This window comes from Staurois parvus, unplaced genomic scaffold (assembly GCF_062004578.1).
Source record: "Staurois parvus isolate SC_StPar_1 unplaced genomic scaffold, SC_StPar_1.0 ptg000898l, whole genome shotgun sequence".
Classification (NCBI taxonomy): Eukaryota; Metazoa; Chordata; class Amphibia; order Anura; family Ranidae; genus Staurois; species Staurois parvus.
Window position 1 is genome coordinate 121,634 of NW_028318694.1, and position 128,367 is coordinate 250,000.

Consider the following 128,367-nt stretch of genomic DNA (forward strand, 5'->3'; position numbering starts at 1 on the left):
TACGCCTATAGTAGAAAACTTTGCGTTTACAGAAAAACTAGAGCCAATTGACAAATTTCATTGTTATATTTGAACTCAGAATGTGAAATTCATTAAGAAATGGATCCTTTTGTTTCCAAAACTGGCAAAAAATAAAAATTTGTTGAACAGTGTAATTATGCTACCAAAATTAAAGTGTTCCAGCATTGTTGCAGTTTCTTCTTGCTCGAGGATGCCATTTTGCTGAAGCCCAGAGCCCCTGAACAGCAGTAAATCTTTAGGCTGTCAGCAGATCTGCCTCTACATTTTCAGTACTGAAAAATTGAGAGCAACTGAGCATGTGCAGGGCAGGGTGAGACAGTGTATCACTGGATTTTAAACAGTAAAGCCACTTATTTTTAACGTTTTACATAGCTATACCTGCAAAAGGGGCCTAGGATGAAGTGATCTAGCAGAAAATAATTTTCTGACTAAAGTTCCACTTTAATTCTACAGAATAGTTCAGAGTGGTCATACTATAGTAGATGGTCAAAGACTGCAGAAATGCTACATCCTCCTTTCTTTCCTCAAGAAGAGTTCAATTACTCTGTTGTACATGATATCTGTGTGTTTCGGTTCCAACAATAAGTTATTTTCTATTGCCATGGAGGCTAATAGTGAAAGTTGACAGTTGTGCAGTTGTATTTAATACATTTTTCCAATGAATGTGTAAAAGATTATCCCCAGTAGTCTATTTTCTTCATTGCATAGCTTTTCTACTGATTGCACTACTTACAGTAGTGTACTGTGTGTTTTATGTTATAGCATTTACTCAATCATATTTCAGCCAAGTTAGCCACCAAGTGTAGCCAGGAACAAAGAAATCTGCCTTGAGCCCTTCTGGCATAAGTACTGTACAAACTAAACCCCTGTTTTTCATGTGAACTGTTAGATAAGACAATTCGGGTTGTTGCAGGCTGGCTGGTAAGCTGAACTGGGAATTTTCCTTTGTTGTTGTTTGACATGCATCGCCCTTTTTTGTGCTCCTTGCTTCGAAGGCCAGTTATAGGTTGGAGCAATTTCTGTTTGTTTGTACCATTGGTAATTTGTTGAGGGGTGCACTGGACACCCTGGCTGCCATTGTGCTATATGCTGGGTGTCTAGTGCACCCCTGTGCCTTTAAAAAGGGGTAGGCTCCCTCCAGGCATACCTGTCCTCAGTCTATTCATTATTATCTATGTGCTCTTACTATGGAGGCTCTCAAAAATGCATTGTTACGGAGCTGACCCTTCCCCCCCATCCTCTAGGTTTGCTGCCTGCCACCCCCCCACCCACCCCTCAGCAGCCCCTCACTCTTCTGTCCTGTCCATGCTGGGACTTCTAGTCCTCCATGTCCCTGACACAGGCAGCCCTCAGCAGCCCCTCACCCCTCTGTCGACTGCAGTCTGGCCCCCTGCTGAGGGAATCCACAAACAGGCCCCCACCCCCTCCCTTCCCCCTCATGCACATCTTCCCGGGCTCCAGGCCAGACAGGGACAAAGGCCTTGTTCCCTGGGCGGGTCTGGAGACCTGGGGGACAGGGCTCGTTGCCATGGTAACCTTACAGGAAGTCTCGGGTTACCACTGCAGCAGCAAGGCGCCCAGCTCTGTACTTAAGAGAGAGCAGGGCAACCCCCCTTCTGTTCTCTGTGCTGCAGTGCTAGTTTCTCTCAGACGACCATCCCCCAGGCCCCTTCTCCTCTCCCCGGATGACCTGACTGTCCGTCTGCTGCTGGATCCCTCTCCTGTGTGTGGTGAACTCTCTGCTGCCTGGAATCCCTTCCCTGCCTGGACTTACCTCTTGTTTCCTGTGAGCCTGCGGGCTGAACACCTTTCCTGCCTGGATTTAACTCTTTGTTGCCTGTGAGCTGAACGGACTTAACGCTTCCCTGCCTGGAGCTGCCTGTGTGGATTGACCCTGTGCTGCCGGTGTGGACTTTAGCCCTCTGTGTCCGGCTCCCCGCATCCAATAATTGGACCAACCCCGCGCTGCCCAAAAGACTGAGCCCAATTCTCCCCAGGAACCCGATGTCCCACAAAACCACCCCGCCCTTGCCTTACGGAACCCTGTGGATTACCATACCCCTGCTGTGTCTGGTGTGGATCTGAGGACTAAAGGAACTGTTTTCTGTGCCCCAAAAACCTCCCCAATAAATGCCTGCAGTTCGGGTTCCATGCAATCCATGTATTTGCAATGTGTGCAAACTAAACCTTTTGTTTTTAATGTGAACTGTTAGGCAGAAAAATTCAGCTAGTTGCAGGCTGGCTGGTAAGTTGAGCAGGCAATTTTTCTTTGTTCTTCTTTGACATAAGTTATGTAGGCTGGCTAGATGCCACCTTAAAATCTGATTGGTTACAGCAACAGCTTCATTACCATTTACTTTATGTAAACTACAAGAGCCAGAATTGTTGATTCTGAAGGCCTCAAGGCAGCTTTCTTTGACCCTGGCAATACTGGCCATGGCTATCATGGCCAAATATGATTAGATAAAACATAAAACATACACTACTGGAAGCAGCTAAACCAAAAGAAAAGCTATGAAATGAACAGAATTGACCAATGGGAATGATGTAATACACAATTATGGAAAAATATAGTAAAATGTAAGCCAGTGGTTATGATAATTTAGGCATTGCAAATGGTAAAGACCTATGCACTGCTATATTCCAACCATAGTAATAGTATCAGGGTAGAAGATTGCTGCACTCACTCCTCTGGTGTACTCACACTCAAAATAAATAAATGAAAAAAATGTGGTGCGCTATCTCATCATAAATAGAACCATAAGCTTTGAAAGCATAAAGTGGCAGTCCAAAAAAAATGTAACAGATAATAAATGTCCAATCCAGTATATGTTGCATTAACACCCAGTCATAATCAATACCGTCTTTTACTTGTGGCCCCACTCCCTGCTCACCTTGACCATTGACCTGTACATTATAATAGGCCAAAAATGTTTTATAAGGAAAATGTGTCTCCAAATTTCTGATCCTTGACATATTCCTTTTATGTATTATGCTTCTTTAAACTCCAGATCCGTGCAAAAAAAAACACAAACATACCATAGTGCAACACCATTTTATAAAACCAAAAATTAAATGTGTTGCAATATCTACTCACATTAACCAAATTATATGTGACTCCGAATTATGGTGAACATATATGCATTACTCCACCGTGCCGACTATATTGTGGTGTTTCCCATCATCAGGTAGGGCACCATGCACTCACCTTCTTCCCTGACCTAACAGATAGGTCATACATGCTTAGGGATGAAGCCAGATTCTGCTTATCCACTACCGATCATTAGTAGCTACTTCATTAGTTCTGGCCCTTTAAGGGAACATGCTCTCCGATATCCAGTGGAATTAAGGTGGATATGATCAAAGATAAAGGGAATAGATCATAGTGCAACCCCATAAAATATGAATACTATATTCAAGTAAAAAATGCACTCACAAAAGTAATATCATAGCCATCAATCAAAATGGTTCCTCACATCACTCATGGCGGTTTGAGCATGACCGGAAGTGACATCACTATGCCCCACCCGGTATGTTGCATCACAGGTCACATGACTTCTTCAGGGTAATTTAGGCATTGTTTAGGCCAGCAGAGAAGGTCTTGCTGGCCCTGACAGCCCACTACTGAATTATACAGTATATTCTTTAAACATTAGTAGTTTATTTTTTTTTATATTATTTGATATCATTGCCATATTCTTATTTTGAATTTTTAAAAAATCAACTAGAATCAACTCAAGGAAATGTCTGGCACCAACAACCATGCCACGTTCAAAGTCACTTAAATCCCCTTTCTTCCCCATTCTGATGCTTGATTTGAACTTCAGCAAGTTGTCTTCCCCATGTCTACATGTCTAAATGCATTGAGTTGCTGCCATGTGATTGGCTGATTAGCAATCTGTGTTTCCAAGCAATTGAACAGGTGTACCTAACAAAGAGGCCAGTGAGTGTATGCCAAGGCATGGAGAAAAACCTACCATCTGATTTGAGGAAGTCCAACTAAAAATATTGGTACAATGATTTTGAAAAAATAACATCCCCACAAAATACTTTCTGAGAAAATCTGGTCTATCAGTACCACACATGCTACTACCCTAGGTGAGATTGACTAAAAAGCATAAAAAATATCATTATACAGAATATGTAGCACTGTGCCAAAATGTTTACTATTCAATTTCCTTATGTGTTTAAATCTGTGCACAATGTATGTTAAATGTAGCTATCAATTGCACACATCTTTATCATTCTCCTTTTCAGTAAAACCCCCTAAAATCTGCAAATCCCCTACGTCTGACTGTGTTGTGATAAATCCAGTCTTAGATATTACTGGAGGGGGGGCTCTTATAGGGTTGAAGGGGAGTTCAGCATTGGATTGATTGATTGATTGATTGATTGATTGATTGATTGATTGAAAAGCCCATCTTTACTGGCAGACAGCAGGGGCTTATTCAAGTGGTTGAGCTGTGGTCTTACCAGCCACCCACCTGAATCCTAAAACACGCTCATGATACTTTACTTTGCAGGGTTGCAGAGTTTGATAGGTGGCATTACCTATCAAACTTGCCCATTGAGAGCAATGAGGCCACACTGCACCTGGAAGTCAAACCACTTGGCCTGCAGTTGAGGTGTGGTCCCACAATGTAAAATTGCATTTTGCTGCTTTACTGTCCTCTGAAAATTGATGATGATCTGAAAGAGACCTTATTGCTGCTATAGATTTGGTGTTTACAGCATAGTTTTCATTTAAAGTGAACCTATTAGCAAATTAACAAGACTGCACTGTTTCTTTGAAGGTAAGAGGCTGCAGCAGAAGATGATTTGTGTTAGATACTTCCGAGCACCAAGAACTGCCAAGGCATAAGGATTTTTGTGCATCATTGTGGTATCTCTAAACCAGCATCATGGACTAGGAAAAAGATGCTGACCCTGGGTAATGCCTGAAAAAAAAGCCGCCGTCCTGGTAAGAATAGCAGATGATAGCATTACCTCGGGAAGAACTGCAATTTTGTTGAGAGGTAATAAATATCTAGTATTATCACAGCCACACAGCACTTATTCTACATGCACCTAATATATAACATATATCTGATGTTAAGTCCTTATGCAGGATATATGATCAGTAAAAGAAAATACTCTGTATTTTCCCTTAAATATGAACATGGTGCATGGCCTTGGTTTATTTAGCAGCTAGAATATTTTATTTATATACTGTATCTGAACACAATGCTTAAGTAGGCCATTTGATCACACAATCACATCACTGACTGCTCATTGTATTGACAAGAGTCATTCAGCTTAATTTGTGTGCTCACGCCTCTTTAGAGGTGGAAACCTCAGGGCAGATTCTCCTTCACTAAAGACCATTCACAATAGTTTTCCAACGTCACCTAAGAGCGGCTCAGCTTTCATCCTTAAAAATCTTTTCCTGAAATGAGGGACTCTATTGGATTAGAAGAAAAATGTTTACATTGCTAGCCTCAAGGTTTCACCTGCCCTTCCTATGATACCCACAATGCACTTCTCATTTGGACAAGCAACTATATTGCTTAGCGTTAATGTAGGATTGGCAGCTGCAAAATTGCATCTATTGATTATGGTGTAAGCAAGAATGTTTCAGCAACCTTTAATTGACCAGATCCCTAAATGGAAAAGCATTAACTACAACTTTGCAGCTGAGTCTGGGGAGTTTAATGCCGATTTCAATGGGAAGACTAAGCTTATACTGCACAGTTAGCACAAGATTTCATAACGAGTGAAAATTTATAATATTACTATTCTTGTGATCATAAATTTGTTCTGCAGCAGTGCTTGAAAAACTCCTGTATTAATGTTATTGTATGAAATCTACAATACATTTGAAAGTTTTGCTGGTCAAGGTTTTAACCTAATAGAGTTAAATGTACCTGAACCAGCCTCTGCCAAAGCAAGGAAAATGTAACAGCATTCACAAGTCTGATATATAGCTGTAGTCTTTTCAAGCATATTAAACTGTTAAAGGGACATTACCCAAATATTGTAAATACTTATGCTGGGGTTATCTTACTAAACGAATAGAGTATGTTCTCTTTAGTTTAATTTTGCCTTAGCTTAATGAATGTAGGGAGCTAACTGAAATTTCACTTTGCAAAGATGTCCAATCATGTGCAAGCAAAATTTTAAAAACTTTAATTTTTTTCTTGCATATGACTGGATGATTCAGGTCAGCACAACTTCAACTCATAAACTAAGCTAAGTGAAAATTCACTAGTAACCTATCTATCTATTAATCTATCTATCATGGTCAGGGGTCAGGCTCAGAGACCAGTAGCTATACCAGTAGAGAGGCTCCCACCAACAAGCAGGTCAGATCATCCTGGTGGATGACATAGGCTCACAAGAGGTGTGGGGTCTAAGAATTTACGGGTATTCACCAGAGCTCCTGATGGTGGAGATGTGTTTGCAGCATGTTAGTGCCAGGTCACGGTCCTCAGGGTTTCTCCACCAGGAGGTGAGCAAGTCGGGGTCCAGTAGCAGATATAGTAGGTAGGGATCAAGCAGAAGCGTAGTCAGGAAAGAAGCCAAAAGGCAGTAACAAGTGCTTGCAGGTTGGGGTCAAGCTGAAGCATAGTTGAGGAACAAGCCAAAGGTCATTACAAGTGGTAGTGAAGATGAGAACAGCTGCAGATATGCAAAGTAGAAGAATATCGGAAGGAGAGCGCACAATAATCTGACAAATAGGACGTGTAGAGACATAGCTTAAATCAAGAAGTTCATGGGAGGAGCAGAGAGTTCAAGATTTATGAGAAACAAGAGACAATGCAAGGTTTTCTTAAGAGATCAGACAGGGAGCTGTCCAGCATCTCAGATGGAACAGTGAGAAGAACTACAGTCAGACACCACAGAAGTCTAAGGTTCAGATCTGGACCTAACACTATCATCTATTTATCCACATGCAGAATTTCATTGCAAAGGAAGGGGGAGAGTTAAAATTGTAGCTATTTGTAAAGTGATTTACAAGAATATTACCTTGGACAACATGCACCATTGCCAGGTGGATGCTTGATCACTTTTAAGTGGTTTAATTGATTCCTACTATCATTTCTTGTTTTCCTATGGAAAATATACTTGCATATCTCTGTACAACCTAGTACTTAAATGCTCACATAACTGCCACACACAGTAAATCCAACTTGTTGCAGTCGAAGATGTATGCATTAGATTGTATTAATACAATCCAATGGTTCTTCAGTGGTGTTTGTACCTTTATGCATCATTTAGTCAGAAATCAGATATTGCAAAGCAGATGACAACCACCATGATGGCATTTGTGACACAGAGTAAATTATATCAGTACCTGCATCACCTGGATACCTTTTCTTCTACCCATCTACTACATTTCTCCTTTCAATGTGTTCCTGGCCTGATATATGGTACTGTTTGACATAAATAGATAGGGAAAGGGAACTGTGGCCACAGATGGGGTTTTCTTGGGATCTTATCAAAGAATGAGAGTAATGGGTGTGATGATAACACTCATACTTTGCACCCTGTTTAGGGAATTTCCTGTCCTGAGACTGCAATCTAAGTACCAGCAGACTGAGAGTTGTCACCACTAAAACAGGCCTACTACTCAGTTAATCCATTACACACACACACACACAATAACCACCACATGTTTAAACAGAAACATGAACAAATCACAGAATCTGTTGTTGCAATTCTGATTTTTGTACAAGTGTCTATATCACATGCTGCAACGTCCAGACAGGAATGGAACATAGTTTACAATATGGTAGTTTCTTAAAATAGACAAAAATGATAATTTCAGTCTATAGCATTCAGGGATTCTTCTTGGCAATGTTTAAATATTGTTTTGATGAAAAGAAGAGAAAAGCAAGGTAAGAAAATATTTACAGAAATATATTAGAAAACAGACATAAGCAGCAGTAAAATAAAAATAATTAAAAGTGAAAAATACTTAGTAAAATTTGCATGGTCTTTGGTTCCAGGTTTAGCAAATCCAATCTGATGTATCAGTGTGACTGGCTCTCAGAAACATGGCTTTCTCTGTATTCGTAGTAGGTTTGATGTCAAAAGAGAGCTCCACGTGCCAATTGCAGCAGCTTTTTGTTGCATCTCAAAAGAGCATCACAGATCTGATTACATCCAATCAAACGATCTTAGGGTTGCTCTGAAGGGGGCTGGAAATTATTTTATTATGCCCCAGTGAATATGCCCTTTCCGCCAATTATTCTAAATATATCTATACAAAAATTTATATTAAATCTATATAAAAAAGTCTTGGTTACAGATAAACTTTAAATAATTTTTTGCAAGCTTTTCACATACATTCACTGTTTTTTCAAATTAAAACTGTTCTACTTGGATATATTATATATATTATATTATATAATGGGTTGTATTCAAAATGTGAGTCAGAATGTGATGAAACATATATAGCTCTGGGCTGGGCTCTTTAAAATCTGCGCAGCTGCTGCAAAAGCTGGCTTGGGAGGAAAGATCCTTTTGCTGTCCACCGAGCGACCACCTGAGACATGAGTTGTGAGAGTCCTCTGGCCACCATCTTGTTTACCTAATTGAGTGCTCCAGCACAAGGACTCCAGCCCTGGCAGGACTGAAATAGTATTCCACTGGCCAGAAGTTATATGAAGCCTGTGCACAGTAGTTAGGTTGATGTTATTGTTGTTGCCTTGTCTCCTACACTACTTCTGATAGTATTGTGGTATTGTCATTCCTCCATACTGGCTTAGTGCATTTGGCTTGGCCATTTCACAGGTGGAATGTAGGGAACAGTGTAATTTTATTAATTGGGGTCACTTATAAAACTGTATTTGCTCTACTATTGTTCTACTTGTCCTTCTAGAAGCCTTTGCCTCTATAGGTATGTTGGTGTAATATTGGGTCCAGGAAAGTGCAGACCATAACTAGGGTTGAGCCAAACTGCCCTGCATTCAATCCAAGCACTGTTCAGCAATCTTAAAAGAAGTTTGTATATTGAACTTGAAGCACATTGAAACCAATAGGATCCAAATCTGTAAAATTAAAAGTGTAAATTTTTGGGGCTAATAGGCAAGGCGGTATTAAAAAAAAGTATTCCATTCAGCCATGGCCAGTGCTTTTTTCAATGCTTAAAGTGAAACTTTACAAATACCCAATTCCTTTAAATAAAATGCTTGGGTGCACTTATCCTGCCTGTGAAGGGGCACATCATTGTGATGAATGGACAGTGTTGCAGCAGCACTAACATTTACAAAGGTAATAACTATTTAAAATTGCCATTTCATTTCCAGCTTCTTTAATAAATTAAAAACACACAAACCTCTCCAAAGGTCTGCAATGTATTTAGCGGGACCTTTGGAGGGGTCTGTGTGCTGTTTTCTTCTATTTTTTCAGAGCTAGCAATAGAATGTAGCAATTTAAACTGTATCATTGTTTTCTTGGTAAATGTCACTTTTGGTGTAGCATATCTTACAGCAAGTATGAAAAAGTATAGATGTGGTATGATTGGATTGTTGATGGAAAAAGGGCCTCTTCCACACAACCCTGGTGGATGGTTGTTGGGGTCTGTGCATGGGGGAGCTTATCAGAAATCTGGAAACCCCCTTTAACAATGACAATGTCTCCAGATACTGCTCCCCCCTACATGAATAAGTATGAGGTGCATAAATAGAAAAATAAAGAAATTCAAATGTTTGACAAGTTCTTTTAAAAAAAAAATTCCCAAATTCCCTCATTGTAAATTCATCATCAGTAAGGATGTCCACTGCCTACTGACTCACAGTGATGTCACTATTATCCCCGCCCCTTTGTTTTTGTGGCCAGGGAATCCTAACCATGTCAAAAAACAAACAAACATTCCCAGCTCACTGCCAGCCAGCCTGTATCAAACCAAATTGACCCTGTCTAAATGTTCACAAATAAAAACATAGGGTTTAGTTTGCACACATTTGGAAATATGTGTGTAAGCTGCAGTTGTCACCTCAAGGCACCCAAGTGTACTCCAGTCCAGTTGAGAGTCTCCCAAGTTGGAGCACATATATAGTAATAGATAGACTAAGGGCAGGTATGCCTGGAGGGAGCACACCCCTCCTTAAAGGTACAGGGATGCACTAGACACGCAACAAGAGCACAATGGCAGCTGAAGGTATCTTGTGCAACTCCATCCCAATTCATCAACTGTATGAAGAAATAGCAACCACCTTAACCTATAATTAGTCTTTGCAGCAAGGACCGCATTGAAGGGCAACACATCTTAAAAAACCCAAAATATTCTCAGCTCACTCCCCAGCCAGCCTGCAAAAAACTGAACTGACCCTGTTTAAAAGTTCACATTAAAAAAAAGGGTTTAGTTTGCACACATTTGCAAAAGCTGCAGAGGCCAAATCACGGCACCCCAGTGAACTGCAGTCCTAATACTATTTTGAGAGATTCCCAAGTTTAATGTGAACTGTTAGACAGGGTCAATTAAGTTTGATACCTGATGGCTGGTAAGTGAGCTGGGAATTTTTGTTTGTTTGTTTGACTTGCGTTGCCCTTCCATGTGCCCAACGCTGCAAAGGTTAATTATAGGTTGGGGTGATTGCCATTAGTTTGTACAGTTAAGGAATCCCAACCATGTAAGGCAATGAGCCATGATGTCAGCGGTTTATAGGGATGGGGCCGGGGCAAGCACTTGTTGATTCTTTAGAAACCAGTGACAGCAGGAAGCTGTCATACATAGGACTGTAAAAATACTGCATCTATATATGATGCTCGGCTCCCACAGAAAAAGGGTGCAACGGGCAAAAAATGCAAATATGCATTTTTAAAGTTGATTACAGGGACCTTTTAAACAATATTTTTTTTTCTACAGTCGGTCATCAAATAATTTTACTATTACCACATTTTCAGTAGAAAAAATATTTGAACTGTACAAAGAATTCTTGCAGCCATGAGAGTTATTAAGGATATTTGTATAGGCCATAAAATTGCTACCATATATTTATGATGTTTTCTTATAGTTCCACTTTAATCTATAGAACCCATCTACAGGAAATAAGTTTTTTCTTTTCTTCTATTGTGCCAATGAACCATACATGAGTTTCTGTACCTAAATGGTGGAATGTTTACCTTAGTTTTTGCCTTATTACGACCTATTGAGTGGGTAGAGAGAATCTTTTGTATTAATATCCATACAGGTCACTCATGTGACTTTTTTATGTACGTTGCTTACTACATTCTGTCACATATTAAATTATATAAAAAACACATTTGAAAAACACATAGTCTTGTGTTTTCTACTCTGCCTAAACATGGCTCACCTTGGTCCTGCAATAAACCAAAGCTCGCTCAAGTCCAGCTGTGTAGCTGTAGAATAAATGTTAATTTAATACAGGTTACTGGGTCAAACGCAATCACAGTCTTGTGGGAAAACCTTAATAGTGTTCTGCTTCTTCTAACACAGTAAACTTGGATATTATATGATAGGTTAAACACAAGTGAACCTTAGCAAGAATGTTCTTGAAACTAGGATTTACTACAAAAGAAAATACATTGGAAGAGTGACCTAGGATTGACTTTGCTCTCAAAGAGATCACTCAAAAAGCTAAAGTTTCTTGTGGAACGTGTCTCCTTAAAAATGTTTGCTAAGTAATTCCCCAGGTCAGATGATTGTTGCAAGTCTGCATCGAGATAAAGGTTTTATTTTGTTCCAAAATCTTTTTTGCCTTCTTTGAGTGCAAAGAAAAAGTTTTATGAAATTATATGGAAATTTATTATGCAATGGCTAGTTTCATCTCCCATGGTCTCCTCTGAGATCGTGTACAGCATGTTTGAAGTAAAAAGCATATGAATACACAGCCTTTTGTTATTCGAACATCCCAAAGAGAAGGGAAAATTGTGTACTCTGAAGCTCAAGGTCTCTTGTGTTTAATGTCTTGTCTCCATTATTTTCGTATTTTGCATTTTCCCTATGTTTAATGTCACTGGTCTTAATGTACATAAATGGAAAAGGTTCCAGGTCGGTTAAAAAATTGTTTGTTGTGAGAAATAAATGCATAATTCATTAGCATGTTAAGGTCACAGGGAAACATGGGAGTAATAAAACAGATTGTGTTTTTACTGAATGACTTGTGCTAACAATATTACAATATCTAAACACTAGGAAGAAACGGTCTGTACTTGGAATACTTTATTAGAAACAATTGTATTGTTTATGCCATACATTACAAAAGTAAACGTGATAGAGAATTTTACAGCAGGCTAAAAAATTAAATATGCAATATGTAAATCTCTAGGATGTGTTTATCAAAGGAAAAAACAAGGGGCAGTAACCCAAAGCAAATTATCAAATATCACCTCTTACTGATCTGACTGAAAAGAACTAAAATCTGAATAGTTATTATGGACTATTAGAATTTGCATATCATTCTTTTCCGAAATGGCTGTGAAGGTAATGCTTCTTATATTAATTGCATTTGGAGCAGATACAGTATATTAAAGCAGCACTTTACTCTCTGTGGCTTCCAGGGCTCTAGCCATAATGTCCAAGTAGGCATATCAATTTTGCACGTTATACACACTTATCTCTTAAAATGCCCCTCTCCAGTTGATGCTTCCCTTTATTGGTGCAATGCTTCCCTTTATTGATCCATCACCACCACAGCAATCTTCTTTTAGTCTTCTTCCAAGTCCAGTCTTCAAGCTTCTTTACTGGCTGGTCATGGATGATATTACATGTGTGTTTGCTCACCTGGCTCTTACTATGTGGCAGTCCATTGACAAATAGGACAACATTTGCTAGCAGGCAGTTTAAGAATGTTTTGTGTCAAAAAGAGACATTCTTCTGCCATAAAAACTTACCTGCTAGCAATTTATTTTTTTAAACAATTGCTACTATATTCCTGTTCTAAAGGAGTGATGTAATTTAAAAAGAAATCCCCTGTTAGGTTGCCCCCCTAGCTGCTCCTTTGTGAACAATAGCGGGATCTATCATGTATTCTTTTTTTCTGCACAATGCATTTGAATCTGAATTGCTAAGGCTTCTAAAACACATGTACAGTTGTGACCAAAATTATTCAACCCCCAATGCTGTAAAGGGGTTTAGGGACTATAGTGTACATTTGGAATTGTATTCAGAATCAAATCCTACAAGGACGTTGTAACTACCCAAATGCAACTAAAATGACATCAATTGTTTATGTAATACAGTAGTAAATGGTTCTTATGTGGTTTCTTCATTGCCACAATTATTCAACCCCTTAAAGACTACCACTCTGAAGAACAGAGGTTCATACAGGTGCTTTCCATCAGGTATTGAAAACACCTGTGGATGTCACCGAGCAGCAATCAAGCATAATAAGCACCAATTAGGCAGCTTTAAAATGACTGTGATACTCAGCTCCTTCTAGACATTTACTGGTGTGGTTACAAACATGGTGAAGGCAAGAGAATGGTCCAGGAAGACAAGAGAAGAGGTGATTTCTCTTCACAGGAAGGGCAATGGCTATAAGAAGATTGCAAAGATGTTAAACATACCAAGAGACACCTTAGGAAGCATCATTCGCAAATTCAAGGCAAAGGGCACTGTTGAAACGCTACCTGGTCGTGGCAGAAAGAAGATGCTGACTTCGACTGCTGTGCGCTACCTGAAGCGTAGAGTGGAGAGAAGTCCCCGTGTGACTGCTGAGGAACTGAGAAAAGATTTGTCAGATGTGGGTACAGAAGTTTCAGCCCAGACAATAAGACGCACACTGCGTAATGAAGGCCTCCGTGCCAGAACTCCCAGGCGTACCCCCTTGCTGTCTCCAAAGAATAAGAAGAGTCGACTGCAGTATGCCAAAAGCCATGTGGACAAACCACAAAAGTTGTGGGATAGTGTTCTGTGGACTGATGAAACAAAATTAGAACTGTTTGGGCCCATGGATCAACGCTATGTTTGGAGGAGGAAGAACAAGGCCTATGATGAAAAGAACACCTTGCCTACTGTGAAGCATGGTGGAGGGTCAATCATGCTTTGGGGCTGTTTTGCTTCTGCAGGTACAGGGAAGCTTCAGCGTGTGCAAGGTACCATGAATTCTCTTCAGTACCAGGAGATATTGGATGGAAACGTGATGCAGTCCGTCACACACCTGAGGCTTGGGAGACGTTGGACCTTTCAACAGGACAATGATCCCAAGCATACCTCCAAGTCCACTAGAGCATGGTTGCAGAGGAAAGGCTGGAACATTTTGGAGTGGCCATCGCAGTCACCAGACTTAAATCCGATTGAGAACCTCTGGTGGGACTTAAAGAAAGCAGTTGCAGTGCGCAAGCCTAAGAATGTGACTGAACTGGAGGCCTTTGCCCATGAAGAATGGGCGAAGATACCCGTAGATCGCTGCAAGACACTTGTGTCAAGCTATGCTTCACGTTTAAAAGCTGTTATAACTGTAAAAGGATGCTGTACTAAGTACTAAGATTGAATGTCACTTGGGGGTTGAATAAAACTGATAATGCTGTGAGCACAGAAAAGACATTTGTGGTTATTTCATTATAACTGTTATGTTATATTTGTCTGACCTACAAGTGCCTCTTTAATGTAAATGTAAGCAAGATGACTGAATGATCAAAAGCAATGTCAAACTGGCCAAAACACTCAATTTCAGTGGGGGTTGAATAATTTTGGTCACAACTGTATATCATATAATGCATGGGTGCATGACCTGTAGGCCTCCGTCAGCCCAAGAGGGCTATAAATGCACCCCAACACAAAACTGTAAACTTATGGCTAGGAATGTTCACATCTGGAGGGATGCCCTGTTTGGTATATCACCAAGCAGGGCCCAGGAATGTCTGGAGGGAAACTGTGTTTGCAATAGCATCAGTGGCACATTCAGGGACTCCCGTTAGCTACATGGCTGGATATAAGGGGGTGCTGGGGTGGGCTGCACCCCCAATATTTCTGTTGTGCCCTCCTCCCAAAACTCCCTGTGCTCAACCCCCCCCTACCCCTGACACTGTGCCTGGCCGTCTCCCATTCCTGCACTGTACACACACAGTCTGAACACAAAGCACATAGGTGAAATCTGATCATCTGTACAACTTTTTTTCACATCAGCTATCCTTAGGTCCCATTCATACTTTGTGATTTTGAACCGCGCAACAGAATCACATGGTGATCTTCGCAAGATTCTATCACATGGCAATTGTGGCAAAATCATGCCGTGTCTGAATTGCCATTAAGAATGAATGACACCCAAACACGCATGGTGCGTTTTGCCAGAATTGCAGTATGATTTGGAATAATGGGAAGAATTCAAAATCACAAACTGTGAATAGGGCCTTATCGTTAGTGTTTTTTATGTTCCAAGACAAATACTCTTCTTCCAATGTGCTACAGAAGAGTCACAAGGTTGGACACTTCTGATATAATGTATGTCATAGTAATATTTCTGGGCTATTTCTTTTCAGCTAACTCTATGCAGGCTTTGCAACCCGCTTAAAGCAAACTTTAAATACAAAGTCAAGGTCTGCTTATCAGGTGGCCCCCCCCTTTTGAATACAATTGCCCTGCCTAAAAGTCTAAGGCTAAAAAAAAATAAACAAACCTTTAAAATACAAAAGAAAAAATACTCATCTTGGACAATTGTTTCAGACCACTTACCCACTTCTGGCTCTTTTGACTTCAAGGTTTTCTTTAGAGCAGAATTTGCACCAAAATGCAAGGTTCTGCTATACAGAATGCCCCCATCATATGAAAAAAAAAAACCTTACTGCCCACGTGCATAAGCTACTAGTGATGTCACTTGGTCTTCTTGTGGGATCCTGGGAAAGTTGAGAATCCTAAATATTACAAGAATGTATTACTGCTTAGTGCAGAAGCACATTTTCATGAGATTTGTGACCCCCAGCTAATAGTTGTTTGGGGTCACAGAATAATAAACTAATGAACATTAGGCATTACAAATAAGCAACCAGCATTTTAAATGGAAAGATCAGCAATGCCCGCCCCCTATGGTTCTTTTACGACGTGCTTCGTTTATATTAAGAACATTAAATTTATAGTAAATTATTGGAGAATGCTAAGAAATCTGTGAAACTGCTGCAATTAAATTAGTGAATTACATTTTAAAAAAAAAAAATAAACAACACATGTCAAAATTGTAAAAATCTTGTTAATGAGTTACATTTTATTGTTTTATCATTTAGATTTCTGTAATAGGCAAATACCAAGGAGTCTTTTAAATTTACCCATATAAAACAAATGAAAATTATTTATGTACACCAGTATGAGCTCATGAGGAATAATATAAAAATGTAATCTGCGCTGTCCTTGGGAAGAGGTTCCCTTGGTAGTTGTTTGCACTGACCTTGGCTACATTTGTAAACAGTAATCATATGTCCTCACAGGCTCCTCTTTCTAATGCGAAAAATGTCTAATCTGAAAAGATATAAATCAGATTTATTATTTGGTTGCATAGTGTCTCTTTTTACACTGAGGTACCGGGAGCCGTATAATGCACAGGTGAACGGTGACCTTCTATGAATTTATGCTGGGCTGGAAATACAGTTTCATCTGTTTATTTTTGTTCAGTAGCATCTTTTATATTATACAGCTACTTGTACGGCTTGAATATTTCTTGAAATTTTTGCAAGGACTTATACACCCTAATTTAGTTCTTAATAATTACTGGCTAGTATTTTATTCCAAGTGTATCATAAGCCAAAATATTTCTTAGTTTTAGTTTAAACCCATACAGGGTTATTTATTATCTGCCTGTGTCCGAATAAGGGGATATCCCTTCACTTTCTGCCCTGGAGATGCAACAGAAACTGAAAGGAAATTCCTTCAAAGTGAATGGAACTCACAATGATGTTCCAATTTTCGGGTTGTCCTGGTCACCGGGACAAACAGATGGGTTACTCCCCCTATTGAGGACACACACAACAGTAAAAACTTTGGCAGAAGGTTTAACTCTTGCTTGACCTATCCAAAACTAAAAAACAAAACAGTTTTTATTTTTTCCTACACATTGAAGTTAAACAATTTGCAAATATTTTTCCACAAGGCCATATATTTGCTTGCAAATTAAAATGAGGGAGTAATCAAAAATGAACTTGGTGGTTGATTTGCTGACCCACTGGCACAATCTGGTTTGTTGTGTTTGATTAATTTGCAATTTTTGCTTACTTTATTAAAACCATGAAATAATTTTAAAAATGTGAACTCCTAAACTTTATGTGATTCCTAATAAACAAGTGTGCAACAAGTACCTGTTGATATTCACACCACAAGGGGGTGAAAGCTGATGGACTATGCTATTAGCATTCAATAGGTCTAGCAAAAATGGTTTCCCCCCCATAAAACACCAACCTAATATTTATGATTCTTCTGCATCACCAGTGTATGAGAAGGTCACATGGAAATCAAGAGTTTTTTGTGTGCCCAGTTGGTTGTCACCTCTTGCTCAGGTGAACAAAAAATCTATCCATTGACCTGTTTACCTTGATATAAGTGAAGATGTAAAAAAGATAAATAAGACCTAAAACAAAAAAATTCAGTTTTTAAACCTGAGAATTGGATTTCTGGAGTGAATAAGGTGAATCACTGGCAGAACGTTTTCCTTAGCATATTATCATCGTAAACAGAATTATTCACTAGGCTAGTGCAGAGAACAATGTTACTGTGCAAAGTTCAGTAAATGTATCTTACAATCTGATTTTAAATTACTGAGCAATGAAAAAATGATTTTTAAATATTATGGGCTACTGCACTTTTAGATATTGTTCATTGACGTAATAACAATCAGTTCCTGGAAGCAAGTGAAACCAATCAATGAGCTGCTATTGCTATCTAGTAAACACTGCTGCAGTGCTAACATCAGAAAGTTCACTCTGTTTTCCTTAAGGCCTCATGTACACCGGACATTCTGTTAAATCTCCTAGAAGCCTTTCCTCCTGGCAGTAGCGTTTTGGCAGAAAAAGTGCCTGATGCTTGCAAAGGTGTGTAGCATGTTTAGGTGCACCAAACACATGGGTGTTAATTCATTTAATTGGCCAGAATGATCATTTATTCTGGCCATTGAAATTAATTAACACTCAAACACTAAATGCACCTAGCATTAGCATGCCTTTACACGCGTTTGGGGGGCACTTGCAGGAGGCAAGCGTTTTTTCTGCCCTGAATGCATTGGCAGTGGGGTTTTTTTTTGCCTCTAAACACCTTTAAAAGCCTATGTGTGCATGGACACAGAAGCTAACTTGCAGGGGAGCAGGGGCGGACTGACAACTCATGGGGCCCCCGGGCAATAGGGGATCATGGGGCCCCTGTGTCCTTGCCCAAACTCAAAAAAGCCTATGAAAAAGGTACCAGGGGTATCTCATGGGGCCCCCTACTGACCTCGGGCCCTCGGGCAGTGCCCGAGTTTCCAAATGGTCAGTCCGCCCCTGCAGGGGAGTTTAGCAGCAGGAAAAAAAAATGCTCGACACCCCTAGGAGCAGCTGAAAAAATGTCCAATGTGCATAAGGTCTAAGGGATAAGTCCATAGTTATCCAAACTAATGCTAACGCACCCCCTTCTAAACTAAAATGGACTAATCCTTTCCCAAGCCCCTTACTTTTCTCCAGTACACAGATGTGGCGCAGCCCAGTATTTACATCCTCGCCGATGAAGATAATTTTGACATTGACTTAAATAGGGTTGTACACCAAAGCTGGAGTTCCTCATTCAAGTCAAAGATCAGCACTCAAGAGAATTTCATTGCTAAGGATGTAAACAATTGAACCAGGCTTCATCTGTGTAAAAGAAATAAGAAAGGGGTGTTGGGGGTTTAGTTTAGTTTAATTAAAGAGGACTGAAGGAGGTGGGTTAGCATTAGCATAGGTCAATATGGATTTTTTTTTAAATCTGAATTTCTTGTACTCCTTTACAATCAGTTTTCACAGAGCTCATCAAAGATCACAATATTATCAATTAAATGGTGTTAGGGAGGGATAAGGGGGGCCGGGTGCTACAGGAATTTCTATGAATTAGGAAATTATTGGCTAGATGAATGGTATGCATCTCAAAACTTCACTTTCAATTATGATTGATACATATCTTAAAATAAGCCTGAGCACATTCTGTAATAAAAACTATAACTCTACAGGCTTACAGTAAACATATGAGACATGTAGTCTTTGTGAAAAGTGGAACTTTAGGCAAACAGTTATATAAAAAGTTGAAATACACACAGTATATGTGTGCTGATTTACCTGACACAGGATTTTTAATTATTTTCAGCCAGTTTTATGATCCTGGCATCCCTGAATTAACTTTTCAGTTTACACAGGTTTAAAATGTTATTACATCCTTCATGTAAAATATTATATTTAGCAGTATACTACAACACTTACACAGATTGATGTGTGCCTTGTGTCCACAGCCATGCAGTTCTGTAATTCATCTACAAAATTTTGATACCCTTAATTCCCGTTTAAAGGATGTTTAAAGGGTGATTATGCTATCTTGTGGATTCCCTGGTGCCATGCCGCAGCCATCCTTATGCACATGCTCCCACCAAAGAATACAGCCTGCTGTGCATGGAAAAAGCAGTGATTACTCTGATAAGACAGGCATGTAGGCATTTTAAACTACAGCCGGCTATAGGAGGAGAGACCAACTCTAACTCTTTAGGATGGGCATGCATATGCTTTTTTACAAATGGCACTCAGCATAATGGAACATGTAGTCCCAAAGTCGGAAGTCATGTGACTTTACTTTACAATGTGAATTTCCCAACCAGAGGTTTGAGGAAGGGGCACTGCATAGAAATATGCAAATGAATTTTAACAAAGAACACATTGCAAGTGTTTATGTAAATATTTTGTATATAAAGCTTTACCTGCCATTTTACAGCCATATAATTCACTTGAAAACAGGAGAGGTTACTGTACATAAATCAGCATACTGGATTAAAGAACTACAATACATGGCAGTAACCTAAAGAAACCATTAATATTTTACTTCACTGGATCCAGAACAGTGAAAGATGATTTGTGACCGATTGCAGCTCACTAGAGTTATTGTATAAGCATATTGCTTTTTGCATTGACAAATATGCCTGGAAGTATTAGGAGTCAATGCGGTAGAAAGTAATAAATATGATAATGATATTTATTTCACTTACTGAAAAATATTCTGTTTGCATCTCTCCTAAATGAAGGTTAGCCAAACATCTTAATATTCCCCTTCCTCCACCTTGAATTGTTACTATGCTCAATCTACGAACATTTGATTACAGCTGTTTATCTGAGCTGATGATGTCACTACACCATTTGCTGTATAATGACAGCTTCAAGGACAACCTTAGAATTAAAGCGACCCTGCCAGGTGGTGTAAAAAATAAAAGCAGCTTTTTACCTACCTGTTTGCCAGGGTGTTAAACTTTTACTGCCTAGAAGATTTCCCAGCTTTGATACTTTCTGACACGTTTGTGTGTTTGGAGCAATGCGTCCCTTCCTGATTGCTGTGGTTCTTCCTGACAACTCCTACATCACTACTTAATTTGTTAGTTTAAGTAGAGAGGAAAGAGGGACTACGCTCTTTTCATACCAGTCTGCTTGTTGAACTTGTTGGAAGTCCAAGTAACACCTAAAACCAACTGCCTACCCTCAATAGGGGGAAAAGCAGGTAGAATATAAGGCCCTCCCTTGCTAGCATTACCCTCTGGGAATCCTGGTTTTTTTTGGACCCCCTCCCAAAGCACCCTAGTTGCTCAAAGGCATGTGGACTTGTGTCAGCGTAGCAAAAGGATGCACACTCCGAGCTCCCTTACTATAAGGATACCAGCTTGCATGCCTGGCATGTTGAGATGATTAGCTTTGGAGGAGAGGGTGGGGCATGCTGTTTTTTTTTTGTTTTGTTTATTTGTTTGTGTGCAAATTATTTTTATTGATATCAAACATGAGAAGTATACCAATCAGATGTGACATTACATTGCGAACTCTCACAATGTGTCCAGATATGTACTACTCAATGGGGGAGATTTACTAAAACCTGAACACTCAGAATCTGGTGCACTTGTGCATGGTAGCCAATTAGCTTTGAATTTCATCCTGTTCAATTAACCACTTCCAGTCTGGACACTTTTACCCCCTACCTGACCTGGGCAATTTTCAGCTTTCAGCGCTATCACACTTTGAATGATAATTGCGTGGTCATGCAACACTGTACTCATATGAATTTTTTACCATTTTTTGGAGACTGATAAAACTTTATTTTGGTGGTATTTATTCACCGCTGGGAATTTAATTTTTTTTGCTTTGTAAATGAAAATGTCCAAAACATTTGAAAAAAGTGTTTTTTACTTATAAAATTTTGCAAATAAATAATATTTCATCATAAATCTTGGCCAAAATGTATTCTGTTATCTTTTTAGTAAAAAAAAATAAGCCAAATTAGTTTATAACCAAAAATTATAATTTTTAAACATTTTTTTTTACATTTTTATTTTTTTTATATTATTATTAATTTTTTTTTTTTTTTTTTACATACTGTCACCCTAGCAGTATGGTACCATAGTGACACTGTACTACTTTGGGGGGGGTGATGAAGATTTTTTTTTTTTCTTTACACTGATTGCTTTTATACCCATATAGGATGTAAAAACAATCATTTCTCTTTATCTCTGTCTGCATTCTTGCAGCCATTGAGAAATACTGAGTGAGCTGTGATTGGTCACAGCTTGTCACATGGTACAAGGCTGTTGTGAATAGCCTTGTACCATGTGATCTCTGTGATCATTCACAGATTTCACACATAGTAAGCAATGATGTCACAAGTGACATCTTGTTTACTACTTTGCATGTGATCACTGATTGGCCAATCAGTGATCACATGATCTGGACCTCGCACAGAGGTCCTGTCCGACGATCGGTGTTTCACTGTGTCCGGTGTTTCACTGTGATTATAAAACCTGAAGCTGAGTGGTTTCTATGCAGAGCTGCATAGATTTTGCATGCTCCAGATTTAGTAAATCTCTCCCAATAACAACTACAAATTGAAAAAAAAAAACTGAACAGCACTAAATAAAGTGTGCAGAAGCCCTTACAATGAAGAATCGTGTTTGGAATAAAAGCAAACAATAAGCAGATCGGCAATGTAAAAACAAGTGTGGACAAATATCTGAGCAATTTTAGATGACACCTTCTGCCAGAGAAGTTGGGGCACCTTACAATTCTAAAAGGCCAAGAAAACAGACCTGCAACACCTCTGGAAAGATGGTATGAAATTTATGGGGTGGTACCATCAAGTATGACATTTGATTGATGCTGTTTTACATACTGTAATGAAGCAAGTGCTCTTATTGAGATTGGTGAGGATGTCTGTCCATTCTTGAGGGAAAAGCTTCCTCGCAATCCATTCCCATTGTTCCATTGAAGATGTTTTCTCTGAAAGGTGTAACACACTAAGGTGTTGATATAGGGAAGATATTACTCTCCTACCTTTCCTGGGATTGGAAGGACAAAGCTGTTCAAAATCAGTAGATGGCCTTGTAGTAGTGAGTAGTGTTAGAAAGAGACATTATTTTTTTTTAAATCTTTTATATTAAAATTACATTTAACATGTGTTGAAACTGTGTATAACTGTGCTGCACCACTTTTAGAATGTTTCTCTGTACGCAAAAGAGAGTTGGTCTCCAACTTTACATTTGCCGCATTCAATGCCACAGAATGAAAAACTGGCACATTCAATGCAAGACAATGTAACACTGGCATCTGAATTTGGTGCACAAGTCTTTGTCAGAAGTGTCGCAAATACTTAAATTTGGTGCAATATATTAATAAGTGGGATTAACGCACAGCAGCATTATTGAAATCCCCCCACTATGTTTATATATAGTTGAAGTCACATTTTCCTAGTAAATATATATTTAAAAAATGGTCATTGGCTAGGTGTGCTCACTGATATACTGTATTTGTTTATTTAGACTTAATGTACAAATATGTTGTCAGCTAAACCGAAAAATAAAATTTGAAGCTCTCTCTTTTTTTCTTTCTTTTAGTTTTTTTTTTAATTATTTTGCAGACCTAATGAAGCTTCATGGATCATTTATATTTTTACACTTAAAAAAGAATTGCAAGCCCAGTAAATATGTGCAAAGTTACTTCTCAGCATCTGAAAGTGCTGACCTAGCCAGGGGGCACTGGGATTTAAATTAGGGTACTGTAAAGCAGATGGTTGTACATGATAGTTCATTTATCAAGCAATCCTCTGGAGCATAAGCTTGCTTTTGATTTTTAGCGATCAAATGCTAATTGTCAAAATATATATTCTGTTTCTTTCTAGGATAAATCTGGACTTTTATATTTTATACAAAATCCACTAGTTATATACAGACATTTCTTTAAAGTGGCACACAACCTTGAAACTCACAGTAGTATATTGTGGTTTTCAGACTGATGTCATTCAAACTTTTTTCATTAAAAAAAACATTTATATTTACTATTTGTCACATAACAATTTTTCATATAATATAGTATTTAATGGAATTTGATGTTCTAGTAAAAGAATCAATCTCACGGCATCTTGATATTGGTAGTGCTGAATTGTTTTATCCACTAGCTCTTGTTTTCTTCTCTTGGTTTCCTGATTAGGCCAGTACAGGGGATGGTTGGCTGCTTTCTCCGTATTTACATAGAAAGACATTGTCATGACACCTCAGGGCATTTTTTAACATCTATTTTTTAATTAAAATGAAAAAAACCATTAGCCCCTTGGCACCGGCACCTCACAGCCCTTTAAGGGGTTTGTGACACCAGGAGGCAGAGTGGAGTATAGGGTCAAGTGATTGGCTGTCATTGTGGTCACATGAATGGATAGCTCCCAACTGCAAATAGCGATCGGGACCTTTCTGTGAGGTGCCAGTAAAGGTGTCCGGAGACCGCATGGTGCGCGCTCTCGGCACATCTTTTGTTTACATTGGGTACGCAAATATGCGGCCCCTCAGCACCAAGGCCCAGCTGTCAAAAGCCCGCATATTTGCGTGTGCTCAGCGCCAAGGAATTAAAGACCACATAGAGAAGGGATTAAAAAAAAGTATTCCAAAACAGTACCAAAGTCCATATTAACACGTTCATCAAGTTCAGGGTCCATGCATACTGGCATGAAAAACACTGCTTCTACAGCGGTTTTGTGTTTTGCCTGAAGAAGCATCTCAATGTACACTAGGATGTTTAGAGGCATATTTTAAAGTGGAGCTCCACCCAAAAGGGGAAGTTCAGCTTTAAGGACTTGTCCCCCACTCCTCTTGAAGAATTGGCACTTTTGAGGAGTGGGGGGGAATCAGGTACCCGATTTTGACAGGTACACGTTCCCTCTCCCACTCCAACTGTCTAGATGAAAGACACAAGCAGAAGCAGAAGTTGTTCTTCCCGTCTCCCTCCTCACAGTCTCCTGGGACATGTGACAGGTCCCAGAAGCCTGCGGGACCATTCACAATACACAGTGCTGTTCGTTCATGCACAGTGGGCATCTGGCTGTGAACCCGCAAGCTGTCACAGCCAGGTGCCCACAGTTAAGATGTCATCACCGAGAAAAGAAGACAGCAGGTAAAACCAACTGGCCTGAGCACACCATTGGATAATGGGACAGGTGAGTAGTTGTTTTTTAAAAGTCAGCAGCTACAGTTTTTGTAGCTGCTGATTTTTAATTTTTATCACAGGAGACTGGGCAATCTCTTTAAGCTCAGTGTAAAGAGACAGAAAAAATATTTTGAGAGCGGTTTTCTTTCAGAAAAACACTAAATGTTCCTAAACTCTATTAGAAGCTCCTAAACTCCTGTACAAAAATGCTCTATATAATCATTTTTTTCAGCCAAGGGAATTAGCATTTTTTTAAGCCCAGTGTACATGGACCCTAAACCAAAAACATAAACAGTTACATAAAACAATCTTCTGGTGGCAGTACAGTGGCTACACATCTGATCGCCTTTCAAACCTATAATTAGCATTACAGTTCCACACCAAAGTGACTTCAGTAATAAAAATTATTTTGCCCTTTTAGGATGATCAGATGATTTAAAGGAATCAAAATGATGCTAAAATATAAAATAAAACCGTCTGTTCTTAAAAATAAATATGGATATAATATTGTTTCCATCACAAATCAAGTTACTAAGGCTTTATTCCTTATTTAAGGATGACAGGGAGAGACATACAGTACAAACAATTCCTTCAAGTCCCTGTGGCTAACTGTGTACCCAAACTCTCTTTTAATATCACATATACAGTGTAAGAAATAAAGCCATTCAACCAGCTTGGTTGTAGCTGTTTAAGACTTGTTAGACTCTCCATTAGGGTTACAGAGATGGGGCCAAGGCATCTCCTACCACTAATATAATAGGTAAGATGTACAGTACAGAGTTTTATTTGCAGGTGAAAACGATAGAAGAAATCAAGGTTCAAATTTTAATTTCCCAGAGAAACTAATGCTGGACATGTGCTATGGGGTAGCCTTCTGTGTTACTAGAGGGAGAGGCCAAAGTCAGTAAAATAGGGTTTAAATCCCCTTAAATGGCAATGTCAATTTACATAGTGCTTTACATATATACAGTATATTGTCAAACATTAAACAAATAGTGCAGCGCTCATAGGAAAAATCTATATAATAAATAACTAATATAAGGTGTAATTCATAACTGAAAAAGTGCTAAGCAAATAAAGTGTCAAACCCAAATTATTAACAGTATCTAAAAATCATTAGGATGTGCCTCTCAATCAAAGACCGTGTACACACACTTAATAGAATATAGAAACCCCCCTCAAATCAAAGGGGCTAAACAGAAAGTGCTAGAGTGCAATAAAGTGTCCACACTTTAAAAATGCTCAAATGATCAGGAAAATGTCCATAAACAATCTATAAGTGATAAATAAATTCATGCAGTGTGCAATAGTGTTTAGCAATTCCGTGACTGTGCCAACACACTTCTTCCGTTTACGGCTAGATTGCCTCCTCACCTCCTCCAGGTGACCCCAAGGGGCCAAACCGCTTGCAGGATCACCCTGGATCCTTAATCATAAAGGCCAGCAACCTTCTTCCTCCAGTGGATCTCCTTATGGGGCTCCTGTTGCCCCTGATCAGACCAGGAGTCTCTAAAGGACAATAGCTCACCAGCCCAGTGAGCCAAGAAAAGAACTTCTAAGTGCAGTATTGTTAGAAACCAAGACTCCTTTTATTTAAAAAAAGAAGAATGCCACTCACATGTCTTGCAGTTCTCCCTCCTCACCGATGTGTGGGTATACTGCATGTGTCTGGGACTTCCTGAGTATACCAAGATGGCGTCGAACGCCAGAAGTGCGTCACCACGCACCGGAAACTGCGTATTAGCGTACCTACGCGTTACGTCACAGACTACTCGTGACTTCCTCACCTAGACCGGACAGTATATTCTACATTCATATCAGTTCCTAACCCTCAAGGAGTGTACAATCTAAGGTCCCTAAGTCACATTCATATATATATATATATATATATTAGGGCCAATTTAGACAGGAGCCATTTAACCTACCAGCATGTCTTTGGAGTGTGAGAGGAAACTGGAGTACCTGGAGGAAACTCACGCAGGCACAGGGAGAACACGTAAACTCCAGGCAGGTGGTGCCATGGTTAGGATTTGAACCAATGACCCTAATACTGCCAGGTGAAAGTGCTAACTATTTAGCCACTGTGCTGCCCCATTTTAATTAGACTTTTTGTTAAGTGACTAAGCCCCCATTCACACTGGTGTGACTTGTCATGCGATTTGAAGTTTCAAATCGCATGACAAGTCACATCCTATTGTTTGCAATGGAACCGTTCAAGTTGGTGCAACTCCAGCTTTGCGGTCCGATTAGAAATAAAAAGATCCCTGCACTTTTTTTTGCGACTTCCATAGACACCTGTGCAGATGTTGCAGAGATGTCTTACAAGTCGCACCTGAAGTTGCATTGACATGCAACTTTAGAATTGTGTGACTTCAAGTGAAGTTGTATGATTTCAAAGTCATATTCAGTATGAACCAGGGCGAAAAGCACTTCCATTATTCCCTCTAAAATAATATAAATATCCTCAGTTGAATGTAAACAGATAGCATGCAATTCAGCACATGCTCCTTCTGTTTGATGTGGTTGGTGCAGAGAGAAGTAGGCTTCAGCACATACTTGGCAGAGCAGAGTTGTCACTGGAGAGGACTGTTTGTGGTTAACAGTTAAAACTACAGTTCATATTAACCACAAGAAATCAGAAATATATTCACTTTTACTGGAAGAGTCTTTTTGTTTTTTCAACTTCATCATTTATTTTACTTCATTCATGTTCCTTAACCTCATAAACCACTGTTCCTTTCAATCTTTCTACTAGGGTATACAAATGATAATTTAGGAATATGAATCTCTCTTATGCATTATGTAGGCATGCTGAAAGAACATCTGCTTTGGCCTTTACCTATTATCAAATTATCGATCTTACTTTTGTGTTAGGAAACACAAGCCATTTGTAAGTAGTAGAGATACGCAAGTTTCTAAAAGGTCTGATCTGTTGTGATGCAGTTGAGTTTTACAAAATTTGCCAACCACAAAAGTCAGAATTTCTGAATCAGAAGTCCCACTTAAAGTGTCACTAAAGGCAAAACTTTTTTTTTTTCATTTTGAATGGAATAAGGGAGGGTTATGTTTAGCCAGCTGTGTCCCATTGTGGATATTTCCTTTCACTTCCTGTCACTACCAAATAAGGAAGTGAGAGGACATCCCTCCAAAGTGAGGGAATCCTGGGGTGTTATTAGGGTTACCAAACCCAAACGCTTTAGCAACACTTAGAAACTATAGTCCGGTCTGAATAATGTGCCTGGGTTTTAGGTGGACTGCAACCTGACCACGTTTCAAAACCTATCCAGGTGAATCCCAGACAGGTGGCAACCCTATTTTTGGGGTGATCTCCAGTGGATGAGGACTCTCCTGCTGTAGTATGGGGGAGTAGGAGTTCTCTAGTGTGTACAGTATAGGGGAAGGGGTCTCCCCGTGTATGCTGTATTCTCTCAGTGGGGGAAGAGATTCCCCCAGTAGGTACCCAACCCAGTAGGTCAAACAGGGTTCAGTAGGTGCTCTCAGTCCCACACTGTACAGTGTTCAGTCCTCCAGCAGTACCTGGCTTGGTGGGTACATGTCTCTCCTGAAACGCCATGCAGCCCTCTAACCCGGAAATGATCCAGTGCGTTCCTGTCCCCCTCTAGATGTCCCTACTCTGTAGTAGAAAGGCATGGGCTCTCCCTGTCCTCTGGCTGCCTGCTCTTTCCTCAGCTCGAACAGGTGTGGTACTCCTCTGTTCACCTGCTGCCATTTTGTATACTCCAGACAGAGACTTGTCCCCCCGCCTCCTACTCCATTCTTTTCACCATCGCCCCATCCCTGGTCCTTCACGTCTGCTCCCATCCTGGCTCCCCTCACCCTCTTGCCAGGCCCTGCTCTGAGTCACAGTCTGGTCTGAATAATATGTCCAAGTTTCAGGCAGACTGAAGCCGGGACACATGATTCAAAACCCGAACTGTCTGGGTGAATCCCAGACAGGTGGCAACCCTAGATTGCCAGGGTCACCAGAAATAGTGTCCCCATTGGAAGATTTCCCTTCTATTTGTGTACTGAAGTCAACCCAAAATTTGGGATTTTCTTTAACGTTCACTTTTGATGATAATGATAAACAGAAAAAATAGGGAGGGTTAATCTCCCTAACTCCCCTAATAATCTCCCTAATAACAGAGAGCAATCTAATCTGACAAGAATTCAAATCTCTCTTTATTCTATCCAAAACTAAAAAGAAAAAGTGTTGCCTTTGCTGACACTGTGAGTTAAAGGGGAACTATACTCACCTTGAATCCAGCGACACCCCAGAGCTCCCCGCTGACCATTCATATTTTTGGGTGGCCGGCTTCCAGGTCTCGATTGCTGGCTGGGCAGGGACAACGTCACTCCCACGCATGCGCAGGAGTGCGGTCAGCTTTGCCATTGCTAAATTTGTACAGTTAACTGCATGCTGCTCACTGTGCAAGGGAGAACAGGCAGGTATTTAACTTTAATGCAGAAGAGACAAAGCATGACTCTTCTGCATTAAAAAAACATGCCTGTCCACCCATTTTTATTTAGTCAAAATGTTTGAGTTGTCAGTGTCACCAGAGCAAGACATGTAAGTAAACTTATCAATGTGGACAAATGTTCTGAAGACAATGATCTAAGATGGGAATTCCAGTCACTTTAAGAAAGTTTCCTCTCACTTACTGTTGGGTCTCCAGGACATGAAGTGAAAGTAAATCCCTTCCCCCCCACAGAAAATAAAATAAATAGTTTTGGTTATGCATACCCTCTAATGGAAATCATATCCAGGTGCCTGAGATACTTAGATATAAAAGGCCACTAGCATTCAAGCTAAAGGTGTGCAGGCAACATCAAAAGCTGATATAAGCCAGAAACAGCTGTTGGAGCAACCTTTGGTACCATACCTGAATCCTGATTTGGCTTGGGATCTCAGAATTAATAACGTTTGTTTTGAATCTCATGTCATCAGTATTACAGGATCAGCCCCATTCTGTAGGCATGCTGTATTTCAGCAGGAAACAAGAAACCATATATTGGCATGAAAAACAAAGTAACAATTAGGCCAACAGATTTAACAAAAACCTAGCAAGGAAAACTCTAGTATCAAAATCATCAACAGCAGATTTACCACCAACCTATCAACAATGAACAATTATATGTGTATCTATCTATGTATCTATCTATCTATGTATCTATCTATCTATCTATCTATCTATCTATCTATCTATCTATCTATCTATCTATTTATCTATCTTACTTTTATTTATCTACACAACTAGCTAAAGCTCTGAACTTATTTTCCTTTTTTGTTAATATTTGTTAGCCTGTGTTCATATCAAGACTTATATCATCTGCCAGCCTGTCTGCTTGTCTGCCCATGCAATTGTCCATCCATCCCTTTATTCTTCCTTCTATGCATTTATCAGTCTGAAATTCTGATTATTGAGGGTCCACTAAACATTTAACTGTCAAGGGCGTGAAGAACATTTATTATTACATTATGTCTGTATCCTTATTGCTTTTAATGCCTGTTAGTGTTCTCACCATGTCATATATCATGTGCTGAAGATGTAAGACTTCAACAGGTCACTCAGAATCACATAATTAAAGACAATAAGGTCTACATCAATAGGGTTAAAAGAAGATGTAGTAAATTGGACAGACACACTACTGACTCAGAAGATGAGATTTATTCATTTGGCTGGTGAAGTCTTTTTCTTCTTCCGTGGGTTCATTGTAAGAGTCAGGAGTGGATGACAGATTTACATGGGCTAGGTAGCTTTGTCTCCAAAAGGAAGATGATAGAAGGACTGTCATAATGCAGCCAGGAATAGGGAGGTCATGCTGCCATATATAACTGTGTAGAATTATAAACTTTAAATTAATAACTACTAACTGTACATGGCATTTATTTCCCTGGACTGGGATCATTCAGCAATGATTTTCTTAAGGATCATAATTATCACCTCTATGTCTAATGTCTCCTTATCCCAGCTAGAGAGTGCCAGAGACTGTGGAGGCTGGCAAAATAGTAAAAAAAAAAGTTATGCTTCTTATTACTGTAGATCTGTGCCAAACAAAATGTACAGCGGAGCATGAAATTATTCTTGTTCACTGCTATTGGTTTTATTAACCCAAATACATCGAAGGAGAAGAGAAACAGTTTAAAACAACAGACTTCTTTGTGTACATGGATTTGATTCTAGCAAAAAAAATGATCAACATTCCTATAATTTAATGGAAATATATAAATAATATGTACGATATATTATTTGAGATTACTGTGCTGAAATTCCTTGCGTTGGATATACCCAAATCTAGAAGAAAATTGCAATTATTATTTCACTGGTATCATCATCATCACCATTTTCCATCAACATAATTATCATTATAGTTTTCAATCTACTTATACAAGTAGCACTAAATGAGAATCTAAAAGGCACAGGTGTGAGTCCAACATATATCTTCATCACTGTCTTCACCGAAAGTCCACTCAGATGTCTTTCTGACCAGCCTTTCAGTGAAGACATAGATCCAGATGAGAGGATTTTCTGATGAGGATTGGATAACTCTATGGTCATTAGCTAAAAGGTAATCTAATTTTTTGAGCTGTCATCAGAGCGCAGCAGAGGTTAAAACATGCACTGAGGACAAATGCTCTGGTGACAACTGTCTAATGAAAATTCCCCTCACAACACTTGCTTCTGCATTTGTCCACAATGTCACTACCGCCCAGCTCTCCACAGAATGTCCTCTCCATGGGGTAAAACAAAGTCTGAAACCTGTCAGCTACATAAAAGCTATTTTATCACTGCTGTCTACATATTAGCATATAGTTTTAATGGGCAGTTGCTTGAATGTAATAAAATATAACTCTAATAAAAGTAGAACTCTATGAACCTAAATTTTAGATCATGTGCTTCTCACCTCTTATTTCACATCAAACATATATGTAAGATCAGCATAAAAAAATCAAACAAAAAAACAAATAAAGTCTCATATTAAAACAATAAATCAAAAAAAGTCTCTTTTGAAAAAAACTTTATGTGGCTCTCTTATCCACTATTTCTCTGCACACCGCCATTCTTCCACACTGCAGTGCTTCTCTTCCACCAGATATAATCACACCTGGCAACTATGACCCACATATTTTTTCCATCATACATTTAAGAGTGCTTCCCAATGTGACATACAATCCAAAAAACAAAACACATATCATGCATATAATTATATTAAGTAAAGTCCTTAGTGCAAAACTTGTTTCTTAAATTGTGCACATGTGATTTCCATATAAACTTTGCGATTCATGCTCTTTGCTCTCTACTAGTGGTAACACTCACTCACCAACTACTGTGGACTCTTATATTTAAACAAGAGTTTTGTTCATTTTGGTGGGACAAATCTAGTTCTGCTGGCTCCTGTAGTTCTCCTAGGATCGACTTTGCTTATCACCATATATCATCTTGGTGTCTCAATTGGAGTAGGATGTTCGTGCATATAAGGAATAGAGGAAGGCATCCAGATAGTGCGATATTGTTTATTAAAGGTAAAATATATATATATATATTCCACTCACATGAATACAATATTAACAGACATAAAATGCAGGGCTAGAAAGTAACGCGCCGCTGTGCATTCCAAAGGCAGGATATGAGGTCACCACAGTCTGCAGCTGACACGTTTCGCCTCACCCACTGGACGACCCACAAATACAGAGGTTGGACAAAATTCTGTAAGCACCAGGTAACAGAAAAAAAGTAATTACCTAATATGGTGTTTGACCGCCTTTGGCATCCAAGACGGCCTGGATTCTCCTGGGAATTGACAAATATAAGTCTTGGATGGCGGATAATGGAATCTGATACCACACTTAATGCATAATCGTTCCAGTTCTTGCAGAGATAGTGCAGGCTAAAAACAAGTCTGAACCAAAAAATTGACCATAGTGGCACTATGATATTGAGGTCCAGCAACTGTGGTGCCCAGGGAAGGTGCAAGATTTTGTCTGCATGCTCATCAAAGCACAATTTAACAACACCAGCTATGTGAATCAGAGAATTATCATCTTGGTAAATGGCGCTGTCTTCGAGAAACAATGTCTGCACCATTGGGTGCACATGGTCGGCCAAAATTTGTACATAGTCACTGGCAGTGACACTACCTTTCAAGGTGATGATGGGGTCTTCAGATTACCAAGATATGGCTGCCCAAACCATGATTGCGCTGCTACCATGCTTTTCCTTTGGCACAAGATAGTCCTAGTTATAAGCTTGGAACAGTATATGCCACACGTAAACACGTCCAGTGGTTGGGAACAAAGTGAAGCTCGATTCATCGGACCATATTACAGGCTTCCATTGATTGGTAGTCCATGATTTATGGGTGTTGCACCACTCTCTCCTCTTTTGAGCATTAATATTGGTCACTAGTGGTTTGGCAATTGCAGCTCACCCAAGAATATTTTGCTTATTGAGTTCCCTCCACACACGTTTTGAAACAGGCTTTGAAACACAGAGATTGAGCCCTGAAATCACTTTTGCAGCAGTTGTTTTCTTACTCCAGATCACAATCCTGTGCCATGTCCTTTTGTCTCTTTCGGTCAGTTGGACCATGTCAACCATACTTATGCTTATCAGACGATGCTTATCAGAGATTTTCCTGGAAACTGTATATGCCGTTATAACCTTTGATACTGTACCTTGCGATACGCCAAAAAATTTACAACTTTAGTCACAGAGGCACCAGCTACGCAGGCACCAATAATTTGCCCTCTTTTAAGCTCAGTAAGCTCTGACATTACTCTATATTACTAGCAAGGCATATAGTGAATGACGTAAGTGAGGCTTCCCACCTGTTAGCTAGGTCACAGTGGAAGCAAAAGAATGTTGCAGCACTTCTACTTTCAACACGAAACACGATGTCACTTTCACACCTTCAACCCATGTAGTGTTTCCATATTTTTTGTGCAACCCTTGTATAGGTCAGTTCATGTAAGGATTTTGTCCACTTTAAATGGGAGCCTTATGCACTCATCCTCAGTGATCTCCATAAAAACTGGATACCACCTCGCACTGAATAATAGCTTCATAAACAACCAGGTTTCCACTTTTATTTCTCCTTTATCCTTCACCTTCAGTATATCTGTCTTTGTCTCTTTAAATCCCCACTGAGCCTCTTGCAAAAAAAAAAAACACCACATAGTGTTTTACCTTGAAAACATAATAATTCATACACCCCACAAAGATAACAATCACATTTTACAGGTGCCTCAAAGCACAAATGAATACAGGCATGAAAAACAGTACAGCTCCTCTTTACCAAACAAAGAGGTATAGTTACATAGGAAGCTGTATCTCGGCACTCTGTGTGTGATGACATCATCCTCACCAATACGCGTTTCATCACAGGGTCACTTGACTTCATCAGGGGGAAAAATCATATTGGTTTTATTTTGCTATTAACCTCCCTGGCGGTATGATTATGTCAGGAATTTTGTGCTGAAAGCGTTACCATTTTTTTGCATGGAAATATGTAGTTTTTTATTGTAGGCTGTAATTTTTAGGAATAACTCACTGAAATCTATCCGAAAAAGAGTCTATTAAACATTCCGGATATGATAAAACTTGAAACACGAAATCATAAATTATAATTTAATAAATAATCATAAAAAATAATAATATAATAATAATAAATTTAATTCAATAATATAATCAAACCAAAAACACTGAAATTTGAAATACAGAGGCAAATTCGCACATCGCTGAGCAAAATCGCAAAATCGTTTTCAGTGTCTGATGACGAATTTCCCCACAAATCATTATCACTCAATTCAGCAAGTGGTTCTGATTTACTATCGCTGTTCTAAAACCGCTTTTGACGTAAAGGGATGCTTTTTGGCCGCCATGGACTTTTCTAAGTTTCCAGGCAGAAAGAACAGTCAAAATGCAGGCAGGGCACAGGACAAAGTAGTGGGGACAAAATGTATGTGAAATGCAGTGAAAAAGCAATGACAGCAAAAATGTCATTTTTTAAAAATTTCAAATTTCCCGCCGGTTCCGCCGCCCGAACGTTCCGACGTCACAGGGACCGGAACACGGAAGCCAGATGCCGACATCCGCCGGAGGAGATGGACGGGGACGCTGCAGGGGACACATCGTGGGAGCGAAGGACAAGGTAAGTGCTGCAGGGACCCCCAGAGAACGCTGCATGGTAAGCCCGAGTGTAGCTCGGGGTTACCGTTCTTGGTATAGAAATTCTACCCCGAGCTACACTCGGGAAAACCGCCAAGGAGGTTAAAGACATATATGAGAGTGTTAACCCTTTGAGGACCGTAAGATTTTGGACCGCCAAAAGAATCAATTTTTTTGTTTTTAAAGTTCGTACACTTCAGTTGCTGTAACTAATCCATTTCATGAAATAATTGGCAAAAAGCTAGATCCATTTGTTGTTTGTTGATAAGAACTAATATTTTGACTCAAACCAAAAAAAAAAAAGAGTTTTAAGTTCTTAATCAGATGATACACGCAATTAAAAACATGGGACAAATATGTCCCTTGGTCCTCAACAGGTGGAGGCAGCTTTGAGGTATTTGTGGTTTAGCAGCTCAGGTTTTAACACATACAATACTATGAGCCTCTTTTTATTTTTGGAAAACCCTGCAGAAGTATTGCATTAATAATGCAAATGTGTACACCTTCACAGATTCATATATATTGTATACAGAAATAGATAGAAAATCAACTGCCTTGAATTTTCCTTTCACCTCTCTCCTTCACTCATTCTTTTTCTCCCTCCCTATCTTTTTCTCTCTCTCTCTTTCTCTTTATATATATAAGTACTTGTAAAACAAATAGCCATATGCATCTTTAACAAGCTGTCATGGCCAGTCCATGATGAATGAGGTGTAAAGACATTTTTATCTATTTATACTATCTTTTGTGACATCAAGGCCATGGGCAAAGCCAGCTTTACTGTGAAAATATGCCATGACACTATCTGAAATCTTAAAATACTTTTTTGAGGCCTTCATTCTGTTTATTTAGTACTATGCTCACACAATCTGGCTGTATGCGTGGGGACAAAATCCCAAACTGAACTGAAAGCATACCACACAAGCACCAGGCTCTAATTCTCAAGGACAGGCTGCCTTAATAAAATATTCCCTTTGTTCTTATTGCAGACATGGAATGTGTTTTTTTCTCATTTGCTCTAGGGTTCTGGAAATCTGTTTTGGATTATATAAAGTAATAATTAACTCAATTAGCATCTTTATAATCACCTCTCCCTGTCTTTTAATGAGAAATTGTTTAAATCAATGTGATTGACTTTAGAATTGTTTAAAAGTTTATTAGTCAGTTTTCATGAATTCACTACGAATATTATTTATTGTATATTAAAATATTGGATGTATAGCTTTTGTGTGAAGTACACAATTACAATTGAAAAGTTAAAGTGTATACAGTAGATAGATTTTTAGATATGGAAGTAGGGGAGGGTTAAAACCCCAGCCAGTTTATTTTACCTGCCTGTGCACAATTGAGGAGATTTATGTTTACTTTAATTACTCTTTTAGACTCTTGGAAAAGTGACCATTATTATAACAAAATTAGTTATTATTAAACTTCAGCATAAGTATTTTGAATAATAAGTTACACAATGTGAATATTAGAAGCTTTCATTTGTCGCTACAATTCTGAATTACAATATATGCAGTCCCTTTAGTATAAAGTTGTCCATACAAGCGGTAACTTTTAATCAATTTCAACTACATTAAATTTAATGGAATTGTACACGCCATAGCAAGTAATCACCAGAAACTTGAGAATAAATTCACGGCTTCAATGCAGGAAATTGGAAAATTCAACCAAAGGTGGAAAGAAAATACAGAAATATTCTTAAAAGCTATAGTTTTTTTAACCAATCACCTTGCAGTTAATAGAAACCACCTTTTTATGTATTTGATTGCTTTTTTAAATGAAAAGTTTGATTGCTTTATTAAATTGCCACCTGTATCTCCAGCTTTAGGGTATTGAATATGTGAACTATAAGAAATACTACATCCTGTGGGAAGCATGGGGAGGTACAGGGGTTTATTTACTAAAGCTGGAGAGTGCAAAATCAGGCTCACTTTAGAAGCTGATTGGTTTCTATGCAGAAGTAAGCCTCATTTTGCACTGTCCATGTTTAGTAAATAAACCCCACAGTTTGTTCTTACTCATCCTTAATTCCCTAGTATGAACTTGGTCAGACAGTAACTTTGGCTTACAGGAGATTTTGCTTTGCAATGTGCAACCTGAAAGAAGGCCACCTTGAGGGGAAAAGGATCCTTGGAGGCCAGTGCCCCTCAAGAGGAACCAATGGGTTAGGGACACGCTCAAAGAGGCCTCTTAATGCATGATTTGCATTCCCATGTTTCTAAAATAGTTATTGGAAACAGTGTGCAAGAACTTCACACAAATATAAAGCAACAACTTGTCCAGAAGGAAGGGATTCTAAATTTGTTTTATTCTGTCGGCGTAAAATAAAAAAAAGTACTTTTAAAAAGTATAAAATATTTTAATGTACTGAAGAACACCAATATTCCACCATTCCTATACTCCATTGATCTGCTACTGGTTTACAAACTACTGGAAAAAAGCAACCCTTGCTGAACTTTATCTAAACTTTGAGAATCACAGATTTTGCAAGAAGACACACACCTTCTCCCTCTCTTACATCTAAAGCAGGTGGCACTGAGTACCAGGGAACAATGTTCTTTATTCTTGTTGGCTTGAACTTAGGGCCATTCTAGAAATAAGTCATAGAAATTGACCAAGCAAGGCAGCCATGCACACAAGATAAATGCCAGGATAAAAGCAAGAGCCATTTAGCACATGTTGTGTTCCATGAGTCAGTTTAAAGCCTAAATTAAGTCTTTCTGAGCTGTGTTGTTGATTAATGCATTGTACAGGGGGTTTACTGGACTGATGGAGACCTGGGCCACTAAGCTCTGAGTGAGAGCAGAAATTTGGTTCTCCAACATGCTGCAGGCACACGTCAGATTCTTGTAGTTCTAATCACACTTAATGAAAAACAATACAGTGTATACTGTATGTCATATTCTATGATTGTTATGCAGCCCAATTGTGTAATATGTATAAAAAACAAGACTTTAATTGGGTTTAAATGCAAATTATTCATGTTTCACATGTTTTACTCTTAACATCTAAAGCCCAATGACTAGGATATTTGTGAGCATGGGTTTACTTGGTTAAGTTAAAAATCCCTGTAAGAAAGCACCCCTAGGATCAGTGGTAAAGTAATGTAAATTATATTGTATCTCAATGCTAGGGTCACTTTGACTTTTCGGTGTCTAATAAATGAAAAAGAAAATACATTTTAGATTTACTGCAGAGTGATACATTTAATCCTGAGATTCTCAAAGCATTATGAACCAGAAGACCCTACTCCATGCTTTGTATATAAAGAGCAGAAGTTGTAAAACTTGAACTTTTACACTCAAACATTAAGATTGCACCTGCTTCGTCTATTTATAATACATGATGGATGCAGGGCTCAGAGCATGACTAGCATATGCACATATTAAAATGCAGCATAAAGTCTGCCACTTGTGTTAAAAATAGCTGGTGACTTGTACTAGGTTTTGAAGTGTCACTGTGCAATATATTACACAGGTAACACATAGGAAACTTTTATGCTGGCCATTCATGGGCTGATTTTTTTTTTTTGGCTGATGTGATCTTGATAATATGCAAATATATGAGTGACAATGAACAGCTCAAAACAGACATTTCTACAGAAATATGTAACATTCTCGCACAAATCTGCCAACATGTTTGCAAATCTGTAATGTTACATGAAACACTTTCAGATGTAAGGATTTGCAAAATTATCCTTTCACTGAGAGTATATTTACTGTAAATGGATACGATTTGACATTTATAGTTTTCTAGCAAAAACTGTAGAGTATTGGAAGGATTAGTGCACCACAACAGTTCAGTAAAGGTTATATTTTAACACAATGCTAAATTAAAAACATGTTTTGGGGGGCTCAAAACTCCCCCTTTATCAGGACTGAGAGATTAAATAGTACAAAGAAGTATATATTTAAAAAATTGTATATCTAAAACAATGATCTATAAGAATATATATAAAGAGTAAACACATTCCTAATAATATTGATAACAACAATAGTAGCAATAAAAATAATAAGAAAAGCTTGATATTAAAAAAAGAATAAGTGCTAAAGACATATTACATAATAATTGTGTCTCCGTGTGTAATGGTAAAGGACATTAGCAGTATAAAAAGTGGTACAAGAGTGGTTGAAAACAAAAATAGTAAACTAATATGCTAATGTATGCATACACATATTGCAGGCATTTCAATTAAGGTTGGGGTTATTTCTGTAATATCTAAAATATGTAAAGAAATGTAAAAAATGTAGAGGATATGTAAGTTTATTTTATAATGTAAGGTATAAAATAAATATTGTAAAATAATATTGTGACGAACACGGTGCCTTTCTCACCAACTCGTAGCAAAGGACCGGCCGATCTCACCCTGTCGCTTACATAAAAATTGCCATCTCAGCTACATTCTGCACAAAGATTTTTCAGCTCTCAGAACCACAACCTAGGTGCCAGCAGCCTGAGAGTGATTGTCACTGGGTGAAGTTAATTAAGCAATTAACTCTTTAAGCTACCACCACCACCACCACCTTTTGACTGAGGAGGCGGAAACTCGCAATCTTAACAAGAACAAATATGAAAAACAATTGTCTGTACACACACTGTCACAACAGACAGGTATATTCAGAGATATATCATATATAGTAGCACTCTTCAAAAGACAGGGATTCTTTAGTTTGCATTAAAAACCTTGGGGACGGTTTTAACACTTTTCAAATTAGGGTTTATTTATGGAAAGGTAAAAAAGTGCAAATTAAATATTTACAGAATAGCCAAAATTGCAGTGATAAAGTTCCTCTTGACACAACATCAACATAGGCTATAAATAGAGATGAGCGAATCGAACTTGGCGAAGTGGAATTCGTTTAGAATATTAGGAAAAATTCGATTCGCATCGAATCCAAATTTTAGCAAACTTCGGATGCACGAATCGAATTTTCCCCGATCAGCCAGCAAAAGTGTCACTGCAGAGAGCTCCGCTATTTCTGACAGTTCTCTGACAGTTCTGACAGTTCATTTACAGCGGTTGAAACATTGTATCTATTTGTTTCCATTTAGGATACAGATGTTTTTATTCGGAAATAAATAGATACAATGTTTCAACCGCTGTAAATGAACTGTCAGAACTGTCAGAGAACTGTCAGAAATAGCGGAGCTCTCTGCAGATACACTTTTTGCTGTACTGGAATTCTTCTTCTTTTCATTCTTCTTCTTCTTTTCATTCTTCTTCTTCTTCTTCTTTTCATTCTTCTTTTCATTCTTCTTCTTCTTCTTTTCATTCTTCTTCTTCTTCTTTTCATTCTTCTTTTCATTCTTCTTCTTCTTCTTTTCATTCTTCTTCTTCTTTTCATTCTTCTTCTTCTTCTTTTCATTCTTCTTTTCATTCTTCTTCTTTTCATTCTTCTTCTTCTTCTTTTCATTCTTCTTTTCATTCTTCTTCTTCTTTTCATTCTTCTTCTTCTTCTTTTCATTCTTCTTTTCATTCTTCTTCTTCTTCTTTTCATTCTTCTTCTTCTTCTTTTCATTCTTCTTCTTCTTCTTCTTTTCATTCTTCTTTTCATTCTTCTTCTTCTTCTTTTCATTCTTCTTCTTCTTCTTTTTATTTTTCTTTTCATTCTTCTCATTCTTCTTTTAATTCTTCTTTTCATTCTTCTTCTCATTCTTCTTTTCATTCTTCTTCTTCTTCTTTTCATTCTTCTTCTTCTTTTCATTCTTCTTCTTTTCATTCTTCTTCTTCTTCTTTTCATTCTTCTTCTTCTTCTTTTCATTCTCCTTTTCATTCTTCTTCTTCTTCTTTTCATTCTTCTTCTTTTCATTCTTCTTTTCATTCTTCTTCTCATTCTTCTTTTCATTCTTCTTCTTCTTCTTTTCATTCTTCTCATTCTTCTTTTCATTCTTCTTTTCATTCTTCTTCTCATTCTTCTTTTCATTCTTCTTCTTTTCATTCTTCTTCTTCTTCTTTTCATTCTTCTTCTTTTCATTCTTCTTTTCATTCTTCTTCTTCTTCTTCTTCTTCTTCGTCGTGCCCCGTGACTGCCCAAATGAGTGAAGTGTGCGGTGATTCTAAGATCGACGGCACTCATCTGCATGTCATACTGACTGACAGTATTATTTATCTTCCCCAGCAGACTCCAAGGGCATTTAAATTAAAGGTACAGTGTTCTGCACTAATATAAAGGCTCTCTGAAGCCTAGAAACCCTTTTAATAAGTTAAATTCGCGGCGAATAAATTCGCATCGAATCTAATTTCTCCCGCAAATTCGGCGAATCAGCCGAATCGAATTTTTGAATAATTCGCTCATCTCTAGCTATAAAGACCAAAGTATATTCTGTCACTTCCCCATTGTTTACTAGAAAGACTTCTAATGACTAATAACAATAACTAGTGAACAAGTACCCCTATTATACCAGAAAAACCGTTGTAAGAAAAAAGATAGCCTTTTTGGTATTTTCCAACTAAACATCCTCATGCCCGATGGTCTGAAAGAGACACCTTTGATTTACCTGGTTCTCTCCCTCTGTTAGAAATGGTTGCACCTCTTTAAAATGATTACTATATTTATCCAGTACAGTTATATTATACAAGTGAAGAAAGACTCGCTGAAAGAAAAAAAATCAGTACGACATATAGGGGTTGATTTAAAGACATTAAATAGACTGTTCACTTTGCAAGGGAATTTGCAGTTAGGTTTGTGAGCGTGGTAAAAAAAATTAACTTTGCAAAGAATACCCAATCACATACAAGAAAAGGAAAAGTATTATTGCTTTCACATTATTGGATACTAGAAGACAGCAGAGCTTCATTGCATTCACTAAACTAAAGGAAAATTCTCTTGCAAAGCAAACAGCCGATTTAATGCCTTTAGTAAATCAACTCCATAGTCTGTAATATGTTTATCATTTTATTAGATTTAAACACACACTCATTAGTATTATAGCTCCCAACAAACCTAAACATCTTTTGTTGGTTTATAGACATCTTCTGTTGGTATTTACTCTTGACAACGCAGAGGCTATAACATTTTTACTGCCTGTTTGTCTCTAACACAACTCTACTAGTGTAATCATTTTCAATGCAAGCTCTCTTGGCATATGACCCATCATAGATAACATATACACATTATGCATTTACAGTACCTATCCACCCAATCATTGCATTTATGCTTTTATCATGCCTTTATCATTTCTGTTATTACTACTACTTCACCAAATTAGTTTTCCCTTAGATTTCCCTGTCCCCATTATATCCTCACTCTTTTCTCTATGTTGTACTAACAGCATCCCTCACACTCCTCATCTCTATTCTACTATCACAAAGTTTCTTATTGCAAGATCTTGTCTTTATCCCACCTCTATTCTAGGTATGGCTCAGTTTCTGCCACAGTCCTGCCCCTACACGGTCCCATTCTTTCCGCTATTTTTGTTTTTATTTCCATTCTACAGGCATGTTGAGTGCTGTCACGCTGGCGCCTGACCGTTATGTCATAAGCATGTTTCCATTTCACACCACTGTTCTCTCTGCAAGTGGACTTTAATGCTTTCACCACTCACAATCCTGCTGGCTACTCTGTTTCTGTTGTTACATGATACACTTTACATCCTGCTGGCAACTCTGTTTCTATTTCTACATGAGATTCACTTTATTATACTGCTACTATCTGGTCTTACCATCACTAATATTACATTATTTTCTGTTCAAGCAACCATCCATTCTTGTTTTCTTATGTAAATCTGCTATTCGTTCTCATACTGAGTAGTATCTTTCTTTTAAATAACCTTCTCTCTACTCGCCATTTTTTAATTCAGATTTTTCTCCCATTACATTCATCACTTTTTTCCCCAGTCCATTCTGTCCCCACAATTGCAGTCCAGTATCAATTGAACCCAATTGTTGGCATAAAAATCTATCCACCATACATCATCTTATATGAATGCATAATTCTGCTATTAATAATGCATTATAATTGGGTTGATTTACTAAAACTGGAGAGTGTAAAATCTGGTGCAGCTGTGCATGGTAGCCAATCAGCTTCTAACTTCAGCTTGTTCAGTTAAGCTTTGACAAAAAAACCTGGAAGCTGATTGGTTTCTATGCAGAGCTGCACCAGATTTTGTACTCTCCAGTTTTAGTAAATCAACCCCTTTGACTTACACAATGATTTGCCTGTTAGATGTGCTGTAAATGAATTGAATATATTTAAACATCATGCATACTTCTGCTAAAGTTCCCACAATTCTATAAATAATCATTTTATCAATACCTATAGTTTAACTTGAGTAATAATACCATTGTTTTTATACTATTTTGCAGAATTTGTTTTATATTATAAATTATATTAGAACATAAATTGACACATTTTAGATACAGTATATTCCTCCCCTAAACTAAATACATACAGTACTCTCTCTCTGTCTCTCTCCCTCTTTCTATATTATATATACAGTATTTGTGTGTGTGTATGCAGACCATTAGTTTACCATTTGTTTGTTTTCAGTCACCGTTGTACCACTTTTCTTATGACCACTAATGACACAGTTACTGTTTAGCGCATATTAGTTTTACTATCAAGCCTATATTATGATGTTAATTGTTACTTTTGCTTTATTATCATATGATCAATTTTATTATAAATACAGAGGGTATTGAAAAGAATCACCCCCTTTTAAAATAATCACATTTTGTTGCTTTGCAGCCTGAAATGAAGACAGACACAGTTTTTGTTTTATCCAGCTCTATTTACTCAGTGCAATTTATAACATCCAAGTGAAAGATATAACACCAACATAGTGCTCCAGTTTTAGTAAATCTCCCCAAATGTTGCTGACCCATAGCAGGAAATGTCTGATCATGGCGAGGTTACAAGGTATTATTTTAATGAAAGTGGCATTGAAAACTACTTTTGATTACATTTACAGATTAAAGATTATTAGGGGAATTTAATAAAGCATGTACAACACTTTTCAGAAAGTAATTTCCTACTTGTGCTTTATTCTGGCAAGCAGTTGCACCAGTTTTTGTAACATTACTAACACGAGCAAAAATTTAGGTACTTCTAACTACTGCCACTTTAAGAACTTGTTGCTATGGAAACTACAGATTTTTAAAGCATTTCTGACAGTTCACAGATTAGTAAACTGGTGATAATTAAGACAATCTCTGAGCTAGTTAACAGAAGTATGTCAGTACTTAGATGGGAACATGTCTCTGCTGGGAAGCTTCACAAGTCTCTATCCCTGATCCCATTCAGCTGTCATCCAGTTGATTCGGCATCTGAAAACGAAATGTAAAAAAATGGCCGGTGATAATGGTGATGTCATTACCTAAATATGACAATGGGTGGGCTGAGCCTGATGGGGAACCAAGAGACTTGCTCCCCATCTGCCCACCTTACTTTGACCACACTTGGCACTGGTTGAAATTGAAGGCTGCTATTGGACTGAATAGCAACTAAGGATCTGTCCATGGCCATGTACTATTACTCAATAGCCAGATGGATCTGATAGGGAACTGATCCTTCAGTTCCTGATCAGGTTCTGCTTACCCTTAGTATAAAACTCCTCAGCCATGAGCCTGTCAGTGTAATGGGTGCAGTGGCCGGGGAGGGAGGGAGCACACTGAGGAAGGAGGGGCCAGTATGGACACTCAAATCTTAGTACCTGACACTGACATATTCATGTACTTGTCTCTGACAAGTACATAATTCAAGTGCAAGCACTGACAATTCTGGTGCAGAGGCCCAAAGGAATTCCAAGGGGTGTCTATAACACTCTTTATGAGTTCCCCTATATAAGAAATTTTTGAATGAGTTTACATATACTTGAAGGCATGACTAAACTTTGTCAGTGCAGTCCTTTGTTCTTCTGCAGTACCTATAATATGAGAATATCAGATACTCAGTAATAGAAAAACACAAAGGGGTTGATTTACTAACAGCAAATAGACTGTTCACTTTGCAAGTGCAGTTGCACTTTGCAAAAAGAAAGTTTTCCCCAGAGCTTAATGAATGAGGTGAAGCTCCACTGACTTCCATCATCCAATCATGTTTAAGCCTTTTTTTTATTTTCCTTGCATGTAATTGGGTACTCTTTGTAAAGTGAATTTCACCACATTCACTAAGGTTTGGGCAAAAGTCCCTTCCAGAATGCAAGTGTACTTCCTTTAGTAAATCAACCCCAAAGAGTGCCAATTCAGATTATTTTGTGTAAGTATTCATAAATGCAATATGTATATATATATATATATATAATGATACAGTACGGCACTTATTATTTTCCCCCCTACTTTACTTATCAGATATTTCCCCAGCCGTGTCTCTTATACTGGAATTTTGCTTGATAGAATGGTTAAAGGATAAGTTCACCTTTCGTAACATGTTACAATCAGACTGGCCTCCGCTCCCCATTTTGACAGCTAGCGGGGGATCTTCTCTCCCTTCGCTACCTGTCAAATTTAAAAAACCGTGGCCATGCTGGGCTCCGCCCACACGGCCGCATCACTCATTCACAGTCATCTCTGAATGAGAGACTACAAGTCCTGGCAGACTTAGCGGCTGTCAGCTTCTAGTCCTCAATGAACTACCACGGAGCTGTGAAGCGCTGTGGTAGTTCACACATTCTTCCTGTCAGTATATCTGCTTGCTTGTAAAAAATAATAAATGCACATTTTTTTACCTGGTGAACTTATCATTTAATGGCTAGGTCAAACCAGTTTAGGCTGATCATAAATTAGGGTAGGTGTATTGGTGACAGGCTACTAGTTTAAGCAAACTGGCAATATAATTGTAAGGTGGCTAGCATTTCTACAACAATTTAATAACACAAACCATGCATAGTCCCGTAAAGTAACTTAAAATGCACATTCTTATATTTTACATAAAAATTATGTGAAAATTTGAACCAGATGAAAGAGTGAGGAAGCTTAGCTAATCCATATGCCATAGAAAGGGTATTCAACATCCTTGAAGAAATGGGTAATTGAGTTGAAGGCCACAATGCTAGACATAACCAGTTATCACACTAGTTCTCAAGAAAAGTCATGTTTAAAAAGTAAAATACCAACTGTCTTTTGAAATGCCATGATTCCCTAAAGTCCTGTTATAGAGTTCTAAATTCCAAGTACTGTATCTCTGCATCTACATGCAAAGGACAAAGGGTCAAAGACATACTTTTTCCTTAGTTAAGAGTCTTCTTACATTTTATTACAAGACCCTAGGGAAGGATCTCTATTAAATTCCATTCTTTACTAATCAAAGGCTTATAATTTTAACAAAAAAAGCCCTATGTATTAATGTGATTATGATCACATGAAATGATAGAGCGTGTTGTGTTTCTCAAACCTGATTACTGTCAAGTGGATGGTTTAACCTTGTTTATCTACTTACCAGTAAGCAAAGGTGATTGACCAAATAATTAAATTTCTTTAACAAGATCATATGAAGCAAATTATTTTTCTTACTATCCCAGCAAGTTAATAATGAACAAAAACACAGCCTTTATGATAAAATATTTTATTATATGATCAACTAATATTTTTATGACATACTACTTTTTATTTGAACTTTAAAAATAAAAATGTAGCACGTATGCAGCTGATATTTAGAATTTCTTATAAAGCCCATGACACAAGATCAAATCTCTGAAAGACAGATTTCGATAAAATCAAAACTATAATTTTATAACTATTTTTACTTTTTCTGGCAATTCAACCCTATTGAGTACAAATTTTTTGATGGCTTTGATGCTGTTTATATGTCTGTAATTTTATGTTTGGTGAATGCTTTGTAAATCCCCCAAAAATTAGTCAATTAAAGTCAAGCCAAAAACTTGAAAAGATTTAGGTAGAATGCTCACTTCCTCCTGGTGTTTACTGCTATCCAGGGCTCCGTTAGAGAGATTTAGGACTTTAGTACATTGGACATTGCTGTCAAATGTTGGCTTTTGCATTCAAACATAAAGGTTCTCAAACTCAAGTTCTCAAAAACAAATCACAGCAAAAGGAGGGGTTTGGCCTTCAATGCAAGTGCAACTCAATAGATAATGATGTGTTCAGAGAAATGCAGCACTACCCACAGCAGGACAAATGATACCTCAGATGGGTCACCAACACTAAACTATTAAAGTAAATGGGAATCCACTAACCTGTATTTAAAGGGTTAGTTCACCTTCATCAAAAAATTGCCTATACAGGTAAATGGGGCTTGTAGATGAAAAAACTGTGCAGCTTTGACCAAAGTTAAATTAGGCCCTTTTATTATAGGTGAGACCATTTACATACCTCTCAAATCCTGTCCAATAAACTCCAAAACCTCAACCCATCCTGTCTTGTTGCTAGGATGTTGCTAAGACATTTCAAGTTTGAACCCCCTTGCATGTGCTCCCCTGTTGCAGTAGCTCTGAGCTCAGCGATGTTGCAATGGAGGAGGTAGTGGACCATATGTGTGCAAGATGTGCTTTTGTGATGGTGGAGGTGGGCAGTAGCATTGTAGCAACAAAGCAGAATGGGCTGATGCCATCTCTGTAAGTTTTTCTTCCTGGTTTAGGGAGGTATGTAAATGACCAACACCTATAGTAAAGCCTAGTATGCACAATCAGAATATCGTACGAAAAATACCGCTTTCTAAGTGATCATACGATATTACGCTCATTTGTACACAACTTTCATCTGAAATTATTTGAAGGGACAAGCAAGAAAATTCTTCTCATATGATACCAGATGGTATGATTTTCATTTTATCAGTTCAGTTTTTGTCCTAAAATACAATACAAATACAATACATTACATCATTTCTGAATTTTTGTTCTGTTGTTCAAGAATTTTCATAGCTTTAGTATCCTCTTAGTTTTCGATATGGAGACTAGCATTAAAACAAAACAGATGATTATACATCCAATATTCTCACTGTGTGTATAGCTAATATGCAAATTTAATGAAAGTTGAACAGTTTGTTTTTATCTACAGGTGCCCATTACCTGCAGAGACAGTTTTTTGGAAAGGTAAACTAACCGTTTAAGGTGTGCTTCAAATGCAGGACAACAATGCCCTCATACAGAAGTGCTTACCATCATTTTCTGTTTGGGAACAACTGCATTAGGGACACAGACAGAAATAAAATTTTGACGGAGTGCTAGCCTTCCACTACTCTACTAAAAAAAATTTTTATCTCTGACTTTGTTGCTGTTATAGTAATACCCTCACTTCCTATCTAGTCAAATGTCAGCAGGAAACATCTCTCTAACAGGCCCTGGTAGCAGTAGAATCCTGAAAGGGATTTTAACCCTTTGTCACTCAATACAAAACAAACAAAAAAGAAAGGTTAGATACCTTGTTGGAGTTTTACTGGTGTCCAGTGCTCAGTTTCAGGGATTTACTGTCACTTTCTGTCCAACTGTCCTACCAGACAGGAAGTGAACAGGATGCTCAGAAAGCAACTCAGACTAGAAAAAATGTTTTTGGCTTGACATGAAATTTATTGATATAGAGATTTAGTTAAAGTGATACTAAACACACAATATTTATGTTTTTTTTTAACAGTTGACAAATATATATTTGATATCAAATCTATTTTATTTTTTGGCAATAACATGATATAGGTAGATTTCTGCCAGTCGCATGCTGGGTCACGCCCCTCCAGGATGTGTCTTAGATTAACAGGGAGGTGAAGCCTCCATCAATCAAGATGTTATATCCTACCCCCCATTGTGTTTAGCTGGTTAGTGAGCATGGAGAAGGAGGGAGTGGGCTGTCATTTACCACTGTGTATATGCCCACATGTGTGTCTGTATAGTCACTTGGGCTGCTCAGATGTGATAGGGAAGAAATGCTCAGGGTAGAAAACACACTAAAAAATATGCAGTAGAAGCCAACACTACTCTGAAAAATCCCCAACTGCAGTGGGGATATGGACAGAAGGGGGAGACAGAGAACCGCAGGATCAACCAGGATTTTTTCAGGATACAGAAAACGAATCTTATAGTGAGTATGAACAGCACATCACACAGCATTTTTTGATAGTTTTTAATGATGTGGATTTAATGACACTTTACATTTTGATTGGGGCCCATAGATATACAAATATCATTCAAATGTAATAGGTAACTAGTTACACATTCATCAATTACTGCTCAGAAGTTGTTAGAGTTCTGTTTGTTGGCCACAGTCGTTAACAAATAGGCTACTGTAATTAAGGTTGCTGATTACAGTATATTATTTCTTAGATGCTTAGGAAAATGTAGCATTGTTACCTTTATCACCATCTGTTTAGTCTCTCGTTTATGCCATATGATATATGTCCAATTCTTGCTGAATAAAAGAAGAAAAAAAACCATAGTGTATAAAATTATTTAAAAGGGATCATCTATAATTTTCAGATTACAAGTTCAGAGGTATTACTTTTAATATTTAAACATACAATTTAAAACCCAATCCAAATGAAACCATGATTCAGGAGGGCAGGCTAGACAGTGATCTGCAGTAATATCAGTTTTGAGCAACACGAAGAGGAAAAGCTCAGAGGAAGTACAAATTGACAAATTGTTGACATTGATATTCCAGCTTTTAAATAATAAAATGCACAGGGTTTTAATTACGTTATTTCTTAGCAATACCTGTATAGCGAAATTCAGTGATATCTGTAAAGAACAAAGGACCCTCATTTGCACCTGAATCAGGCTAACAAGTAAAGAGTGTGAATGTGTGTGTTTTGTATAATTTTCTGTTTATTAAAGATTTCTATTTGTATAATAAGTCAGAAAACAGTATATTGCAACAAAGAGATATAAATATGCTACAAATGGAAAATTATCCCTGATTTAAAAAAAACCCCAAAGAAAATGGTATATAACATTGCATATTACACCAGGAGAAGTTTTCACTGTAGGAAATACATTATTCCTAAAACAGTGTGTGTTTTGTATGTGATAGTAGTAGCGCACTAGAGATCAAACCTGCTACTCTCACAGAGTGCATTGGTCCAGACCTCTGGAGTTCTGAACCAGAGATCTGAAGTCTTGAGCGCAGCAGTCTGGCTCTCCAGCATGTCAGAGCAGGGGCTTGCTGTAATAGCATGCATTTCACTTTTGAGCATGCATTTCACTTGCTGAAGACAAAACTGAAGGAAAAATGCCCCAAGAACAAGCAGGAACTGAAGACAGTTGCAGTAGAGGCCTGGCAGAGTATCACCAGGGATGAAACCCAGCGTCTGGTGATGTCTATGCGTTCCAGACTTCAGGCTGTAATTGACTGCAAAGGATTTGCAACCAAGTATTAAAAAGTGAAAGTTTGATTTATGATTATTATTCTGTCCCATTACTTTTGGTCCCTTAACAAGTGGGAGGCACATATGCAAACTGTTGTAATTCCTACACTGTTCACCTGATTTGGATGTAAATACCCTGAAATTAAAGCTGGCAGTCTGCAGTTAAAGCACATCTTGTTCGTTTCATTTCAAATCCATTGTGGTGGTGTATAGAGCCAAAAATGTTAGAATTGTGTTGATGTCCCAATATTTATGGACCTGACTGTATGTGCGGGTGGTGCCGCTGCGGATCCACACAAAAATCCGTGCAGCCGCACCACCCACACAGAGAAATGCGGACCCGCGGGCGGGTGCCATTAATTCTAATGGCACGCCGCCCACACTGGAAATCGCAACCGTACTGGGAATCGAGATTCCCGTGCAGGCTGCGGTTTCCAAAGAAGTGAAGGGGCTTCTTCCCTGCATGTCACGGGGCACGGGAGTCCATTCGAATGAATGGGCTCTCCTGCCCACGCAAAACGTGGCCCGTAGGAACACATATGTGAACCGGGGGTAAAACCAGTTATTCACACAAAACTATGAAAGTGATCATAAACATTGTTCCTTTTGAATTATATATTTTTTTCTTAGGATGCTATTGGAAAAAAACAAGAAAATAGATGTGACAAATTAAACTTGTTTCCCAGAAGGCAATGATTGCCACATAACATAACTACAATTTTGTAGACTTTACCCCCATATTATGTTGGAATTGCCAAGCAATTTATCATTCATTTATACAACTGTGAACTTGATCACTCCTTCTTGTTACTTTACTTTGTAACTGTATTTGTTAAAACCTTAATAATAAGTATTTGAATATAAACGTGTTGCCCAAAGTGACAAACTACATTTCACTTTTTATTCTCTGTGAAAATGAAACAAAAATCCCAATTTGCCACACTTGGCAACAAATGACTTTCTTAGGTTTTCTTTTCTCCCAATTTTCTAACATAACTTTGGTACACATGAAATTCCTTGGCAAGAGTTACAGAACTGACAGGTTGTGTCAATGCAAGGCGACAACACAGAAGGAAACGCTTACTGAAATGATGGATATGTGCAAGGCTGAATTCTGTAAGGGTTCTTAAGTAATGTGGTGAAAAATTAGCATAAATTAGTAGTACTATACATTTCCTGATGTCTGCAGGAAGGAATGGCGGAGAGAGTATACATTCCACAAATCATCACAAAGTCTAAATGTTATTTCATCACCAAATATGTCATTTTAATTTCTTCAAAATGATTGGCAGGACAAGTAAAATAGTAAATATACAGTAACATTGGGCTAAATCTTTATAATTGTAAGAAAATATGTTACTTGAATTCTAACAAGGCAATTGATGGAGGCAATAAGAATTATACCTCTGTAACAAAGGGACAACTACATGTATGTAAATGTATCTTTTTTTTTTTATTCTTTTATTTATTTAGGCAAAGCTTTTCGCATACAAACAGTCAATTTGTTATCAAAAGCATCTCAATATGACAAATGCTACAGTCATCAAGCCATATATAAGTATCAAATATAAAAAACATACAAAAGGCTTGGCTAGTGTTACACAATACCTGCAGCCTCCATACCGCTCTGCATAGATTGTGATAACAGTAACCAGAGAGAGGGGCCGTAAAGCCTGGGTAAGCACAAAAACAACCATTCTGACAGAATAACACATGGGTAGCGTTAGTCAGTTTCCAAGTGCCTACATATGGTGCGATACTTCAGAGGAGAAACCTCCTCACAAATTAAAGCAGGATAAAGGCGAGGGAAAAAAAAGAAAGAAAGAGAGAAAGAGGGATAAAGAAGAAAAGAACAAAAAAAAAGGGGGGGGCGAAATATACGTATAAGTTTTGAATCCTGCGATTGTAAGGGACAAGTTCTCTTTTAGTGCCCATTCACCTTACTACATTTTGGCAATGGGCACCTTAAAGTATTTCTAAACCCACAACAGTCAAATCAGTCTGTATATGCAGTAACGCATGCTTGTTATACTCACTGTGAAACCTAAGGGGTTAATCCTCTGCAGTGTGTACATCAAACACTGTTTGATCCTGATTTCTTTAATCCTCCCCTTCTTCCAGTGCTCCCCTCTTATTTCCTGCTAAGACATATGGTGTGGAGACACTCTGTGCATGCTCAGTTTGGTGTGTATTGCTAGAGAGGTTTTTTTTTTTATTCTCTTGGATGTTGCATATGATCAGCACAGGGCCAATCAGCACTGTCCAGACAGAGGTCAGGGGTTCTGCATCCTCCTAGGGAAAACTCGCCCTACAAGCTTTAACCAGTGCTCTGCAGAACACTGATAGAAGTCACAAGGCGGCTCTAACTGCTGATGAGAAAAGGTATTCAGCAGTTTATATTTACTAAGATAATTGCATTTCCATGTTGTGTGTACTGTGGGAGACCAGGTATAGTGAATGCAGGGTCCTTTAAAGCAGAGCTCCACCCAAAAGTGGAAGTTCTGCTTTTCTGCCACCTCCCCCCCTCCGCTGCCACATTTGGCACCTTTTGGGGGGGAGAAGGGAATGGGTACCTGTTTTTGATAGGTACCCGTTCCCAATTCCGACTCATATTCCCCCCCTCCCCCCCCCAGCAGCACTCTGGGACACTTCACAGGTTCTAGAGGACTGCAACCTATTCAGGGGGGAGATTTAAAAGTAAACTTGTCATTTAAGGCTAGGTTTACAAGGGGCTGTGCGGCATTCGTTTACACGGGCATGGCATCCCATTCATTTGACATTTGCATTTCACACAAAAAAGGGTGCATGCATGTTTTCAAAAATGCATCTGCAGGGAAACCACATAGGTTTTTTGACCATGTAGTTTCCCTGCGTTTCCTGCACCCATGATTGTGCTGCAGGCTGAGATGCGTGGGGTTACCATTCACAATGAATGACAGCCCCATGTGTCTCTCAAGAGCAGCGCAATTCGGCTGCGGGTGGTTGTAGGTGCGATTCCTGTACCCGCAACCAGCCAGCAGCCTGTGGGCTAGTGCGAACCAGAGATAAAGCTTACCAAGGCCTAAAGAAGAACACTGTACAGGCACAAAAGTGCTTACAAAATGTAAACAATTCTGTTTAAGAAAGGAGCCACAGCGAACTGTGAGATGTCAATGCTGAAATGATTGAAATGAGCAAGATAAGATTTAGCTCTTCAGTCCAAGAACTAAAAGGCATAGTTAGACCCTGATCTTTGCTTTGACCAATGACAAGATACATTTAGGTGTGACGATTACAACACATGTCGAGGCATATGCAGATTTAAAAAAAAATAAGATATACCTTGCAGGGAATGTAATAAACTGAATTTATTTATTATTAGTCAAAAGCAAGTGCATACAATTATAATCACAAAACACAAACAATTTAAACAAATAAGAACTAAAGAATATTAAGAGATAAAACACCCTTTGAAACTTTACAGACTTTGCCAAATAATGGCTAGGGAAAATATAACAAGTCTATGTAAATGACTCCACCCTCTGAACTCCCCCCCCCCCTTCATAGTAAAAAAAGGTTCTGTGGGGGAAGATCCAAACTGAAAAGAAATTTACTACATTTTTTATACCACTGGATGCTGGACTACTTATCATAATGTCTAAAAAAATATTTTTTGCTTTATGATTAGCTTATTTTAATTTTAATGTCAGGAAAAACTAGGGCTCTATTTCCTAAATTGATATTTACAGCTATTCAATAATTAGGATGTTTTTTTATTTTAAAAAATACTGTTTCATAGATATTTAAAACAAAAAAAAGGCTGAGCATCTACCAAAGTATTTACATATTTTGTTTCTACAAGGTAGGAAATTATCTCCATTGAATTTAGTTTTAACAACATCAATAGACATTTTTTTATTAAATTAAGATATTGATTTTATAATTTCAACCATTATGTTTTTGCATCAATATCATCAGATGACAGAAAATGTAGTTACAGCTTCCTTATTGATCTAAGACATTGTGCTCTAAAGTACTCCTGTGACTGTATTATAAGCTCAAACCTGATTTTCTGTGCTACACTAAAAGTCTCTGCTCATGGGAGAGCTACATAGACTGTTTAAAGGTCTCTGCAATTCTTTCTTTTTCAGTATAAACCATATCACTACAGGAGTGATAACTTCTAGTGTGAATGCTATGGGGCTGTTTTGTTAACCACCTTACAACTGCCATACCAAGAAAATGGCAGGTAAGTGGACACCATTTGCAAACAGCGTTTTGTTTACTACTTTTTGCTACCTGGAACCTGAACACAATGCCTTTGATTGCACTGTTATTAGACATTGTACGCATTGTAAGCATCAGGCCCTGACCTCTACAACCTTGGCAGACTGACCACACCCGAAATCTCAAACGACACAGTCGCGCGCTGGAGCGATTACGGCGTAAAACCAAATCCCACCAAGCGTTTACCCGTAATGCCTTCCTAACATACACTTCCTCCCTTGCCAAACAAGCTTACTTTGTCACCCTCATCAATACCTTCTCTTCGAATCCTAATCAGCTCTCCTCTACCTTTAACTTGCTACTTTCTCCACCATCACCATCACCCAGCACCTCACTCACTGCCCACGAGATTGCACACCACTTCCAAAACAAGATCGACACAATTCGTAGGGACATCGCCACTACACAGACACCCACCCCAGTTAGCATTCCTCACACCATACTTCCCTCAACACTGTCCTCCTTTGACCTCACTACCACCGAAGAGGTCCTTAAGATCTTCTCAGAAGCCTGCCTCACCACCTGTCCCCTAGACCCTGTCCCCTCACAACTCCTTCGGTCACTCTCCTCTTCCATCCTATGCTCTCTCACTCACATCTTCAATCTCTCCCTCTGTACAGGTGCATTCCCCTCCCCTCTAAAGCACGCACACATCACTCCCATACATAAAAAACCCTCCCTAGACCCCACCAACCTGAACAACCTTAGACCCATCTCCCTGCTGTCATTTACCTATAAACTCCTAGAACGCTTAGTATACAATCGTCTGAGCTCCCACCTCACTGACAACAACCTTCTTGACCCCTTACAGTCTGGCTTTCGCCCCCTACACTCCTCCGAAACTGCCCTACTAAAGCTCTCTAATGACATACTAACTGCAAAAACCAATGGCCACTATTCAATACTCCTGCTACTCGATCTCTCCGCGGCTTTTGACATGGTTGACCATCCCCTCCTCCTCAAAAAATAACACTCTTTTGGCCTCAGCGACTCCGCTCTCTCCTGGTTCTCCTCCTATCTATTGCAGCGCTCCTTCAGTGTTACCTATAACGCTGCCACCTCCTCCTCACTCCCTTTCTCTGTAGGGTCCCCCAGGGTTCTGTCCTTGGACCCCTTCTCTTCTCCATCTACACCTCTTCCCTTGGTCACTTGATAAGCTCCCACGGCTTCAATTACCATCTCTGTGCTGATGACACGCAAATCTATCTGTCTACCCCTCACCTCACCCCTTCAGTTTCCACCCACATCGCTAGCCTACTAAGCGACATATCGGCCTGGATGGCACTCCACTTCCTCAAACTCAACCAAAACTGAGCTCCTAGTATTCCCCCCTGCCCGAACCACCCCTACTGACTTCACCATAAACATTGCTAACACCATCCTCAGTCCCTCTCCTCACACCAGGGTACTAGGTGAAATCCTAGACTCCCATCTGTCCTTCCAACCCCAGATCCAATCGCTGACAAAATCATGAAGAATTCACCTCCGCAACATCTCCAAGATACGCCCGTTCTTAACCCCAGAAACCACTAAGCAACCTATTCACTCCCTTGTCATATCACGCCTCGACTACTGTAACTCCCTCCTCATTGGCCTACCTCATCGCAGGCTATCCCCCCTCTAGTCTATCATGAACGCTGCTGCCAAACTCATCCACCTCACTAACCATTCTGTATCCGCCACCCCTCTCTGCCAATCCCTCCACTGGCTCCCAGTTGCCCAACGGATAAAATTCAAAACACTAACAATGACATATAAAGCCATCCACAACACTGCCCCAATTTACATAACCAAACTTATCTCTAAATATCACCCAAACCATACACTCCACTCCTCGCAAGACCTCTTACTCTCTAGCTCCCTTATCTGCTCCTCCCATGCTCATCTTCAAGACTTCTCCAGGGCGTCACCCATCCTCTGGAACTCCCTACCCCAATCTATCAGACTATCACCTACTCTACTTGCCTTTCGGCGATCACTGAAAATCTTTCTCTTCAGGGAAGCCTATCCCGCCCTCTGCTAATTCTGGAATCCTCCACTCTTCCAACCACTCCATCCCCCACAGTGACTACCTACTGTACCATTCACCCCCCCCTCCTAGATTGTAAGCTCCAAGGAGCAGGGCCCTTAATGAACTGTATTGCTACTGTATTGTCTTCCACTATAATGTAAAGTGCTGAGCTAACTGTTGGCGCTATATAAATCCTGTATAATAATAATAATAATAAATGTAGAGCATAGGCAAAATGCACAGAGCCAGTCAAGGTTGCTCTGTGCCTTGTGACGACTACAATGGCCAATCACAAATATAACTTTTAAATCACCATAATTTTTTTTTTTTACGCATAGTGCACTGTACCTTTTTTATACTTATGAAGATTTATAGGTTAAGGAATTCATCAATTAGTGCGGGCAAGCTATATGTTTGAATAAAACATTTAGTGCATGCAAGAGTAAAATAATAGTGTTTTTTTAACCACTTGTACTCCTGAGGATTCCCCCCCCCCCCCCCACTTTACTGACCAGGCCATTTTTTTGCATTACGACGCTGCGCTATTAAAAAAAAAAAGACCGTCAATTTTGAGAAAAGAACTGTATTTTTTACTTTTTGCTATTAAACACGTCCAGTCCAAAAATTAAAAAAATCAAATTCCATCATAAATTTAGATCAAAATGTATTCTGCTACATGTTTTTGCTAAAAAAAATTCCAATGTGTGTAAATTCATTAGTTTATGTGAAAGTTATAGCATTTACAAATGGCGGTATTGATACTGGAGTTTTTTTTTCTTTTTAAATTTTTACTAGTAATGGCAGCGATCAGCAACTTATAGCGGGACTGTGGCGGGCATTCTGACACTGGGGGGAACTGACTTGGTGTCACTGACATTCCCAGTGACACCAATACATGATCAGTGCTAAAAAAAAAAAGCACTGACACTGTACTAATGGCACTGGGCAGGATCTAAATACCCAAAGGCAAGCTTTCTGATTGCGTAACTGATCGCGTGACTGCTGTGATTGGCTGTGACAGCGGTCACATGTTCAGAAACTCTTAATCACAAGTATGTATTAGAAGCTGTATGAGACAGTTTAGTTACTGTGCTACCACATACTGTATATGCATATGGCCAGCAGGAACAGGTTAATGAAGGATCATTCATTAGCAGCAGATTGTAGGCAGCAGTAGGTTCAAGGTGAGGGTTTAATTGATTTTATTGTGGGATAAGCCCTTTCACCTTTCCCTTTTATTCCATATATCACACACTTCCAGTTTATCTCTGTAGTTACCTGTATAGTAATGCCTTCAGCTGCCTTATTCTGCACATTAACCCCTTGACGCCGACCATATGCACATATTATTATTATATTATTATTATACAGTATTTATAAAGCGCCGATAGTTCGCTCAGCACTGTACATTACAAAGGGGGACAGAACGTGTGACAGAACAATAACAATACAATGCAAAACATGAGGGGATCGAGGGCCCTGCTCTTTCGAGCTTACAATCTAGGAGGGAGGGGATAGTGGTACAGGAGGAGATAGCTGTGGGAGATGGAGTGGTAGGAAGAGTGGAGGAGGTTGGCAGGTTAGCAGGGGGTGGGGTAGGCTTCCCTGAAGAGGTGGGTTTTCAGGGTGCGCCTAAAGGAGAGGAGAGTAGGTGATAATCTGATGGGTTGGGGCAGGGAGTTCCAGAGGATGGGTGACACCCTGGAAAAGTCCTGGAGGCGGGCATGGGAGGAGGAGACCAGGGAACTAGAGAGAAGGAGGTCTTGTGAGGAGCGGAGTGTGCGTGCTGGGCGGTACTTGGATATTAGGTCAGTGATGTAATTTGGGGCAGTATGGTGGACAGCTTTGTACGTCAGTGTTAGGATTTTGAATTTGATCCGTTGTGCAATCAGAAGCCAGTGGAGGGATTGGCAGAGGGGGGTGGCGGAGATGGAGCGGTTGGAAAGGTGAATGAGTCTGGCAGCCGTATTCAGGATCGACTGAAGCTGGGATAGCCAGCGGCGAGGCAGGCCAGTGAGGAGGGAGTTGCAGTAGTCGAGTCGTGATATGATGAGGGAGTGGATGAGCTGTTTAGTGGTTTCTGGGGTTAGGAACGTGCGGATTTTGGCGATGTTGCGGAGGTGGAGTCTACACGACTTTGTTAAAGATTGGACTTGGGGCTGGAAGGATAGGTTGGAGTCCAGAATGACACCAAGTACTCTGGCCTGCGGGGCGGGTTTGATGGTGGCGTTGTTGGATGAGATGGAGAAGTCAATGGGGGGTGGTGTCCGGGCTGGGGGGAAGACAAGAAACTCGGTTTTGGAGAGGTTCAGTCACATATTCAGCTTCTCGGCGGCTGGGGCTTGACGCTGAGCGGCTGCATATTTGCATACCATTTGAAAACACATATGTGCCTTGCGCTCTCCCAGCACATATGTCAGTGTCTCATGGAAAGGTTCTGATCTCCCCTTGTGATCAGGAGCTTTTCCGATCATGTGACCACTGTGACAGTAAATCATGGCGGTCACATGACCCTAAAACCCCACCCTGCCTCCCGGCATCTGAAACCACTTAAAGGGCCAGGAGGCACCGGTGTGAAGAGGTTAAACTGAAAAGCAAACATGTATTATATTACAGCTTACCAGTTCTGTGATGGCTGTTTTAGTTTTCTTTTTTTCTTTACCTTATTTATATCTGGTGATCTAGCCAGTAAGTCTGTTGTTTTTCAAAAGAGCAAGCTCTATCCAGTAATAAGGGTGCTTAAAATGATCAGATTTTAATTGTTTATGTAAAACCATTATCTCTAAAGGAAAAACTGTTTGCTGTAACTGCTTATAAAGTGTGAGCTGGAGTTTGGCTTCAATTTGTTGGCCTATCTAAATCTGCTCGAGCATTCAATACTCCACTCCCCCCAGACTGACAGTGCCTCTGTCAAATGTCAAAAAAATCAGGAGAGTGTTTTAGTTGATCTCCTCTTGAAAATTTCCTCTATAAATATATTTTTGATGGTCTCTTGCTTTAATAATTTCCAAGACACTGACCTGGACTATGTACATCACAGAGAAATCCTAACTCGCATACTCATTTCAGGCCTGTAGCCCAAAAAAACCAAAGGCATTAGATCACTGTGAAAAGCAGGGAACCAGTATTTTCAGAGGAGACAGCCATCAATGGTTATCCTTACAGCATACACTTTATTAGGTAGAAGGGGTATTTAGGGCCCCATACATGATGGATGGGCCACCGCTGTGAGCTGCCACTGGGATGATCGGTTCAAGGATGGTTGCCATTTACTGATGTACTTGGTAAGCAAAATTAGTCTCGCTTATTTCTTGGACTGGGACAGATCACTGGCAGCTCACTCTCATAGCCCCTTTTTTATGTTTTTAATCTCTTTTTATTTTGATCATCCACAGGTAATATATGGGGCTTTCCCCTCCTATGGCTACTGATATCCATCTTGGGTGAGACAAATGGTGCAAAACCCATTACTACTATTTTTATAACTACTCAGTATATGAATTCATCCTTCAATTATCCAGTATATTCTATGTACCCCTGGTAGGATAACCCTCCATAACAACCCATGTTATAATTGTTTTGTATATTGTTGTTGCTTTTATTTTTCAATCTCTATTATGATTGCTATTTACCAATGTTATATTTAATTTTTAGTGTCATCTTTTGCAGTATTCATAAGTCTCCTGAGGAAGCCAAAATTCTGGCGAAACATGTAGAGCTGAATTCTGTTGCATAGATCTTCAAGCCACATGGATATTCTGTGATGGTTTTATGTTCAATACTGCAAAGTGTTGTTTTAATTGCTTTGTACTGTTATAAAATGACCTATATTTTATCATATATTCTTTTCTGGTTGGAGCTATGTGTTTTTTGGCACCTTTAAAATCCCTCCCTTTTTCTCTTCCAAAATAGTTTTCTGTTAAATGGGATGTGGTGCCTTTGGTCCTCCTGACACCTAGGAATTCTTGTATTAATATAAGTTATCATAGATTAAAGAAATTATTCTCTTAAGTACAATTTTGCATGATTACTTCCATTCTTGTAATGCTACTGAGGGTCACACTTACCCCTAATGCAGGTGGTCAAGCACTGTAGCTGACTTCAATGTTAATCACCTATATCAGCTCCCTTTCCCATAAGGCAAGCAGGCCTACTGATATTTGGTTGCCCACAGGTCTTGTACACAATGCTGCAATGCCTGGCTGCCACACTGGGGCAAGCACGAACTGAGCACAATGAACATGCACTTGCAGTTGGCAGATAGGCAGAATGATTAGTTACAGTCTCAGTTAAGGACAGGCTGAGCTCTGAGCAAAGTCGATATCTGATCAGAGGTCGTCAACAAGGGAATCCAAACTAGCAGGCACAGGAACAGAACAGGCAAGCAGAAAGCTTGAAGCACACGTTAAACGGTATCACAAGCATGAGACTGCAGGCTTGCCTGGCTTAAATCAGGTTTGGTCTCTACCCAGAGACTGGCCAAATCAATCACCTTGCAGATGGACAGACAAACAGAAAGAATGTATCGCAGCCAAAACCAGCATGCTGGAATGAGAGCTGGGATGGAGCAGGAGCGCTACTCACTCCTGACACTGAGGCTAAATAACAGTGAGGCCCCTGTTCTATTTATGTTTACATTGCTGAGCAGACTAAAGTATTTCTAAAGTGGAACGAAACTCCTATCCTTTACAAACAACAAATCTGCCATCTTAGCCTCTGTTTAATCTATAGCTACTGTGGTGTTCCACATGCTTTCAGTCATGTTACCAGCCATTGATGGCTTGACTGTTCAGTTGAGAGCTCAACCATCTGTGAAAGCTATCATTCACAGCATGTCTTAATGGTAACTATTTTGGTACACAGTTAAACGGATGGGTTTAATTCCACTCTAAGATCTAATGGCACAATTATATTTGAATAGGCAAGCTGCAATACCGAAATTTACCTGCAGGTGATGATCTCAAATGAATGCTGAGACCAGAGCAGGGGCGGACTGACAACTCATGGGGCCCCCGGGCAATAGGGGATCATGGGGCCCCTGCGTCCTTGCCCAAACTCAAAAAAGCCTATGAAAAAGGTACCAGGGGCATCTCATGGTGCCCCCTACTGACCCCGGGCCCTCGGGCAGTACCCGAGTTTCCAAATGGTCAGTCCGCCCCTGGACCAGAGATATGTAGAGCTATCAGCTAATCTATAGTATTCTAATTATACATTGATTGATCCTTTATACTTTTTGAAGAATCTCGTAGAAGAAAGCAATGCTGAAGCACAAAGTACAGTAGTTTATGACAACCATTCAGATTTCAATTTTAGTGTTATCAGATAAAATAAGACAATTTTTGACTGATTGCTATGGGCTGCTATACTTTGTACATTGCATCTAAATTATTTCACTGGCCTGCTTGAAAGAAAACTATTTTGGTTTTGAGTCTATTTCGCTATTATGTTAACAAGTTTAACAGTTCAAAAACAGATTTTTAAAAAAATTTTTATCTGCATAAAATCCTTACTTTACAAATGGAAATTTAATAAAGGGGGTTTCATATTTCCCTTCTTGTTTGCAAATCTTGTTGAATTTTCAAAAAGGAAAACCCAGCACTAGTGCTGCGCTTGCTTCTGCAGATAGAAAATCCAGATAAGCACACCTCTATCCACCAGAGAAAAAAGGGGAAGGGGTTTCTTCTCTAACTGTTAAAGCTATCTGTGTGCAATCTGATATCCCACCATACTGGTCAAAACTTAAACTACTTAAACCATAGTAGTAGTAGTAGTAGTAGTTTTTTAAACCGGGCTCACACTTATCAAATGTTGGCTGAAATTGGAATATATGTATGTATACAGTAAGTCATGAACACAATATACAAAGACAATATATCCAAAACCACTAGGCGCTTTTTTAAAAAAAGATACAATATTATCCAAAATTAAATAACAGACTTAAAATGTAAAATACTAATTAAGTTAGAACATGGAAAGCAAAATAATACAAAAAACATCAGACAATTTTTATTAGGTTAACAATCACGTGATTGTCTGGTGCTAGTGCATTATCTTTTTTAGAGTTGGTAATTCTTGTGTAACCATATTTGATCTGATTATTGTACGCGGAGAGTAATAATTTAGCAGGGTAACAAAAAGGTTAACATGCAAGACAGTGGGGCATGGAGTATATTCTTTTTCATTGCCTTTTAAATTAGAAGCTGAATGTAATACAATCATCCAGTCTGCTTTAATGTTGTCTTCAAGTTGACAGTAAACATCCTGTTGGCTAAGTATATGAAGCTTGTTATGAGCCCTTAATGGTCTTTGAGAGAATTAAAGGAAGGAACAACACACCACTCTCTCCATCCAAATGTTTTGTAGTCCATTGTCACAGCAAATACTGAATATTAAATATTTAGTCAGAAAACTGTATTCCTATTTGATTCAGCTGTGAATATGAGAATTTACTATACTGCTACTGTTATATCGTCTTAAAGTAAAGGTGACCATCATTGTGCAGCTCTGCTAAGCAAAAGGCACAGTAAAAATAATATAAAACACTACTGCTCCTTGAACATTTATAATAAAACTAAACATAGAAAATGTATTTGAAAAATTAAGCTAAACTCTAGTCAGATATAAAAGACACAAATGAATGCAGCTCTGCATTCATAGTTTAATCAATAAATGTAAGTTTTGAATGCAGCTAGTGTAAGTACTTAAATATTAGTTGCTATCAACCACCACCATGCTATCTGTGACTGCAAAGGCACTCTCTTTTTTCCCAAATTGAAGGCTTTCATATTACATTTTCTCTGTTGAAGCAACATTTTCAATCCTTAGAAGAGAAAACAACCTCTGCAGTGGAATATATCAGCTTTCTTAAAGATACTTTCTCCCCTATCTCAGATACAGTACATGCTATTAATAGTGACCCCTCACCTCATAAACCTAATTTGGAGTACCTGTAAAACTGCTCATGTCAAAATAATTTACACAGGTTTCACAGAAAGGTCACAAGGTAGCTTACCAGAGGACTTCCCTAAAACTTTGCTGCATGAGACTCTACTTGAAATACAAGTCTTCACCACATTTTGGCTAGAAAAACACCAACCACTACCACCAGGATCTAAACCCTGACTTTTATTAGCCTAAATTTGGAATTTTCGTGACATTGAGAACTGTGCAGAAAAAAATAAATGTTACACATTATTAGTGCACCTATTGCTATCTTTGTTGAAGTAATCCTAAAGATAGATTTTTTTTGCTTTTGCTGCTTACAGAAGGTTTTTTTTACCTTCATACATAGAATGCATGAAGGTAAGAACCTTCAGCCTTTAGAATCACTTTAATTTTTCTTCCAAGATGCAGAGACAGCAGGCCTTTACTTTTGTCTTGAATGTTTACAGATATTTCTTGCCCTCATTCTTCTTCTATGCCCCCAATTAAAAGAAGCAATGCTTCACTGTATATCCCTGTGGTGTTATATCATAAACAACAATATGTTACTGCCTTACAAGGGTCCTACCTGTGGCCCAGAGGCCCTCCATGGATATGAAAATAAAGTTCTGTAGTTGCACATTTCCTGTCTGTGAATCCCCACTTTTTCAGATACTAATTATCCATTTTATTCCCCGCTCATCATTGGCTGTAAGGGATACGGTCACTCGTACCAATATCACTGGATGTACTGTCTCTCTGTTACTTATGGCTAGTGATGAGCAAATCGGCCTTGGTTGGATTTGTGAGTCATTGGCCAAACCCAAACTGAAGTTTGCAAACACCAAACATAACACTCAAACCCCTTTGAAATCTTTGTAAGCCAATTCTCATAATATTTTCTGCAATTTCTTAAGGTAGTTTGCAAGCTTGTGAAAAAAAAGGGCACGGGTAGCTGGACACTGCCATGGGGTGCATGTACCATGTACCAAATAAAAACATTTGTGGAGAACAGGTCATCAAAAAGACCCTTAAAAAGAGCAACATTAAAAATAACAAAACTTTAAATAAAACTGCCACACACATGTAAAATGGAGCACTTGCAGGTTGTACTACAGCAAAAGTTATATTTAGAAAGAAAAGGTTTGCCAGTAACTAACATTCCTCAAATGACTTTGTTCTGTGTATCAATAAACCGGTCTGGGGATTCTTTTTCAACATCTAACCCAGACTCTTATCCAGTATAATGATCTGGTATGGATTTTAAAGGGGATGCCACATGGAAAAAAACAGTTCAAAGCTCCCTCTGTTCATACTAGACCATTATCACTGAAGAGAGTCTAATATGAATTGTAAGGTGGCCCCCCCAGACAAAAAAAAAGAAAAAAACGAGGAGGGTAGCTTTCCAGCGGCCCCCTGGCAAGGTACCGCGTCCGTTTGTCAATAGCAATAAGAGCCTCTTCCTGACATCCATGGTCTGGTGAATGTGGAGGTTTGTGAGGAGTAAGGAGGCCCCCAAATCCCCACCTTTCTGCATAAATTACTAACGGGTACTTGTTACACATTCACAAAAATATGTACAATGCATATAAGTGCAGATGCTCTATTGTCAAAGCTGGATGCATTTCTAAATGTATAAAATATAACTGACTATTAAGACTTATAAGTAATAATGACAGAGGTTGTTGACCCACGGAATACTGATTGCCGGAATACTGATTAAGGAAGGAAATTTATTTCCTCTACTGGAGCATATTGGATGTTAAAGTTTGGGGTTCTTTTTATGGGGTCTGTTAAACCAAACTCTTTAAAGTTGGGGCTAATGAGCAGGAACAGAAAGGGTTTTTTGGGCATCAAACTGAAGACAGTGAGCAAACACTTAATGGTAGCATTGTTCAGGCTGGTCATTTGATGTATCTGTTTACTGTGAAACATAGCATACGTGAGTATGGCTAATAGCCTTAAAATGATCTCTTCGAATGTCAGATGCATAAATTCCAAGTTGAAGAGATCATTGGTGTTCACATAGCTTAAAGGGTCTACTGCTTCCACATTGTGAGGATTGTATTTTTTGAGAATAGATGAGGTTTTGGATAGCCAAAACTTTTAATGCCTCCTGCCCCTCTAATATCTCTGTCCTTCTCTTTAAGGTCATTAATGTGGAGGTTCTAGATTTAAAGTGTAACTCCACCTTCATGGAAAAAAAAATAAAGCATATAAAATTGCAACATAAGCCATACTGTAATTTATTGTTATTAGAAATGATACTTCCATTCCAATCTGCAGCACTGTAACTTTTTTAAAATTCAATGCAATATGGCAACCTTGAGGCATTACATACACTGTTGGCGTATGGAACGCCCAAGAGATGTAATTTCCTGCTTGTGTGATTGCTTTGCTTTTTGTCTCAGAAGTCTGCACTAAGATACTTGTCAGATTATAGTTATATGCAACAGAAATTTCAGTTTTGGTGAGATGCTCCTAAAGGGTTAATCACTTCTGAAGGAAAGCAGATCCTGCCACTCTCCTCATCAGAACCCTTCAACTGCATCAGTTGATCAAAAATGAAAAACTCACTCACATTTAGGATCAGTCCTGCACAAGACATGATCTAACAAAGAGCTATTCCTACAGAACAGAAACAGGTGGGACCGCAACAAGGTTTTTTTTTTAAATACTTGCAATGTACTGTACATTACTGACTTGGAGGGGATTGTTTTCTCAACAAAAATAATTACACTTTAAATCTATATCTACTGGGGTGTCTTTTATACCTTAATTACTCAAACAATGGCACCTCTCTAGCAATTCTTAATGTCTATGCCCCAATCCTACTGGATGGTGGTATTCTGGATGGGGCTATTTTGAGAACCTTGGAGTTATTGGATGAAGCCATGGTTGTCCTGGATATTGTAAAGCAGACTTTGATTGCCACCTGGATCATTTGCAGACTACAGTTTACAGAATGAATTAACAGATATGATCTGGTTGATGTTTTAAGTTATGCAAAGGGCAGAGAATGTTCTTGCTACTCAGAAACCTGCTGATCTCTTTTTCACATAGACCCTGCATTTTGCACCACTTCTATGCTTGTCTATATTGACAGTATTGTGTATTTGCCCAAAAGAATATCAGATCATGCTCCTCTTAACTTAAAACTAGGGAGTCTGGGACCCAAAAGTACACAACGTTGGCAGATGACACCTTCTTGGTTAGATGATGAAATAGCGGATGCTGACTACGCTAAGGGTATTTTACACTATTGGGAGAAAAATGTCTCTGTTGAATCATAAATCTTCAAAGAGGAGGCATTTAATGCTACCATGACAGCCTAATTCATCCCTCATATTGAAATTATCCATAATATTGTGAAAGTACACACAGCAACCACAGAAAACACTGCAAGACATCTTTTACAGACCTTTTAAAGGACTGACAGGCAAAAAAAATCAGGATAATTTTTTGTCAAACTCTCCCAACATTGCTCAAAAAACATCAGAGTTTGGCAAAAAAGCTGGGAGACTTGTTGCTTCTCAAGCTAGATCTGAATACTTCCCTGTTACTCAACTGCGTAACAGATGGGTCAGCGTTGTACCCAGATCCAGAATGTTGTGTTTTCCTTCATCTCCTTCTACTCTGGCTTCTGTGGGTCAACTCTACAATAAGGTACTGTCACATTATCTGAACCAGGCATCCTTGCCAACCCTTTTTCCCTGTGGCAAAAAGAAATGTCTTAGATAATGTGCAGTATCCATATCTTCTCCAAGTTGATCACCACTTTGGCTTTGGCAACAAGAATATAAATTATACTTTGGATCCAGCTTCTGTATACAAAACTGACAGTCATAATAAGAGTCAATGACAGTGTACATAACCCTTTCCCCATTCATAAAGGCATGAAACAGGGATGGCCCTTGCCCCAGTCTATACTCATATTACCCTAAAAAAACAAAAAACAAAACAGTATTACTGGATAAAGTAGATAATAAAATATACATAAAGTGCTAAATAACTACTACTATTAATTACATCAAATTCCAGCGTTGACACTATTAATTTGGCTCTATATCAATAGCACTCAGTATCAGCTATTGTTCTATTCACACATGTCTCCTATGGTTTATTGAGCAGCTGTGGTTATAGCTTTCACAGGCTACAAGACCTCATTTTTGGTTACCAGCTGTCTCGTACCTGATGGGAGACAGAAATGACCAGGTCGGCCTCACTTGTGTCACTAGTCCTGACCACGCTGGAGTAGGAACAGAGGGAGTTTAGGACCCAGGGGAACAAGAGTGCCAGTAGTTGTTGTTTGCAGCTCTTGCTGATGAATACCTTGGAAGGCTGATGATTTTGGCACAGTAGTAGTAGGCAGAGCAGGTTTTGCAGATTGCCAGGCGTGCACCAGAGCAAGGCAGGTAGTGAGGACAAGAGACAGGAGCAATGTCATGGAATAGCCAGGGTCATCTACAGTCGGGCAGCACAGTACAGAATCAGAAGGAAAAGCCAAGGTCAGGAGCAGAGCCAAAGTCAGGAACCAGTATCAGGAGAGCAATCAGAGTCAGGTGAGGAACAAGCCGGGTCAGCAACAAAGGAATCATACAAGAACAAGCAGGACACGGGGGAACTGAAGACCAGTCAGCACTGAACATGAGCAGAGACACTCCTTAAATAGGCCGTCTGGTGCCAATCTTTGCTGTGCGTGTGCGCGATTGCGCATTTCTGGTCACGATTCGTCTTGCCGGAAATCCCTTACACCAGCACCCAACAAGTTTCTCAGTTTCTTTTTTTGATCACTGGATCCCGGCCAATGATTGACCATCGGCACCCGGTGCTCAGCTCTGAGATTCATTGAACACAGCTCTGTGAATGTAAACAACACAGAGCTGTGTTCAGTGACAGGGATCTCATTGTTTGTTCATTCCCTGCTAAGCAGTATACACATTTAACCCCTTGATTGGGCTAGATGTTAACCCCTTCCTGCCCAGTGTCATTAGTACAGTGCCAGTGCATATTATTAGCACTGATAACTGTAATAATGTGATGTCAGTGACAGTTAGTCAGTTCCTCCCAGCTAATGTCAGATTGCCATCCGCACTATCGTGGGTTCGTTGATCACCACAATTACTAGTATAAAAATAAATAAATAAAAATTCTAGTATATATCTCATAGTTTGTAGACACTATAATTCTCACACAAAACAATTAATACACACTTATTGGGATTTTTTTTTACCAAAGACATGTAGCAGAATACATTTTGCCCAAAGTTATTAAGAGATATTTTTTATGGGATAAGTTTTATAGCAGAAAGTAAAAAATTTTTTTTTTTCAAAATTGTCAGTCTTTTTTTCATTTATATAATAAAATAACCCAGAGGTGATCAAATAACACCAAAAGAAGGCTCTAGTTGTATGAAAAAAAACAAACAAATTTCAGTTGGGTACAGCATTGCATGACAATTGTCAGTTAAAGTAGTGCAGTGCCGCATAGCAAAAATTGACCTGTCAGGAAGGTGGTAAAACCTTTCCGAGGGCAAGTGGTTAAAAAAGGATTTTTATTGTCAGTTCTCTAGGATCCTAAAAACAATTTAAACCCTTTATACACCAAATATTCACAAACTGACATTGTACAGTTATACACCTTTAAAAAAACCCTTTCAGGAATGGATTGTAAATGGTTTCCACTTGATTATTTTAAAGGTCACGCTTTTTCTCTTAGCAGAGTACTTGTTTAACGCGACATCAGAAGATGCGATCAACAATGTCACCCTATTTCTGATAAATTAAATAACACAAGACAAAGTTGAGTTTGGACTTTAAAGAATAGCCTGGATTATACTTAACATTTCGTTTTGAGAATTTTATAGTGATTTTAATGCAATAGGAAATAATTCACTTAAAAGGCTTATGTAGTCGCTACACATATTCTGTAGCAGTAAGCAGTTCAGATATGTACTGCATATGGGATCCAGCGTAAACTGATTGCCATATCTAAAGTCAGGAAGTAATATTCCCCTTTTGAGACATATTCGACCAGAAATGTTTCTGGGGTTTTTTTCATCTTCTTCTGGATCTACAAAGCAGTAATTCCTAACACAGACCTCAGGGAACATCAAGCAATGCTGAATTGGTCTAATGACTACACCTTATTTAAGATTCCCCAATGGTTATACTGGGAGTCATGGTCATTAATTATAAACATGAATGAATTAAATGATGTAACTGTTGTTCTGCTTACTACTATATAGAGATTTTCAAGTTTAAAACAATACCCTTATGAATATATCTATACATTTTTCTACAGTAAATGTATGAAAAAGTTCCAAGACTTTTAAGTAGTGCCAGTTCAGCACAGCCACTTTGGATCTTGATGGAAGAGAGAAACTGTGTATTTCATTTGAAACTTATAGAATATAAAATCCTGCCTAAGACCCGGTTCACTCCTATGCATTTTTAGTGCATTGTGCTGAAACACACTACAGTCCATTTAACCTGGTTTCCTTTGGGACATGTTCACATCTATGCATTTTCAGTCACAGCATTTTTGGAAAAGGTCAGTGACTTTTTTTTTTCCACAGCAAATTGCATTTTTCGTGCAATAACCTTAAATAGAACTGAATCAAAAAAGCAAGTGTTGTGTTTTTGATGCGTTTTGTGGGTGACGCCTGCAGATCCCCATCTAACGGATGCATGTAAACAAAGAGGCAGGGATCATGAAAAAAACAGTGCACCTCAAAATCCAAAAAACTAGCTAACTAAACTAACTAACTAACTATAATACAAACAATAATACAAGAAAAAAGAGTGCCCAAGGGACTTTGTGAGACACACCAAAGAAGGTAAAAACATTTACATTTTATTGGGCATAAACATATTAAAGCATTGACATACATATATAAATGCGAGTAGTTGCAGATATATTCAACATTAGATGAGCTCTTGCACAAATCTTATCATTTCATGAGACAACATTCACTTACTCAGGAGATGTGAGAACTCATACATATAAGACCCCATATCCCTCCTCAGCTCTCAAAAGTATTAAAAATACCAAGATTGGTGTTTTTGAATGCTTTTGATTTTTTAAAAATGGCCCTCTTGATATCTGGATAAGTCGGAAGTGATGTCAGGTCATCTCTTCTGAGTTACCATAGCGGAGAGCCATTCAAAGTCATTCCTGGCTTAGTTCCGGTGTCTGACCAGCTAGTGTATGAAGACAGTGGGAGGGGGGAAATTTCCCCTCCCACTGCTCATACAAGCAATCAAGTGGCTAGTTAGCTGATCGGATTGCTTGTAGAAGAGAGACAGCTGTTGACTCTAAAAATCGTATTGGGGTGATGCCTGCAGAAGCAGGCATTATCCCGATATAACCACATGAAGTCAAGAGATGTACCCATATGGTGATTGGCAGCATAGGCCATAGCTCTGAGGAAAGGGATTCATCCCCGAAACACATCAGCAGACCGACCGCACCATCAGTTGGACACTCTGCCATCCTTGTGGCCATCTCCATGGCCCTTTAGGCTTTATACACATGCTATGTTTGTGAGTATATTTCTTGTCCTTTTATACTTTTAATAAACTTTGGATAATGCACTAGGGGTTTGCGCCACCTGTATGCTTTCTTCCAGTTTGTTGATTGGCGGAAAGTCAATTGGTAGTTCATAACTAACATTTAAAAAAAGGGAGAAAAAAAATACAAAGCATACTATATAAAGTAAGATTAAATACATTCCCAAAAATCCATGTCCTTTAAGTAAAGAATAAAATGAGTGGAGCTTTTTTTCAAGCAAACTTTGCTTAAAGTGGAACTGAACTGAAAAAGTGAAGATTTTATATTAAAGAGAACATTCATAAATGTTCTGCCTAAGCTCTACCATGAAAAAAAGTATCTTTTGTCTTGAATTTCTACTGAAAAATAACAGCACTTCCTGCTATATGAGTGTGCCTAGGCACTCTTGTACCTGCAGACTCATAGTTGTATGTCTGCAGTGTGAGTTCTGCTGCCTCTGATCGCTAGTCTTAAGAGATTTGAACCAAAATCTCTACCAAAATGACTTCCACAACACAGAGAAACAGTGCAGAAGAAGGCATAGTAAGTCAGTCATGAGGAAAAAAATCAGCTGCAGGGCGACCATAGGCCAGGTGTCTCCTAATTTTCTCAATAAAGGGCCAGTATACTTTCCTTTAGACTTTAGGGGGGCCAAAATGTGGCCATTGGGAGCAGAAAAGGTCCCAGCATCAGTGGGAATAAATAATGCCCCATCTTTGGTGTCAGTGGGAGAAATTGCGCATCAACGTTGGCATCATTGGGAGAAATTCTGCCCCTTCATTGGTATCACTGGACCCCATTGTTGGTGTCATTGGGAGAAATTGTGCCCCATTGGTGGTGTTATTGGGAGGAAATATGCTCCTTCATTGGTGTCGGTGGGGGAACTATGTCGCATTGTTGGTATCAATAGATGAAATAGTGCTCTAAGGGTTGGTTAAAAGCAAGCAAAGGGTCCCCGGATCGCAATTTAGAGACCTCTGCCATAGATCATACTGGTGACTAGCTCTTGGCCCAAGGCCTTTTTTTGGGCAACGGTTCCAGAGTTCAGTACCTATTTAAGCAGCTCAGAGATATCAAGAGTTTCTGTTTACCAAAACTTTGCTGGTGGTAGAATCAGTAATTTGCTGCCAAATCAGTTTTAAAGTAATCACTTTGCTCTTCCCTACTGGTTTATTGTAAAATACACATCCTACCTATCATCAATCAATGATATTTCTGCCCAATGAACAGGTTTGTCACACATTTTAACATTGATTGTAATTGATTTTAATGCTGTATGTTAAATCCCACACAGGATGCAGTTTTCATTTCTGTCAATAAAATTCCCAATAAAAACACGCTGAGAGATTTTCTCCCTTATAAAAATACTGTTTGTGGGATTAATTTGAGAAGTGTCAACTAAGAGCTAAGCATGGGGCCCAAATGGTGATCTCAACAAACAATTCTTGTCCTTCATCCAAAGCAAATAGAGAACCGCTGATGAGGAAATATTTGTCGACTGCCGCAAAGATCATTAAATAAATCCGTGGAACAAAAAAATATATAAATTTGTGCTAGTGCTTCTGGCATACTATAAATTTGTAGTTGACATAAACCTGGCTCAAGCAATCCTGATAAGTTCACAGGGCTTTTCTGGCACCGAATCTCTCAGTTAGTCTTGGGTAATTTGCAAAGAAGCTTGTCTATCATGTCCAAGGCCATAACTATTTTTCCAGTGGAAGATAACAAATGGAAAAGCACCAAGTAGCTTTTTCGTAAAAAGATGCATCTTCCCTGGACTAGAATGAATCAAATAGGTTGCAATAGACCTTGCTGGCAAAGTGCCTGGCATGGCCTGTTATAGTACATTTATCCACAATGATTAGATTAGAAATTATTAATAGGGGTCTACGGAGTACAGTTAAGGGTCATCTAGAGTTTAAAACAGCTCTCGGATAACTTTGTTTATTTCATGGAATTGTTATGGTTGGGGTTTCGTATGTTTATAGGAAACCATATACTCAATAATGAACCCATGCATGGAGCTACAAGGTCAGAAAAGCCATTGTGCTGTGAATTTGAAGTCCTCACATTTGTGTAAATTAAAAAATACTGATTTGACTTAGCATGATAATTAAACACATACTAGAAAAGTTTTAAATATTTCTGAAAATTGTATCTTAAGTATCAGGATTTTGTATGGAGGAAGGTGTAATGGGCAGAGTAAATGATTTTCTTTGAATATATTAGAATGCAGTGGTGCGACACAGTCCGTGGTGGTATATTTTATGCTTATATACATTTGTGTGCTTGGGCCTTATACTCACTTGTTTCGCAGTGTTAAACAAATAAATGTTTGCTCACAGTATAATTACCAACATTAACCACTTCAATACTGAGCGCTTTTATCCCCTTCCTGCCCAGACCAATTTTGAGATTTCAGTGCTGTTGCACTTTGAATGACGATTGCGCGGTCATGCCAATTGTACTCAAACTAAATTTTTATCATTTTTTTCACACAGCTGGAGTTTTCTTTTGATGGTTTTTAATCACCACTGTTTTTTTTATAATGTGCTAAATAAATGAAAAAAGACAATAAAAAAAGTGTTTTTCTTTTTTAAAGTTTTGCAAATAAATATTGTTCTTCATAAATTTAGGCCAAAATCTATTCTGCTACATTTCTTTGCTAAATAACCCAAATCAGTGTTTATTATTTAGTCTGTAGGAACGTTATAGAGTCTACAAACTATGGTGTATATCTGAAAAATGATCAGTCCTGATGTACTGATGGTCTCATCTCATATCTTGAATTTCTTGAGGCCCACAAATGTCAGGACAGTACAGATATCCTCCAAATGACCCCTTTTTGGAAAGTAAACAGTTCAAGGTATTTAGTAAGAGGCATTATGAGTTTTTTGAAGTTGTAATTGTTTGTCATAATTTTTGGGAAAATTAAGAAATTAAAAAAAAATAACAAAGTAATTAAAAAATAATGTTTTACAATTTTTTTTTACACACTGCAACCAGAGCAATGTATTGTTACCAAAGTAACATTGCACTACTCTGGGGAAGTGATCAGGATTTATTTTTATACATTATGATTGTTAATAGCAGTGAATTTCACTGCGATAAACAAGCATTTTGCTGGTTGAAATCAATTCATTTAGTGTGTTTTGTTGTGATTAGCTGTGATTGACCACAGCTACTCACATAGTATAGATAGGCTGTGATTGCCCAATCACAGCTAGAAACACAATTGTACACAATGAATGGCATGAATCAAAACCATTCATTGTTTACAATTGTCATGTGATCTGCTGTGATTAATCACAGTGTTCACATGGTACCTGCAGTGAGACGGTACACAGATCAGACATTGGCTGTAGCCGGTGGACACAGCCAGTGACAGTTCGCGCCCAAGATGTGCGGGGCTCGTTTTGGAAGGACGTCACCTGAAATGATGAAAGTCCCAACCAGCCATCAATTACTATAGGCTGGGTGGGATGTGGTTAGAAAAAAAAAAAATCAGGGACACCTTTTATTGCTGTGCATCCACCAAGCCATTGTAGGCAGAAAATGCACTTTAACTTGGGCGGGGCATTCATTTAAAATGAACGTGATTTTACATTAGGGATATCGGGCTTCATTCACTAAAGCATATCGTATGTGGTATTTGGGTCATGTGACATATTTTTCCCAAATATTGCTTGAAATACTGAAAATGTCAATTCACCTTTATGCAATATTTACCTCAAAAAGCAAAAATGTTTGATAAATACCGCATAAAACAGCATTGAAATCAATTCACTAAAGGAAAACAACAAATAAATGTGGTAAATAAGTAGTGGTACAGACATGTGACAGTTAAAGAATATGTTTTATCATTATACTCTTTTTTAATTTTAGCTGGTTGTTAACCACTTCAAGTCCGGACACCTTTACCCCCTTCCTGTCCAGGCCAAATTTCAGCTTTCAGTGCTATCACACTTTGAATGACAATTACGCAGTCATGCAACACTGTACCCATATGAATTTTTTAGCATTTTTTTGAGACAGATAAAACTTTATTTTGGTGGTATTTATTTACCACTGGGATTTTTATTTTTTTGCTATATAAATGAAATAGTCCAAATATTTAAAAAAAAAAAGTTTTTCTTATAAAATTTTGCAAATAGATAATCTTTCTTCATAAATCTTGGCCAAAATGTATTCAGCTATCTTTTTAGTAAAAAAAACAAAACAAATTATTTTATAACCAAAAATTATAATTTGAGAAGCATGTATTGGACATTTTTATTTTTTTTTATATTATTATTTATGTTTTTTTTTTTTTTTACATACTGTCACCCTAGCAGTACAGTGTCACTATACACTGTGTCACTATACACTATAGTAGAGTGACACTGTACTACTTTGGGGGGGTGATGAAGTTTTTTTTTTTTTCACACTGATTGCTTTGACGCCCATAAAGGCTGTAAAAGCAATCATCTCTCCTTCTCTCTGGCTGCATTCTTGCAGCCATTGAGAAATACTGTGTGAGCTGTGATTGGTCACAGCTTGTCACATGGTAGAAGGCTGTTGTGAATAGCCTTGTACCATGTGACCTTTGTGATCATTCACAGATTTCACACGTAGTAAGCAATGATGTCAGAAGTGACATCTTGCTTACTACTATTCATGTGATCACTGACTGGCCAATCAGTGATCACATGATCGGGACTTCACACAGAGGTCACACCGGATCGTGGTGCCGCGCACTCCTAGGGAGCGTGCACAGGCAGGGAAGCAAGGAAGAACGTTTATAAACGCCCATATGCTCCTGCAATGCTCCCTTTCGGCCGTTTATATACACGGGCCAGACAGGAAGTGGTTAAGGAGCCACGAGACGCCAGCGTCCTTAACAACACAATGAAAAGATGGTTGTTTTGGAGCCAGCACTTGCCGCATCCATAACTATCATGACTCATCTACATCTAGTCTCTCCAGTCTTGAAGTGAAACAATTTGTAACGCAGGCTATGATTTATAGCAAGATAGAAACTAATCTGTTAGATTGTGCCCCTAAACGTTAAAATTTGGCAACCCTGGGCTGATTATCTCCACCTGAACTTTAACAACTCCTTGCTTGAACCATAAACCGACCCATCATTCTAAACCTAACTTGCCTTTGTCTAATTTTACACAGATCGGCCGGGCTGTACATCACCCCAATACCCTTCCCCACTCCCCCCTCCCTCCCCATTTCTATTCTTTCTTGCTTCCCTTCAAGTTTAGTTTGTTTCCTATGGAGCCTAAATATCTGGAGGATACAGGTCAATTTTCTCCCAGATGGTCTGGGGACTGTTCTTTTGAATATATTGTAAGCATATGCTCCCTCCAGTATATGACTGCTGTTATTGGTCAATAATCTACTTGCATTATATGGAAAATACATTTCTATTCTTTCTTGCTTCTCTTCTATTCAAGTTTTTTTTACTATAGAGCCTAAATATCTTTAGCATACAGGTCAATTTTCTCCCAGATGGTCTGGGGACTTTTCTTATGAATATATTGTATGCATATGTTCCCATCAGTATATAACTGCTGTTAGTGGTCAATAATCTACTCGCATTATATGGAAAATACCACGTTTCTATCATGACTAGAGTGTATGTTTCTGCGTATTATTATTTGCTGTACTCTGTATCTGTACACCACGCACTTTCAATAAACATTTTGAACAAGAGAAACAGCACTCATTATATCAATGGATAGAAGACACCTACAATTAAGGTATGTATGTTATATATTTTTTTTAAACTTCATTGTGGGGAAAGGTTTAGAAAGGAGACAGGGTATTCAAACATGAAATGTAACTGTTAGTCTGGACCTTGCTTTTAACCAGGATTGGATTTCAATCCCTGGAGTTTATAAGCATACAACCTGTGACACCCAAAGTGACACCCCTCTGCTAGCATCATGTCTTTTATACAGAGCATTTTCTTTTACTGATCTTAACCTGGTTTATAATATTGTGACAATGTGTAAAGTTACATAAGATGATTAATGATTGTAGAAAAAAAGTGTGTAGCTGTCCACTGTACTGGGAAAAAGGTTTCCTTGCTTCTTTTGAAGTCTACTGTGACTGGCCCTGACTCTGATCCTAAAGAAACACTGTTACCCTGGCCATGCAGGGAAAAGGAACAGAGCTTTTTTAAAGGCCCCCCAACCCCTTATACTCACTTTTTCTCAGCTTCCTTACCACTCATACCTTCATTGTAGTAAGTAAGGGGAATGGTACAAACTCAAAAGAGGTTGTAATCCTTCCCTCTTTATCCAAAAACGTAAAAAATAAAACCCCAACAACTTTGACTGAACATACACTTCCACCACATAGTAAACTCTACCTTATGAATTTTTATTACACGTATTACCAACAATGAATTACTGTTGTTGTTTCTTATAAAATAATAAACATTGAAGGTGTCTATTCAGCATTTCATGTATTAAATTTGAATATATTTATTTCCAAAATTGTTTAACTTTATTAAAAGAAAATTAAAAAGAAAAAACTATTCTTGGCTGTTGTATAAATATATACATTATATATATATAAATAAATAAATATATATGTGTGTGTGTGCTTGTGGTTTTAGCCCAACAAATGAGTTGAGTTTTTTACATTTTTACATGCTGTGAAATGAATCTCTATAAAAGAATCAGAATAAATAAAAAATATTACATTCTATGTACCGTCTAGGAATGAGAATATCCTCTTTTGAGCAGTCATAATATTTCCTTGACAAGAAGCATACATTCTGTACACGTACAAAACATTCTTGGTGCCAGTACTAGTAAGCCAATTAATGAAAGGAAGTTGGTGCTCAATGTGTTTTGTCGTACCTGCCAGATGATTAGGAAGCCAGAGGCATTGCCCATATCTAAGCACATCACTACAAGTCATCAGGTGGTGAATTCACCAAGGAGTTTGCAACCAGATGTTTAATGCAATTACAGTTTATTATTATGTTTGCCTTTGTTTTTCATTAGCACATTGCTTGGGATAATGTAATCATGTCATTTCATAAATTAAAAAATAGTTTGAAGTTAGAACTCAGAAGACATATTGCAATATATAATAATATACTTGTGGTAAATTGCAAAGATACAGCTGAAAAAAGCAAGCCTGTATTTCTAGCAAATAATTAAAATTATGGATTGTTAAAAAAATATCGGAATTATATAGATATATACATTTTTGATATTGGCAACATACAGTATGTACAATGAGGACTTTACTGTGTTGCAGCTTCAGAGTTTAGAACTCCGAAGCACAACCTCTGACCTTTATGTACTTTTTTGTGTTGCCCCAGAACTTCAGCAATCTATAGTAGGAGCATTGATATTAATGATTTCTACTATCCTCAAAGAACAGGTCTCTGCAGTCATCTGCCGTATGTTCCAGTTTCCAGCAAGCTTGTGTTATGTCCACAGTTTCTGACCATCATTTCCTGGTGTGTCTTCATTCATTGACAGTCCTCTCTAGCATTTCATACAGTGTACTGAACATTAGGTACTGTAAGGCACTTTAGCAATGTCAGGGGCCACAGGTAAGACCCCCTATACCTCAGAACTTTACAGCCACTACTTTAAAATGCTAAAACTGATTAACGTGTCTACAGCCAAAACTTTTTTCGGGGGGGGGGGGGTTATTATTGGCGTTTCGCTGTGGAGGTTCAGCATCTCTATATGTTAAATACATGTTAAATATATATACTCCATCATACATTTTTTCAATGGACTCTGAGAGGTCATCTAGTCACATTAAGTAGCCTGTCTTTGTACCCTATTATGAAGGGGAAGTTTCTTTCATTTAATATGCAGTAATTTTACAGTATATATGGACTCTGCCCCTTACTGGGATATAAATATCCGTAAAGATTGTATCTATGCAATAATGCTTTTTTTCTTTGGGGTGAAGCTTAAAGTTATATTAAATAAAAAAAATAAACACATCATGCTTACCTGCTGTGTGCAGTGATTTTGCACAGATCAGCCTGGATCCTCCTCTTCTTGGGTCCCCCACTGCCACTCCTGGCCCCTCCTTCCTGTCAGCTGCCCCCACAGAAAGCAGCTTGTTATAGGGGCACCCGCTGCTCTATGTGTTCATTCACACATGGAGCTGTGGCTCGGCCCCGCCCCTCTCTCTTCTCGTTGGTTCACTGGCTGTGATTGACAGCAGGCTCCCGTTGCTATCTTAGCCAATGAGGAAAGGGAGTCTAAGGATTGCTGAGACTCCAGTGAACATTGCTGGATCAAGAGGGGGCTTAGGTGAGAATTAGAGGGGGTTGAGGGAGCTGCTGCACTGAGAAGGTTTTTTTACCTTCATGCATTGAATGCATGAAAGTAAAAAGCCTTGAGCCTTTACAACCACTTTAATATACAGTTGCAAGAAAAAGTATGTGAACCCCTTGGGATTACGTGGAGTTTTGCATGAATTGGGCATAAAATGTGCTCTGAACGGCATCTAAGTCACAACAATAGAAGAACACAGTCTGCTGAACATAATACTACACAAATATTAGATGTTGCCATGGTTTAATTGCACATAACATGTAAACATTCACAGTGCACGGAGGAAAAAGTATGTGAAGCCCTAGCTTAATGACTTCTCCCAGAGATAATTGGAGCCAGGAGTGAGCCAACTTTGACTCCAATCAGTGTGATGATATTGGATGTGTTGCTGACACCTGTCCTGCCCTTAAAAAACACACACCTGTTTTGTGTTTACTGGTTTCAAGAAGCACTGTCTGATGTGAACCATGCCTCGCAGAAAAGAGCTATCAGAAGGCCTACGATCAAGAATTGCTGACTTGCATGAAGCTGGAAAGGGTTACAAAAGTATCTCCAAAAGCCTTGATGTTCATGTATCCACGGTAAGACAGACTGTCTACAAATGGAGAAAGTTTAGCACTGTTGCTACTCTCCCTAGGCGTGGTCGTCCTGTAAAAATGACTGCAAGAGCACAGCGCAGAATGCTGCATGAGGTAAAGAAGAATCCCAGAGTGTCAGCTAAAGACCTACAGAAATCTCTGGCACATGCTAACATTTTTGTTGACACATCTACAATAAGGAAAACATTAAACAAGAATGGAGTACATGGGAGGACACCACGGAGGAAGCCATTGCTGTCCAAAAAGAATATTGCAGTACGTTTGAAGTATGCAAAAGAGCACCTGGATGTTCCACAGCACTACTGGCAAAATATACTGTGGACAGATGAAACCAAGATTGAGTTGTTTGGGAAGAACACACAACACTATGTGTGGAGAAAAAAAGGCACAGCACACCAACATCAAAACCTCATCCCCATTGTAAAACATGGCGGAGGGAGCATCATGGTTTGGGGCTGCTTTGCTGCCTCAGGGCCTGGATGGATTGTTGTCATTGATGGGAAAATGAATTCCAGAGTTTATCAAGACATTTTGCAGGAAAACGTACGACCATCTGTCCGCCAACTGAAGCTCTGCAGAGGATGGGTGAGGCAACAGGACAATGACCCAAAGCATACAAGTAATTCAACAAACCAATGGCTGCAACAGCACAGAATACGCCTTCTGGAGTGGCCCAGTCAGAGTCCTGACCTCAACCCGATTGAAATGCTGTGGCATGACCTTAAGAGAGTGATTCACACCAGACATCCCAAGAATATTGCTACACTGAAACAGTTTTGTGAAGAGGAGTGGTCCAAAATTACTCCAGATCGTTGTGCAGGTCTGATCTGCAACTACAGGAAACGTTTGGTTGAGGTTATTGCTGCCAAAGGAGGGTCAACCAGTTATTAAGTCCAAAGGTTCACATACTTTTTCCTCCCTGCACTGTGAATGTTTACATGTTATGTGCAATTAAACCATGGCAACATGTAATGTTTGTGTAGTATTATGTTCAGCAGACAGTGTTCTTCTATTGTTGTGACTTAGATGACGTTCAGAGCACATTTTATGCCCAATTCATGCAAAACTCCACGTAATCCCAAGGGGTTCACATACTTTTTCTTGCAACTGTACATTTTTTCACACAGCTGCTATGGTTGGTTTTTAATAATTGGCCAGTTATGGTTTTATAGGTTAGACAGTAGGTTTTTTGGACGTTCTAGGTTTGTCCTAATAAAGAATTCTTTTTATTTGAATCTTCACATGTGTCAAGTGGTTTGCTGAGTCTCTTACAAATACAATTGCTCTAGGGATACAATTGAGACTTTGATACATGGAGATTGAGCTTTAGCCTGCTTTTTATTATCCTTTCTTTTTCACAGCTCTATATGTTCTGTAAGTGAGGAAAAATGAAACGAGTCACTGAAACAGGAAGAGAGGAGAAATCGCTGTGAGAAGTCTGTGGCAGCAAGTGAAGGGAAGTCTCCCCAATAGGACACAAAACCTGCCAGGGTTTTACCCAGACCCTAAACTGTCTAACAAAAAGGTTTGGTTTAGGATATACTTAAACATCTTATGATTAATACCTTTGGTTGAGAGTCTGACGTGGTAATTATGCATGTAATGGCAAATAACAACATGCAAATAGTGTATGCAGTAAAATTGCCATCAACAGGCACCAAAATAAGAAGAAAGATTGATCAGATTGATTGTACGGTCACTGGCCACTTTATTAACCATTTCAATACCGGGGAATTTTACACCTTCCTGCCCAGGTCATTTTTCACGTTTCAGCACTCTCACACTTTGAATAACAATTGCGCGGTCATACAACATTGAACCCAAACTAAAATTTTATCATTTTCTTCACACAACTAGAGCTTTCTTTTGGTGGCATTTAATCACCGCTGGGGTTTTTATTTTTTGCTAAATTAACAAAAAAAGACCCAAAATTTTGAAAAAAAACACGTTTTTCTTTGTTTCTGTTATAAAAGTTTGCAAATAAATAATTGTTCTTCATAAATTTAGGCCGAGATGCATTCTGCTACATGTCTTTGGTGAAAATAACCCAAATTAGGATGTATTTTTTAGTTTGTAGGAAAGTTATAGAGTTCACAAACTATGGTATAGATCTGAATATTGATCAATCCTGAAGTAGTGACAGCCAATCTAATTTCTTGAGGTCCAAGAATGTCAGAACAGTACAGATATCCCCCAAATGACCCCTTTTTGCAGAGTAGACAGTCGGACGTATTTCATAAGAGGCATGGCGAGTTTTCTGAAGTTGTATTTTTTTTGTCATAATTTTTTGGAAAATGAAAAAATTAAAAAAATTATTTTTACTATTTTTTTTTACATACTGTCACCAGTGCAGTACAGCATCATCATATAACTGGCATAGCGGTGAACAGGGACACTGACTGGTGACAGTATGAAAAAAAAATATATATATATATTTTATTTTTTTTTTATTATTTTTAATTTTTTATTACATTTTTTTACATTTTTTTTAAGATTTTTTTTCCATATTTTACTATGACCAAAGTAGTACAATGTTACCATAGTAACATTGTACTACTTTGGGGAAGTGATCAGTATTTCTTTTACACAATTTGCTTATAGCAAAGAATTACTTTGCTATAAGCAAGCATTTACCTGAATGAAATCGATTCATTCAGGTTTTTTTTTTTTTTTTGTTTTTTTTTTGTGCTTAGCTGTGATTTGGCCACAGCTAATCACATGACATGTGCATGTGACCTGCTGTGACCATTCACAGCTAGGCACTAGTATATTGTGTTATTGGTCACAGCAGGTCACATGGTACCGGCAACGGGGGCTGGTACTCAGATCTGTCATCGGCCGTGTCCGAGGTACACAGCCGGTGACAGATCGCGCCGCTGCGCGGCTCTGCAACCGCGCGAACTGCGCATGTGCGGGAGCACACCAAATGGCGTGCACCCGGAAAGCTGATGCATTTTTGCCGCCGCCAAACGGCTATAGGCCAGGCGGCTAATGGTTAAGTACACCTTGCTAGTGCTGAGAAAATATCCCCCACACCATTACACCACCACCAGCCTGAACCATTGCTACAAAAAAGGATGGATCCATGCTTTCATGTTGTTTATGCCAAATTCTGACCCTACCATCTGAATGTTGCAGCAACCAGTCTTCATACTTTTCTCTGACCTCTGACATCGACAAGGCATTTTCATCCACAAAACTGCCTCTCACTGGATATTTTCTCTTTTTCGGACCATTCTCTGTCAAAAGCAACAAGATGGTTGTGCGTGAAAATCCCAGTAGATCAGCAGTTTGTAAAATACTCAGACCAGCCTGTCTGGCAACAACAAACATGCCACGCTTAAAGTCACTTAAATCCCTCCCCCCCCCCATTCTGATGCTCGGTTTGAACTTCAGCAAGTCATCTTCACCACATCTAGATGCCTAAATGCATTGAGTTTCTGGCATGTGATTGGCTGATTAGCAAGTTGTGTTATCAAGCAATTGAACAGGTGTACCTAATATAGTGTCCATTGAGTGTATATAGTTGCTTCTCTTTCATTATTCAGTTTAAAGGCAAAGATATGGAAAGTGTTAGAAGTGTTAATGCGGACCTTTCATTAACTTTACAAGTGTATATTAATAGATTCCTGACATTTTACAATGTACAGCAATAGTTTAAAAGGAATAAGAAAACAAGTTACTTTTCACAGGCTTAGAAGTAGCAATCCGTTTGCTGCAGGCAGGAGGAGCCATTTCCTTGGTCTCTTCAACACCTACAACATTGTACAAATTTTTAGTGAGCCACAAGATGAGAGGCTGCAGCAAGGAGCTGATTTATGTCAGACAATTGTAAACACAACTAAGAACTGCACAGGTCCCATGATTTACATGACTGATTGTGTAATCTTTCTGACAGCATCTTCAGGAAATGCTAATTCTAAATAATAGCATAGCAAAGATGGTGTTGTCCTTCAGGAGAGAAAAGCCAATGACAGCATTTTCAGGAGTAATACAATCATTTATTTAGGAGAGAACATATACTTTCAAGTGTTACACTTACATATTGCTTAGCATGCAAGCACTTGAACTAAAACATATAGCTGATTTTACCACAATGATGACAAAGTATAGCAGGAATACACATTTACAGCGCAGATGTTTTAGGATTTCTGTGAATACAGTAAGACAATTTATTTTGGCTTCCACAAAACCCTGTCAAATATTTTGTCCATGATGACAAAAATTATGCATTCCTGGTCTTTGGCCTCTGTATATGCTAATGCATAAGGGGACTTCATGTCCTGTTACAACTAGGAAATCTTTCCATTGGTCCCACGGTTTCATTTTAAAAAAGAAGTATACATAAAAATATATCTTTGTTTACTAATGACAATGCACAAGAAAGAATCCCCAGAGCACTATAGCTTGCATAAGAAGACATCACAATTTTGTATTATATAACCAACTAATTCAGCCATCTAAAAGGAAAAATCAGTCTATTGACTCAGTTTAATAAAGAGTCGGCTTCATTAAGCACAGCTAAAAAAGTAATTGTGGCCAGGACTTGAAGAAGCCCAGAGAACTAATTAAACTAAAAAATACCAGCGCCAATCAAAGAAAGTATACAATTATGCAGCTGTGCACCAGTGAAAACCACCAATAATGAATAACACAAAAAAAAGCGCAAAAATTAAATAAATAAAAATAATCACAAATAAATAAATGTCCGTGCAAATATATATATATAATATTTCAAACATAAGTCCTTATTTTCCCAAAAGGATTTTCAAGACAATGTTCCAAAATGTGCTTCCACCTAATCACCACGTGAAAAATAATGTTGACCGCACTCACCAGATGGAGGTGAGTAATAAGCCTCATAGGATATAAGGGATCCTATAGCCCCTCAGGAGGAACTCAAATCGCCTTCACCCTGCTTAGATACAGCAATCGACTCCACTCTACTTCTCCATGGAATCGCTTTAAGAATCACTGTAGAAGATGACCAGCTTTCCACCTCTAAAATGGCCGCGTGAACCGCAAAAGTCGGCGTGCGTTCCAAATACCGGAAGTGGCGTAGGCCAAGATGACGGAAGACCGGAAGTGCGTCAACGCTTTTCGCCCCACCCACAGGGCGTTCTCAAGACCAGAGAACTAATTGCTGGCAAGATAAAGAACTATATACAGTAATATTAGTAATATTAATCACTTGCCTAACGGGCACTTTTACCCCCTTCCTGCCCAGGCCAATTTTCAGCTTTCAGTGCTCTCACACTTTGAATGACAATTGTGCAGTCATGCAACATTGTACCCATATGAAATTGTTATCATTTTTTTCACACACATAGAGCTTTCTTTTGGTGGTATTTAATCACCACTGGGTGTTTTAATTTTTGCACTATAAACAAAAGAAAACAAAAAAAAAATGTTTTTATTTGTTTCTCTTATAAAATTTTTCTCCTTCACTGATGGACATTGATGAGGCTGCACTAATAGGCAACACTGATAGGCAGCACTGATGGGCACTGATGAGGTGGCATGAATAGGCAGCACTGATGGGCACTGATAGACTGCACTGATGAGGCAGCACTGGTGGGCATTGATGAGGAGGCACAGATGCTGCTGCACTGATATGCAGCAATGATCGGCACTGATAGGCGGCACTGGTGGCACTAACTATTGGCACTGCTGGGCGGCACTGCTGGGCACTGATGGATGGCACTGCTAGGCACTGATGGGCACAACTGCTGGGTGGCACTGATGGGTGGCACTTCCGGTCACTGATGGGTGGCACTGCTGGGCACTGGTGGGTGGCACTGCTGGGCACTGATCATTAGGGCACTAATCATCAGTGCCCTTATAATCAGTGCCGATCTGTTCTTTGACATTTGCCTGTTATCGTCAGTACTTGTTCGTAGGACACAGCAATCATGGAGTGTGTGCCGCTGGGGGCATGCTGGAGGGCGCATTCTGAGAGAATGCCCTGACGCCCTCCCAGAACTGCACAATCGCACTGTAGCCGTTATTCGGCTATAGCACGGTTGTGAAGTCGTTAAAGTGACTCTGTCACCACAAGGAAACCCATCAATTCTCAATCATCTTGAAACAATGCTCCCCGGACTCTGCAGGTATTCTGTCATTCTGGGTGTGCTCGCTGCTCCCACTGCATGGACTGATTTCTTTCACCAGTTTTTATCACTACAGGATGTATGAGCTGACAGTTTAAATCGCTGTGTGTGGCAATGAGAGCAGGTATATGACCGGCACAGAAGGGTTGAATACCTGCAGCAGCTGGGGAGAATTGAAGTGATGACCTTTTTAAGACATGCCGATGGAAATGTAAGTAAAGAATAGGCATCTTTTACAGGGTTGGCCTTTTTTTATAAGTGGCTAGGGATGAAGCCCAGGATCGGTGCTGGTACCATGGGTTTGAGGCAAATCCCTGGGGTTTGATATTCATGGTATTTGTGAATTTATGTGCAGATTTGCCCAGGAGACTTTTCTTTAATCCATAATGCACTGTATGGACTTTTAACTATACAGCAAGTTTGGTAGGGCCAGTAAGGTGACTTTTGGTTAAGCCAGTCCCCATACTATAAAAGGAGGGGAACAGCGCAGCCACAGTGCCAGTGAATTTGAAGCTGATATACGGAAAACATAAGGAAAGCTGACCCAATGCATAAGGAAGAGAATATAGTCATTTAGGAAACTGTTTTATTTGTTAGTTAGCTATTTGTGCAATATACAATTTGCTGCCTGTTTTGTTATTAGTGACGTCTTCCAATATATTGTGTAGTTGGTCTGAGATCAGGAGTCACTTTTAGATTTTGTCCTGGCCTTAGCAAACTTTTTTTCTGAAAGGCTACCCTTTAAAAATTACCTTTTTTTCAGACTGCAATATCTTATGAGTTTTCGTTTATTGTGAGGGCATATGGTTGGTAGAGCCTTTAGTTACACTGTCTTTTTTGTGGGTATTTTTCTTTTCTTTTATGTTGATAGAGTATTTTCTTAAATTTGGGGTGCACGAAGCAGAATGTTAAATTCTTGAGTTTTTTAGAGCTACCTTTTGTTTGTAGTACATCACTGTATCATTTGCAAGAGTAAAAAAAACTAAATGGAAGAACAGTTACATCTATACCACCGCACATCATATCACTGATATTTAAGGTGGTTGTAAACTCTCACATATATCCAGTGAAGTGACTGGCCTCAGGTGATACACAGAGATTAAACAAATCTTCCTACATAAGTTGTACCTGATAATCTGCAGCCATTTGTCATGTACAGCCTTCCAGAACACACAGATAAACATACAATCTAGCAGCATTTCTCAGAAGCAGAAAGCAGGATCTGAATTTATACACTGCACAGGTTAGGAAGAAGACCTCTGAGCCCTGACCGGTGAGAAGGGACCCCCCTCCTCAGTCTACACGGAGAACAAGCACAGCTGTGAATATCAGTCACAGGCTGTGTAATGGATCTCTCCTCCCCATCACCTTTTTTCTCTTGGTGCCAGGGCAAAGCTGTAAGAGGTGAGCCATGCTAATAACATGAGAAGTAGGCAGCAGAGAGAAATGAGCTTTAGAGAGAGCCAAGTATGCAATTGGAGGGATGTGCTTTGTTACGATTTCATGTCTCAGGTTTACAACCACTTTAACACACCCTCCTATCCCCATAGATAGGCATACATCAATTAGGCTTAACCTCCCTAGCGGTATGCTTATGTCCATATTTCTGTGCTGAAAGCGGTACATTTTTTTGCATAGAAATATGTTGTTTTTTTTATTGTAGGCCAGTCATTTTTAGGAATAACTCACTGAAATCTGTCCGAACAAGTCTAGTAAACATCCCGGGTATGATAAAATTTGAAACACGAAATCATAAATTCTAATATAATAAATAATCATAAAAAATAATAATAATATAATAATACATTTAATTCAATATTATAATCAAACCAAAAACACAGAAATTTGAAATATAGCGCCAAGTTTGCACGTCACTGAGCTTAGTAGCAAAATCGTTTTCAGTGTCTGATGACGAATTTCCCGACAAATCATTATCACTCAATTCTGCAAGTGGTTCTAATTTACTATCACTGTTCTCTAGCTGGTCTAAAACCGCTTTTGACCTAAAGGGACGCTTTATGGACGCCATAGACATTTCTCAGTTTCCAGGCAGAAAGAACGGTAAAAATGCAGGAAGGGCACAGGACAAAGCACTAGGGAGAAAATGTATGTGAAATGCTTTGATACAGTAATGTTATACTATGTACTTGTAGTGTATTAGTGAATTTCACTTTTTAAAATTTTTTAATTTCTCGCGGGTTCAAGCCCCCCGTATGTCCCGTACGTCCCGACGCTCGCAGGGACCGGAACCTGGAAGACATATGCTGGCATCAGCCAGAGGAGATGGCCGGGGACGCTGCATGGGACACATCGCGGGAGAGCAGGACAAGGTAAGTGCAAGAGGGAATCCCAGAGCAACGCTGCATGGTAATCCCGAGTGTAGCTCGGGGTTACCGTTTTTGGCACTGATAATTAACCCCGAGCTACACTCGGGAATTCCCGCCAGGGAGGTTATTAACACTAATTAAAACTGCCCTGCTGCAGGTCAATTTTATACAGCTCCAATATATTAATTCTTGTAGTAAAGCTCCACCCTGTGCTGTTTGTCTCTAGTAAATTTGGGCCAAGCATTGCTATTTAAAATTGTCCTGCTGATGGCCAATTCTACACTACTATGTCATTTGTGGTCTCTTAATTCTTGTTGTGAGACATCCTTGTGTACTCCTTTTCTCCAGTACATTTTGTCCAAACCTCCCTAATTAAAATGTCCTGCTGCCAGCCAATCTGCTGTATCATCTGTAGTCTCTTAATTCCTAATGAGAGTTTAATAGAAATTGGCCAGCAACAGGACAGTTTCACATCATCAAGAACAGGGACAGCAAAGCAAACTACAGGTCAAAGGAAGTCTATTACTGTTTAATGAAAAAGCATATACTGCTGCTAGAACTACCTGAAAAAACACATTTTTTTCTAACTGGCATTAAATTGGATTGCAGTGCTGCTGTATGTAAGCCAAGCTAACTGTAAAAGAAAAGAATTAATTTCACAGTCAAATATGCGCTGCCAGAATATGCTGTTGATGACACTGTGAAAATTATACTGTTCTGTAACACTGAATACAGTTTTAAGGCATTCCCCTAGTAAGTTATTTAAAGGATTTGTGCTTTTTTTATGTTGTTCTCAAAGCCACATGTAAATAAGTTACTACCTAATTTACATAATTTTCTCTGCTGTATAGTATTCCTATAATGTTTTTTCTTTTTTGCATTGGAATATTTTCCCCTGCCATTGTCCAGTTTCCCATGCCATATTTTGACAGCAGTCTGTTTAAATTTTCAGTCTTAAAAATAGGAAGAATGTTTTTTAACAAAGGCAGAATTTAACAAGATTCACTACTTATACACGTGAATGGGATTTGCTGAATTTTGAACAAGATGTGCTAAATCCTTGGCAATCTGAATCCGGGCAGAATCACCCACATCACTATAAGTGATTGGCCCGCGCTTGGGCTTTAAAAAATATTTGTGTAAAGTGGATTTTGGCTTTTAGCAGTGGATAGGAAAGTAGGGTGGAAAAAAGGATCTTTGAAAAGTTAGATTGCTCACGAGTAATCACCTAAAAATGGTGGATTACAATGAAAACTATGTGATTTCAGATTTTTTTTTTAATTTGTTAAATCTTTCATTACAGTAAAACCAAATACTACTTCACACAACATAGAATGGTGTGAGAGTTCCCACTGGAAATATCGGCTAGGAGTGTTAACAACTGCCAATTTAAATCTGGACTGAAATAAAATTCTTTTGGCCTCCCAAACATCTGTAATAATAGAACTCTGATGGAAAGAAAGTTTCTGTTTCTTGGACAGAAAAAATCTCAGATTTATCAGAGACAGCTAAGATACCAGCAGAAATATGTTTAATAAATATTTCAGTTGCTTCCACCATTCTCACTACAGTCACATACTTTGCATTGTTTACTTAAACTTGTGTTTGATACATATAAAAAAAGAATAAATATACAAAAAGTTTGTTTTCATACATCTTCATTTCTTTTGTTCATGTGAAAGAATTTAAAGTTGAAGCTCTAAGCAAATATGAGAGGAAATGCATGTAATGCGTTTTTGATGTCTTTTTGCATTTTTTAATCTCTCCAACAACAAATTGGCCAAAAAAAGGATAAAAAAAGTAAAACGCAAGCCTAAAACACTTAAGCAGCCCATAGATTATGTGATTTTTTTTCCTTCCACAGTGGGTGGAAGGACAGAAAATGTCTCAATTCCCTCATCAACACAGTGAGTGTTGATGGAGGAATCCCTCCTGCAGCTCTATTGTGTTCTGCCAGAAGGAAGATTTCCCGGCAGGCAGAACACAATGATTACTGCTAGCAGCTATAGCAGCTGGCAGTAATAACATGTAAAAATTCACATATACTATATACACTATATTGCCAACAGTATTGGGCCCACCCTCCAAATCATTAAATTCAGATGTTCCAATCACCTCCATGGCCACAGGTGTATAAAATCAAGCACCTAGGCATGCAGACTGCTTCTACAAACATTTGTGAAAGAGAAGGTCGCTCTCAGGAGCTCAGTGAATGTATGCGTGGTACCGTGATAGATTGTTGCCTGTGCAATAAGTCCATCTGTGAAATTTCCTTGCTACTAAATATTCCACAGTCAACTGTTAGTGGGATTATAATGTGGAAGCAACTGGGAACAACAGCAACTCAGCCACCAAGTGGTAGGCCATGTAAAATGACAGAGTGGGGTCAGCGCATGTTGAAGTGCACAGTGCTCAGAAGTCGCCAACTGTCTGCAGAGTCAATAGCTAAAGACCTCCAACCTTCATGTGGCCTTCAGATTAGCACACCAACACTGTGTAGAGAGCTTCATAGAATGGGTTTCCATGGCTGAGCAGCTGCATCCAAGCCTCATATCACCAAGTGCAATGCAAAGTGTTGGATACAGTGGTGTAAAGCACGCTGCCACTGGACTCTAGAGCAGTGGAGATGTGTTCTCTGGAGTGACAAATCAGGCTTCTCTGTCTGGCAATCTGATGGACGTATCTGGATTTGGCCGTTGCCAGGAGAACAATGCTTGCCTGACTGCATTATGCCAAGTGTAAAGTTTGGTGGAGGGGGGATTATGGTGTGGGGTTGTTTTTCAGGGGTTGGGCTTGGCCCCTTAGTTCCAGTGAAGGGAACTCTTATGGTGTCAGCAAACCTAGACATTTAGGACAATTTCATGCTCCCAACTTTGTAGGAACAGTTTGGAGATGGCCCCTTCCTGTTCCAACATGACTGCGCACCAGTGCACAAAGCAAGGTCCATAAAGACATGGCTGAGCGAGTTTGGGGTGGAGGAACTTGACTGTCCCGCACAGAGTCCTGACCTCAACCCGATAGAACACCTTTGGGATGAATTAGAGCGGAGACTGCGAGCCAGGCCTTCTAGTCCGACATCAATGCCTGACCTCACAAATGCGCTTCTGGAAGAATGGTCACACATTCCCATAGACACACTCCTAAACCTTGTGGATAGCCTTCCCACAAGAGCTGAAGTTGCTGCAAAGGGCAGGCCAACTCAATATTAAACTCTACTTACTAACACTGGGATGCCATTAAAGTTCATGTGCCCCAATACATTTGGCAATGTAGTGTATGTTTCAAATGTGCCACATTATGTTCAGTGCATTCATACTAAGTAATGTGTATGACTAACACTTTCATGTATTTAATACGACATGTAGAGATCAGAAAGTACTCCCCCTGACAATGCTTTCATCTGCTTTTCTTTTCAGATGGATGGCCCCATCTCTCACCTTATGTCTTGCTACAAAGTTACAATGTTCAGTCTAAAGTTGGCCATAAATGGATCAAAATTTTGTCAGCTGAGCTTGGAACAGACGAATTTCGATCCCTCTATGGCCATTCCCGCTTAACAGAAGTTGATCTAATCAATAATGTCTGTTGAACAGGAATGATGGAAAACTTTTGTTGATCAGAGGCTGCAGCCAATTGGTTGCCACAGCTGATTAGTGTATTCTGACAGCAAAGGAGTCCCACTGTCAGAATACAATGGCAAAGTGAGGAGAATTCTTTTATCCACCTCTCCTGTGTGGATGGGGATCAGTGGGGAAAAGAGAAAATTACATCATCTCAGCATAGGAAAAGTCAATTGACAGGAGCTCAAGGACTGCTAATAATAAAAGATACAGCTTTCTAAAAATGAGACTGTATATGGTGATATATCAGGAATATATTCAACCAAGATTGTACAGTTATTGAAAAGTTCACTTTAAATTTCCAAAATTCATAGGTATTGAGTTTTTTTATAGATTATTTTCCTTGTATCTCTACATCTTCCAGTAGCTGTAAACTAGCAGTTGATGAGAGCACAAATATCAGAGGACTGTGGTTTGACTGAGTAATACATGCTACATTCAGTGAGTTTATCTATTTATTTTTAACTTTCTACAGATCAGTAATTATGTGGTTAGTTTGGTTTGCCATGCTCCAAATTCATTACACAAAAGATGGAAAAGGTTTTGTCTATGATGCTTTGGTTATTTTATTCCTCTTGTCTGTTTCTGTTTTTGCATTTAAAATATAATTTTTGCATGATTTTTTTTTTTATTTGTATTACCTCTTTAATTTTCTGTTTTCTGTGATACTCATAATGTCTCCCTTGGGAATTCTATTTCCTTTCTTGCTCCATCTTAAACAGCCGTTTGAGGTTGTGGTAGGCTGTGGAACTCTACGGTGAACAGCAAACCAAATACGAGTAAAGAGATATGCCTGTTCTTTAAGTTTGTTTTTTCTTTCTACCATGGAAATGCTTCAATAGAAATATTATGAGGCTTTTACTTGTGGTCTTTCTGTCTGAAACTGATGCAAAATCCATTTGCGGCTTTGCTAGAAAGTGGACCAAAACGGGCTTATTTTAGCTGGTGATGATCGTAATCCAGCGGAACGAAGACTAGACAAGGAAAGGAAGTATTCCTATATAACTGCTGAAATGAACCTATTATACATTATTTAACTTTATTAACCATTCAGACACCAGGTTAACAGTTTACATAGGAACTGAAATCCTGTTTCAAAATATTTGGATAACATTTGCTACAGCCATTAATAGCAGGATAAGCCAACTTTAGATGTAGTGTTCTCCAAGGCCCCTGTGGTTCAGAAAAGTTAATCATTTATATAAAACGCTCTTCTATGCCGTTGCAGGCCTTTTGGAGTGTGTATCACTTACAAGTGTCTGATGTAATGTCCAGAAAACACTTTGAAGAACAAAAAGGAACATGTCAGAAATCATATAACTTAGCAGCCGTGCAACTGTACGGGAGAATATCAATTTTTCATGTTTCATAAATGAAAAATACATTAGGGGAGGCTCTCAAGTGACCTAAGGATTCAATCATATTTTATGGTCAAAGTAACCAGAGCTAAAAATCTGCAGCTTCAGACACTCTATGATAAATCTCACAAATAATAACCCCATAAGCCTCAGTATCAGCTCTTTGCAGCAAACAAATGTAGCATGTTCCTAAGTACTGATATTGACAGTAAAATTTAAATTTTTCTTCATCTCCCAAAGCAGATGTACCTCCAAGTTCATAGACTGCAATACTTAACTGCAGCTACTCATCTGTGACCTTCAGCCCTAGGCACAGTGCAATAAAATTTTCATGCAACCATATGGAAGAATATTTTAATAGAGATTTACTGTCAGGGACCGTCCCAAAAGAGCAAATAAGGAAGCTGTAACATATTGCATACTGTAAATCAAGGGGACTTCAATAGAAAAATGAAACCTCCCTGAGGCTGGAATCTTTAAAATTACAGACAACATTTTGTACAAATATGTGTACAAAGGGCTATAGATGTAGTAAACTAAGCAGCTTTAAAATAGTTAAGATGTGATGGTAATTTTTATAGTTTTTATTGCACGGTAATTAGCAGCGGTAATATTAATAATACACCAGATTAATTAATGCTCTTGAGAAATCCCACTGACTTCAGTAACATTTAACTAACCTGCTTTGTTTCGGCTTTGAGTTAAAAGTCATACAGTGGAGCTTGTCTATTCAAGAGTCAATGGCTGTACTCGTCGTGGATCTCATATGAAATAAAACAATACATTTATAAGACAAATGTTAAAATGATGCAACAGATTATTTTGTAAGAATAATGCTGCTTCTTATCAAGGTCAGATTATAGACAAGTTATGTAATTAGGTCACCTTTGCTTGGTCATGAAAATGAAAACAGAAACAAAATAAAGTTACGTAATGGTGTCAGTTATGTTAATTTTACAACACGCTCATCCTTTTATAGCTGCCGGAGTTGATCATAAATAACACTAGCTCAGTATGATGCAGAGGAGTAAAAACAACTAAATCAGAATATGCAAAAAGTGACAGCATATTATACAATGCAAAGAACCCAAAGGCTAAACAAAATGGAAAATCGAAGAACACACATTGTGCATCATAAGTTGGGTCTCGTGGTTCACTGTTTTTTGGCAAAATACTGTAATGTAGAGGAAGGAAACAAAAGTGAAATATATGAAGAAAAGACACGTCCAAATCTATGTAGTATTTGCAATCTGCAGATGTATAAGCAGGTTGGTCAATCTAGCACTGTACTGGTGAATGTTGAGTTTCCGATTTGTTGGAATATCCACATGTTTGCTTATCTTAACCACTGAAAATGGTAAATGTGATTTGGAAGCTGCTCAATGTAAACTAGTTTGCTCTGTAGTTAAAAAATTACAGTGCCAAAGTGGTTAACACTTCTGCCTCGCAGCATTAGGGTCATCAGTTCAAATCTCAACCATGGCACTACCTGCCTGGAGTTTGCATGTTCTCCCTGTGCCTGCATGGGTTTCCTACGGATACTCCAGTTTTTTCCCACACTCCAATTTGGATCCTGTCTAAATTGGCCCTAGTATGTGTATGTATGAATGTGAGTTAGGGACCTTAGACTGTAAGCTCCTTGAGGGCAGGGACTGGTGTGTATGTACAATATATATTTGTGATGTGCTGCGTAAATTGAAGTTGCTATATAAGTACCTGGAATAAATAAAATGTATTAAATCTTATCCATGGTCAAAATATTAAATCTTATTCATTTTCACATTGCATTTCAATTATTTCTAGCCTATTCCTATTAATCTGACTCCCTGGCACTGAGCACACGCAAATATGCAGCCTCTCAGCAGCTGGGCCTTGATGCTGAGGGGCTGCATATTTGCATACCCAATGTAAACAAAACATGTGCCGAGAGCTGCACCTCACGGAAAGGTCCTGATTGCTACTTGTGATCGGCAGCTTTCCGATCATGTGACCACAGTGACAGCAAATCATGGTGGTCACATAACACTAAAACCCACCCCACCTCCCGGCATCACAAACCCCCTAAAGGGCCAGGAGGCGCCAAGAGGTTAAGGTGCCAACCTTAAAGCACAGGGGGTCAGAGTGGTTACAATAATACACTATGTGACCTGGGCTAGATAGTATTGGGCAATGACCTTTTATAGCTTGTGTTTACAATTGTATTTTTATCAAAGTTTACAAAATTTAACAATGAAACAATTTACAATGTCATTTTGAGAATATCAGTAATGATCATAGTAGATCAACATAAAGGTACAATAAGTGCCGAACAATAGTAAAGTATACAGTCTGCAGGTAAGTGACAATTTGAAGAAAACTATAATGGTCCACTGAGAAAGAAATGAAAGTCCAAATGTCAGCTGTAGGACCTTTTTGCTGAGAGTTAGTATGCATACTCCTTTGACCTGAAATAATAACATGAAACCATGGGGAAGAAGAAAATGGAAAGAGGTGCAGGGAGGAAGGAAGGGTATAAAGTAAAAACTAAGGAAAAAAAACAAGCCCAAAGAATAATAAAGAGTATGTCAAACTATAAGTCGCTAGAATATTTAACAGATCAAGTTCTATCTTTAGTTCATATTACCAAAAATGGAGAAAACGAGAAAGGTCATATGAGGGTTGGTCCCTTATTGCCCATACCTAAAGAAATCTATCCAAGCTATCCCAAATCCAGCCATTATGTGCTCCAACCCTGTAACTTTCATCACTGCTTCCAGTGGATGTGTCTGAGATAGGACACCAGCTAATCTCCAATGGAGGTAAACCTGGCTGCTGTCACCTCCAATGGAGGTTCCTGGCTGCTGTCAAAATATGTACTCAGTTTCTCTAGACCTAGTAGGGAATAGGATCTCTAGGAGGAAATGGATAAGATTTAGTGGGAGCATCACTCCCAAGACATGCTGAAGGGAATTATCCACTCTCTACCAGTATGGCTGTATCAATAGACAGCACCAAAATACATTAAAGAGAGTACCTAATGATCATCCACATCTGCAACACATCCTAGATGTTTATAGAATATAAGAGTACAATACAGGGTTTTTTTTGTACCATAATAATACAAAGTAAAGACTTTTAAGCAGCTTCTTAAATTTCATCCCATAAAGGTAGGGGGATAGAACATTGGAGAGCTTGCTCCCATTTTCTTGTGTACACAAGGTAGAACACTCCAAATTAAAGTAGAATTCCAGGATATCTTTAACTAATCTTTAAACTGCTCCCTTTCCCTTCCTAACACCTATGCCAAATCGTGGCCCATAATAACACTTTGGGTAACATCATTGCTCAGGCATTCCAGCCATTGTGAAGCACTTTCTCCTCTCCTCTGTAGCCAGAGCTGGCTTACATGGGGATTATGTGCCCAGAACAGAGCGGCCAGGTAGTAGGGAAGTATATGTATCTTTTTCTTCTACAGGTTAGTTATTATAGGTGTTAGGAGGAAGAAGGTTTAAGGCTAGTTGGTGATATCCTGGAATTGCAAATAAAAATACAGGATAAATGTAGGAATGTCATTCCTAGTACGGAAGTACTCAAATGTTCTTAAACGATGCGTTACTAGGAGAGTGACATGTCTGAGTTGGAACAGCCCTGCTTGAACCCAAGGTAACATAATAGAGTAAGAGAGGCTTTCAAGTACAGCAGAGTCATACAAAATGTGAGAAAAAGGGGAAGAAAGGGAGAATCTCTCTCTATAATGATGCCATAAGCAGCTGTGAATTACGCAGGTGATAGAGAGAAGCCCTCAACTACCTTAGCAATTGCTCAATAAGGGGCCACACTAAGGAGCAAGGATGAATTGGGTAAGTCTAGCTATGCTCAATCTCTGTCCAGGTATTTTAGGTGTATTGTGTGGACCATGAAGCAATATGGCAAAGATGTGTAGCATAATAGTGCTTGTTTTTTGTATAGGAACATTAATGTTTTACTTCTACTTTTAAATATTCAGCTTGTGTAAAAACTGATTTATAAAATTGATTTTCTTTTTACCATTGCAATGCCTCCAAGCTATCTGCAGTTTCCTCATAGCTATCCATTTATTTAATATGAGGTTTTAGAAGACTTGCTAGGAGACTCTTGAGCCTATACAATATTCAAACTGAGAGATACATTAACGGGGCGTCAGTGCGGTGTCACTGTGACACTTCATATCTATTGTTTCCAAGTAAATCTTTCAAAGCTTGGGGCCTTAGCAAAGATTCATTTTCTACTCTTATTAAATGATGGACTCTAAATATTCAGATTTTCAGAGGTATTTTACATTTTACCCAGTTCGTCTTAGGAGTCAATGGATAGAAAAAAAATCCTTTGAAGTTTAGATTAGATTCTAAATTCATTATATGACATTAGGGCCTCCGCCACTGAAAGTACAAAGGATACTTATTTGATTCAGTAATAAAAGCTCCAAAGGGTACTAATTTAGAATGACTATTGACTGTTCATTACTATGATGTTGCTCAAATAGCTGAAAGTATGTGTGGTGTTTAATGCGATCTTAAACATTACTGTCTACAGTAAATCAGGAACAGGGCAGGAGTACTATAGCTTCTGTTTAATGATGTATGACAAAACTGGCTGGTAAAGTGCACCATTAAGAAAAGCTAAAACAGGGCTGAACAAAGATCCAATGAAATATTGATATTGTTGCAGCCAATGCCATTCATTTCTGCGTGAAAAGTAACTAAAGTCAGGCTCTTGTCAGAAATAAAACTTTAAATAAACTACCTGAAGCTGGGCAGCTGGAAAGGAAGTGTCTGTGCAAATGTAAAAATGCAATTAACAATTCACCATCACTCACAGTCTGAACTCCTGGATTATGTAGGGAGATTCTTTTGCAAGGCAGCACAATATGCATCAGTTGGCTTAGGACATCTTGAAGTCTTATTAACCAAAGGATCATTTTCATAAACTTTTGGAACACAAATTTTTACATAATATAAAAGGACTTGGTTGAAATTGTTAAGGAAGAACTATTCTGGTCCAAGCAAATCTTTCCAACTTTGGCTAGCCCCAATGTCCTATGTACCTCTCCTACTTTTGAATACATTCGCAGTTTCATGTGCTAGTTAGTACTATGTAGACAAATTGGAATTTGTAATGTTCAAATATATAGCTAAAGCAACTCTGTCAACTTAGCCTCTACCATTGCCAAGACCAGGTTCCTCTGATGCCTTGTCCCCCACCAAGTGATTTTGTTCCCTCCACTGACCTCTACTGTGTCAAGTAGTGGCATAGGGGTTGGTGGAAGGAACCACAGTCCACAAGAAAGGACTAAGCATCAGATACTCCCAAAAGTATCAGATGCAGAATATTCTTCAGCTATCAATGGTTCTGCATCAGAGAGAAGAACATTGGTAGAGACAGAGGGACAAGGAAGTACTAACTGTATTCTTTAACAGGCACTGCTTTGTTAATTTTTTTTCTGGAAATGACACTTTAGTCACTTTAACAATGCATTTACTCATTTACATTTTCAGTGTCAGTAATCTGATAATGATATTAGGGTCTCTTTCACACTGGCAGCTAGGGGGAAGTAACAACTGGCAGCTGAGCTGTAGTTTTCTTTTCCCCCTGTAATTCTAATATAACACCCTGAGAGGGTTATACACATGCCCCTGGCCACGATGCTTTGCAGCATTGTCAACTAAGGCTGAAATGTTTGACAGAAGGCACTGCCTCTCAAACTCACCCACTGAGATCAATAGGGATCCACCACAACCACAAGACAAATGCTTGACATCCAGTTGTGGTGCTCAACCGCAAGCTAAAATTGCCATTTGGCATTTAAAGAGGCACTAACGCATTGTTTTTATTTTCTTAAAATAACAAACATGTCTATACTTACCTACTCTGTGCAGTAGTTTTGCAAAGAGCAGCCCCGATCCTCTTTTTTTCAGGTCCCTGCCAGTGCTCCTGGCTCCTCCCACCTTGGAGGCATCGTTGAATGCTCGTCCCGAGCTGATGCTCTATGCGTCCATGAGACACATAGAACCCTAGCGCTGCTTGTCCCTCTCTCTCTCCTCATTGGCTCACTGTCTGTGATTGACAGCAGTGGGAGCCATTGGGCTCCCGCTGCTGTCTCAGCCAATGAGGAGGAAGAGCCCCCAGACAGCAGAGGCTGTCATGAATATCGCTGGATTGGAGGGGGCTCAGGTATGGATTGGGGGGCCTGGGGTGGCCTCTGCACACAGAAGGTTTTACACCTTCATGCATAGAATACATGAAGGTAACAAACCTTGAGCCTTTAGAACCATGTTAAGAAAAAAAGAAAAAAATGTTTGAATGCCTACCATCCACTTCTAAACCACCCTCTAAAAAAAAGCGATCCATCACAAATCATTTTTCAGAGTGGTGAGCTTAACATCTGTTTAAAAGAGCAATCATAGGTTTAGTATAGTTCTACTATGATGACGTGTATTTGATCATCACAAAATCCTGTATGCAATTCTTGCCTATAAAGAGGACTGCAGGAACTCTAAACTCAGTATAGGACCTCCAGAAGCTTATGGTAATAATGGGCTACCAGATCATGGACATTAGTGCATTGTAGCACTATAACATTCCAGTATTAACTCCACTGACGGCGGTGGAAATCAACTGTGCAGCTCACACAGGCATACAGGAGCCTCTGGGGTCCTGTGGCCCATTACAGATAAGGGCTACCCCTGCTTTTAAAAGGCCTTAGAAGCTCAGTGGCCAGATGACAGCTAGGGCACTTGCAGTGAAAGAAATTATTTTGGCTGGCTTCTAAGTTCTTGTTTGCTACCTGGCAGTAAGGTCATGTTTTGGCACTGACAGGTTGGGAATCAGCACATCCAGGGGAGCACCTGTTTTAGGTAAGTGACCACGGACCAGCAATGAATGGGGGCCCCTTTTCAACTGACGCCAATACAATAGACTCTTCTCCCACCAAACACCAAAGATTTTAGGTGCTTCAATGACCACCAATGGCCCTTCTGCCACTGAACATTAATATAATGAATGCAAAATCACTACCAATCACCATCAAGGCAATAAGGGAATTTACACTGACTACCAGTGAAACAGGGACATTACACTGACTACTAGTAACACAGTGGAATTTTTAGTGAACAACAGTAAAACAGGAAATTTACACTGACCACCTGGGAAACAGGGGCATTTACACTGACCATCAATGTAAGGGGGCATTTACACTAACCACAAATGTAACAGGGGGGTATTTACACTTACCAGCAATGTAACAGGGGGGCATTTACACTTACCAGCAATGTAACAGGGGCATGTACACTGACCACCAATGTGAGAAGACATTTACACTGACCACCAGTATAACGGGAAGCAATTGAACTAAACACCAGTGTAATGGAGAAGGGGGAGGTGTACACTGACCACTGATGCAAAAAAAGAAATTACACTGACCGCCAATTTAACAGGGGAATTTACACTAACTAACAATGTAACAAATGCATTTACACCAACCAGCAATGTAATAGGGGACTAAATACTGACTAATAATGTAAAAAGAAATTCATACTAACCATCAAGATAACATGGACATTTACAGTGAGCAGTGTAACGGGGGGCATTTATACTGGCTACCAATATAACACTTGCAGTTACACCAACCAACAATGTAACAGAGGTATTTACACTGACCACCACTGTAGCAGGGACATTGGTGTCAGTTGTCGGATGAAGTAATTTGCCATTACAGTTTGAAATGTGATTGGAACCATATATATAATTAGTTGAAATGACATAATTATACATTATAATGTGCAGTTTGATATGGGTATGTGACACTTACATATTGTGCTCAATTAATTAAGATTAACAATTTATTTTAATGTCATTCACAATTTTATATGTGTTTTAAATGTGTGGAAACCTCTATAATATGTGGGAGCTCAGTAAGTCTGAAACAATTAAAAAAAACCTAAACTACTGTGATGCTCTGAAAACTTTCAAAGATTTGGAAGCTGGCTGTCAATCAGGATGATATAGGATGAGCACAGACTTGCAGCATGAAAGAGTATCGGGTACTGGATTCTAAATGTTCTATTATCTCCTTCTAAAGAAACCAAATAAAAACCATTAAAGAGGAGGAGAACTGTGGAAGCTGTACCCATAAAAACGCAGACAGAAAACATAGGACTTGTCATCAGTGTTGTCTGTTGTCTCCCTGCCAATGATATTTTCCTCATTCATGACAAGTGATGAGCTCAGTGTTCGATCAGAATGTATGCTCCTGCTGGTTGTTCTGAAGTTCATGAAGAATGTCACAGCTTCTGCCTGCCCATGGTTGCTAAGGAAGCAGTGGCTGTTTGCACTACTATTGTTACCTGGCCCATTCACTTACATGGCCAGAAATCTCTGCTATGTAAGCAGATGGGCAACAAATGGAGCGGGTAACACTATTGTCAAAATATGCAAAAGGGATTTTTTATCATATGAGGCAGCTACATATATAACAGGAGAAAATGTAATTATTTTTTTAAATACCATTTTATTTATACAAAGAATACAAATCAATATTAAAATTCTTCTTCTCTAATTTACATTAAAATTGTAAAAAGACCTCAATTTTGAATATTGTCTGCCACCCATCTACCGGGAGCAATATTATATGCTTAATAGCCGTAGGGGAAAAAAACAGAGAGCAATCCCTCTCGGCTTACATCATACCACATTTGCCCCTGAAAGATGTCGATAGACGAAGAATACATAAGGCATATCTTTTGGACATGATGTCATCACAGTACTTAAAGCTGGGCTCGCAGCCAGATGACTGGAACCGGCTCATTTTAACAGATGAATGCACTTTATACTATTGTTGGTTCTGACACTTTTTAATGTAAATGTTTGGTCCATCTTTACTTTTTTACAATAAACATACAGTTTTGTATTATGAAGGTCTTTTTTCTTCTTCCTTCTTTGATTCCTATGAGATAAGTGGTTTCTGTATGAGATAGCTTACAGAGGTGCAGTGGTGCAAAGGCTTCCTAAGGATCTACAGGAGGTCTCTGCTTTTTTATGCAAGTGTGCTGGTTTTTTTAAGGCGCCAGCATCTCAATCTGGTGAGTGATCTGGAGAATACAGTATAGTGATGTGCAGGGATGATACTAGTGGGGGGGGGCATGTACTCCATGTGCCCCATTAAGAGGGGCACAACCGCTAAGAGTCAATACTCCTGTCAGCCCAGCACTGGAAGCAGGACTGGGGAGGGGGCGATTGGGAGAGGTTTGATTACATTGATGGGGGAGCACTTAAACTCACTGCACAGGCTTGGCACTGCATACTGTTTGTCTGCTCAACTGTTCACCATTACACCGGAAGAACATGGGGTCAGGGTAATAGGCACATCCCCCTCCACCCAGTTCCCAGCTGAGTTGGTACCAGAGAAAATAAGGTCACAGCTCCACCCCACTCAGCCTTACAATGCTGATGTCAGGAGGCGGTGCCCAATTGGGTGACATGTGCGGAGGATGCTGCAGCTCGACAGGTGGGAAGAAGGTATCTGTCCTATATTGGGGAACCAATTATATATTGAGTCCTTATTGTGTACCGGGGATCTATTCTGTTCCAGAGACCACATTATATACAATATGTAGCAGAGAGACTATCCAAGGTTCGGGTGTGCTTTTATCTTCTGGGAGGAGTGTGATCCTCAATCGGGAAATATATACTGTTACACTATGATGGTGCACATTACATGTAGTCATGGTATCATAAGGGGGTTCCACTGGTCTGAGGTGGGTTGTAATATTGTTGTGGTGGGCTCCAATCATGATATGGTGGGGTGTAATCTAGATGTGGTGTAGTATTGGTGTCATGTGGTATAGTCGGTGGTCTGTAGTATTGGTGGGCTACTGTATTGGTGTGGTGAGGTGTAGTAGCCGTATAGTGCGTGATGAAGTGTTGGTGGTCCATAGTACTAATGTGTTTTCTGTTGTATTGGTGTGGTGCACTGTAGTAGCCATGCAGTGTGCAGTAGCTGTGAAGTGTGTGATGTATTATTGGTGTGGTGGGGTGTAGTATTGGCGGTCAGTAATATTGGCGTGGTGGTCCATAGTATTGGTTTGGTTGTCTGTAGTATTCCTGTGTTCGAGTATAGTATTGGTGGGCTGAAGTATTGGCATGGTGAGCAAAATCAGCTCAGCTGCATCCCCCTAAAGTATGTGCACAGCGAATGTCCAACTTCTGTGCACAGTTTGAAGTGAGGACAGGTCCCATAGGCATGCACATGGGATGTGCCTGGGTACACCCTAATCTGGGGGTCAACAACTGTCGGGACCAGCTGGAGAAGAGCGATGGTGATGACTTTTATTGGAACTGATCAGCTGTATTTTCCTCAGCAGCAAATGAAAGCCTGCTTCCTTTCCTCTCCCTCCAATATTCAGCTGCTCCAGGAGCAAAATGCAGCCCATGGGTTACGCTAGATGCCACCCCTACCGCCCCTTCACTACAGGTTCTCCTTTCCTCTGCTGCCTGGCCCCCCACATCGCTGGCAGCTCCCCTACTCTCCTGCCAGCTTTTGTGGGAGATGTTTCAGGATGGAGAGCTGGGGAAGGGGCTGCTAAATATACATTTGCTGGCCCCTTTTCCTTTCCTGAATGAACACAGTGAGTGATACCAATCATTTACTGTGTCAATTCATAACTAAAGTATAATAAACTATGTTTACTAAGCTTCAGTTTGTGAGTGAACAGGAAGCTGCTCAGCACAGAGCACTTCCCACTCATTTACTGTCCAGTGCAGCTCAGTCTGCAGAGAAAGGAACTGGGGAATCTCTGTCCTCAGTCCTCTTTTCTGTCTCAAAAGTGAGACATCAGGAGTCTGTTTAGACCTTTGATATGTCACCAAAGCTCCCCAAAAAATAAAATAATTTAAAGAAATAATAAAACAACAGAACTGAGTCTTTGCCCCGGGTGAAAGAATGTCTAGCTTCGCCACTGGTGGTGGGGATTACAGGCTAGTGGTGAATTGCATCAAATAATTGAAACACAGATTGAATATAGGACTCTGGATCTCTTCATGCACAGTTTTCTGCACAAGGCACTTTTATTGGGAAAGAGCACTTATGAACTCGTGGGTGTTTGTTGAATAAAATGGACTTAGAGGGTTGACAGATAACTATTAGTTGACTGATTAAACGCATGTCACTTTATTTAAAGAGCAAATGTCACTTCTGATTTGATTGTATAGTAATTATTTATAGTTTTTAAGGTACATTTTGGTTTGTTTTTGCACAAAATATTGTTACATATTGGTGTGCATTGAAACACAGTATAATCAGAGCTAGCGCTGCTCTCACTTGCTATTATCTCTGGGGGATCTGTTGCTCCTTGTATCGGCAGCTGCTGCAGTGATTGCTGTTGTTGTGGTTCACTGATATGTGCTAGTATAGTGTCTGTATGGATCGTTATCTTGATCATTACCATCCCCGATACCTGCCAGTATTTTCATTTAGCCCCCCATCCAACAAGTGCAGTGTGCAATGTCAGTATATTTTTCTTGATCACTGCCACCTCTAATACATTGTACACAAAACCGCAGCAGCATTAGCACTAGCAGTTTTATTTCTATCATGCAAGCAGTTCCTAATTGCTAGCCAGGATGTCAGCGCTCCAGGTATGACCAGAGGTGTGTGGACCAACACAGGGAAACACAGACTTTAGGTATAGCGTGTAACACAATATAATTTATTAAAGACAACACAAACATAAACGCAGTGCAAACAATCGAACTCAACACTTACAGAAATATGTACAACCAGGTGCAATAAACCTTAAGCAAATAGGTACCAGTGCAGTCAGGGCTGGAGAGGTGGAGCGGTCAGGCAGGTCGAGCCCACAGCACGGATTTCCTCAGGGCGCGGGGTCTAAGTCCCAGCCTGCTATTCACCAGGGCCCCTGATGGTGGGGATGAACTTGGTGCAGACTGGAACCAGGTCGCGACCCCTGAGTGCGTCCGGCTGTGGTAGCGAGTACTGGCAGGGGAGTGTAGGAACGGAGTCTGATGGGAAGAGGCAGGCAGACTTACTAGAGGTGATCCGTGCGGGATGGATCGTCGGGTGAAGTAAGCGTAGTCAGACAGGCCGGGTCGGTATCGTGCGGGCAGCGTGGTACAGGAGGAGCAAGCAGAGAATGGTCGGGGTCACAAGCCAGGTTCAGCAGGTAGCGGGCAGCGTGGTACCGAGGATCAGGCAGAAGGATGGTCAGGCAAGCCAGGGGTTCAACAGGGGACGGTCAGCAGAGGTCAGGATCAAAGCAGGGTCAGCAACGAGGCAGGAACACAGGATACCAGGTACAGGGGCTCATGGGAAACATACACCAAGGCCCTGATCACAGACCTGGTCATTCCTTAAATACACCTCCTGCAATCAGCCCAGGTGTTGGCTGACTACAGGAGTGAGCTTCTGGCTGCTGAGAGCACCCGCTGGTCAGCCCTGGTACAGCAGCCCACACGGCAGGTGAGTCCCTCCACCAGTGCTGAGTCCATTCCAGACACAGGAGCTCTTTTTCCTATAGTTACCACAAGATACCTGTACATTTAGTGCCCAAAACTTCCCAAAAAAGACCCTCAAGTGAGGAGGCTTACAGGATTTAGAGCATGACAGATGAGAGCGAAGGGGAATCCTCACTGTCAAAATCAGAATAAGAGCCTGTAGAAAGCAGCACCCCAGTGTGCTGAAGTGCTAGAAACACATGATTATGCTCATATGTAGCAGAGTACCAGTACTAGCGCTGCACTACTTTTTGCTGATCTGGAAAGCACCAGCGGCTTAGTAAATCCTGGCCTTTTAGACACTAGCACTGAAGCTTCTCATGGTGAAATGGTGAGTGCCAGAAGTGTAGTACAAGTTGGCAAAGTGGCTATCTCTAGTAGCGGAATGCAAATGCAGCCACCAAGAATTCGACCACAGGCTCCTAGATCCCATAGTGTCCTTCCAGAAGTGCTTGCAAACCCTAATTGGCTACCCCCAGATTGAGCAGCACTCATTATTCTCCATTCATAGCCCAGCCTGTGGTTCAGGTGGAAACAGAAAACTTGACAATACCCCTTGATTTTTTTAGCTGTTTTTCACTGAAGACTTGTAGAAATAAGCAATCTTTATGTCCAGCAATACATCGACACCAAACCAAAGTCAATTTTTGCCAAGCCATTTGAGTGGAAACCTATCACAGTTTCCAAATGTAAAATTTTTTGGGCCTAACCCTTTACATGTACACTACAAAAAAAGAATGAATTGCAGCCAAATTGGTCCACAGACCCGGTTCATCATATGCTCATGTTCTCTGCTGCAATGGTCAAGAAAAGATTTGAGAATATAATGCGTTTTATGCATTTTATTGACAACACCCGCTCTTGTCCTTGGGGTGACCCTGACTATGATCGGCTCCATAAAATTCAGCTCCTCATAAAGTATCTTTCCCAGAAATTTGCAGATGTGTCTACGCGCCAACAGAACATCTGCATAGACGAGTACCTGGCAAGCTTGCAATACTGCAATATTTTCCCAGCAAGCATGCCAGATATGTGGTCAAACTGTTTAAGCTCTGTGAGAGGGAAATAGGTTATACATTTCAGGTTATGAGGGAAAAGACAGCCAAGTGGAGCCCCCCGGATGCCCAGACTATATGGGGAGCAGTGGCAAGATAGTGTGGGACTTGATGTCATCCTTGTTCCTTAAGGAGTACCATTTGTACGTGGACTAGTTATATGTGAGTTAGACACTTTTTAGACATTTGTTCATTAGAGAAATTGGCTGCTGTGGCACCATGCGATCCAATCACAGGGGTTTCTCCCAATGGCTCATTAACACCCCACTTAGAAAAGGGTAGAAAACCTACTTGCGCAATAAAGGACTACTCGTAGTGAAGTGGAAAGACAAATGGGATGTATTAATCCTGTCTTCCATTCACACAGACATGATGGCTCAAATTAAGTTAGCATCTGGTGTCGTTCAAAAGCCTCTCTGTGTCCACGACTTCAAAGACCAAATGATAAAGTTGTATTTAGTTTCTCACACAGACACTGGTATAAAAAAGTATATATATATATATATATATATATATATATATATATATATATATATATTTATTTCAATTGTTTTCTTTAATGCTTTTGTAATTTATGAAGCAACTGGAAGAACTGGATCCTTCCTAAAATTTCAGAAAGCAATCATCACAGCCCTTTAATACCCAGAAGGCACTGTGGCCCAAAGCCCAAATCCAGGTGCAGTTACTTGGCTGCATGGGAGAAATTTTCCAGATTTCCTCCCTGGTACCTAAAGACAAAAGTCACCCTATAAAGTTGTTGTGCCTGTAGTAAAAGTGGAATGAGACATGACAACAGTTTTTGTGTCCCACCTGTCCTGGCCAACCTGGCTTCTGCATTAAGTACTGCTTCTGTTGTTACCACATATTAGTGGACTATTAGTCTAGGGAACAGCATGGCACAATCTAGGGTACAGCACAGCACACAATTCAGCACAAGACGGGTCTCTAAAGATGTTAGATAGTCAGGAAACTGTCTATCAAAATTTGAGAGACCCTAAAATCAGTATCCCAAAGTATTTGCTGAGTTGAGTTTCTACATTTCACTTCCTGACTACCTATCACAGTTTCAGAGGCCCTGAAATACCAGGATAGTAGAAAGACCTCCCCCCAAATGCCCCCTTTTAGGAAAGTAGATACCCCAAGGTAATTACTGAGAGGCATGTTGAGTCCATGAAAGATCAGATTTTTTTTAATTTTTTACTACGTTTTTGGAAAATGCAAAAAAAAATATTTTTTACACAAAGTTGTCACTTTAATGAGATATTTCTCACATTAAACTGACAACTTTGTGTAAAAAAAGAAACTTTTTTTGTAATTTTCCAAAAACCTGTGGCAAAAAATAAAATCTTCCATGGACTTAACATGCCTCTAAGCAAATACTCTCAGCAAATGTAATTTAAGATGTGTTTCAACTGCCCTTTTATTTTATCACCTCAAGAAACGCGATGAGCAGTCAGCAAGTAAAAGCTGTGTAAATTCCAGTATATATACTTTAGTTTGTAGACACTATAACTTTCACACAAACCAATTATTATACACTTATTTGGATTAATTTTACTGTAGAGATGTAGCAGACTAGATTTTTATTGGATTTTATTGGGTATGTTTTATAACAGAAAAAAACAATTTTATATATATATATATATATATATATATATATATATAGTATATTTTTTCCCAAATGTTCTGGTATTTTTTAAAATGTATATAGCAAAAAAATAAGAAAACCCAGCAGTGATAAAATACCATCAAAAAAGCTCTATTTGTGTGAAAAAAAAATATATATATAAATTTCGGAGTAGAGTGTTGCATGACTGGCCAATTGCCAGTTAAAGTAGCACAGTGCTGAATAGCAAAAAAATTATCTGGTCATGAAGGGGGTAAAACCTATTTTTACTGGGGCACTTTTTTTTTGTTTATTTTTGGGTTAGGTAACCTCTTAAAATCCATACCAGACTCAAAGGTGTTGTTCCAAAACTGGAGGGTGCAAAATCTGGTGCAGCTGTGAATGTTAGCCAATCAAATTCTAACTTCAGCTTCAATTAGGCTATTCAGGGCTGCACCAGAGTTTGTACTCTCCAGTTTTAGTAAATCATCCCCAAAGGGTCTGGTATGCACTTTGTGTGTGTGTATGAGGGGGGGCTCCCTGTAAATGGCTGACCGATGTTGTTCCATCAACAGATGGAAAGTCCCTGTACCACTGCCGAAACACAGCACTACATCTTCTATGTAGCTGATGCTACATACATTTTATATAGCGCTCACAGCAGGCGCATGTATTAGTAAGGGAAATAGTGAAGTTGGGCCAGCTTGGGCCAGTAACACTGCACTACTATGTGACTATTTAGTGTACATTAAAAAAGATGTATCACCACAAGTTAAAAAGCATTTTTGGACCCCTTTACGAACCCAGTACATGTTGTTTAACAGATTAACTGTTCTGAATTACCTGATCATAGGCACATTATTCAAAATAGGAGACACAAAACACACAGAAGACAGGGGGTGGGGGCCCAGTGCTGTCTGTAAAGTTGGCCATACACTGGTAAATTTTTGTAGGGAAATTTATACAAAAAGTCTTGTCAGTATATTAGATAACGCCTACAGAGACTTGACAAATTTTGTTTCATAATTTAAAAAAATTTTTTTTGCTTACAACAGTCAATTTTGGAATAAAATTAACTTTTCGAGTGAATAACTACATATATTATTAAAAATGTATTTGTTCATCAAAATGTTCCATCCTGCTTCTTCGAATTTTCTCATCACTGTGGTCAAAAATGATTGTCCATTTGATTTCCACTAATAACTAGACAATTGAATGAAAAAACTAACATTTTCAAATCAAATTCTGCCAGCACTGACAGAAAAAGAAGTGCTTTTATTTCCTAACCACTACATGCTTAAGGTGATTGTAGCTGTATTAGTGCTCTTGCAACAACACAGTTGAGCACTCTGTAATATTTTTGAATATACTTACATTTTGAGAACATTCAGGGTATACTCCTTCTTCATTGATCTAAGCAGCAAAAAAATCACTTCATAATCTCTTCTCCAAAGAATCAAACTTGCTTCCCTCTATGGTCTTGAACTCTGTACAGCATGTTCTTGTAGCAGCATATGTGTGCAATATTCAGGGATGGAAACAGGCTTCTCATAATGTAAACGGTTCATACAAAAAGGTAAAAAACAGCAGGAAACACTCACATGACATAAGTGCATCCAGCTCCAATGGATAATCCCAAGCATACACAGAGCTTCGATGAGATAGTAACAGAGTGCCTCACTCAGTATAGGACCGATGTGTCTCCAAGTCCCACCTGATGCATTTCATCACCTTGACTTCATCAGAGGCATCTGATGAAGTCCAGGTGATGATACACATCAGACCTTGGAGACATTTTGCAGCACACCCAATACTGAATGAGACACACTGTGACTATCTCTGAAGCTCTGTATACGCATGGGATTATCCAACTAAACTGGATGCACTTATGTCATATGAGTGTTTCCTTGTGTTTTAACCTTTTTAAAAAAAATAAATAAATCTAATACACTATGATAGGCCTCTGTTCTCTTTCCTTAACATTGCACACTTATATGCTGGTACAAGAACATGCTGATTTGTCAGTGGGGTATTCACCTGTATAGAATTCAAAGCCATAAACTGAAGCAAGTTTGATTCCTCAAATATAATATTTTCCAGTACCCTTTGACTTACCTTTAAACAGGTGGTCATTTTGATGTGGTCAGCTCCAATCCAGGTGGTGAAATTACAGCTAGAGTTACACACACTGGTGAGTTTATTGATTATTTAAGATTGTGCATAGTATTATGGACTATCGTTTCATGTTTTTTCATGTTTTTTTTCTTTAATTTACATTTTTTTTTAAAGTTGTTATTATATGTGCTGCCTATTATTTGTTTCTTGGCATACAAACTAAACCATATTGCCATGCTTGAAAAGAAGAACCGTTTTTTTTTTTTTTTTTGCCATTTACAGAAAATTGCATGTGGCTGCAATTTAAAGTGAATAAGTTAAGTTTTAATTTGATTAAATGTGTTTCATGATTACAACAGCTCCTTATTTTAAAACAATACCCTACCTTTTAATTAGCCTGAATATACTATACTCAAAAATTAAATAAAACTAAATACTGTACATAATGATTGTTGCAATATGTTCCTCTTAAGGATATTTTTAAGAAATTAAAATATATGTATTTGAATTTTGCAGACAGTAATTTGGAACCTAGTGCCCTTGTAATCATATTCGTTCATTTTCCAAATGAAGATTAGCAGTCTGTACCTTGCACTAATGGTACAAGCTGCTAACAGGTATTAATGGTACAAACCGGTACATGATAATTACTATTAGGAACAAAAAAAGGAAACTGCCAAATGTATTTTAGCACCCAAATCTGTAGAATTAAAGAACTGTCTGTTTGTACTTATTAACTTGTGACCCTATAGTATCTGTTGTTTGATAATATCTGCATATACGATGAATCATCTTAACAGATGGCTAATTTATATTTGTGTTATTCATAAGCGCACAGCATTGCAATATGATTTTTCTTGACTGCTCCATAACTACATTTTGCAGAACATGTAATCTAATTCGAAGATTATTGATGTTTTGTAGTATTTGGGAAGCTGGTTTCTGGGATAGGGGCCAAAACTGCAAATAAATAGGGCCATAGCAAAATCTGTTAAATAATATGATTCTCTTAGGGAAGTGAAGCAGAAGAATATTTTCTTTGTCCTCAAGATTAAAGGAAATGGCTATCTTTTGTTACGTGACTTTCACGGCGTGTTAAACAGGGCCACTTCTGACCATTTCAGTGCTCTAGGCTAGACACCTTTCTTAACCTTTCCTCCTTCCATTCTACCACCAAACATTATCAGCCATTACCACCATTAAATGACTTGTATAGGCATGACCCAAGTTTACCTGCAAACCTCCCTCTCACCCTTCTAGAGCATGTCCCAGCATTCATTTTACTTTGTTCCTAGAGCAAGAAACTGCATTTGTTACTCCCTGTGGTGTCATCACTAGGTTTGTAGCTCCTGGGAGGAGGGATCATCAGAATGCCTTATGTCAGTTCCTATTGACGTAGATACATCTCCAGAAAACACTTTTACTACCAACAGTGGCAGTCAACACAGCAGCATTTTGTGCTCCAAAGAAAACTTATTGTATGCACATGGGGATAGGAAGAGTTCTGCAGTCCAGGATGAAGGAACTCAGGCAGGGTTGACACTGCTGATTGAGATTTCACAAGCACTGTCAGTTAAAAAAAAAGAAAAAAAAAGAAAAAAGCTCACTGGATTTCTGACAGGATTGTGACTGTGAAAATATTACAATATGGTCAAAATCTTTCAAGATGTGTAATAGCACTTTTCAAGTCCCATCTACGCTCTGATGAAAGTAATTTACTATATCCACAGTAATTATCACAGGTGCAAATCTTCTAGGAAATGATATAGCAGTGTCCATATGGAGTCCCAGACCAGTATGAGTGTTTGTGAACCTGCTTCCCAGATGCCCAGTGTGTCCACATTGTAAAGGAATTCCTGAGAGACGGCTGGCTAATAGAAATGCGCATGAGCACAGCAATCTCCACAGAATAGTGACCAGACTTGCGCATGCGTACAGAAATGCGCGACCGCGCACAAGCACAGTGAATATTGGCACCAGACGAACTATTTAAAGGATGCTTCTGCCTGTGCTTAGTGCTGACTAGTCTTCAGCTGTTTCCCTGTGTCCTGCTGTATTCTTGTATGATCCCCTTGTTGCTGACCCGGCTTGTTCCTGACCTGACTTCTGATTGCGCTCCTGCCTTGTTGCTAGTTCCTGATCCTGGCTCTGTTCCTGACTTTGGCTTGCTGATGATTTGGTACCTCGCTGCCCGCCCGTTGATGACCTTGGCTATTCCTGTGACCTTGCTCCTGTCTCCTATCCCAGCTTCCTGTCCTGCTCGAGTGCCCGCCTGGCTGTCTATTATACCAGCTCTGCAAACCATAAACTGTTCTTTCTTCAAGTCAGCTGGGAGATCTGACACGTCATTTATCCTGATCCTGTTGGGCAAGCAGAGTACCCTTTTAACCCAGGTGGGATCCTGAAACATCGCTACCGTTCCTGAACTGGTAGTTCGCCAGTCTCTTCAGGACTCCAACTGCAAGCTCTTCAGGCAACACCTGCTGGCACTCTTGTTCCCCTGGTCCCTCGGCACCTCTGTTCCACTTCCAGCGGGGTCAGGGCTAGTGACTCAAGTGAGGCCGACCTCGTCATTTCATTCTCCTATCAGGTATGTGACACACATGGTAAACTTGAGTTAGTGATTCCAGCTCCAATTGGCTCTCCTAACATAAATAGGACCATTTTACAGTAGGGATGAGGGCCAAGTTTGGAGCAATGCAGGTTTCCCCCCTGGGAAGTTGTGAAGTAGTGAACTAAGTTGCCTGCTCTCCTGCCCCCCCCCCCTACAAGGAACCTCCGGCTGTGCAGGAAAATCATTTACTATATTAGTGGTGAATGAATGAAAGCTTCCCGCTCAGGGCTTGTGGTTGCTAAGATGCTGTCAGCCACTGGCATCCTGGCAACCAATCATGCATCCACTGCCACATTCACTTGAAGAGGGAAAATGAATGAAAACAATGGGGCAGGGAATGTGGCCTAATGGCACAGCACCCTACCAACCAATGATACCATGTGGCCTAGCTATATTTGGTCAGGCATCCCTCAATGACCTATTTATAATAAGAAACATGCTGATATGTAGAGGGATAGCGGTGGCTAGGATGCCAGGAGCTCAGAGTCCTAGCAACCATTGAAGCTTTGCTGTCATTCATACCGTAAAGGGCTTCTAGAAGGCCAGTAGCTGCTGGGTTCCTAGCAGTCATTGAATCTGAAGGTTATAAGATCTGTAGGAGAGGATTGTCTTGAGACATTGATTTTATGTGCAATTATTTTTTTGGACAGCGAGGCAAATTACGTTTTGACATTGTGGTGCATTATTTTTTGGACATTGTGGGACAATATTTTTTGACATCATGAGAAATACATGTATCCCTGGCTATTTTAGCCAGGGAAAGTGACAGCCATGACCGGGAAGTGACATCATACCCACCATGGTGCTCCCTGGGCCCGCAAATGGGAAAGCGGGCCCAGATACATGGCGAGAGCGCACACGCGTGTGGGCCACCTGACAAGCAGGAGTCTGCCTGTCAGTATTATACACGATTGTGTATAAAACCCCCTGCTGTCATTTCCATACAATGTAGGCTGGGAGCCTGTTGTCTTCCAATGATCAGACTTCTGTTGACATGCCCCCCACACAGCCATTCACTGGGAAGATCAGTCTTCTGCTGCTTTTCCTCCTCCAGTTCTCTAAGCTCCTTATGCAGCTGAAAACAGAATGTGTGTGATCTCTTATAAAAAATGGGGAAAGGGTATTTATTACTTTATTTATATATGTATACAGAAGTGTTTTCCTTTCATTTCTATTTTAAACGGAGTGGGTGTTTTACAAGGTAAGGGTTCACATATACTTTAACTTACAAAAGGCAAATTGTTCACTTTGCAAGGGAAGTTGCACTTTGCAATTGAATTTTCCCCAGAGATTGAGGTGAAGCACTGCTGACTCCCGTTATCAACTCAGTCATGTGTGAGGAAAAACCAATTTTTAAATACATTTTTAACTAGCAGCATGTCTTCAGGAGAAAACCCACCCAAGCACTGGCAGAACATGCAAACTCCATGCAGATAGTGTTTGACTGGGATTCAAACTTGGGACCCTAATGCTGCAAGGATAAAGTGCTAACCACTAAGCCCCTGTGCTGCCCTATGAGAATTATATAGGGACTTGTTTTGTGACAATTTGTGCAGGAGTAAATTCAGAGCCATGCAACAAATGTTGTCAGTGGCTATAGTGTAAAAGTGATATTAACCGCTTTCCCGCCACCCTATAGCAGATATACTGCTACAGGGCGGCAGGGGTGCACAAAATCACATATATATATGTGAATTTGCAGTTCCTGATAGGGGGCACGCGTGAGTTGCGATCGCCCTACCCACGCTGCCATTCATGGCCTTGGCTGTCAGTCACCAGGTTCCCGGTCGGGGATCGCCAGGTATTACTGACGGGGGAGAGAACTGTATGTAAACAATACAGTTTTCTCCTCTGTCAATGTCTGCAAACTGCTTTGTATGGCTCTGCACAACAGAGCCATACAAAGCAGGGTGCTTACATTGGAAAGCACACACCCATCCCCCTACATATACAAATACACACAGCACACAGTTAACCCTTTGATCTCCCCACGTTAACCCTTTCCTGCCCAGTGCCATTAGTACAGTGTCAGTGCTTTTAATTAGCACTGATCACTTTATTGGTGTCACTGGAGATGTCAGTGATACCAAGTCAGTTCCCCCCCATGTCAGCATGCCCACCATAGTCCCGCTATAAGTCGCTGATTGCCGCCATTATTAGTAAAAAACCCCAAACAATTCTAGTGTATATATACCGCCATTTGCAAATGCTATAACTTTCACGTAAACCAATTAATTTACATGTGTTGGTATTTTTTTTAGCAAAGATATGTAGCAGAATACATTTTGCCCAAAATTTATAATGAAATTTGATTTTTACATTTTTGTTACTGGACATGTTTAATAGTAAAAAGTTTTTTTTTCAAAATTGTCGGTCTTTTTTTGTTTATAGCGCAAAAAAATTAAAAAAGCAGAGGCGATTAAGTACCACTGAAAGAAAGCTCTGTTTGTGGAAAAAAAAAGGACATAAATCTCGTTTGGGTGCAGCGTTGCATGACCGCGCAATTGTCAGTTAAATTAATGCAGCGCCGTAACGCAAAAAATGGCCTAGTCAGGAAGGGGGGGGGGGGGTAAATCCTGTGGAGGGCAAGTGGTTAAAGGCTCACTTTTTATCTTTTTAAAAAATAAACATGTTATACTCACCTGCTCTGTGCAATAGTTTTGCACAGAGCAGTCCTGATCCTCCTCTTCTCGGGTCCCCCTGCTGGTGCTTCTTGCTCCTCCCCCCTTTGAGTACTCATGCAAGCTTGATTCTGAACTGCACTATGTGTGTCTATTGACACACACAGTGCAGCTTGATCTTGCCCCCCGCACCCTCATCAGGATTTGATTGACAGCAGTGAGAGCCAATGGCTCCCACTGCTCTTTAGGCCCCATGTACACGGGACACTTCAGAACGATGGAAACTGACTGCTGGAAAACATAGGTTAAAAAAGTCTGTTTAGCCGCGTTTGCATAACGCGTTTATGCACATTTGCGTTTAGAAGCGTTTTTTAAAGATAAGCACAGGAGAACCTCCGAAATGCCCAGAATGCACTGAAAAGTGGAAAATGATTAACTATTTCAGACTGTTTCAGAGAAATACAAAGAGTAGAAGCAGAGAGAGCAGTATGTGTTGAGATTAGCTGAGGTGCCAGTTGCTCATTAACATTTCTTTTGTTTCCAAGGGTGGGAAAGGTGTCTGGTGGAGTGAGTCATGAAGGTCTCCTGGCAGGGGGTCTTCATGAGGAATTTGAGGTGTGAATGGTCATTAACATATCTTTTGTTTCCAAGGGTGGGAGAGGTCTGAGGTGTGAATTGGTCATTACAATGTGTGACAAGCTTGGTAGGAACATCCTGTGTTCAGTGTTTTGTCCATTTGAGTACCTTGAAAACACTTTGCATGCCTTTTTCATGATGAAAAAAGGCTCTGGACAGCATCGGGAACTGGAAGAGTTATAAAAAATTTAGCAAACGCTTATATATGCGATTTGCCGCGTTAAGCCACGTTTACAAGTGTTTACAAGCAGTAAACCCAATTTATCAGACTATCGCCTACTCTGCTCATTTTTAGGCGATCTCTGAAAACCTCTCTCTTCACGGAAGCCTATCCTGCCCTCAGCTAATACTGGAATCTTCTACTCTTCCAACCAGTCCATCCCCCACAGTTACTACCTTTTGTACCACTAACCCCTCCCTCCTAGATTGTAAGCTCCAAGGAGCGGGGCCCTCCTTTCCCTCTTTTATTGTTCTGTATTGTTGCTGTTTTGTCTCCCTTTACATTGTAAAGCACTGAGCAAACTGTTGGCTCTATATAAATCCTGTATAATAATAATAGTTTGCGGTTGAAACGCTGATAAAAATCAACTGCTGAACGTAAGTTATCTGTGCTCAAAAAAAAACTGTAAACTCAAATGCCTGTAAAGGACTGTAAATGAAGATGTGTACATGGACACATAGGAAAACATTCTCCTCCCTCCTAGATTGTAAGCTCATAAGAGCAGGGCCCTCGAACCCCTCGTGTATTGTATTGTACTGTATTGTCTCATGTTCTGTCCCCTCGCTAATGTATAGCGCTGAGCAAACCATTTGGCGCTATATAAATACTGTATAATAATAATAATAATTAGGGAGAGTTCAGGGGCTGCTGAAAAAACGCTGATCAGCTCCTAAACGTGAGTTTATCAGCTGCAGTGTACATGAGCCCTTACACAGTCTAGTGGAGAGAGAGAGCCAAGTCGCTGTTCCTATGCACATTGCTTCTCCAAGATTTGGCTCAGGTAAGTATTTGGGGGGGGATAGCTGCACTTACATATTTTTTAACCTTAACACAGAGAATGCATTAACCTCCTTGGTGGTATTCCCGAGTGTAGCTCGGGGTAAAATTTGAGTAGCAAGAGCAGTAACCCCGAGCTACACTCGGGCTTACCATGCGGCGTTGCTCAGGGAGTCCCTGCAGCACTTACCTTGTCCTTCGCTCCCGCGGTGTGTCCCCTGCAGCATCCCCGGGCATCTCCTCCGGCCGATGCTGGCATCCGGCTTCCGTGTTCCGGTCCCTGTGACGTCGGGACGTACGGGCGCCGGAACCGGAGGCAAATTTGAAATTTTTAAAAAATTTAATTTTTTTTAAAATTATTATTACATAGTAAAACATTGCTGTTTCAATGCATTTCACATACATTTTGTCCCTACTGCTTTGTCCTGTGCCCTGCCTGCATTTTGACTGTTCTTTCTGCCTGGAAACTTAGAAAAGTCCATGGCGTCCAAAAAGCGTCCCTTTATGTCAAAAGTGGTTTTAGACCAGCTAGAGAACAGCGATAGTAAATCAGAACCACTTGCAGAATTGAGTGATAATGATTCGTGGGGAAATTCATCATCAGACACTGAAAACGATTTTGCGACTTTGCTCAGCGATGTGCGAACTTGCCGCTCTATTTCAAATTTCAGTGTTTTTGGTTTGATTATATTATTGAATTAAATTTATTATTATTATATTATTATTTTTATGATTATTTATTAAATTATAATTTATGATTTCGTGTTTCAAATTTTATCATACCCGGGATGTTTACTAGACTCTTGTTCGTACAGATTTCAGTGAGTTATTCCTAAAAATTTCAGCCTACAATAAAAAACTACATATTTCCATGCAAAAAAATGGTACCGCTTTCAGCACAAAAAATCGGAAATAATCATACCGCCGAGGAGGTTAAGTTAAAAAAAATGTTAAGCCTTTAGAAGCACCTTAAAGAAGGTGGCTCGCTTCTAGTACAAGATGGTTAAAAATTAAAAATGAAAGCTGATTAGCAGGAAGAATGCAGCTTCAAGGAGTGTACCCCTTAGTGCATGGGCTCTATAGAGTAACACATGTATACTATTTTGACACTGTTGCTAAATCACCTCTAAGTGCAGCAAGTAAATCATACACATTTGAGGATAACTGCACTGACAACTCTCATCAGGTGTATTTGTACATTTGTAAATTGATGCTTTCATGCCACTTATACTCTAAATAAGTTAACAGTGTGTTTAGAAGCAGACATATTTTCCCAATGGCATATTGAATCACTGGCAATAATAGATGTTTTAATCTTGGATTTTTAAATATGTCAATTTAGTTAATAACCTTTTTCTCTAATTTGACAGCTTTATAGCATAATTATTGAAAATATAATTTCATATAAATCATTGAGATAATAATAAGATTGTAGCACCATAGTGACGAGTCAGTAGAAAAATGACATGGGAAAGCTGGAGTAAATGAAGCCCTCAAGGTTAAATGGAAAGAGTGGAAATAAACACAGTAGGGAGAACAAGACACACTAGGGGTCACTGTTGCTATATGACGGAATTTTTCACCAAGACCCTGAAAAATTCTATTGAAATGTTTCTATGAAAATAACTATTTTTCCTCAGCCACTCAGACTAAGATATCACAGATAAATCAAAGCAACTTAAAAAGTCAAATGCTTACTTTGTTTTGAAGGAAGTTGGTCAGATTCGCCAAATATCAAATCCATGAGGCCAGGCAAGACCTCTCAAGCAAAACACTGTAAAACTGTCCATATTTGCTCATCTGCAGAAATAATAAAAACAAGTTTTACTCTGGGATGATATCATTTATGATTAAATTAAAAGAACTGATTCAGGTTTTTGAGAAAAACTGAGCATTAAAGGTGTAGGGATGGAAGAACATTAACCATTTTTTAAACTGGTATGTGATTTACACAGACGCATGGGTCTGTGCGCATGTGTGTATATGTATGTGAGCACGTATGTCTCTGACCTGTGTGTATGGGTGTGCTAAAAACCATCAGCTTTAATGATAGCTAGATAGATAGATAGATAGATAGACAGATAGATCTCCTAGTTTGTAAGCTCCAAGGAGCAGGGCCCTCACACCCCTCGTGTATTGAACTGTATTGTTACTGTACTGTCTCGTGTACTGTTTTCCATTATAATGTACAACACTGAGCAAACTGTTGGCGCTATAGAAATCCTGTATAATGATAGATAGATAGATAGATAGATAACGGAAAGATTATTTTTTGTGTACCTTATAGTACCTGTAATAAATAAATAAATACATTATTATTATTATCATTATTATAAACTTATTCTTATTATTATTATTATTATTATTATTATTATTATTAATAGAATGGAAAAATTATTTTTTGTGTACCTTTATAGTACCTGTAATAAATAAATACATTATTATTATTATTATTATAAATAACTTAATATTATTATTGATAGAATGGAAAGATTATTTTTGTGTACCTTATAGTACCTGTAATAAATAAATACATTATTATTATTATAAATAACTTATTATTATTATTAATATTATTATAGATAGAATGGAAAGACTATTTTTCATGTACCTTATAGTACCTGTAATAAATAAATAAATAAATATTATTGTGTGTGTGTGTGTATGTATATGTGTGTGTATATCATATTTTCAGTTGTTTTAAAGAACCCACCCTTCAAACACACAGACACTCTATCTATCTACTATCTAGTAATTTATGTATATATATATATATATATATATATATATATATATATATATATTCAGTATTACACTACACTATTTAATTAAAATATGGTATATATATATATATATATATATATATATATCATATTGTAATTAAATAGTGTAGTATAGATAGATAGATAGATAGATAGATAGATAGATAGATAGATAGATAGCGAGAGATAGATAGAGAGAGAGAGATATATTTAAGTCCTTCCAATCTTTGAATCTTAGAAATTTACCCCCATCGGAAGATATCCAGTTATTAAGAAATGGAAAACAGAGGACACTCGCATAACTTTGTATTCAATACCTGCAGCTCACACAGAAAGACAATTGAACAATCATATCTGTCCCATTTTTTCAGTTAAAATCGCTTCTTACCATGAAATGCATCAGCTGTCACTGAACAATCATCTGTGTGCTGCCTTCATCTAGTTTACGGCATGGAAATATCTAGTTGTTAACTTTCAACCTTCTATGAAGTGTCCTTTGTTTTCCACTTGTTTCACAAGTCAGTATGTTTGAATCAGGTCCAAATAATAGTTATATCCACAGTAATACAAGTTGGTTGACCTTAAAATCTGCCATGGGTCTTACTTAATTTTATAATATTAAATAACTTTCTACAGTTTGAATTTAATTTGGAGGGGCAAATTAACCAAAATATGTTTCAAAAGTAGGATAGTCATTGGTATTGAATTGCACTATTATTATACAGGATTTATGTAGCGCCTACAGTTTACACAGCATTTTGTTAAGCTAAAGGCACTAAGGAACTCTTTGCTTCAAGCACATGAATTTAAATATTTTTAAAAGTGACACATTCCTATTCATTTATTTGCAATCAAAATAAGATGAGATCTTGCAAGATCTTTAACAATGACAGCATGACATATAATATAGACCCTCCCTCTCTCCATTCCAATCCCAATCTCTTACCCTCATTTTTTATTTCCCATAGCTAAATTAGTTCCTTTAAGCGAAGTGTTGAGCAAAGTTTACAGGACTAATTTAAAGCTTGTGCATTTCAACAAATTACCCCAATATATATAATTTTTTATGCTATTGCAGTTTTGACAAAAATAATTTTTATTGCTACATTTGCTTTTTAAAAATGTGTGTTATACTTTTTCCCCTTCTTTCTACATTTTTAAGTCAGGTATATATTAAATATCAAAAATATAATTTTCTCCTGAAGAGTGGAAGTCTGGTACTCCAGGGTTTTGGACACTTGGTTTAATGCTGTACTCTACAGACCTGACTATAAGGAGCTCAGGTAATGCACACAGCTGAAGGACTAGGGACATGTTCCCCTTCTTCCTCAAGCAGAGGCTTCTAGGCCTCTTATTGGCAGGAGGAGTCAACAAGTTTAGAGCAAGTGCTGGGCTTTCTTTTTAGACAGCCCAGCATTTACTGCACAAACCTCCACACGGAATTAACCTGCATGGAATGTTTATTTGTAAAATAGGAATTATTTAAGAATTTTTAAGAATTAAAATAAGAAAACAATATTATAAATAGTTTATATTTTAGAAACGTTTATTAAAAACTGTTAGGGAGATAGCTTCCTTTTAAAAGAGAAGTGTCATGACACAACATCAAGGATCAAAGTTAGGTCCATGTACTTTAAACTATGGCAAAATTTAGATAAATCAATGAGAAATTACCCCAAAACTAGTATGTTATACATGAAGCAGGGAACTAAACTAATGTCTAAACTGTACTGGCTGCAAATTGACTTATGAGGCGAGAGGATGTCCAGGAAAATTCTCTAAAATTGGGGACCATGGTTACATACCCAAGACACTAGTAACTCCTTGCTTCATTTGGCCTCTGCTTCTATATCATAGGTTACACCTACAGTCCTTTTTGGTATTCTTATGTTTTTCACCTATGATCCCTGATTGTGTAGGTGGTCGTAGTGCCCCTATATTATACTAGGTCAAAAGATGCAATTGTTGCATCCATGGTATCTCGATTTGGTTTGGACTTCAGGTGAACAGGCTTTTTTTAAATTTTTTAGGTATTTCAACTATCATGATTTTTTATCTCTGGGTTTTTGTTTTCTGTCTTTTTTCTTCTTTATGTTGCTTCTGGTTTTGTTATTTGTGAAACTTGTGTATACCTGCACTTATATGGTGAATATTGGATTTGTGGCACCCATGTACTCTTTGATGTTATAGCCACTAATGTGTTGTCTTATGTGTATCCTACTTGTTACACCTTTGGAAAATGTGTTTGTACAGTACTTGTATAAGTTTTTTTTTTTTTTGTTATACACATTTTTCAAATAAACAGAGTTTAAAAAAACTGACTTATAGGTGTAAAATGGAAATCTACAACTGCTTTACAATCTTAAAAAATGACTATAGACAAGCATAAATATTACATAAATAATATTATTATTATTATTCAGGATTTATATAGCGCCAACAGTTTGCACAGCACTTTACAATATAACAGGAGACAATACAGCAACAATACAGTTCAATACAAGAGGGATAGGAGGGCCCTGATCCTTGGAGCTTACAATCTAAGAGATATGATATATACAAGAGGTGTTCAAGTCAAACCAGGACTTTTGAGTTTACATAAATAAAAAACAAATTACAAGGAGTGGAAACTGCATTTATTTTTCATCCCAGCATTTAACTAATGCCTGGAAATCATTGGCATAGAAAGATTTGTCAGTACACCTGAACCATCCTAGGACAGCCTGCTTCACTTTGTCATCATTGTGTTCACCATTCCCACTGAAAGATTCGACTCTTGTGCAATTTCACAACAGGTTATGCGTCAATTATCCAGGATCAGGCATTCCACGTGCTGAATGTTTACAGGAATGACTGCTGTGGGCTGGTAACCACCACAACCGGGACGGGATAGTCACTGACAGATGTACAGCCTTCTTTAATGTTTACACCATTCAAATGTCTTACTGTGGCTGAGCGTCTCATCCGTACTGTGCTTGAAGTCTTCTGTAGATATCTGCAGGTTTTATGCATTAATTCACAAGAAACTTCATAACCATACGCTATTCCATGCATGCACTAACACTGTTGTCTGCCATCTTGAATACCGATCTCTGGACTGGCCCATCACATGTGCGCCACCTTTCAGTAATAGCACACATTTGCCACTTTCTATTGCGTGTAGTACCCAGAGCTAGCATCCGTTTGTGTACCTGTAAAATTAAGAGTCACGATTTTACTTGAACGTTATATATATATATATATATATATATATTTATGGTACTTATATAGCACCATCAATTTATACAGTACTTTACATATATATTGTACATTCACATCAGTCCCTAACCCTCAATAGGCATAAAATCTAAGGTCCATAACTTACATACTAGGGCCAATTTAGACAGGATCCAATTACCTACCAGCATGTCTTTGGAGTGTGGGAGGTAACTGGAGTACCCGGAGGAAACCCACGCAGGCACAGGGAGAACATGCAAACTCTAAGCAAGTGGTGCCATGGTTGGGATTCAAACCAACAACTCTAGGGCTTCCAGGCGGAAGTGCTAACCATTTAGCCACTGTACTGCCCATATAAAACATTATCTCAAAAAGTAAAAAGTAGTAGGCATCACCTTTTAAGAAGGTGCAATTTGGTTCTGTAACTAACTTACAAAGTAGTAAGATATACAACAAAACCAAGAAGATTTTGCCCTTGGCTTCAATTCACAAATGTCCTGTAGCATGTTGTAGCGAGTTGGATTCAGGATCAAATTAGTTATTAGTATGTTCATATATAATCCCAACAAAAGAACAGAGATTTGTTGGGTATACAGTGAGCTAAAACATCTAGCCAAGTATCCATTAACACTGATAAAATATTACATAAAAAAACAAAGTCCAAACTTTTGGTTTGGTATTTGCATACTAATATCTAAAGCCACCGAAAGAACTATCTTTGCTTTCTAGCAATAACAGCATTGTTACAAAATAAAAGCTGTTGCAGAAATAAAGAGACCACGTAAAAAAAAAGAAAAAAAAAGAAAATGCCTTCAAGTCAAAAGGAAAGGAAAGTGATCTGAACATTCTGTTATGTGGAAAAGGTATGTCTGCAGACAGCATCTCATGTGGTTAAAATGCTGATGTTCATCATGTCGAGACATAAAGTCTGGTTCATATCTGAAGTAATATGATTAGAACTACAGTATACGGTTCTAGAGAGTTTACAAAACAGTAGTCAAGCCACATTATCCAGCCCATGTCCCCCTATCCACACAACCAGACACAGAGTGCATATTTTCTCTTTTACAAACAGGGTCGGAGATAAATAGAGAGATAGAGAGAGAGAGAGAGATAGATAGATAGATAGATAGATAGATAGATAGATAGATAGATAAATAGAGCACCAAGGTATATTATATTTGATATAAAAAATAATATATAGAATGTTGCAGATGGTTAAATGTAACACCCAATAGCTAAACTCTTTCTAAGCTGCATGTGGTTAAGTGTCAGCATATATATAGATATTTTTCACAAATTACCTCTTTTGTTTAAGCAGATTTATGGAAAGTAGTACTTTCAATGTCATTTTGTCATGGAATATAGGCTTGTAGTAGAAGAATGTTGGGATGAGCAGGTTCAACTTTCTAGCAGTAAATTAATCTTAGTAATTTTATCTGAAAACATTAAAAGCAAAAGGTGCATCAGCATGTCTGTATGATAGCTCTGCTTTTGGGCATGATTATTTTTTCTTCTTCTAATTTGGATTGTTCTATAAATATATATGTACACATGCATGTAAACACACACATTGATGTATATATGTATATAAATATATAAATTATTAATAATTAAAAAAAATTATATAGATATATATATATACAGTATATATATAATTTTTTTTTTTTTTTACGTAAAATATAGTGGTGCGTGTATAGAAATGTAAAGAAATATTTATCTATCATCCACCTGACAATCCCAAACTACTAACTTTTAAATTTATTATTATTAACTGACTGATAATACTGATAAATCCATTCATTGTTCAAATAATAGTAGAAAGCAAAGGAGACAATTCCCTAGCACTATCAGTATTTTTAGGGATATGTTAAAAGAGATCATGAAAACAGACAAAACTGAAAAGTCTCATGGTGTGTAAAAGAGGCCATGCTTTACTCTAGCAGATTCTTAATTTTCCCAATACAGGAATTTGGTTTAATCAATATATTACTGTGAATAGTTTAGGGATGCTTTTTTTCTTTTCACTGAGTGGCAAGGGACCATCTTGTCATTGATGCTAAGTAAGTAATCCGTTTCTGGGTTTCCCCTGTTATTCCCTTAAGGTGAGATTTTTTATTAAAATCTAATTAGCATAACAGACAAGAAGAAAGCAGAAAAAAAACAAAGATAAATGCACAAGAGTCATTTAAAAAGTTTGTTTATAGAGCACTTAGGCTGAAAAGCTTTCAGAGAGTTGAGGGGAGCTTGCATATTTTATTATTTGCTCAAAAACATGCTAATTATCAGTTGATTTAGGCACACTGTAAAAGAAGTGCTTTATTCTTATTAATGGAAACTGACTTCTTTTTTTTTTTTTTTTCTGATTTTGTCTCTTTGTGTGCATTTAAATGAATGATAAAATCAAGTACAATATATTTAAATAATGTACATTTTATATAACTGAACCCAATGGGCTAATTTACTAAAGGAATAGAGGCTGTACATGTAGGCAATGTTTACTTTGCAATATCAGTAAGGGGATATTGCTCATGAACCTAATCATGTGTGAGGGAATTATAAAAACAGGATTTTTGTTAGCGCATGATTTGACATGGTATTTATTAACATTAACAGTGAAAAGTGGACTTATGCTAATAATGTGGATATAATAAAATGTATGAAAGCATATATGCAAAAATCATATTATTGTATGCATTAAAGGGCTTATTACCAAAACAGGCGTAAAATGTTGGCCCAGCAAACTTGGGTTCAGTTCAAGTGCCCAATAAGGTTTAAGCATATTCTAAAAAATTTCCCTGAAGTTGGACCTTTGTAGCAATGGCTTTTTTAGCAAAAGAGTGAATATGTAAATTGCTCCTATTAATGTATAAGGTAAATAAAAATACAAAAAAAATGCTCTTTTACAGTAAAATGTAAATGCAATCTAACATAGATTAAATGCATGTCAATATACTAAGTCATATTAATATTTCACAAAGTTGTGTAATTATTGTACAAATTTGTACTTTCTACATATTTGTCACAAAAATGAATTGTGTGTTGTGAAACTTTTAAGAATTTGATACATTTATAACGTTTTAGGTTTACATTTTAATAATAAGAGAAATGTGAAATTGAGAGTTTTATATTTACCCCTAAAATGTATTATTATTATACAGGATTTATATAGCACCAACAGTTTGCTCAGCGCTTTACAATATAACGGGAGACAATAACGGGAGACAATAGTGGTACAAAAGGTACTAACTGTAGGGGATGGACTGGTTGGAAGAGTAGAAGATTCCATTATTAGCTGAGGGCAGGATAGGCTTCCCTGAAGAGATAGGTTTTCAGAGATCGCCTAAAAGCAGAGTAGGCGATAAAAATATCAGCAAAGTCATAAATTTTGGCAAAATGTTGCCATTTTGGAGAAATGGAAAAGACAAAGTTAAGTTGGTTTTGGTGGTCTTTCTGAGTGCAATGGGCTTTAAATGGCTCCAAGGCTTGTTTCAGCTATCCTAGACCCTTTTTGCCACTAATTACTTGCTTATATTTTCCACAAAAAAGAACACAGACACTAAAAAAAAAAAAAAAAAAAAAAAGGCAACAGTACAAAATAATGATCAAATACATACAACAAAGAAAAAAACACACAAATACAAATAACACAGAATGACTCACACTCAAATACTCTAAATACACACACCCTCCAAATTAAATAAAAAAAAAATCTCAAGTAAATTTCACATAAGCAACTCAGTAAGCAATAGTGGTAATTTTATGGAAATATCAATTTCACTGAAATCATCCTACTCATACCTAATAATACTGAATAAGTATTTTCTTTGCTAAGAGATTTGACTCTAAATGAAACATCATTTAATCAAAAGTATGCAATTTATTTATTTTTCAAAAAGAAGCATTATTTAATAATGAGACGAACAAAGTATTCAGCTTGTGAACTACACTAAACCTGAAACCAGTTTAAAAAAAGTTGTAAAATCAGCTGTACAAAAAAAATTATACCCAATCAATCTTCCAAAAAACTGTAAAGTAATGTTCTTTATATGAAATACTTTCCTTGTTTTGAAAATAATAATCCAGAAGTTAGGCCATATATCACCACCAGTAATTCAGCAATGCGTTAACAGTAAAAATTGGCATTCCAAAGCCATGCAAGTTAGCACAGGTCTATTTCAGGTTCACGTTAATTCACTGGGTCATAATTGATCATCCACCTTTTCTTGCTTGTTATAAATTGTGGTATGTAAACTAGAAATATCACCTACAGTACAGATAATACTTTACATGTCAGATCATTCCTGGATCTACAGAGACATTATTCATACCATTGACAGGGAATGTATTAATAGGAAGGATATGCCACTCAGTACAGTGGCCCCATTGTTGTCTCTGAAATTATTAAGAATGATACAAACTAAGCCAGGTGCTTCAGAGTGGGGATGATTACATCAGGAGCTGTCAATCTCTCGCTACAGCAAACTGCAGGGAAAGAATTACATTTGCTTTCTAACAAGCAAATGCATTTTGAGGAATGTAGAGACAAGCATACTTATAATGTATCTTCAGATACTGTTTACTAACTGCTGCAAACTGCGCATGTTTTGTCAAATAATTTCAAGTTTGTAAAGTCCAAAAGACTGGCAGCTTTTTATTAACTTGAATATAAATTATGTACTATACATAAAGCATTCTGTTTAATTTTACTGTATAACCACAACAGCCAATCAGCAATGAGCTTTTGCTGTATAATGATCAGGCATCTTTGATATGGCAGGATTAATGTATTATTCCAAAGTAACCAGACCACAGTTTAGAAGATTTCTGATTTGCTGATATAGGTTACTAATCCTTGCAGCATCTTATTAAAGCATTCGTAAAGTCAAATGTTTTTTTCTTTTAAAATAACAAACATTTTATGTTTACCTGTTCTGTATTTCACATAGCGGCCCCAATCTTCCTCTTCTGGGGTCCCCCTTGGGTGCTCCTGGCTCCTCCTCTTCTTGGTGTGCCTCCACTTCTTATGGAGGCATACCTATGGACTCACTCTTGAGCCAACTTTGCCTGTGTCTATAGACATAGATGCAGACAGCAAGGCTCAGCCCTACCCCTGCTC

The 128,367-nt window shown here is 38.8% G+C and overlaps 1 long non-coding RNA gene across 1 annotated transcript; it reads right to left on the reverse strand.

Moving 5' to 3' along the window:
* Nucleotides 1-43,504: 43,504 nt before the first annotated feature.
* LOC149442233 (uncharacterized) lies at nucleotides 43,505-120,536 on the reverse strand. The gene is made up of 4 exons (XR_016307205.1): nucleotides 120,421-120,536; nucleotides 118,969-119,070; nucleotides 49,014-49,071; nucleotides 43,505-44,043 (listed from the first exon to the last, which is right to left on the reverse strand). It is a non-coding gene; the product is annotated as an uncharacterized LOC149442233 (long non-coding RNA).
* Nucleotides 120,537-128,367: the final 7,831 nt, after the last annotated feature.